Source organism: Oncorhynchus mykiss, chromosome 19 (genome assembly GCF_013265735.2).
Source record: "Oncorhynchus mykiss isolate Arlee chromosome 19, USDA_OmykA_1.1, whole genome shotgun sequence".
NCBI classification, from domain to species: Eukaryota; Metazoa; Chordata; class Actinopteri; order Salmoniformes; family Salmonidae; genus Oncorhynchus; species Oncorhynchus mykiss.
In genome coordinates, this window is record NC_048583.1 from 733,493 (window position 1) to 877,671 (window position 144,179).

At 40.5% G+C, this 144,179-nt stretch overlaps 7 protein-coding genes and 1 non-coding gene across 15 annotated transcripts; 7 read left to right on the top strand and 1 right to left on the bottom strand.

The window, feature by feature from the left end:
• Positions 1-13,354: 13,354 nt before the first annotated feature.
• On the top strand, positions 13,355-30,397 carry LOC110534579 (E3 ubiquitin-protein ligase TRIM21). Of its 6 annotated transcripts, none has more exons than XM_036953859.1 (16): positions 13,355-13,608; positions 21,613-22,145; positions 22,915-23,495; positions 23,780-23,875; positions 24,300-24,455; positions 24,802-24,879; positions 25,088-25,226; positions 26,760-26,810; positions 26,916-26,966; positions 27,078-27,122; positions 27,228-27,272; positions 27,375-27,521; positions 27,961-28,014; positions 28,194-28,220; positions 28,457-28,632; positions 28,833-30,397. In XM_036953859.1, the coding sequence occupies exons 2-16, from the start codon at positions 22,007-22,009 to the stop codon at positions 29,205-29,207; spliced, it is 2,160 nt and encodes a 719-aa protein (XP_036809754.1). In that variant the 5' UTR covers positions 13,355-13,608; positions 21,613-22,006; the 3' UTR covers positions 29,208-30,397. The 6 variants fall into 6 exon arrangements, with proteins under 6 accessions (XP_036809754.1, XP_036809753.1, XP_036809755.1 ...); XM_036953858.1 differs by having other exon boundaries at positions 13,356-13,608; positions 22,912-23,495; positions 28,833-30,395; XM_036953861.1 differs by having other exon boundaries at positions 13,357-13,608; positions 22,912-23,495; positions 27,375-27,425; positions 28,833-30,394.
• A 107-nt stretch (positions 30,398-30,504) lies between these two features.
• On the top strand, positions 30,505-49,584 carry LOC118941386 (UPF0687 protein C20orf27 homolog). Its single transcript, XM_036953888.1, has 6 exons — positions 30,505-30,856; positions 36,774-36,861; positions 37,281-37,417; positions 37,771-37,924; positions 47,471-47,596; positions 48,056-49,584. Exons 2-6 carry the CDS (start codon positions 36,843-36,845, stop codon positions 48,127-48,129), a joined length of 510 nt encoding a protein of 169 aa, XP_036809783.1. The 5' UTR covers positions 30,505-30,856; positions 36,774-36,842; the 3' UTR covers positions 48,130-49,584.
• Positions 49,585-50,078: 494 nt separating this feature from the next.
• On the top strand, positions 50,079-60,879 carry LOC110518435 (sterile alpha motif domain-containing protein 9-like). 3 transcript variants are annotated; one of them, XM_036953851.1, is made up of 7 exons: positions 50,094-50,372; positions 50,845-50,869; positions 51,692-51,978; positions 53,410-53,511; positions 54,484-54,555; positions 54,761-54,815; positions 55,031-60,879. In XM_036953851.1, the coding sequence occupies exons 3-7, from the start codon at positions 51,719-51,721 to the stop codon at positions 59,954-59,956; spliced, it is 5,415 nt and encodes a 1,804-aa protein (XP_036809746.1). In that variant the 5' UTR covers positions 50,094-50,372; positions 50,845-50,869; positions 51,692-51,718; the 3' UTR covers positions 59,957-60,879. The 3 variants fall into 3 exon arrangements, with proteins under 3 accessions (XP_036809745.1, XP_036809747.1, XP_036809746.1); XM_036953850.1 differs by lacking the exon at positions 50,845-50,869 and having other exon boundaries at positions 50,079-50,372; positions 55,031-60,878; XM_036953852.1 differs by lacking the exons at positions 50,845-50,869; positions 53,410-53,511 and having other exon boundaries at positions 50,079-50,372.
• A 2,638-nt stretch (positions 60,880-63,517) lies between these two features.
• On the top strand, positions 63,518-63,600 carry trnal-cag. Its single transcript has one exon. It is a non-coding gene; the product is annotated as a tRNA-Leu (tRNA).
• Positions 63,601-87,418: 23,818 nt separating this feature from the next.
• Positions 87,419-89,062, top strand: LOC110534574 (GTPase IMAP family member 9-like). Its single transcript, XM_021619484.2, has 2 exons — positions 87,419-87,480; positions 87,766-89,062. The coding sequence occupies exons 1-2, from the start codon at positions 87,474-87,476 to the stop codon at positions 88,656-88,658; spliced, it is 900 nt and encodes a 299-aa protein (XP_021475159.2). The 5' UTR covers positions 87,419-87,473; the 3' UTR covers positions 88,659-89,062.
• Positions 89,063-114,447: 25,385 nt separating this feature from the next.
• On the bottom strand, positions 114,448-117,220 carry LOC110518153 (GTPase IMAP family member 7-like). Its single transcript, XM_036953872.1, has 3 exons — positions 116,797-117,220; positions 116,201-116,257; positions 114,448-116,035 (listed from the first exon to the last, which is right to left on the bottom strand). The coding sequence occupies exons 1-3, from the start codon at positions 116,825-116,827 to the stop codon at positions 115,134-115,136; spliced, it is 990 nt and encodes a 329-aa protein (XP_036809767.1). The 5' UTR covers positions 116,828-117,220; the 3' UTR covers positions 114,448-115,133.
• On the top strand, positions 117,183-124,649 carry LOC110514371 (GTPase IMAP family member 9). The gene is made up of 7 exons (XM_036955455.1): positions 117,183-117,227; positions 117,712-117,809; positions 117,958-118,047; positions 120,974-121,045; positions 121,241-121,840; positions 122,097-122,684; positions 124,642-124,649. Exons 4-7 carry the CDS (start codon positions 121,024-121,026, stop codon positions 124,647-124,649), a joined length of 1,218 nt encoding a protein of 405 aa, XP_036811350.1. The 5' UTR covers positions 117,183-117,227; positions 117,712-117,809; positions 117,958-118,047; positions 120,974-121,023.
• Positions 124,650-134,512: 9,863 nt separating this feature from the next.
• Positions 134,513-136,117, top strand: LOC110515399 (GTPase IMAP family member 9-like). Its single transcript, XM_036953877.1, has 2 exons — positions 134,513-134,583; positions 134,868-136,117. Exons 1-2 carry the CDS (start codon positions 134,577-134,579, stop codon positions 135,758-135,760), a joined length of 900 nt encoding a protein of 299 aa, XP_036809772.1. The 5' UTR covers positions 134,513-134,576; the 3' UTR covers positions 135,761-136,117.
• The last annotated feature ends 8,062 nt before the right edge of the window (positions 136,118-144,179 follow it).

A 144,179-nucleotide genomic window follows, 5' to 3' on the forward strand; every position in this document is an offset into this window, starting at 1 on the left:
GGTGCTCGGTGTGTCCCACCTGTCTGCCAATCTAACTGGGAACAGAGGTGTTCAACTGCCTCCTAGCCTGGTTACCAACAACTGGTACCTGTGGCTAGTGGCTGGCGGCCCTTCAGTCCAGGTGAAACAGGAGCTCTTCAACGTCAACCAGTCTGTCATGAATCTTCTACACACCACTATTGGTCACCAATGTCCTCTTCATCAAAAGTTTGGACGGTCCCTGTTCCAGTGCTGCATCTGTGTGGAGCTCTACCTGGCCGTGATCTACCCTGTGGTCTCCCTCAAGTACAGACTCCTGAGGTACAGGGCAGCATGTGTGATCATGGCATGGTTGATGACACTCGGCCTCTTTGGATCAATGGGCGCTACCGAAGGCTGCATCGAGTTCAACGCTGGTATCTTCGCTGTGATTCTGTTCACTGATGTGTTCTGCAGTGTCTTCATACTGAGCGTGCTGATCAGGTCCGGTAAAGAATTTACTGTCACCTCATGCTCACAATTACAACCTATTCCTGACTGTTTTGCTTGGTTTCACAAGATCTAACCATAAAATATATATAACACAATTTTAACTTTGCAATGTCATCTCTTAACTTGTATTACATGCTGTATAGCCAGCCTGGTCTCATAGACTAGCCACAACATAGTAAATAGGGCACACTCATATAAGTATCATATTTTACATTTTGTATAGTAAGACATAAGACAGAAGGTTACTTGATGGGACATTTGAGAAGTGTCTAACTTCATATTCATCATTGCCAGCATCAACATACTGTATGTGAAATTACTTATTTTTTTACATTTAAACCTTATTTAACTAGGCAAGCGCTACCATTGACATCATCAGTGTGAATCACATGATTTTTTACTTTTATTTAACTAGGCGAGTCAGTTAATTAAGTACAAATTCTTACTTATAATGACAGACCACCCCTGTCAACTGGGACAAAGCTGGGCTAACTGTGTGCCGCCCAACAAGACTCCCAATCATGGCAGGATGTGATACAGCCTGGACTCGAACCAGGCACTGTAATGATGCCTCTTGCACTGAGATGCAGTGCTTTAGACCGCTGCGCCACTCAGGAGCTGAATCACTTATGATCGGCATTGCCTACTAATTGGATACTAATTGTGTACTAAATACCTGATGATGTCATTGGAAATGCTTTTCTTCCTATATATTTCTTACTACAAAACAGAAACTCACAATTTTCACAATTAGAAATTTGGAGGTACTCAACACACTTCACAGCCTCTCATAATGAACCGTCCGTCCATTATCGAGAACCACATAGCAGATGTTTTACCAGGGTCATTAGCAATTGAGTTTTACAGGTATTTCCTGCACCTATCTAGCTCAAATTCTAGACTTCGGAATAAAACGAGTCTATAGAGTCCATAATGTGACCATAACACCTTTGTTGGCCGAAATTCAGATTTCTAACACCAGTTCGGGTTGCTCGGCAACTACACAGCAGCTTGCACCATACCATCAGTCATAATAGTGTGTGTGTGTGTTATGCACAATATTTCACACATCAACTCTCTCTATAGTATTATAACGCTAGTATTATTAACACTACAGATATGTAACTATATTTTAGATCGTGATTAACATATTTAATAAAAAACATTTAACTCTTTTGAAAAAGGGTGTGTGTTTAAACATACAGTTTAAACTGTATGTGAAAATCTATACTGTATTCACTGTGTGATTAGAGATCCAGAATCCAAACAACAGACTTGTACTGTGTATGTCTGAGGCCCATATGACTTGATTATGTAAGGTGAAAGAGTCAGCCCTTGCAGGTGGCTGGGTTAGACAGGTGCTGAGTGATGATGCTTATTCAAAAATGCAAATCCCTGAGCATGTTGAAATGTAATCTTTGTGTGCGTGCGTGCGTGCGTGCGTGCGTGTATGTGTGTGTGTGTGCGTGCGTGCGTGTGTGTGTGTGTAACATATGCATTTAGGTAATCTGCCTTTTGTTCATGACTAGCTTGCTGTAAACAGATCATACAATGGTGCTCAATGTATCAATGCACACAGATGAGTTTATGTAAAGAATGCAACACGTGACCTGTTAGGAAGAACACAGGACATTGGCTGAAATCACTCATACATGTAGCTGATGTTCCATCGGGTTGAGCACAGCCTTCTGAAGGAGAGAGAACCACAAATATTGTGAATCAAGGTCTGATTTACCAAAACAATTAGGGTAGGTAAATTTACATTTTAACATATCTGAGTATGTTTTCTCAGGCTAATTGTTTTACATCTCCTCTTCATGTTTCCGTTCAAACTTCCTGAGACAATGCACAATGCTTTGACTGACATGACAAGAGACATCAAAGAATATTTTATGTATCTTTGCAACAGTATATTGCTTCAGTATTTTGCCAACAATATATTAAAACAAGTCATTCTGATCTTCAATATATCCGTGATTTACAAATAATCTACACACAGACACAAATAAACTAGATTTTACTCAACATGTTGGTGTTTTGGGGATCATTGGAACCCTAAAGCATGTGGAAGTCAGAATTTTAAATCTAATGCTTTTCTCTCTATTTACTGACAACTCCTTATACATGTAAACTGGACAGAAACCACGACTGAATGACAAGTTACTACTTACTGGCAACTCCTTATACATGTAAACTGGACAGAAACCATGACTGAATGACAAGTTACTACTTACTGGCAACTCCTTATACATGTAAACTGGACAGAAACCATGACTGAATGACAAGTTACTACTTACTGGCAACTCCTTATACATGTAAACTGGACAGAAACCATGACTGAATGACAAGTTACTATTTACTGACAACTCCTTATACATGTAAACTGGACAGAAACCATGACTGAATGACAAGTTACTATTTACTGACAACTCCTTATACATGTAAACTGGACAGAAACCATGACTGAATGACAAGTTACTATTTACTGACAACTCCTTATACATGTAAACTGGACAGAAACCATGACTGAATGACAAGTTACTATTTACTGACAACTCCTTATACATGTAAACTGGACAGAAACCATGACTGAATGACAAGTTACTATTTACTGACAACTCCTTATACATGTAAACTGGACAGAAACCATGACTGAATGACAAGTTACTACTTACTGGCAACTCCTTATACATGTAAACTGGACAGAAACCATGACTGAATGACAAGTTACTATTTACTGACAACTCCTTATACATGTAAACTGGACAGAAACCATGACTGAATGACAAGTTACTACTTACTGGCAACTCCTTATACATGTAAACTGGACAGAAACCATGACTGAATGACAAGTTACTATTTACTGACAACTCCTTATACATGTAAACTGGACAGAAACCATGACTGAATGACAAGTTACTATTTACTGACAACTCCTTATACATGTAAACTGGACAGAAACCATGACTGAATGACAAGTTACTATTTACTGACAACTCCTTATACATGTAAACTGGACAGAAACCATGACTGAATGACAAGTTACTACTTACTGGCAACTCCTTATACATGTAAACTGGACAGAAACCATGACTGAATGACAAGTTACTATTTACTGACAACTCCTTATACATGTAAACTGGACAGAAACCATGACTGAATGACAAGTTACTACTTACTAGCCTACATAATATTACTTTACTACTGAATTATTACATAGTACCATACTGTTAAAACTAACCACACATTTCACACATTAACACTCTTTATAGTATTATCACTCTAGTAGTATTAACACTACCGACATGTAGATCTTGATTAATACATTTAATTAAAAAATATTTAACTTGTTTGATTTCTGGTGTTTAAACATAGAATGTATGGTTTTAAATGAATATATCACATATGGTTTACCTGTAAGTACAAGCCTATATTGTATTCACTATGTGATTAGAGAGAGATCCAGAATCCAAACGACAGACTAGTACTGTGTGTTTCTGAGGCCCATATGATTTGATTATGTAAAGTGACAGAGTCAGCCCTTTCAAGTGTCTGGATTAACCTTTGGCTGGGACAGACAGGTGCTGAGTGATGATGCTTAGGACAAAATGCACATCTCTGAGCAGGTTGAAGTTCCTTTTGTGTGTGTGTTTTTGTGCATGTATGTGCTTGCGTGCAACATACATTTTTTTTAATCTGTGTTTTGTTCATGATACGTTGTAATCTGATTCCTTGCAAAATAATGACTTGATGTAAACTAATCACACAATTGTGATCAATTCATAAATGCCCACAGCTCTGTTTATGGGTGTGTGTGTGTGTGTTTATGTAATTAATGCAACATATGATATGTTAGGAAGAACAAAGGACTGAGAGTGTTGGCTGAAACATGTAGATGATGTTCTACCAGGTCGGACACAGCCTTCTGCAGGAGGGACAACCACGAAAATAATAAGGAAAGGCCTCTATTTTACCGAAACAAGTCGGGTAGGTTATTTTAAATTTTAACATGTTATGTTCAGCTAACCGTTTTACTTCTCCTCTTTATGTTTTCATTCAGACTTTCTGAGACAATACACAATACTTTGACTGACATAACAGTAGATCTACGTGTATCTTAAGTATTTTATGTATGTTTACATCACTATATTGCATCAGTTTTTTCAATATATTAAAACCTAAAGTGATGAATCTTGTAATCTGCCCTCTCTCATATCTCAGTGGGCCCAGATATTGTTCCACCAGGATGAATGACTCTTCAGGAAACCACACTGACCTTGACAAATGGGATGTTTGTGTTGACCAGGGCTATGTTGTGCCAAAGCTGTCCGGTGCTGTCCAGGCCCTGTGCTCCTTACTTGGGATGCCAGCTCTGGTCTGGTGCCTCTGGCTCTCTCTGAGTGGAAGTCTCACTGGAGGTCTCAAACCCACCCAGGTCTTCCCTATTAACCTGTTTGCAGTGGAGCTGGTGTTCTGTGTCGAGAGTCTCCTTGAGGTCATCAGCTACCTATTCATCCCAGAGGCTATAATGTTACGTCAGACTGTGTATTTCCTGTATTACCTCTCCTGGATCTGCAGGCCCCTGATCCAGAGCTGCATCTGTGTGGAGAGATACCTGGCGGTGGCCCAACCTGTGTCTTTCCTCAATTATAGACTCCGGAGGTACAGGGTGGTGTGTTCAACAGTGGTCTGGGTGCTGTCGCTCGCTTTAGCATGTTCTCTGATCTCTTTATTTGGTTATGAAGAAACCTCAGGTTATGTGCTCAGTGGTGTCTATTGCCTTGGGGTGGCCGTCATTTCTCTCTGCTGCTTCTTCATCCTGCGTGTGCTGAAGCAGCCTGGTCCAGGAGAGGTAGAGGGAGGCAGAGGGGGAGAGAAGAAACAGGGGACAACAGACCCACATAAGAAGAGAGCTTTTGGGATCATCTTAACCAACCTTGTGGTTATCTTGGCGAGCTCCATCCCAGTTGTCGTTGGTTACACCACCCTGTCATCCAGTCTTGACTACAACTGCAATGTCATCCCCATGTTGCAGATTGTCAACGTCTTCAGTGTCATGGTCTCACCCCTGATGCACCTCTACAGAGAGGGACGGCTGTCATGCCGTAGAGGGCCAGAGACACATTAGACTTGCAGTTCCGGGCACTAAAAGCATGTTTTATTTTGACCAACTAATGCTAGGACATGACAGAGCATTGTGTTAAATATGTTTTGAATTATAACATTTCTGTCAGTACCGCTGCTCAGTCTAACTTCTTAGTGCCTGCAACCGTTGGTGAAAAAGAAGTAGATGCGGCGAAGACGTAGAATCCATGTCTCTTATCTCTTATTTGATCAAGTTCTTCTTGTTTTAACAGCCCGTTACCATTAGAGTTGTTGTTAACTAAAGCTGCATCCCTTGTTTATCTTTTATAGTGAATGTTGGTTTGTTTTATTAATGATTAATTATACAGTTAGGACGGGGTGGTTTGATAGTGGATTAGACCTATTCATTTAACTTCATTATTAAGTAATGACTTGTGTTCTTCTTAATGTTATGTTCTACTTTGAACTGAGTGTCCTTGTCTGCCACTAAGATTACATAATGATATTTAAATGTACGGGGACTGACTGTGCATGAGACTTGGCTGATGGTGTCATTGTGACTTAACATTCTAACCCAGACAGTGTACACTCCTAGAAATACATTTGGGCTCCATCTATACTGGAGATGTGTGGACCACCCTGATGTAAACATTGTCTTTTTGAATGGCAGGTGCATTTCATTTGAATTTAAATGTCTATACATTACTCAAATACAGTATAGTCTAGTCTAGATGAGTGTCATCTTGTTATGAGAACAAGTACTGTAGATGCCAGATCATAACGCCTTGACAGAAGTATAGATGTCCATTCTTCCCAGATAAGAACACGTTGCAGGAGGTACAGTGAAAACTATTTTATTGAAATGCCACAGTAACTTCAGTCAATAATGTAATAATGACATTGGCCAGTTCTATTCATTGACCTGTTTTCATACTGAGGGTACTAAGAAGGTCCATGTGATGGAGGGAAGGAGAGAAAGGTTGAAAAAGAGGAGGGAAGGAACCTGAGGAAGAGAAGAGCCTCCTGTAGCGTCCAGATCATCCTACGGACCTTAATACCATCCTACGATCGTCAGGGAAATCATTCAATATCATATTTCTTAGAGACCATTCAGGTGTTTTCTGACTCCAATTACTTTCTCGTTCAACATGTTGGTTAGCTTTACTCAGCCCCTCCTCTACCTCCACAGGGCTGGGAAACTGACCTGCATCTGGGGTTAAAGAGAAGGATTACTGCACTGTAGGGGAATGTTTGTCTTGCATTTATCAGGTTATCATTCTGTTCTATTTCCTTTAATCACATTGTTCATGCTATCTAGAGGTTTTGACATGTGTAACAAGTGGTTAATCATTCAAATAAACAGTGTGTGTAGAGAGAGCAGGGCATAGAGGGTGATTGGTGCGTCTGTGAAATGTTGTATTTGTCGTATATAGCTGTTAATTCATCTAAGTGGAAATTCGGGAGCTACATTGTGATAATTTACTATCACCTCATGCTCACAATTCCAACCGATTCCTAAATTTTTGCTTGGTTTGACAAATTGTAACCCCAAAAATACATACTACTATTGTTTCTTCTATACTATTGAGTGGTGTTCTCTATTGAATTGTATTGCTGTTTGTTTTATAAGAAGTGTGGAATAAAGGAAGTCTGATTGATTCAACAGTTCAGGTCTGTCTGTCACACACGATTACAGCATCTCATCAAACATGTATCGCCCGTCAGTGATGAATGCACCTGTATTGGCTCATAGCAGGATTTTAACAAAACATATGCTGAACAAAAAATATAAACGCAACATGCAACAACGGCAAAGATTTTACTGAGTTACAGTTCATAATGGGCTCCCGAGTGGCGCAGCAGTTTACTAAGGCACTGCATGGCGGTCACATACAGCGCCGCACAATTGGCCCAGCGTCGTCCGGGTTATGTTTTGGCCGGGTTAGGCCGTCATTCAACCGCTGGTGGACATTCCTGCTGTCGGCATGCCAATTGCATGGATCTGGAGAAGGTCTGTATGGAGGAGTGGGCCAAAATCCCTGCTGCAGTGTGTGCAAACCTGGTCAAGAACTACAGGAAACGTATGATCTCTCTAATTGCAAACAAAGGTTTCTGTACCAAATACTAAGTTCTGCTTTTCTGATGTATCAAATACTTATGTCATGCAATAAAATGCTAATTAATTACTTAAAAATCCTACAATGTGATTTTCTGGATTTTTGTTTTAGATTCCGTCTCTCACAGTTGAAGTGTACCTATGATAAAAATTACAGACCTCTACATGCTTTGTAAGTAGGAAAACCTGCAAAATCGGCAGTGTATCAAATACTTGTTCTCCCCACTGTATATACTGTCCCAACCATTTAAAAAAAAATGTATCCCCTTTTTCTCCCCAATTTCGTGGTATCCAATTGTTAGTAGTTACTGTCTTGTCTCATCGCTACAACTCCGGTACGGACTCGGGAGAGGCGGAGGTCAAGAGCCATGCATCCTCCGAAACACAACTCAACCAAGCCGCACTGCTTCTTAACAGAGCGCGCATCCAACCCGGAAGCCAGCCGCACCAATGTGTCAGAGGAAAAGAGGAAACACCGTAAACCTAGCGAGCTGGTCAGCGTGCACTGCGCCTGGCCCGCCACAGGAGTCGCTAGTGTGCGATGAGATAAGGATGTCCCTGGTGGCCAAACCATCCCTAACCCGGACGATGCTAGGCCACGATGCTTTCCTCCTGAAAGATCATTTGCCTTCTATGGACTACCTCAGACATCAGTATGTCTGTTAGTTAGCATCAACATAACTATGATCTGTGGGTTGGTGCAGTCCCTCACCTACCTCAACAGAGCTGGGAAACTACCCGGCTGCCTAAGGAGTCAAAGAGATGCTAACTGATGTAGAACACCCCCCCCCCCCCCCCCTCTCTCTCCGTCTCCATTCCAGTTGCTAAAATCACAAATCCACATATCATCACAGAGGAATAAATAAACACCCACACACAGGTGTTCAGCCTGTTGATGGATTTGCCTAATAGACATGTGATTCCTCTCCGTCCGAAAGATGTATAGTAAATGTGACACACCTCACAGGAGAGACAGGTTCCCACAACACAGGTCTGACACATTTTGGTCTTGTTAATATCATGATATTAAGCTGTATGTTGTAATATGAGTAGTTGATTTGTTGTACATGACTTGTGATTTAGTACACCCTGTTGAAGAGAAACTCGTCTTGCGTACGTAGACTGTTTGTTGTACAATATCTACTTAAGCTGACTGTCTGATGCCACGTTTATAATGTACCACTTTTTGCTGATACATTTAATATTATTACTTTACTGTTGTTACAAACTGCTAAAGATGACCTATTCTCATGTGTGGATTGGGTCTAGTATACAAAACTGTATGTCTTTGCAACATATATACAGTTTGTTTGTAGTTGAAAAGTTGTAAGAATATTAATTGAAAGGCAATATTTTTTATATTTTGTCATAATGTTGTACATTTCAGTTGAGAAAGATCACAGATCGAGGGGTGCTGTTGGCTCTTAGAAATTTGAATCAGGGATACATGGGTCATTAGCCCGGTGAGAATGTTTCCCAGTAAATCATTTTCAGTATGAGAAGAGAGTGTTTGCATGTGATTCATGTACATTACAAGTACGTGGCAGTTGTGAAGATATCCTGCCCAGCTGAAAATAATAATAATAATCATATCATACACTTCAAAAGAGTAAACAGTCATTTTCCCTCTTTCCTCAAAACAGCTACAAACAGAATAATAAGAAAATGAACTCCACCGAGATCAGTTCTGACCAGCTCCAGCCAATCAACAGCACTGTTAGCCTGTTGAATTGTCTAGGCTCCCCCAGCTTTACAGGTAGCGCTGTTGTCATGATGATAGACTTGACCTTCGGTGTGCCAGCCAATGGCTGGTCTCTCTGGCTCATCTCTAGCGGCGGGTGGAGTCTCATCGAGTCCGAAATCTTCACTTTGAATCTGGTCTCCATGGAGATGGCCAGCACTCTCTTGTTCATGTCGTCGATACTCAACGTTTTCACACTGCGTAACCTGTCCTTGGAATTGGCTTTTAATTTCATGTATGGTGTGGTCTTTGCAGCCAGGCCTCTGTTCCAGTGCTGTATCTGTGTAGAGCGCAACCTGGCGGTGGTCCACCCTGTGGTCTTCCTGAAGTACAAACCCCTGAGATACAGGGTGGGGTGTTGTGGTGTAGTCTGGCTCTTAGTTCTGGTGTTTGGTGTAATAAACTACAAAATATTATCTGTATACAATAACTTGGGCATATTCCTCCCCGTACTGTCAATGGACTTGTTCTGCAGCCTCTCCATTCTCAGGGTTCTTAAGAAGCCCGGCCCGGGAGATGGAGGGAAGGAGAAAGAGGGGGGAAACCTGCAGAAGAAGAGAGCTTTCAGGATCGTCTCCATCATGCTGGTGATGCTACTGGTCAACTATGTACCAACGATCATCATGGCACCAATGATGCATCTATTTTCAGAGAAGGAAAACCTGTGTGAAATAGCCCCACCCCTTGTCTCCTTCTCCATTATGGGCAGTTCTGTCCAGGCCCTCCTCTTCCTCCGCAGGGCTGGGAAGGTGCCATGTCTCTGTGCAGGCAGGGGTAGCGGGGAGAACAACTAGGATTGTAATAAAGGTAGACTTAGCATATTTGGCCAAATTCCACAGAATGACCCAATCGAGAGGCTTATCTTCTTAGCACTTGTTGTCACGCAACTATCACATTGAGTGAAGCAAACGTGCATGCGTTCTGAGTGGGTACCACACAAGTGCTGCCTCTTACATCGTGTCAACTCTGTAATATCTGTGGTTCCCACCGCAGCTCATATCACTGAGTCTACTTAACGTAAACAGCAGGAAACAGATGTAACTTTAACAGTAGCATGTTTCTGTGGACAACTACCGGTGGAATAACATGATTATATGTGACGTTATGTAATTCATTATGAATGTAGAACATTATATTAATCACTTGATTATATGTAGCGACACTGGTGTTTGATAAGATGGCTATACTTTATTAACTGGCTTTGTTGTCATTGTATTATAATTTTACGTTAAATGATTTGACAGTTTAAGTCTATACAATCTAAATGAATCATTTCCTCACTACATAATGTCTTCTTCATCGTGTGTAGTCTCATTATTCATGTTTGAACTACTCATGTCATGCTGATGTTTGGTGTATGTTTGATAATGATGAAATTAAATTGTGAGCTAGAGAAAGATCTAGAATCTGTCTCTTTTGTATTTCCTTTTTGGAGCCTTTCTTCCTCAAGTTTCTTGCACGTTATTGTGGTAGTAATGTCAAGCACAGTATAATACAATGATACTGTGTTAAATATCACTGCCCTTTAGGCTACAGTATATGATGACTAACAATACTGAACGATGACACGTGTATTTCAGGGTTAATATAGCATGAATTATTAACTAATACGCCTATTTACACACTTGTTTAAGTACTTCACTTGAATCTATTGCATGAGGATACTGTATCTTTACAAACACACACAAGTTTTTTTCTAGCAGTGATTTACTTATTTGGCATCAATCTTTACTCAGTCAGAGAGATGCAAAATCTACACCTCTCACTCAGAGAGTCCTTCTGTGACACTGTTACTATATTTGTCTGGAAACAATGATACTGAATGCTGATTGGTTAAAACCGTATACATGTATGCAACATGATGGTTTTATGAATGAATGTGTGAAGACAAAGATCAGCCTTTATCTGTCTATATCAGTCTGGATGAGCCCCACAACTATTCCTGCTGTTATCCTTCTCTATTCAAAGTATTGTAGTAGTAGTACTAAGAATCACAAGTAGATGGCGCCTAATGTCACACACCAAAACAGCAAGTTGCACCTCATCACTCAAAGTAAAAACAACTGAAAACTCCTGACTGTAGGCCTATACTGCCTAATTCCATTGGGTTTGGTGATGGCAGCCCTTTAGTCACCGCACATTAGCCTAATAATATCAGCCTGACAGGTTGGCAGAAGGGGAAAAAATATATTTGCATGGGATCGATTACACAATGCTCTCTGCCGAGTAGGCCAAAATGCAGTGTGCTTTAGTCCTTTTGCCTAATGAGTAGTTCATCCCTTTGCCTAATGGGTCAGTCCACCCTTTGCCTAATGGGTCAGTCCTCCCTTTGCCTAATGGGTCAGTCCTCCCTTTGCCTAATGGGTCAGTCCTTCCTTTGCCTAATGGGTCAGTCCTCCCTTTGAACAAACACACACCATTCTCTAAATGACTTCACGTTTTGTTATTAAGTTCATGCAGATTTATGTTCTCAAAAAAATTGAAAGTTGCGTGATGTTTCCACTTACCTGTGATCTTGTCGATCAACACAAACGTTTTTTAAGTGCATATTTGGGTTATTCAGGTCTAGTTAGATTCAGCACCTTCTAGCTATTGTCATAATGTCATAGCAGCTTAAAAACAGGTGACAGCGCAAGAGAACACACCCATGGGACAAGCTGTAGGCCTACTTGCTGGGTCAACCAGGCTTCTTACGTAGACAATGTGTATGAATAAAACCACAAATGTTGTCGTATTCCACATTAAAACAAATCTAGCCTACTTTCAAATTACACACTTGAAATTGTCAGTCAATGTCAGTTGATCTGCTGCACCACATTCACACACAAGGCACGTCAGTCATGTCACTCACGTCACTAACATCACTCACAGCTGCTGAGCTAACAATCCTCTCCTTCTAATTGTGTCTGTATGGTGTCTGTGTGGCTACTAGAATTCTTCAAAGACTTACAAATCATTAACTCTTTATTTGCACACTCAAGGAGTATACAATTACATCACTTAGACTTTATGTTTAATAGCATAACCGTGAGGCGGATCCTGAAGGGGACTTGAATAGGAGAACCAGTAAGACGGGTGGTAAGGTCTGTCTACCTACATGTACGTATTACCTCAACTACCTTGACTAACCTGTGCCCCTGCACATTGACTCTGTACCAGTACCCCCTGTATATAGCCCCGCTATTGTTATTTTACTGCTGCTCTTTAATTATTTGTTATTCTTATCTCTTCCTGTTTTGGGGGTATTTTCTTAAAACTGCATTGTTGGTTAAGAGCTCGTAAGTAAGCATTTCACTGTAAGGTCAAATCAAATACCTGTTGTATTCGGCGCATGTGACAAATACAATTGGATTTGATTAGATTTTTTAAGCTCTGTGTACTTTTCCTCCAAGACAGGACACCATTGTAGTTGAATGTGCTCGGAACCACAAAAGCCTTACCTCTCGTGATAACATTTAACAGGTGTAGCCTGTGTCTGGCAAGCCTAATGATATGTTATTAGACCTACACCGCCCGCCACTCTCTCACTCAAGAGTAAACACATGTAATACGGTTGTGTGCGTCAAGGGGCCACCATCTCTGGGGAAATGCTACCTTAGTTAAGGGGGTTTAGGCGAGAGAGTAAAGAGAGGTACTGCTAGAACAGTGCCATGAGTTAATCCTTACAAATCCTTTAGAGGATGTCAGACAGGTATGGAAAAGGAGAGAGAGAGAGAGAGAGAGGCAGAGAGAGGGAGAGCAAGAGAGGCAGAGAGACAGAGAGAGAGAGAGAGAGAGAGAGAGAGAGAGAGAGAGCAAGAAAGGCAGAGAGAGAGAGCAAGAGAGGCAGAGAGAGAGAGAGAGAGAGAGAGAGAGAGACAGAGAGAGAGAGAGAGAGAGAGAGAGAGAGAGAGAGAGAGAGAGAAAGAAAGAGAATTAAATGCATACCTGAACCTGGTCGGCACACCTGTCTGGCTGGTTGGATTGGCTGAGGGAGGGAGGAAGGAACCAACTGTAAAGTCTGCAGTTACTCCATCATGATGACAACATCCTCAGTTTAACTTTTGATACCTGTTGAGAGCAGTGAGGAAAAGACAGAAAGAGAGAAAAGGGGAAAAGTGTGTAACAAGGAACAACAAGATAGAGGAGGGGGAGACTGACAGAAGACAGGACACTGGACATTATCCACTTGGAAGTCTCAAGGACTACAGAACAGGTACTAGGTCCATCTCAAAATGATAAAGTCCTAGCTAATAAGCAAGCCTTTTGCATATATTTTCATGTGGGCCAGTGCATTGTGTGTGTGTGTGTTTCTCCAATACTAGCCTATTGTACACCTGTCACATGATGGATCACAAGTAGGTTTGCCAGTAGTGCTTAGTTTGTAGAATTGCTACACTTCATCAGACTTGGTATGATAGTATTATATTGGAGCTAGCTCTTTTCCATTCTCTAAATATACACCAGGAGGAGCCATGTGAATTTGTGAAGAAAGCCTAAGCATATGTAAATGTGGGGAAAGTCTCAGGTTGAGACCCAAACTTAGTCCTGAAAAATGTAGAAGTACTGAGACTAGGAAGGCGTAGCTACTTTGCATGTGTCTCCTTCAATATCTAACTACAGTAGGCCTCAACATAGATGTCACTTAAATATCTAGTTAACAATAGCTAGCAGTAGAGTAAACTCAAAAACACAGACCATCTCCCTAGTACTATTCCACAGTAGGCCTAGCTCCTTCTAGCCAGCTAGCTACTTCTCCCGTAGGTAGCTAACTACAGTATATAGGCAGGGCTCCGAAATGAAGGGTGTCCTGTTGTCCCGGTGATGATAAAATGTCTGGAATGTCTGGGAAGATTCAACCACTCTGGGACAGTTCTGGGAGGATATATCTAAATTCATACAACTACTGTACATACAAAACACGTAATAATAATACGCTGTTAAAGCTAATGCAAGAGATTAGAGCGTTTAGCTTAAAATGTTAATGAGCTGTTACTTCTGCACATGTTAAGCGCAGCAATGCGCACTAAGCAGTAGGTTATGTGTCAATGTTCCAAAATGCAATTCATGGGAACACACTGTTCTAAAGAGCTACATTCAGGCTACACAGAATAGATGTACATACGCTAGTATTACAATGTTGACCTTTTTACAGGCCATTTTTTCATGTGAATTTCTGGCTCAGCCCCATTTATCTACTTCAGTAGCAAATTAAATGACTGTGAATGACATAGGTTCTCAAGTAGACCCATGTTGGCATATCAAAACTTTAAACAAAATATGTAGACTATTTTAATTTTGGATGGTTCATCTTCATTTTGGGGCGATTTAAATTGCACTTCGGAACGATTCTGGGATGGTGATAAAAACGGTTAGTCTATTGGATAACTATGTCAACTCCACTCTTGCTGTGAAAAAAAAAGGACTTCCGACTTCAGTGCTTTCAAATGAGTTCCGACATTGAGCGCGGCCTCCTGTGGTCTGATCAAAACAAACAATAATAAATAAAAAAAGAACATCATTTTTATTTAAAAAGGATGTGCCTCTTGGGCCCCCTTATAGGCTCGATCCCAGCCCCTAACTCACAATTGATCCGTCACAATAGTTTAGTATGCAGTTTATTTGAATGTTAATAATCAGTTACCCAATCAAGGCAGGGCCAGCCCCCTACCTCTTCTCCTCCCCCATCTGATGATTATCAGAGCGGCAGCAGGCAGCAGCAGGCTGTCTACACTCACTGAGAGCTCCTGAGTCTTCCTGTGGTTGGCGGTTGCAGTAAAAAAGTACTAATTATATACTACATACATACTGTACATATAATATATAACGCTTGAACTCAACTCTGGATCTCAAAGCCAGTTCCACTGCATTTGTTCATTGATCCCCTCTAATTTACTGATTGTGGCTGTATCCGGCACCGACAGAGATGGCCGCCTCGCTTCGCGTTCCTAGGAAACTATGCAGTACTTAGTTTTTTTATGTATTATTTCTTACACTGTTACCCCAGGAAATGTTAAGTTTTATTACATACAGTCGGGAGGAACTATTGGATATAAGAGCAACATCAACTTACCAACATTACCACCAGGAATACGACTTTCCCGAAGCGGATCCTCTGTTTGGTCCACCTCCCAGGACAATGGGCCGCAGAAGGGGCAGACGGAGCGGTCTTCTGGTCAGGCTCCGTAGACAGACACATCGCCCACCGATCCCGAGTATACTACTCGCCAATGTCCAAACTCTTGACAACAAGATAAAAGAAATCCGAGCAAGGGTTACCTTCCAGAGAGACATCAGAGATTGTAACATTCTCTGTTTCACGAAAACGTGGCTCACTAAGGATATGTTGTCAGAGTCGGTACAGCCACCTGGTTTCTTCATGCAGCGCGCCGACAGAAACAAACATCTCTCTGGTAAGAAGACGAAGGGGGTGTATGCCTTATGATTGACAAGTCGTGGTGTCATCATAACAACATACAGGAACTCAAGTCCTTTTGTTCACCTGACCTAGAATTCCTTACAATCAAAAATGCCGACCACATTATCTACCAAGAGAATTATCTTCAAGTATAATCACAGTCGTGTATATCCCCACAGACACCTTGACGGCCCTGAAAGAACTTCAATGGACTCTATGTAAACTGGAAACCACATATCCTGAGGCTGCATTTATTGTAGCTGGGGATTTTAATAAGGCTAATCTGAAAACAATGAATAAGCGACCCGGGCTGGCAAATTTCTGGATCATTGTTACTCTAACTTCCGCGACGCAAGCAAAGCCCTCCCTCGCCCTCCTTTCAGAAAATCTGACCACGACTCCATTTTTGTTGCTCCCAGCTAGGTCTGCTCAGGTCTGTTCAACGCTGGTCAGACCAATCTGATTCCACACTTCAAGATTGCTTCGATCACGTGGACTGGGATATGTTCCGGATAGCGTCGGACAATAACATTGATGTAATTGCTGATTCGGTGAGCGAGTTTATTAGCAAGTGCATCGGTGACGTTGTACCCACAGCGACTATTAAAAGCTTCCCCAACCAGAAACCGTGGATTGATTGCAGCATTCGCGCAAAACTGAAAGTGCAAACTACTGCTTTTAACCTGTCTACGATACTGGTTCCCAATTGGGACTCAACCCTCCCACGTTCAGCTGAAACGGTGGCGCATGGAACGCAAAAATATTCTTAAAAATATTTAACCTCCACACATTAACAAGTCCAATAGCTCAAATGAAAGATAAACACCTTGTTCATCTAGCCAGCAAGTCAGATTTCTAAAATGTTTTACGGCGAAAACATAGCACATATATATGTAAAACCACCACCAGACACAGCTCATTTGAATAGCCAAAACATGCAATCAACAAACGCAGGATTAAAAAATAAATCGCTCACTAACCTTTTGAAAATCTTCATCAGATGACAGTAATATGACATGTTACACAGTACATATTTTTTTTTTCAATAATATGCCATTTATATCCATAAATGTCCATTTACAGTGAGTTCACGTTCAGAAATTACTCAAAAATGCCCGCAGGAAATCTATGTAGCGCGGCAAGATAACGTAAATAGACATCATAAACTTTGACTAAATATACATGTTCTACATATAGTTAGAAAGATACACTGCTTCTTTATGCAACCGCTGTGTTAGATTTATTTTTAACATTACAGAAATCGCACACTATTCCATATGCTGAGACAGCGTTCAGTTCCAAGCTACATTTCTACGTAATGTTGGAGTCAACAGAAACACAGATTTAAGCATAAATATTCCCTTACCTTCGATGGTCTTCGTTCAGAATGTTCTGGAAGGCTTCATACTTACCCAATACATCGTTTGGTTTCAAGTCTTGCGTCTTTGTATTAGCTACTGCTAATAACATCAGCTGAAATGCACCCAAAACGTCCTCTGGTCCGGAAAAGTTGCGCATCAAAACTTCAAAATTACATATTATATGTCGACTAAACAGGTCAAACTAAGTGCAGAAGCAAGCTTTATGATGTTTTAGACACGCAAAACAAACTTCAATTCAATCGGCCATCGTCTGCCCTTCTCTTGAGTGCTGGAACAAAGGAATGGCTGGGACCAATTCGCGCCCTAACGCACAGCCTATTCTCTCGTGGCACACACTAATTTCACTCCCATAGGGTCAATTCTCGCGGGATTTGAACGATTCAAAGCTCTACTGAAAGAGGACATCTAGCGGAAGAGTCTCCCCAGAATCATAACTGGTTGGGAAGGGTGGGGGCCATGACGTCAAAGTTGCTCCAACTTTCATGGCCACAAAAACTAGTTTGGAAGAATGCCTGCCCTGTGAGTTCTGCTATACTTACAGACATAATTCCAACGGTTTTAGAATCTTTAGAGTGTTTTCTATCCAATAATAATTTTTATTTGCATATATTAGCAATTTTTGACAGATTTTTTTTCCAGTTTACTAGGGGTACCCAATCTCTCCAAAGGGGGCGTATGTCTGCCATATCCTTAACAGGTTTTAATCAGGGCAAGGTGACCGAAAACATGACCAAATACAAACAGTGTAGCTACTTCCTCCACAAGGCAATCAAACAAGCTAAGCGTCAGTATAGAGACAAAGTAGAGTCACAATTCAACGGCTCAGACACGAGAGGTATGTGGCAGGGTCTACAGTCAATCACGGACTACAAAAAGAAAACCAGCCCCGTCGCGGACCTCAATGTCTTGCTCCCAGGCAAACTAAATAACTTCTTTGCTCGCTTTGATGACAATACAGTGCCACCGACACGGCTTGCTTCCAAAACCTGTGGGCTCTCCTTCACAGCAGCCAACGTGAGTAAAACATTAGTAAAACGTAGTGGAGAAGGTGGAAAGTTTTAAGTTCCTCGGCGTACACATCACAGACAAACTGAAATGGTCAACCCACATAGACAGTGTGGTGAAGAAGGCGCAACAGCGCCTCTTCAACCGCAGGAGGCTGAAGAAATTTGACTTGGTACGGCAACTGCTCGCCCACAACCGTAAGGCTCTCCAGAGGGTAGTGAGGTCTGCACAACGCATCACCGGGGGCAAACTACCTCCAGGACACCTACACCACCTCTCACAGGATGGCCAAAAAGATCATAAAGGACAACAACCACCCGAGCCACTGCCTGTTCACCCCGCTATCATCCAGAAGGCGAGGTCAGGACAGGTGCATCAAAGCTGGGACTGAGAGACTGAAAAACAGCTTCTATCTCAAGGCCATCAGACTGTTAAACAGCCATCACTAATAATGAGTTGCTGCTGCCAACATACTGATTCAAATCTCAAACCACTTTAATAATAACAAATTGGATGTAGTAAATGTATCACTAGTCACTTTAAACAATGGCACTTTATATAATGTTTACATATCCTACATTACTCATCTCATATGTATATACTGTACTCTATATCATCTACTGCATCTTGCTTATGCCGTTCGGCCATCACTCATCCATATATTTATATGTACATATTCTTATTCATTCCTTTACACTTGTGTGTATAAAGTAGTTGTTGTGAAATTGTTAGATTTCTTGTTAGATATTACTGCATGGTTGGAACTAGAAGCACAAGGATTTCGCTACACGCATTAACATCTGCTAACCATGTGTATGTGACCAATAATATTTGATTTGATTTAGACCTGGGACACCAGGTCGGCGCAATTAATTATTTAGTTGAACAGAAAACCAGCAGGCTCCGGGCCTCGAAGGGTAAGAGCTAAGTACCCCTGATATGTAATATTAAAATAAATAATAGATACATAATATATTTCCTTTATTATTAAATATATATTTTTTAAGTAAATCATTTTTTTTGCTCTCTCTTGGGTCTGCCACAGCCTGGGCCCACCACGGGCCTGGGACCCCCAGGGGCTTCTGCCCTGGTAATCTCCTGCATTAATCTGGCCCTGGTCCCTTGTGTGTTGGCCTACATAGGAGTCTACCACATTTTGAGTTCTATCAACTTTAAGTCCTGTGTGACTGTGAGTCTTGTCCCACAAAATACGTGTCTTTGATAGCCAGCTCTGTACATTTATCTGCATCCAATAGATGATGGAAATGGAAGTATTATGTCATTGATTTCACGTTGCCTAGTCACCTGATAGTTGATGAGAAGTAGTACTCAAGGTACAGATGCATGATAAGAGAGATGGCAAGTGCCTGTGGATTTTCCTGCAAGAGAACATTAGTATGAGATAACACAGTGAAGGAAGTGAAGAAGTGCATTCTATTTAAACCAGTATGGCTTTGGGTGACCAAAGCCAATCATGTCATTCATGTCATGCATTTTATCAACAAATTCAAACACTACTAACTTATAAAACAAAAGGCTGATTTGTCCCCAATTTTGATCAAATATTCCGACCTGTCACTTGCGGTCACGTTGCGCTTATGAAAATATATATAATATCGTAAGGATGTGGTAGCCTAAACCTACTGGTGATGTTAAACATGTGTTCTTCAATCATTTTTAAGATCTGACATGCCATGCAGCCCAGTGCAGCGCAAGACATGTCATAGGCCAATGGTTAACCAATCATATTTTTCAAATCCTGAAAGGCAAAATTCCAGGTAACCTTGGAGAGGAAAGTTATGCCTTACAAGTTTGCTTCTGAGGAAGAGCTGCAAAAGTAAGTAAGTAGCTGTATTAGGTGGAAATACTGTATAGAAGGTCATTTCGTCAAACTTCATTCAAAATATAGATGTTTTTCTTGAGACTATATGTGTAGGCATAGGCAGATGTTGCAATTGGAGGATGCATTTGGGCATATTCTATAATGAGATTCAATAGACTACATCTGTCCGTACAAACGTTGAGAAATGATGACGTAATTTAAATTTGTATTGCTCTCTTCCACCTTAAACCCCATGAGCTCTCTCTCTGTGTGTGTGTGTGTGTGTGTGTGTGTGTGTGTGTGTGTGTGTGTGTGTGTGTGTGTGTGTGTGTGTGTGTGTGTGTGTGTGCGTGCATATGGATATTTTACATGTGGCCACCCTAGTATGGCTACTGACATTAACCATAAACAAATGAAAGATAATAATAAGTACTACGAACATGATATACCCTGGGTGGTCATGACATAGGCTGGGTGGTCATGACTTAGGCTGGGTGGTCATGACATAGGCTGGGTGGTCATGACATAGGCTGGGTGGTCATGACATAGGCTGGGTGGTCATGACATAGGCTGGGTGGTCATGACATAGGCTGGGTGGTCAAGGCATAGCCTGGGTGGTTTTGACATAGCATGTGTGGTAGTGACATTGTCTAGGTAGTGATTTGTGAAAGTAACATTGTGTGAGCCCCAAATAGCAGTTTAGGTTACAGAGTGCAAACGAGTAAGTGAGGATTACTAGCAGTCTTATTTTGTGTTTTAAACATATTGCCTAGTTATAGTGCATGTTTAAAGATGTTTCCTGTCAGGCAGAGGCTGTGGCCTAACAACAGCCTGAAGGCCTATTGATCCTTGTTTTCTCCAACCAGACCAGGTTGTTTTTACCATGTTGCAATAGGCGATAGTATCAGCGCTGGTTGAGGTCTCCTCTGTGCTGCCGGTCCTACTTCATTCCACCCCCTGTCTGATGTGACAGATACAGGCCTACTGTGTGAGCTAACTAGGGTAAACATCAGTCAGAGTGCACAGACCACATTCTTCCACATTATCTCACAGGCAGCCATGCTTGACTGAGACAAATGTTCCTTTGTGGAGGACACAGTGTGTGTGTGTGTGTGTGTGTGTGTGTGTGTGTGTGTGTGTGTGTGTGTGTGTGTGTGTGTGTGTGTGTGTGTGTGTGTGTGTGTGTGTGTGTGTGTGTGTGTGTGTGTGTGTGTGTGTGTGTGTGTGTGTGTATGTGTGTGTGTGTATGTGTGTGTGTGTGTTAAGTAATACAGTGCTGACAGACATTACCTAAACAAAAGGGACATTTACACACACTCTCAATCCACCTGATACCTGGGAGCTCCTGTCCCCTAGCTGCAGAGATCCAGATAAGTAGCCCTACCAGCCAGCCCTAGCGTCTCACCGGCCCCAGCCTCAGCCTCAGCCCCAGCCCCAGCCTCCAGCCCCAGCCCCAGCCCCAGCCCCAGCCCCAGCCCCAGCCCCAGCCCCAGCCCCAGCCCCAGCCCCATCCAGGCTCCCTCTGGGCTGGGCAGATTCCTCTCAACAAACTTTTTTTATGACACCTAACACTTGTGTTCTGTTGCCCCCTAGCTGCAGAGCTCCAGACCAGTAGCCCTACCAGCCAGCCCTACCGTCTCCCCTGCAGAGCTACAGACCAGTAGCCCTACCAGCCAGCCCTACCGTCTCCCCTGCAGAGCTACAGACCAGTAGCCCTACCGTCTCCCCTGCAGAGCTCCAGACCAGTAGCCCTACCATCTCCCCTGCAGAGCTCCAGACCAGTAGCCCTACCAGCCAGCCCTACCGTCTCCCCTGCAGAGCTACAGACCAGTAGCCCTACCGTCTCCCCTGCAGAGCTCCAGACCAGTAGCCCTACCAGCCAGCCCTACCGTCTCCCCAGCAGAGGTCCAGACCAGTAGCCCTACCAGCCAGGCTTACCGTCTCCCCAGCAGAGGTCCAGACCACTAGCTCTACCATTTTCCCCAGAATGGCTCTCTCCGGACCGGGTGGCTTCCTCTCTGAGGATCAGTTCATCTGTTCTATCTGCCTGGATGTGTTCACCAACCCAGTCTCCACACCCTGTGGTCACAGCTACTGTCTGGACTGCATCTCCACCTACTGGGATGGTATGTATTGTGGATTTGTATATACTGTAGACTACCTGAAATATAAATGTAAATTTGTTTGTATGTTTACATTGGCCTATATACTGTATATTACCTGAAACATAAATGTACATAGGCGTATATACTGTATATTACCTGAAACATAAATGTACATAGGCTTATATACTGTATATTACCTGAAATATAAATGTACATAGGCTTATATACTGTATATTACCTGAAACATAAATGTACATAGGCTCATATACTGTATATTACCTGAAACATAAATGTACATAGGCTTATGTACTGTATATTACCTGAAACATAAATCTACATAGGCTTATATACTGTATATTACCTAAAACATAAATGTACATAGGCTTATATACTGTATATTACCTGAAACATAAATGTACATAGGCTTATATACTGTATATTACCTGAAACATAAATGTACATAGGCCTATATACTGTATATTACCTGAACTATAAATCTACATAGGCCTATATACTGTATATTACCTGAAATATAAATCTACATAGGCCTATATACTGTACACTACCTGAAATATAAATGTACATAGGCCTATATACTGTAGACTACCTGAAATATAAATGTACATTTGTTTGTATGTACATGAGCCCAATACATGCAACAACTTACATCCATGCAATCTTATTGGTTGTTTCCTATTAGTAGGCCTATTTCATCACATCCCCATTCAGAGATCAATTGTATTCCGCCATGTGAATGAATGAAATGAACTGTAACTTGTTGTTGAAGGAGGAGGAGGGAAGACGTGTGTGTGCCCGCTGTGTAAGGAGAGCTTCAGGAAGAGGCCGGAACTTCACATCAACCGCACCCTGAAGGAGATCACCGAGCAGTTTAAGAAGATGGCAGACGGATTGGACCGGGGGGCCATGGTGTTTGAAGGAGGGATTGAGAGTCAAGGTTGGGGTGGCGGTGGAAATGAGGGGGTGTCATACGGGGTTGAGCGTCCTCCGGTCCCTCCAAGACCCCCAGGGATGGGTGTGATGCCTGGGGATTTGTTGTTGGAGATGAAGACCAGGTTCCAACGACCTTCGAACTCCAGAACCCCTCCGCCCGTCCTCCACCCCCACCCGCCCTCACCCTTCTCCTCCAACACCACCACCCTCTCGCCCCCCGCCCCTCCTGTTGTCCCACGCAGATACACCCTGAGCGGGCCGGCTGATTCCTTCACAGACGCGCCTCTCTGTCCTGAACACCAGAGGGGGCTGGAGTTCTTCTGCCGGACAGACCAGACGTGTGGGTGTGCAGTGTGCATGGAGGGAGAGCACCATGGACACCAGGTTATACCAGCCAAGAGAGAGTGGCTCATTAAGAAGGTAGGGAGAGGGACAGAGGTGGAGGAGCAGAGGTGTGTGAACTAATTCTGATGGAGATGTAGGGTACTCCAATTGCAATGCTACTACTGTAGAAATGAAAACATACTGTATTACCCAAAGCTATATAGTCAGTTTAATCAACTCTACACAAAAGAGACTGGGTGATTGAAACATATTTAAATTGTGTTAATCACATGCTTCGAGTTAGAGGTAGATATGTACGTACTAGGAATAAGGAATAAGTACATTGGATTATGTTGACTCAGGTCTGTTTCTGTATGCAGTCTCAGTTGGAAATCACAGAGGCAGAGCTGAGGGACATGATCACACAGAGAGAAAAGAAGGTGGAGGACATCAGGACATCACTGGAGAACATACAGGTGGGTGTCTGGAACACACACACACAGTACACACACACAGTACACACACACACACACACACAGACACAGACACACACACACACAGTACACACACACACACACTCTCCCTGCCCCTCATCATCCCTCTCTCTCCCTCTCTCTCCCTCCCCTCTTTGTCTTTCAATCCTCTCTCCCTGCCCCTCATCATCCCTCTCTCTCTCTCTCTCTCTCTCTCTCTCTCTCTCTCTCTCTCTCTCTCTCTCTCCCTCTCTCTCCCTCTCTCTCCCCCCCCCCCTCTTTGTCTTTCCATCCTCTCTCCCTGCCCCTCATCATCCCTCTCTCTCTCTCTCTCCCTCTCTCTCTCTCCCTCTCTCTCTCCCTCTCTCTCTCTCTCCCTCTTTACCTGTCTCTCTCTCTCTCTCTCTCTCTCTCTCTCCCTCCCCAGGTGTGTGCGGAGCATGAGACAGCAGGCAGCATGCATATGTTCTCTGCCCTGGTGAGCTCTGTGGAGAGGAGCCAGGCAGAGCTGTTGGAGGTGATAGAGATGTCACAGCGGGCTGCACAGCACCGAGGACAGACCCTCATCAGAGACCTAGAGCAGGTCTCTTTTTATTCATTCATTTTATTTGAGTGAATGTTTTATTTCAGAGAGAATTGTGTATTTCATCAAGAGGACAATCATATCAATAGCAGAGAAGGCGGAGTTGACACAATATTATTAAAACTTAAATCACACGAAATGTGATGCATTGTACTAGATTTGGCTAAACAGCTCATTTACATCTTCAGTAGGTGATCAATAAAATCAATTCATGTTGCTATCTTTTTAAGCTACTGATATTGGTGATTGTTGTCTTTGTGACTGTGTTGCTACAATGGTTGACAAACCAATTCCCTCTGGGATTATTAGTAATAAAGTATTTATTGTCTTTTCTTTCCTATCATAGGAGATCTCTGAGCTGAGGAAGAGAAGCGCTACCCTCACCCAGCTAGCCCAGTCTGACGACTACGTACTTTTCTTCAAGGTTAGAGACTCTTTCTGTTCATCACATCTTTTTCGTCTTTATTCATCCTTTTCAACAATTTCTACCTTTTTTGAAACCGTTTTTTCCTCTAGTTACCTTAGTTACAAGGTGAGGTACTTTTCCTTTCCATTCTCTTCATTTAAAATTATCTTGCCTCTTGTTTTTTCTAATTCATTTATTCCTCCATTCTCTTTATTCCTCTTCTCAGACATTCTCCACGCCGCCTCAGACCAGGGATTGGTCGGATGCTGTTGTGACCTCTGACCTCACCTCAGGGGCGGTGCTTCTGACTGTCAATCAAATGGTGGAGCGGTTTCGGGAGGAGCTCAAGAGACTGCCGGAGATCTGTGAGTTATGGCTGACCGTTGTAGAACTCCTATACATTCTATCTATGAGTACTATCAGTTTCAAAGTGGGCAAAACTGGTTGAAATTACGTCAAGATTTTACCACTTTTGCTCGCTGGGTTGTTGCAAGTGACAAACAGAGAATATCACCAATACTGTAGTGTTGAGACGGTCTAATTTTACTTTATGAGCACTACTAGGCTACAATACTGTAGTGTTGAGACGGTCTAACTTTACTTCATGGGCACTACTAGGCTACAATACTGTAGTGTTGAGACTGTCTAACTTTACTTTATGAACATGACTAGACTACAATACTGTAGTGTTGAGACTGTCTAACTTTACTTTATGAGCACTACTAGGCTACAATACTGTAGTGTTGAGACTGTCTAACTTTACTTTATGAGCACTACTAGGCTACAATACTGTAGTGTTGAGACTGTCTAACTTTACTTTATGAGCACTACTAGGCTACAATACTGTAGTGTTGAGATGGTCTAACTTTACTTTATGAGCACTACTAGGCTACAATACTGTCGTGTTGAGATGGTCTAACTTTACTTTATGAGCACTACTAGGCTACAATACTGTAGTGTTGAGATGGTCTAACTTTACTTTATGAACCCTAATAGGCTACAATACTGTAGTGTTGTGACTGTCTAATTTTACTTCATGAACACTACTAGGCTACAATACTGTCGTGTTGAGATGGTCTAACTTTACTTTATGAACCCTAATAGGCTACAATTCTGTAGCGTTGAGACGGTCTAACTTTACTTTATGAACATGACTAGACTACAATACTGTAGTGTTGAGATGGTCTAATTTTACTTTATGAGCACTAATAGGCTACAATACTGTAGTGTTGAGACGGTCTAACTTTACTTCATGAGCACTACTAGGCTACAATACTGTAGTGTTGAGACGGTCTAACTTTACTTTATGAACACGACTAGGCTACAATACAATATGTGGAGGATGATGTAGACCATCGATTCTCAACTGGTGGGTCGTGACCCAAATTTAGGTCGCAAGCGGTTTTGAATGGGTTGTTTGTGTCAGTAAAATAAACAAAAGATTTAATAAAAAAATACTCCAGTCTGAACTTAAACAATTTAAACCAGGTAGAGAGTGTGAATAAATGATAATGAAATTCCATTTGTTTTATATAATTTAATCTCTGAACAATTAGTCTTCAATCACAGTATTTTCAATATAAAGCTATTAGCAGCACTATTTTGGTTGATTTTATTGTCTCAAACCGGTGAGTTTATTAACAATCTTCATCAAGAACATGGGAAAAATGTATTTATTGACAATGAAAGAGGTGGGAATATTGTTCCCTTGTCATATAATTGCTATATTTAAAATCAATACAGAATTAAAAATAGTTTTTCAGATTATATTTTGCAGATTATTTTTCCCATTGCAAATATTGTGTTGTGACTGAGACAACCTAGTTAATTTAGGGTCCCAAGGCAAAACCAGTTGAGAACCTATAGACCCATACACTGCATTGTCTTTTGTTGGCCAGGTCTGCGTCCTCAACCTCAAACAGACCAATCCGTGGGGAGAAATATTCCAAGTAAGGTCTACACGCTCAAAGTACCATCCCATCTGTATCTTTTAATGTTAATTATGATCAATATGTGTCTGATATTGATTAATGCATTCTCTTATGTTTGGCCAGGTCTGCGTCCTCAACCTCAACCAGACCAATCTGTGGGAAGATGTAGTCCAAGTATGATTTTCATTCATGCCTGTGTCACACTCAAAGTCCCAGCTCCTCCCATTCCATGTGTCTAATAATCTATACGGTATTGATTTGATGTATTCTCTTTTGTTTGGCCAGGTTTGCTTTCTCAACCAAACTATGCTGTCGGAAGAAATAGTCCAAGTAAGTCCAAGATAACATTCATGTCTCTGTCACACTCACAGACCCAACATATGTCTAATAATTCATACAGTAATTGATTTCCTGTATTCTAATTTGTTTGGCCAGATTTACCTTCTCAACCAGACCAGTCCCTGGGAAGAAGTAGTCCAAGTAAGATTTTAATTAATTCACGGCTGCTTCTGTCACACTCATCCCTTTCCTTTTGTTTCTAATAATAACACTGTATTTGATTACATGATATTGTTTTGCCAGGTTTGCGTTCTCCACCTCCACCAGAACACTCTGTAGGAAGAGATAGTCCAGGTTTGCATTCTCCACCTCCACCAGAACACTCTGTAGGAAGAGATAGTCCAGGTTTGCGTTCTCCACCTCCTCCAGAACACTCTGTAGGAAGTCCAGGTTTGGATCTGTTCCTGTTTCTTTCACACGCACAGGCCCATTCCATATGTGTCAGTTACCAATGATACATAAAGTGTCTAATTAAGGTATAATGACCGAGATGGTGGTGTTTGGAGGATAAATTGGTACAATGTTGTTAGGCCCGAGACGAATATATCCTCCAAACACCGGCTTCGAGGGCATCGTCACTTTTGTACAACGGGTTACTAACATATTCAAATAACGATTGACATATTTTCATTAAAAGCTTGACTTGATTAATATATTCAAACTATTTCATCCTTCCACAAGATATAAGCCGACACAGATCTAGGGTTGCTACCCAAGCCGGCTGGTCGTTCATTCTATTAGTTTGGTTACCATGCGATTTTAACCAATCAGCATTTAGGATTAGACCCACCCGTTGTTTAATTACATGTATTCTCTTTTGTTTGGCCAGATTGGCTTTCTCAACCTCAACCAGACCAGTCAGTGGGAAGAAATCCAAAACCAAGTAAGGCTTTGATTCAATTATTAACTCAAAGTCCCAGTCATGTGATAATACATACAGTATTTGATCAGGGGTTAGATGGTTTAACACCTCTCTCTCTCTCTCTCCTTCTCTCTCTCTCTCTCTCTCTCTCTCTCTCTCTCTCTCTCTCTCTCTCTCTCTCTCTCTCTCTCTCTCTCCAGAGGTGAGGAGAGTGCAGGAATATGCAGGTATGTACTTCCTTCTTCCTGTATCATGTTTTCTGTGTTCATGTGTCAAGCACATTCCTGCTAGTTATAGACACAAAACTGCTGATTGAACTCTTGATTGGTGATTGATGACTTTTTCTCCCTCTTTCTCTATGCCTCTGTTCTCTCTTTCTCTCCCCCACTCATTCTCTCCCTCTGTATGTCTCTCTCTCTGCCCCCCCCCTCCCCTTCTACCTCTCCCCTCCTCTCCCTCTCAGTGGACATCACCCTGGACCCCCTCACCGCCCACCCACGCCTGCTCATCTCCGACGACGGCAAGCAGGTGCGCTGCTGGGACCGCTACCAGCCCGTGGCGGACGGCCCCGAGCGCTTTGACCGTGTAGTCTGCGTCCTCGGGCGCCAGGCCTTCTCTTCGGGACGCCATTACTGGGAGGTGAGCACAGAAGCAGGGCTAGTTTCATTCCAACAGCCATCAGGCTAAAGAACAGTGGGTCATAATGGGGCCTGATAGATGGCGGGACTGTATGCCAGAGATGATGTGAATATACATGTGCTCACCCTCCAGTGTTGTTGTATAGCATGATGTTGTATTGTAGTGTACTGATTATGATTTTGGGTGATTTGTATTCGTAGGTGGAGGTGGGTGGGAAGACGGACTGGGACCTGGGCGTGGCTAGCCACTCCATCAACAGGAAAGGGAAGATCATAGTAAGCCCCGCCCACGGCTACTGGTTCCTGAGTCTCCGGGATAAGAACGACTACGCGTTCCGAACGGAACCATCGACAGCGCTGGGCCTCAACCACAAACCCAACCGTATAGGGATCTACGTAGACTGTGATAAGGGACAGGTGTCCTTCTATAACGTGGACGCTAAGATGCTCATCTATACATTCACCGACAGCTTCTCGGATGTCATTCATCCCTTCTTCAGCCCTTGCACCAATAAGTCTGGCAGGAACGAGGCGCCGCTCATCATTTGTCCTGTCTCGATGCCTCTGGTGGACTGAGATGGGTTTTAGTTTTTTTTGTTCATTCCTAAAGGTAGTTTCCTTCAGTCTGTCCTTGTTCAATGTTCTTCACTGAGACAATAGCACGGGACTGGATAGGTCAAAGCAATATGGGGGAAGCTATAGCTGATGCGCCCAATATACCCAGATGTCTCATGTCAACATAGGGAAGGGAACAAGGCTAGAAGAGAGGGAACAATTTTCTGGAATGAAATACAGTCTCTTAGAACCATTCAAAATGACCTCCTGTGTTCTATGGAGCTGACCAATGGATAATCTGGATACTGAGTCTGGATTGGACTGATCATTTTGACCAATACAACCGACTACAGTCCATCAGTCTGAGAATTAAGGATTTCACCATCTGTCCTCATCACACGATGGATTAATCTGTCTATATAGGGTCATATGTGTCTCACATGGCTCCCTATTCACATATAGTCTGCTTCTTTGACCAGAGCCCCATGGGTCCTATGTATTGCATTACTATAGGGAATAGTGTGTTATTTGTGACATAACCACAGTCATTACAAATAAAACATATTACTTGTACATTACAATCCAGTTTTTGAAGAATGTCCACAATAAACCAAATGTAAACTATGTGGACTGGGAGCCACTGAGTAAGACCCAGAGACAAACACAAAGACAAAGAATCCTTCATGAGCCAGTCAATTTAGTCATCGTATTCTACACAGAGTGGACAAAACTTTAAGAACACCTGCTCTTTCCATGACACAGACTGACCAGGTGAATCCAGGTGAAAGCTATGAGCCCTTACTGATGTCACTTGTTAAATCCACTTAAATCAGTGTAGATGAAGGGGAGGAGACAGGATAAATATGGATTTTTAAGCCTTGTGACAATTGAGACATGGATTGCGTATGTGTGCCATTCAGAGGGTGAATGGGCAAGACTAAAGATTTAAGTGCCTTTGAAAGGGGTATGGTAGTAGGTGCCCGGCTCACCGGTTTGTCTCAAGAACTGCAACGCTGCTGGGTTTTTCACGCTCAACATATTGGATAGCCTGGGGTGAATGAGACTGAATACTTTTTGGAAAACTATATTAGTGACAGAATATATTTGAATCATGTTGTAATAGGAGTTCAATTGGAGGCTAATCTAATAAATCATTGCATGAATTTTTCTAAAATAACCCTGACCTTGAGTTGTCCATCTTCTTGAACTTTCTAGTACAGTATTGTATAGGCTATTATATTATATTATACCCTGTTAGAGCCTATTAAATTAGCATATTCAATAAGGCTACAAATAAAATATTTATCCAATTGATAGCCTGCATTTCATTCAATCTGAAAGCAGGTATAGGGCCAATACCACAACTATCTAATAGGCAGAATAATTACAGTGTAAACGTGATGTTTACATTAGGAGTGTTGAAAAACCTCCCTCCCCGCGATGCCTGCATCCGCCAATGACTGCAGCTATAGGTCACGGAGAAAGCGACGTGCCAGGTATGGCTGTTGTAGACTGCGTCTGTCCGGAGGAGGAGAGCTGGAGAGGAGACTGAGTAGAGCCTCGGTAATAAGAGATCAGACAAACACAGCAAGCAGCATGCCGTTTGGGATGGTAACGCTTCCCACTGTCCGATACTATCATCACTAAGCACTGAACAAATCTACAAAGCGGTAAGTCCTTCGATAGGTTTTTTAATTACGTTACACATTTTCATAAACGCTTTCTTGCAGCTGGGGGGAATCCAGTTCGGAGGTTCATATCGTATTGACATCTAACTGGGCGTAGGCTAGGCTATCTGCCGATCTGCCCGTCTGTCTGTCTGTCTCTCTCTCAGGTTGAATATATTCGATTTGATTTATGTCACAATGACAATATAACGAATATGTTGTTGTTGTCCAAATCTATTCGTTGCCGTTTTGCCCATCCGTTGAAACGACAGCAAATGCAACTCTGTGCCTATGTTCCAGTTTTGATGCGCACTCCATCCAATGGGCATGCAGTGTGTGTGATCGTCAACATGGAAATTGTAACATTAGAATAAAAACACTGGTGGGCTATGTGATTGAAAGGAACAGCATTGAATTGGCTCTATATTCAATAAACAACTAAAGCAGACTAAGGAACACCTATTCGCAAGTATTTTGTAATTAGGCTAAAACCGGTCAAAAATGTCCCGGGCGGCGCACGTATCGATGTCCCTCCCTGTTGATGCGGTGGTGGCGGCTCGGGGCTGGGTCGTTCCCAACAGTGCCGCATTTGCACGTAGAACAGTGACAGTGTCAAATAAGGTAGGAGCCTACCAACCGCGATGCCTTTGCACAATGCGTCCAGGTCCCATTGATAACTGCAGTGGTGTAAAGTAACAAAGTCAAATCTAGTTTGAAGTAGACTACTACTTCATTATTCTGGGGGGATATCTGTACGTTACTTGAAGCCTACAACAGTGCATTCTGAAAGTTTTCAGACCCCTTGACTCTTTCCACATTTTGTTTGGTTACAGCCTTATTTAAAAAATATATATATATTTTTACTCACCAATCTACGCATAATACTCCACAATAACAAAGAAAAAACAGGTTTGCAAAAAAATGAAACATCACATTTACATAAGTATTCAGACCCTTTACTCAGTACTTTGTTGAAGTACCTTTGGCATTGATTACAGCCTTGAGTCTTCTTAGGTATGATGCTACAAGCTTGGCACATCTGTACTTGGGGAGTTTCTCCCATTCTTCTCTGCTGATCCTCTCAAGCTCTGTCAGGTTGGATGGGGAGTGTTGCTGCACAGCTATTTTCAGGTCTCTCCAGAGATGTTCGATTGGGTTCAAATCCGGACTCTGGCTGGGCCTCTCAAGGACATTCAGAGACTGGTCCCGAAGCCACTCCTGCGTTGTCTTGGCTGTGTGCTTAGGGTTGTTGTCCTGTTGGAAGGTCTGGGGCAGGTTTTCGTCAAGGATCTCTCTGTACTTTGCACAGTTCATCTTTCCCTTGATCCTGACATCCCCACAGCATGATGCTGCCACCACAATGCTTCACCGTAGGAATGGTATTGACCAGGTGATGAGCGGTGCCGAGTTTCCTCCAGACGTGACACTTGGCATTCAGGCCAAAGAGTTCAATATTGGTTTCATCAGACCAGAGAATCTTGCTTGTCATGGTCTGAGAGTCCTTTAGATGCCCTTTGGAAAACTACAAGCGGGCTATGTGCCTTTTACTGAGGATTGGCTTCCGTCTGGCCAACCTACTATACATGCCTGAGTGGTGGAGTGCTGCAGAGATGGTTGTCCTTCTGGAAGGTTCTCCTATCTCCACAGAGGATCTCTGGAGCTTTGTCATAGTGTCCATTAGAGGTCGACCGATTATGATTTTTCAACGCCGATACCGATTATTGGAGGACCAAAAAAAAGCAGATACCGATTAATCGGACAATTAAAAAATAAATGTATTTAGAATAATGACAATTACAACAATACTGACTTATTTTAACTTGATATAATACATCAATAAAATCAATTTAGCCTCAAATAAATAATGAAACATGTTCAATTTGGTTTAAATAATGCAAAAACAATGTGTTGGGGAAGTAAAAGTGCAATATGTGCCATGTAAAAAAGCTAACGTTTGAGTTCCTTGCTCAGAACATGAGAACATATGAAAGCTGGTGGTTCCTTTTAACATGAGGCTTCAATATTCCAAGGTAAGAGGTTTTATGTTGTAGTTAATATAGTATTTATAGGACTATTTCTCTCTATACCATTTGTATTTCATATACCTTTGACTATTGGATGTTCTTATAGGCACTATAGTATTGCCAGTGTAACAGTATACCTACCTGGGCTCGAACCAGGAACACATCGACAACAGCCACACTCGAAGCAGCATTACCCATCGCTCCACTAAAGCCGCGGGGGGAATAACTACTCCAAGTCTCAGAGCGAGTGACGAAACCCCGCTAACTAGCTAGCCATTTCACATTGGTTACACCAGCCATTAGGCTGATAGGCTTGAAGTCATAAACAGCGCTGCGAAGAGCTGCTGGCAAAACGCACAAAAGTGCTGTTTGAATGAATGCTTACGAGCCTGCTGCTGCCTACTATCGCTCAGTCAGACTGCTCTATCAAATCATAGACTTAACTATAACATAACACACAGAAATACGAGCCTTTGGTCATTAATATGGTAGAATCCAGAAACTATCATTTCGAAAACAAAACGTTTATTATTTCAGTGAAATACGGAACCGTTCGGTATTTTATCTAACGGGTGGCATCCATAAGTCTAAATATTGCTGTTACATTGCACAACCTTCAATGTTATGTCATAATTACATACAATTCTGCCAAATTAGTTCGCAATGAGCAAGGCTGCCCAAACTGTTGCATATACCCTGACTCTTTGTGCAATGAACGTAAGAGAAGTGACACAATTTCACCAGGTTAATATTGCCTGCTAACCTGGATTTCTTTTAGCTAAATATGCAGGTTTAAAAATATTTACTTCTGTGTTTTGATTTTAAGAAAGGCATTGATGTTCATGGTTAGGTACACATTGGAGCAACGATACGCACCGCATCGATTATATGCAACGCAGGACACGCTAGATAAACTAGTAATATCATCAACCATGTGTAGTTATAACTAGTGATTATGATTGATTGATTGTTTTTTTATAAGATAAGTTTAATGCTAGCTTGCAACTTACCTTGGATCTACTGCATTCGCGTAACAGGCAAGCTCCTCATGGAGTGCAATGAGAGGCAGGTGGTTAGAGCGTTGAACTAGTTAACTGTAAGGTTGCAAGATCCCCCGAGCGAACAAGGTGAAAATCTGTCGTTTTGCCCCTGAACAAGGCAGATAACCCACCGTTCCTAGGCCATCATTGAAAATAAGAATGTGTTCTTAACTGACTTGCCTAGTTAAATAAAGGTATAAACATAATTTTTTTTAAATAGGCAAAAATACAGATTTCCGATTGTTATGAAAACTTGAAATCGGCCCTAATTAATCGCCCTAATTAATCGGCCATTAATCGGCCATTCCGATTAACCGATTAATCGGTCGACCTCTAGTGTCCATCGGGTTCTTGGTCACCTCCCTGACCAAGGCCCTTCTCCCTTGATTGCTCAGTTTGGCTTGGCGGCCGGCTCTAGGAAGAGTCTTGGTGGTTCCAAACGTCTTCCATTTAAGAATGATGGAAGCAACTGTTTTCTTGGGGACCTTCAATGCTGCAGAATTTTTTGGGTACCTTTCCCCTGATCTGTGCCTTAACACAATCCTGTCTTGGAGCTCTACAGACAATTCCTTCGACCTCATGGCTTGGTTTTTGCTCTGACGTGCACTGTCAACTGTGGGACCTTAAATAGACAGGTGTGTGCCTTTCTAAATCATGTCCAATCAATTGAATTTATCACAGGTGGACTCCAATCAAGTTGTAGAAACATCTTAAGGCTGATGAATGAAAACAGGATGCACCTGAGCTAAATTTCGAGTCTCATAGCAAAGTGTCTGAATACTTATGTAAATAAGGTATTTATGCTTTTTATTTTTAATACATTTGCAAACATTTCTAAAAACCTGTTTTCGCTTTGTCATTATCGGGTATTGTTTGTAGATTGATAAAAAAAAATATATATATAGAATAATGCAGGAACGTAACAAAATGTGGAAAAAGTGAAGGGGTCTGAATACTTTCAGAATGCACTGTACTTTTTATTAGGCCTTATTGTCCCTGACACCAACAGTAGGCTAGGGTACTCGGTAATCGAATGCTTAGCAGGACAGGGAAGAATGGTCCAATTCATACAGTTATCAAGAGAACATCCTTGGTCATCCATACTGCCTCTGATCTGGCGAACTCACTTAACACAGATGCTTTGTTTGTAAATGATGTCTGAGTGTTTGTAAATGGTCTGTTGGTCAGTGTTGGAGTGTGCCCCTGGCTATCCATTAAAAAAAGCTAATTGTGCCGTCTGGTTTGCTTAATATAAGGAATTTGGATGGATTTATAGCTTCTACTTTTGATACTTAAAGCTACAATATATAACTTTTTGGGTGACCCCAACCAAATGCACATAGAAATGTGAGTGATAGATATGTCATTCTCATTGAAAGCAAGTAAAAGAAGTGGTGTATCTATTCTATGTGCTCCATTTCTATGCTTCCCATTCTTAAGTGTTGTTTTTGAGTCTTTTACTTTCCGTTTTGCACACCAGCTTCAAACAGCTGAAAATAAAATATTTTGGGTTATGGAAAATATATTTCACAGCAGTTTTCATGGTCCAATGATTCTCTACCTGTTTGTTTTGCCACATGAACTGAATTTAGGCAAACTATTACAATTTTAGCAACCAGGAAAAAAATTATTTAAGTTATTTCTGCGTAGTGCATCTTTAAGTGTATTTAAAAGCAGATAGTTTTAGATTTTTACTCAAGTAGTATTCTACTGGGTGACTTTCACTTCCACTTCAGTCATTTTCTATTAGGGTCTTTACTTTAACTCAAGGATGACAATTGGGTACTTTTTCCACAACTGGATAACTGTCGATGGTACAGTAAGGCCGTTATAAATAGAATGGAATGAGCTTCTCTCTGTTCTGTGTTCTATTTCCTCCCCATTCTAGTTTAGGTTACATAACACTCAAGGCTATTCCCCCTCCAGTGTTTCCGTATTAGGGAGGATTGTGTGAATTAGGCTCGGTACCCAACTCCCAATGGTAAAACTGTAAGAAATGACTCTTTCTAATTTCTTCCTCTAATCCCACCTGGTAAGCTTTGTGGGCAGAGATAAGCTTCTTTAGTGAGCAGGTCAGGGAGTCGTTTAGCCGCGCCTTTGTCTGCAACACTGGACTGGACTCACAGCTGGGCGCTTCTAATGATATTGATAAAGCCGCAGTAGGATTAAATTTAAGGTCAAAGGTTATTGTTGACGTGCGGAACAGATGGCACCCTATTCCCCTATTGGACCTTGTTAAAAGAAATGCACTAGGGTACCATTTGGAACTCAGTCTAGGGCTCTATCCAGCGGATTGATACGCTACAGTACCAGAGTACTTTTGGGCAGAAGTTGCTACCTGGCACAGAGCTAAAGAAAATAAACCACTTTACCGTTATGACTTTGCCAGTGACACTTTAGTTTATTTGACTTTTACTTTAAGAATATCATAGAATTATTACCAAACACCATGCGACAAGTAACCTCAGATGTGACTGCTTTTCCTATTTTGATTCACAGGTCTAGGATCAGCCATCGCTTATACCCAAATCATGACCGTAATTAGAGGGGAAAGTGTTTAACTGACTTTAAATGAGTGTCTAGGCCTAGGGGCTACTTTGTCCTACTTCTAGTTCTAAGAGGTGGTTTAGTCTGAGGGAACTTTTTGGCAGAAAATGACAGAAGACAGAAGAAACTGTTGTTGAGGAGCTGTCACCTTTACAAATAAATTGTGACTTGGTCTCTCTTTCTCTCCCTCTTTCACCTCACTCTTCACCTCTTTCATTCCTCATCTGCTCCCCCCTTTTCTCTCTCCATCTCTCTTGTTCTCCCTCTCTCTCTATCTCCTTACATTGTTCCTTGTCATGTTCTCTGAAGGAGGGTAATGATGACATCACAAATTCAGACTGATACAGTGTGATCCATCATTCCTGGCCTGACATTGACATGGCAACAGGCAGGAAGGGTGAGTCCTTGACTTCTATGTGTGTGTTTCTGTCTGTCTGTCTGTCTGTCTGTCTGTCTGTCTGTCTGTCTGTCTGTCTGTCTGTCTGTCTGTCTGCAACTGATATCGCCCAAACATTAATTCATTTATCTGCCAGCGATTGTCTCTAAGTGCATGGATTTTCAATTCCCTTCCCGCTGTTTGTAAAGCCCTAATACCATGTCAGACCTAAGTTATACTGATAGACCAAAACACTAACTCTCTCCCTCTCTCTCTGCTCTCTGTCTCACTCTCTCTCTCATAAAAGCGCAATGAAAACTTGCAGTCCTATACAGCTGCTTAGCCATGCATGAACGATATGTGTGTGCGTGTGTTCAGTACGTGCCTGTGTGTGTATTTCTGTCCCTGACCGAGTCACGCCCTTACTGCCTCTTCCCCAGGGTCGACCTCAAAGGGAGGAAGCGTGCGTTTCCCTGACGACGAGGATGCCATGGGCTCCCCTGTTCACCGTGAGGACAAAGCCAAGGATTCTTCCATCCCTGCTCTCCCAGAGCCTGATGGGAACTTCCTGGTTAAGGTGGGCGGGGTTTGGAATATGAATGCTCGAATTGCTTGTGCCAAGTTCAGTAGGCAAACATTGTTGAACATTGCAGATTGAAATGTTATGAATAGAGCAGACATGATTCCTTATTCTACAGGTCATAGAGCCATGTTTGTTCTCCATAACATATTTCTACAACGTTATGCCCTGCTGAATGCACCCCTGATGGGTACCTACATAAGAACTACTTAACGCATTTCATAAGACGTGTGTGAGTATTTAATAAGTGTTTATATAATTTATACTGTGTTTCTCCTCTCTCTCTCTCTCTCTCTCTCTCTCTCTCTCTCTCTCTCTTTCTCTCTCACATACACTCTCTCTCTGTTCAGGTAGGGTTCCTGAGGAGTCTGCATCGTTATGAGATCGTCTTCACCCTCCCAGAGGTGCCTGTGCTGGGGAAAGATGTGTGCTCCCTCCCTTCCTCCTCATCACCGACTCCCAGACCCCTCCTCAAAGTCAACCGTGTCACACCCACACCAGAGGGTACGTTGGAGACCAGGGCCGTATGCATTAGGGCATGTCAAAGAAAACGTTAAACCGTTTTGCAATGGAAAATGAAAATGAGTGTTTCTTATTGGAGTCCAGGTATTCCTTTCCTGTTTCAATCAGTTTTTATACTGTTCGAAGCCTATTGAATGCGACCCAGGATAGAAACTGAGATGATTGCTTCTGTGTTCCTTGTACAGGATCCAAATCGTCCAAATGGATATGGATTGAGTAAATGGATATATTGGTAAATATGGGTGCAGTGTAGACCTGAAAGTGGCAGAAAACCACTAACAAGGCATATCTAATCTCCCATGTGCCCCTCTGCCAACAAACATATTAGCACCATAACAAGACACTGTTTCTGTCATTACTGTAACCTACTATTACAGTAACTGGTATGTTATCAAACCTGTGAAACTTGAATGTTTGTCTGGATCACTGGCGAAGGTCTCTTCCTTCTTCTACTTTTTCTCCCCCTCCATCCCCTGTCCCCAATGAATACTTGTCTGGCGCAAAGGCGACAATTTCCCTACCTCTTCCTCTTTTATCACCTATTCTGCATTCTTTAGATCCGCTCTCCATCCCCTGTTCCCCTCCCAATGCCATCCGACCCATGGAGGGTGAGGCTCTGATCGGAATTACCAGAGGAATATAACCACTACCAGACAGTTATTACCAGAGGAATATAACCACCACCAGACAGTCATTACCAGAGGAATATAACCACTACCAGACAGTCATTACAAGAGGAATATAACCCCTACCAGACAGTCATTACCAGAGGAATATAACCACTACCAGACAGTCATTACCAGAGGAATATAACCACTACCAGACAGTCATTACCAGAGGAATATAACCACCACCAGACAGTCATTACCAGAGGAATATAACCACTACCAGACAGTCATTACCAGAGGAATATAACCACCACCAGACAGTCATTACCAGAGGAATATAACCACCACCAGACAGTCATTACCAGAGGAATATAACCACTACCAGACAGTCATTATCAGAGGAATATAACCACCACCAGACAGTCATTACCAGAGGAATATAACCACCACCAGACAGTCATTACCAGAGGAATATAACCACTACCAGACAGTCATTACCAGAGGAATATAACCACTACCAGACAGTCATTACCAGAGGAATATAACCACCACCAGACAGTCATTACCAGAGGAATATAACCACTACCAGACAGTCATTATCAGAGGAATATAACCACCACCAGACAGTCATTACCAGAGGAATATAACCACTACCAGACAGTCATTACCAGAGGAATATAACCACCACCAGACAGTCATTACCAGAGGAATATAACCACGACCAGACAGTCATTACCAGAGGAATATAACCACCACTAGACAGTCATTACCAGAGGAATATAACCATCACTAGACAGTCATTACCAGAGGAATATAACCACTACCAGACAGTCATTACCAGAGGAATATAACCACCACTAGACAGTCATTACCAGAGGAATATAACCATCACTAGACAGTCATTACCAGAGGAATATAACCACTACCAGACAGTCATTACCAGAGGAATATAACCACTACCAGACAGTCATTACCAGAGGAATATAACCACCACCAGACAGTCATTACCAGAGGAATATAACCACCACCAGACAGTCATTACCAGAGGAATATAACCACTACCAGACAGTCATTACCAGAGTAATATAACCACTACCAGACAGTCATTACCAGAGGAATATAACCACCACCAGACAGTCATTACCAGAGGAATATAACCACCACCAGACAGTCATTACCAGAGGAATATAACCACTACCAGACAGTCATTACCAGAGGAATATAACCACCACTAGACAGTCATTACCAGAGGAATATAACCACTACCAGACAGTTATTACAAGAGGAATATAACAACTACCAGACAGTTATTACCAGAGGAATATAACAACTACCAGACAGTCATTACCAGACGAATATAACCACCACTAGACAGTCATTACCAGAGGAATATAACCACCACTAGACAGTTATTACCAGAGGAATATAACCACCCTCAGACAGTCATTACCAGAGGAATATAACCACCACCAGACAGTCATTTCCAGAGGAATATAACCACCACCAGACAGTCATTACCAGAGGAATATAACCACCACCAGACAGTCATTACCAGAGGAATATAACCACCACCAGACAGTCATTACCAGAGGAATAAAACCACCACCAGACAGTCATTTCCAGAGGAATATAACCACTACCAGACAGTTATTACCAGAGGAATATAACCACTACCAGACAGTCATTACCAGAGGAATATAACCACCACCAGACAGTCATTACCAGAGGAATATAACCACCACCAGACAGTCATTACCAGAGGAATAAAACCACCACCAGACAGTCATTTCCAGAAGAATATAACCACTACCAGACAGTTATTACCAGAGGAATATAACCACTACCAGACAGTCATTACCAGAGGAATATAACCACTACCAGACAGTCATTACCAGAGCAATATAACCACCACTAGACAGTTATTACCAGAGGAATATAACCACTACCAGACAGTTATTACCAGAGGAATATAACCACCCTCAGACAGTCATTACCAGAGGAATATAACCACCACTAGACAGTTATTACCAGAGGAATATAACCACTACCAGACAGTCATTACCAGAGGAATATAACCACTACCAGACAGTCATTACCAGAGGAATATAACCACCACCAGACAGTCATTACCAGAGGAATATAACCACTACCAGACAGTCATTACCAGAGGAATATAACCACTACCAGACAGTCATTACCAGAGCAATATAACCACCACTAGACAGTTATTACCAGAGGAATATAACCACTACTAGACAGTCATTACCAGAGCAATATAACCACCACTAGACAGTCATTACCAGAGGAATATAACCACCACCAGACAGTTATTACCAGAGGAATATAACCACTACCAGTTAGTCATTACCAGAGGAATAGAACCACTACCAGACAGTCATTACCAGAGGAATATAACCACTACCAGACAGTCATTACCAGAGGAATATAACCACCACCAGACAGTCATTACCAGAGGAATATAACCACTACCAGACAGTCATTACCAGAGCAATATAACCACCACTAGACAGTCATTACCAGAGGAATATAACCACCACCAGACAGTTATTACCAGAGGAATATAACCACTACCAGACAGTCATTATCAGAGGAATATAACCACCACCAGACAGTCATTACCAGAGGAATATAACCACTACCAGACAGTCATTACCAGAGGAATATAACCACTACCAGACAGTCATTACCAGAGGAATATAACCACCACCAGACAGTTATTACCAGAGGAATATAACCACTACCAGACAGTCATTACCAGAGGAATATAACCACTACCAGACAGTCATTACCAGAGGAATATAACCACCACCAGACAGTCATTACCAGAGGAATATAACCACCACCAGACAGTCATTACCAGAGGAATATAACCACTACCAGACAGTCATTACCAGAGGAATATAACCACCACTAGACAGTCATTACCAGAGGAATATAACCACTACCAGACAGTTATTACCAGAGGAATATAACCACTACCAGACAGTTATTACCAGAGGAATATAACCACTACCAGACAGTCATTACCAGACGAATATAACCACCACTAGACAGTCATTACCAGAGGAATATAACCACCACTAGACAGTTATTACCAGAGGAATATAACCACCCTCAGACAGTCATTACCAGAGGAATATAACCACCACCAGACAGTCATTACCAGAGGAATATAACCACCACCAGACAGTCATTACCAGAGGAATATAACCACTACCAGACAGTCATTACCAGAGTAATATAACCACTACCAGACAGTCATTACCAGAGGAATATAACCACCACCAGACAGTCATTACCAGAGGAATATAACCACCACCAGACAGTCATTACCAGAGGAATATAACCACCACCAGACAGTCATTACCAGAGGAATATAACCACTACCAGACAGTCATTACCAGAGGAATATAACCACCACCAGACAGTCATTACCAGAGGAATATAACCACGACCAGACAGTCATTACCAGAGGAATATAACCACCACTAGACAGTCATTACCAGAGGAATATAACCATCACTAGACAGTCATTACCAGAGGAATATAACCACTACCAGACAGTCATTACCAGAGGAATATAACCACCACTAGACAGTCATTACCAGAGGAATATAACCATCACTAGACAGTCATTACCAGAGGAATATAACCACTACCAGACAGTCATTACCAGAGGAATATAACCACTACCAGACAGTCATTACCAGAGGAATATAACCACCACCAGACAGTCATTACCAGAGGAATATAACCACCACCAGACAGTCATTACCAGAGGAATATAACCATCACTAGACAGTCATTACCAGAGGAATATAACCACTACCAGACAGTCATTACCAGAGGAATATAACCACTACCAGACAGTCATTACCAGAGGAATATAACCACTACCAGACAGTCATTACCAGAGGAATATAACCACCACCAGACAGTTATTACCAGAGGAATATAACCACTACCAGACAGTCATTACCAGAGGAATATAACCACTACCAGACAGTCATTACCAGAGGAATATAACCACCACCAGACAGTCATTACCAGAGGAATATAACCACCACCAGACAGTCATTACCAGAGGAATATAACCACTACCAGACAGTCATTACCAGAGGAATATAACCACTACCAGACAGTCATTACCAGAGGAATATAACCACCACCAGACAGTCATTACCAGAGGAATATAACCACCACCAGACAGTCATTACCAGAGGAATATAACCACTACCAGACAGTCATTACCAGAGGAATATAACCACCACTAGACAGTCATTACCAGAGGAATATAACCACTACCAGACAGTTATTACCAGAGGAATATAACCACTACCAGACAGTTATTACCAGAGGAATATAACCACTACCAGACAGTCATTACCAGACGAATATAACCACCACTAGACAGTCATTACCAGAGGAATATATCCACCACTAGACAGTTATTACCAGAGGAATATATCCACCCTCAGACAGTCATTACCAGAGGAATATAACCACCACCAGACAGTCATTTCCAGAGGAATATAACCACCACCAGACAGTCATTACCAGAGGAATATAACCACCACCAGACAGTCATTACCAGAGGAATATAACCACTACCAGACAGTCATTACCAGAGGAATATAACCACCACCAGACAGTCATTACCAGAGGAATATAACCACCACCAGACAGTCATTACCAGAGGAATAAAACCACCACCAGACAGTCATTTCCAGAAGAATATAACCACTACCAGACAGTTATTACCAGAGGAATATAACCACTACCAGACAGTCATTACCAGAGGAATATAACCACTACCAGACAGTCATTACCAGAGCAATATAACCACCACTAGACAGTTATTACCAGAGGAATATAATCACTACCAGACAGTTATTACCAGAGGAATATAACCACCCTCAGACAGTCATTACCAGAGGAATATAACCACCACTAGACAGTTATTACCAGAGGAATATAACCACTACCAGACAGTCATTACCAGAGGAATATAACCACTACCAGACAGTCATTACCAGAGGAATATAACCACCACCAGACAGTCATTACCAGAGGAATATAACCACTACCAGACAGTCATTATCAGAGGAATATAACCACCACCAGACAGTCATTACCAGAGGAATATAACCACTACCAGACAGTCATTACCAGAGGAATATAACCACTACCAGACAGTCATTACCAGAGCAATATAACCACCACTAGACAGTTATTACCAGAGGACTATAACCACTACTAGACAGTCATTACCAGAGGAATATAACCACCACCAGACAGTCATTTCCAGAGGAATATAACCACTACCAGACAGTTATTACCAGAAGAATATAACCACTACCAGACAGTCATTACCAGAGGAATATAACCACTACCAGACAGTCATTACCAGAGCAATATAACCACCACTAGACAGTCATTACCAGAGGAATATAACCACCACCAGACAGTTATTACCAGAGGAATATAACCACTACCAGACAGTCATTACCAGAGGAATATAACCACTACCAGACAGTCATTACCAGAGGAATATAACCACTACCAGACAGTCATTACCAGAGGAATATAACCACCACCAGACAGTCATTACCAGAGGAATATAACCACCACCAGACAGTCATTACCAGAGGAATATAACCACTACCAGACAGTCATTACCAGAGGAATATAACCACTACCAGACAGTCATTACCAGAGGAATATAACCACCACCAGACAGTCATTACCAGAGGAATATAACCACCACCAGACAGTCATTACCAGAGGAATATAACCACTACCAGACAGTCATTACCAGAGGAATATAACCACCACTAGACAGTCATTACCAGAGGAATATAACCACTACCAGACAGTTATTACCAGAGGAATATAACCACTACCAGCCAGTTATTACCAGAGGAATATAACCACTACCAGACAGTCATTACCAGACGAATATAACCACCACTAGACAGTCATTACCAGAGGAATATAACCACCACTAGACAGTTATTACCAGAGGAATATAACCACCCTCAGACAGTCATTACCAGAGGAATATAACCACCACCAGACAGTCATTTCCAGAGGAATATAACCACCACCAGACAGTCATTACCAGAGGAATATAACCACCACCAGACAGTCATTACCAGAGGAATATAACCACCACCAGACAGTCATTACCAGAGGAATATAACCACCACCAGACAGTAATTTCCAGAGGAATATAACCACTACCAGACAGTTATTACCAGAGGAATATAACCACTACCAGACAGTCATTACCAGAGGAATATAACCACTACCAGACAGTCATTACCAGAGCAATATAACCACCACTAGACAGTTATTACCAGAGGAATATAACCACTACCAGACAGTTATTACCAGAGGAATATAACCACCCTCAGACAGTCATTACCAGAGGAATATAACCACCACTAGACAGTTATTACCAGAGGAATATAACCACTACCAGACAGTCATTACCAGAGGAATATAACCACTACCAGACAGTCATTACCAGAGGAATATAACCACCACCAGACAGTCATTACCAGAGGAATATAACCACTACCAGACAGTCATTATCAGAGGAATATAACCACCACCAGACAGTCATTACCAGAGGAATATAACCACTACCAGACAGTCATTACCAGAGGAATATAACCACCACCAGACAGTCATTACCAGAGGAATATAACCACGACCAGACAGTCATTACCAGAGGAATATAACCACCACTAGACAGTCATTACCAGAGGAATATAACCATCACTAGACAGTCATTACCAGAGGAATATAACCACTACCAGACAGTCATTACCAGAGGAATATAACCACCACTAGACAGTCATTACCAGAGGAATATAACCATCACTAGACAGTCATTACCAGAGGAATATAACCATCACTAGACAGTCATTACCAGAGGAATATAACCACTACCAGACAGTCATTACCAGAGGAATATAACCACTACCAGACAGTCATTACCAGAGGAATATAACCACCACCAGACAGTCATTACCAGATGAATATAACCACTACCAGACAGTCATTACCAGAGGAATATAACCACCACAAGACAGTTATTACCAGAGGAATATAACCACCACTAGACAGTTATTACCAGAGGAATATAACCACTACCAGACAGTTATTACCAGAGGAATATAACCACCCTCAGACAGTCATTACCAGAGGAATATAACCACCACTAGACAGTTATTACCAGAGGAATATAACCACTACCAGACAGTCATTACCAGAGGAATATAACCACCACTAGACAGTCATTACCAGAGGAATATAACCATCACTAGACAGTCATTACCAGAGGAATATAACCATCACTAGACAGTCATTACCAGAGGAATATAACCACTACCAGACAGTCATTACCAGAGGAATATAACCACTACCAGACAGTCATTACCAGAGGAATATAACCACCACCAGACAGTCATTACCAGACGAATATAACCACTACCAGACAGTCATTACCAGAGGAATATAACCACCACAAGACAGTTATCACCAGAGGAATATAACCACCACTAGACAGTTATTACCAGAGGAATATAACCACTACCAGACAGTCATTACCAGAGGAATATAACCACTACCAGACAGTCATTACCAGAGCAATATAACCACCACTAGACAGTCATTACCAGAGGAATATAACCACCACCAGACAGTCATTACCAGAGGAATATAACCACTACCAGACAGTCATTACCAGAGCAATATAACCACCACTAGACAGTCATTACCAGAGGCAAACAAAGACCAAAGAGATCAATCCATCAGCTCCCATTTCAGCCATGAATCGATTCAGAGAGAGGAGACCAGAAGAAGAGATTATTTTGCATTGCTCCCCCCCTCTCTTTTACACCTCTGCTACTCTCTGTTGTTATCAACTATGCATAGTCACTTTAATAACTCTACCTACATGTATGTATATATGTGTATGTATGTATATATAGTCTCGCTATTGTTATTTTACTGCTGCTCTTTAGTTACTTGTACTTGTATTTATTTTTCTTATTCCATCTGCATTGTTGGTTATGGGCTCATAAGTAAGCATTTCACTGTAAGGTCTACACCTGCACATGTGACCAATACAATTTGATTTGTTTCCCTGGCTTCCTCCCAAATGTCCCCTTGTCACCCCATTCCCTATACAGTGCACTGCTTTTGACCAGTGCCCACATGGCGGGCCCATAGTCCTTTGGACAAAGGTAGAACACAATATAGGGAATAGGGCACCATTTGAATTGTAGGGGGAAAGAATCTGAGCTCCCCTCTGGGCTTTCAGAGTGGCTTCCTGTAAGAGAACCCTGGGTTGTGTCACGGAGAGCAGCCTATTCTATTAACTTGAAACATTGAATATTCCCTATAGGCCCTGATCAAATTAGTGTACTATATAGGGAATATGGTGGCATTTCAGACACAGATTTTATGGTATGTGGGGAACTATGGCGAATTACATTGAAGTAAATACTGGTTATAAATACTCAATAGACTACTGTCTCTCAGTCTTACGTTACTTCTGTCTGTTTGATGACTTTTTGTCTCTGTCTTCATGTCACTCTTTCCCCGACCATTCCTGTCCTTTTATTATTGACTGTCTCCATCTTTCTCTCCTTTTTTCTGTCTTTCTTTTTTCTCTCCCTTTCTTTTTCTACCTCTGTCTGTCTCCCTCCCTCTCTCCATCCATTCCCTGTCTCTCTCCCTCTCTCCATCCATTCCTTGTTTCTCTTGGTCCATCTGCCATCTCCTGCTATCTCCCTCCCTCCCTCCCTCCCTCCCTCCCTCCCTCCCTCCCTCCCTCCCTCCCTCCCTCCCTCCCTCCCTCCCTCCCTCCCTCCCTCCCTCCCTCTAGGTGGGGTGAAGGTGACGTGTGAGTACACCACCCATCAGGAGGGGGTGCTGCAGGAGGAGCTGACCCTGATCAGCCGGGGGAAGAAGGACCAACGTCTGCGGGTCAGACTACAGGCCCGGGTCATGGGTGAGTTACTCCTGTGTGCCTGGTCATGTGTGGACACAGTCATACACACAGAAACACACACAGTGACACACATACTGATCATCTGGGCAGTAACCCTGTGTTAATAGGGGAAATATCTGCAGTTAGTTACTTATGGTATTTACAGTAAGGCATACTGCTGAGTTAAATGCTATTATGCAACAGATGTACTATGTATGGCCTGTCAGTGTTAAAGGGTGGACAGCACCCTCTGGTGGACTAAGAGGTCTCTGCAACTTCCTCTACATCACACACTCACTATGATCCTTTACTCAGCAAAATAACAGTGACTCTTCCGCTCTCTTTCTCAATCTCCCTACCTCTCTCTTTCTCTCTCTCGCCCTATCTCTTACCCGCCAACCCAATCTACCCCACCCTCTCCCTCCTTCCCTCTCTCTTCTCCCTATCTCTCCCTCCCTCCCCCTCTCCCTCTCTCTGTAGATCGTCACCATGGTACTCCTATGCTGCTGGAGGGGGTGCGGTGTCTGGGGGCGGAGAAAGAAAAAAGGAAATGAGCCGTCTGTCCCTTTATATCTTTCCCCTCCTGTAGAGACCAGCCATCATCCATCCCTTTATATCATCCCCTACTGTAGAGACCAGCCATCATGTATCCCTTTATATCTTCCCCCTCCTGTAGAGACCAGCCATCGTCCGTCTCTTTATATCTTCCCCCTCCTGTAGAGACCAGCCATCATCCGTCCCTTTATATCTTCCCCCTCCTGTAGAGACCAGCCATCATCCGTCACTTTATATCTTCCCCCTCCTGTAGAGACCAGCCATCATCCGTCACTTTATATCTTCCCCCTCCTGTAGAGACCAGCCATCATCCGTCACTTTATATCTTCCCCCTCCTGTAGAGACCAGACATCATCCGTCCCTTTATATCTTCCCCCTCCTGTAGAGACCAGCCATCATCCGTCACTTTATATCTTACTCCTCCTGTAGAGACCAGCCATCATCCGTTCATTTATATCTTCCCCCTCCTGTAGAGACCAGCTGTCGTAGTGGAACAAAACCAGCACTTACCTGCACTTAGCCACACACATGCATGCACCCGTAGTGGCACACACACACCTGAGGAGGCTGATGGGAGGTGCTATAGGGACGGCTTAGTGTAAAGACTGGAATGGAACATGTGGAACGGTATCAAACATATAGAAACCACGTTTGACTCCGTTCCATGAATTCCATTCCAGCCATTACAATGAGCCCATCCTCCTATAGCTCCTCCCACCAGCCTCCTCTGACACACAAACACACACACACACAAACTGTTTTTTTTTGTGATTAGCCCTGTAATGAAGACCAAGGTGTCCATGATCACTTATAGTTCCCCAAATGTAAAATGACACATTGCTCAGTGAGGGAGGCAATGTGTTTCCAACATCCACTGTAGGTCCATTATATAACCAGGCACTGCAGCTCTTTGCTTCTCGTCCCTTCTGTCGTTCTGCAACAAGAGCCAAGCGTCAACCAGCCTTAAACGATCAGAAATAATATTTACATTTTAATTATGCACGTCAATATAACCTGTCATTGTATTATGATTTACACTGAGTGGACAAAACAGTAAGAACACCTTCCTAATATTGAGTTGCACCCCCCCCATTCACCCTCTGAATGTCACACATACACAATCCATGTCTCAATTCTCTCAAGGCTTAAAAATCCTTCTTTTTAGCCTGTCTCCTCCCCTTCATGTACACCGATTTGAAGTGTATTTAACAGGTGACATCAATAAGGGATCATAGATTTCACTTGGATTCACCTGTTCAGTCTGTCAAGGAAAGAGCAGGTGTTCTTAATGCTTTGTCCACTCGTTGTACAGTATGTGTTCTGTGTGAGCGCCACCTTTCACCAACTATGTAAGAGTATGCCTTTTAGTCTATGTGTCCTGCAAAACTGTCTCTGTATTGTACTAGATTCTCCTATATCTCTGTCAGTAAATAAAATATCATGTCAACTGTTAACCTGTAGATGTACACTATTGTTTTCCAGTGTTCTGCAATTCATTGTGTCCTACAGGATCCATATCATTTTCTTTGACTCATGATAAGGTATATTATATATATATACATTGTGGTTGTTGAAGACTAGCGGTGGTGTTCAAGTATAGACGACAGCCACCAAGATAATGTAATGGAGATGGTGTCGGAGAGGGCAGAAACACTGGCATCGAGCCAGCACAGAACTGGTCCACTGGCTCAATTCCCAGACTCTTTGCCTTCATAAAACAAGGAGACAGTCGAGCTGAGAGTTGAAGGCGGGTAGAAAACACAAACCACACTTCATAGAAGAAGCTCCTCAAACTTTTTTTTCTTTCTTATTTCATCTCACCGGAGTCAATAGGTTTTGCATTCTACTTCCTAACATATTTTAGTCTAAGATACAAGTTTCTGAAATATATATCCAAAGCTACCTCCCACAAACCCTGACTCTGCCCTTTGGTTTCCTTATATGGAGATCATGGGTAGGTCTAAAGTATCGGATATCAGATATCAGCCTTCACACCTCTTCAGACGCAGGCTAAGGATCTACTAGCTGTGAGCTACTAAATAGACCATGTTTCTCCTGTATTAGTAGCTTCTGGGGTTAAATTCGGCACCTCCTAGGTGCGGCCCAGAACACGTGACGAGTTTAGTGGTTCATTGTCAAGAATACAGCGGGGAAACGGTTACTGGTATTTCTGTGGCTGCACAGGATCTAAGAACACACCTTTCAAACTGTGCAGATATGAGTGAAGTTAGGACTCTGAGTGGTAAGGTTCTGTTTAAAGTCTTGGATATATTCTGTTATTGTCTACACAAATGTTTTCTAAACTAATAATACTGCTGTAATTAGTCTAATTATTACAAATGAATGCAGCCTAATTACGTTGAGCTCGTTATAATAATAATCGTACTGATTATTTCTCATGCAATAACTGAGATTCTGAATGTATAAATCAGACATAGTCCGTGGGTGACGAAGGTCCAAGTTTACTCAATAGCGTACTGAAATCAAATGGCTCCTGAGGGAAAATCTTATTTGACGTAGCAAGTCTACAGTACAGAGTTACAGTACACTCCCTGGTATATTATGTGTCTCTGGAATGCAGAAACACAAGTTTTCATTCAGTCTACTCCATGTTCGATGAGGCGATAGGCAATGAATAGATTTGTTTGCTTTTCATGGTAATGTTTGGGAAGTAAGCCGTTGTCAAATAACCATGACACTATTCAAATCACCAGTTCATATGAGAAGCTGAAGTTCCGGGTAAGTATGACTGTCAAATGAAATGTACTGCATGTGCAACCACTGCTGAGTCATCGAGGGGAGGTGTCTGATCTTGTATCCCTGGACCATAGGAGAGAATAACCAGATTTCCTTTATCCTCTTTGGCTATTGTAGAAACTGTATCTTTCTACTGCATGGGAATGCACAGTCTGCCTATTGAAGGTGACACAATATGATACGCCTTTTCTACAAACAACATAACTACCACGTTTGGGAAACAATACATTTTCTACGAGAGTATCCCAAGTGGTTTATATACAGAGGAGAGGTATTAGTCTGTTGTGGTCATATAGGAATGTGTGTTTACTAGACCTGGTTCTCTATGATTTGGACAAGAAGTCCGGTACATTGCTTCCGCTTGTTTCAATGCTGAGAGTTTCAGAAAGGGAATGAAGTTAGCAGGAGATTTTGATACACGGTTAAAGAGCATTTGACATTTGAGTCATTTATCAGATGCTCTTATCCAGAGCGACTTACAGTTAGTTAGTGCATTCATCTTATTAAGTTCCTAGGTTTTGCCCTTTCTAGGGAGTTTTTCCTAGCCACCGTGCTTCTACACCTGCATTGCTTGCTGTTCGGGGTTTTAGGCTGGGTTTCTGTACAGCACTTTGAGATATCAGCTGATGTACGAAGGGCTATATAAATACATTTGATTTGATTTGATTTGATTAAGACAGCAAGGTGAGACAACCACATATCACAGCCACAGTAAATACACTTATCCTCAATAAAGAAGTTACTGCTAAAGAGCGGTTTTTCGGATCTTTCCTCTCACCCCTCTCACTTTGTTTTCTTTGTCAGGAACCTGAATGCTGGTGTGGAGACAGGATGAGTGACACCACTGTATCGCCTGAGGGTGCAGAGAGTGGGAAGAGTGAACATATCCGCCAATGGCTGCATAGTAGTCCCACTGCCCCACAGGAGTATAATGAGGACGTTGCAGGGTCAGGTCTTCTCTGCCCTGGTAAACAGGGCTTGGTGGCCCAGGAGGAGAGAGCAGAGTCACCTAGCTGTCTGTCAATGAAGAGTGATCACTCAATGGGTCAGCCAATCAACTTCCACCGAGGACATGGCACAAGGGACAAAAGGTTTGGGCCTGTATTCACAGTCTCAGAGTAGGAGTGTTGCTATAGGATCAGCTTTGCCTTTTAGATCATAATGAATAATATTATATGGACAGAGGGGAACTGATCCTAAATCAACACTACTACGGTGAGACACTTTAGGCCTTTTCGCACAGCAATGTTCTTAGCCCTGGGCTAAGACTGACCCTGGGCTAAGACGGACCCTGGGCTAACTTATCCTGTGTTCACACTAACATGTGTTAATCCTGGGCTGAAATATCCTGGGGACAGTGGGGAGCAGACGTTAGCCTGCCTACATAGCAACCGTTTTTGTTAGCCATAGCAACTAATGTTTTCACACCGATGAAAGTATGTTTTTGTTACTGTAATTTAATTATGCCAATGTGCTTTCATCAATTGAAAGCCCTTAATCTATTTTATGAGAATTTCTAAGATTTCTTGTTTGCATAAAATAGACGCAGACCAGTCTTTCAATAATAGGTAATAGAATTTATTCTCGGAGCGCGCTCCCACTTAATCACGTGCAGCAGTTTATATACAGATAATGACGTCATTTCATTGCTTTAACAGAATCCCCTCCTCTCGACCGGGACAAAGTGAGGTGAAAAGTTCATTCTAACTTACTAACACACTCCCAGATAACTTTTGACCCCTCAACATTATCGATCACCACTGAACTGACAGTTTTAATTAACAGAAAACCTAGGAATGCACTCACTGCCTTATCTAAAAAAAAAACCCAGAGCTAAGTTTCTGTAGGGTCAACCACAGGTTAACGACCTTATCTGTTTACACAGTCCACAACCCATTCGTTTCTTCCTAGTTGGAATGGTGTTCATTAACTTTTATTACTCCTTGTCCGTGTCACACAATCCCTTCTTATGAACTCATATTGTTAATCAGATATAATAAAACAGATTATAAGTTTACTTAGTTACAATTCTATTTAAAATGGGGATATTGTTTATTCATTTATCCATAATAAATCCAACAGTTTTTTTGTCAGGTTTTTGTCCTCAGATGGAAGGATGAAATAGTATAAATGTACTTATTAAAATAGCGTGCAGAACTCATCACAAGCATATGAAAATTAAGTGGAAATGCAGCTATTGTGATTGGACAGTGAAATATTCTATGCGTTTTTCTTGACCCCCGTTTCACACGGGCTATTTTGGCACCGGGTTTCTGGGTCTAGTCCTACAAAGTTGGACCTAACCCGGCTCCGGAGCAAGGCCAGCTAGCCCTGGGCTAAGGTTGGTGCTAGAATGTGCAAGTGTGAAGACTTGCATAGCCCTAGGCTAAAATCTCAATAAACCCAGGGATAAGGAGACTCGTGCAGTGTGAACACTGCATATGGATAAATATGGGTCCCGATTTCCAACTGTATTTACAAGCTATGTTATAGGGTTAGGGTACTGACTGTATATTTCACAGGGAGGGTGCAGAGTCACCTACATCCAGCTGTGTGTCAATGAGGAGTGACCGCTCAATGGATCCACCGATAAACTACAAGAGAGAGTTTATTCCCAATCGCAGGTAATTTATGATTTTCATAATGAGGACGTTGCAATGTGTCAATACGTCCAACAATCGACAAAAGACAAAAGGTCTGGGCCCGTTTTCACAGTCTCAGAGTAGGAGTATTGATTAGTATCAGTTTCGATTAGCATCAGTTTTGGTTAGCATCAGTACTGATTAGCTTCAGTTTTGATTAGCATCAGTTATGATTAGCATCAGTTATGATTAGCATCAGTTATGATTAGCATCAGTACTGATTAGCATCAGTTTTGATTAGCATCGGTTTTGATTAGCATCAGTACTGATTAGCTTGAGTTTTGATTAGCATCAGTTATGATTAGCATCAGTACTGATTAGCTTGAGTTTTGATTAGCATCAGTTATGATTAGCATCAGTACTGATTAGCATCAGTTTTGATTAGCATCGGTTTTGATTAGCATCAGTACTGATTAGCTTGAGTTTTGATTAGCATCAGTTATGATTAGCATCAGTACTGATTAGCTTGAGTTTTGATTAGCATCAGTTATGATTAGCATCAGTACTGATTAGCATCAGTTATGATTAGCATCAGTACTGATTAGCATCAGTTATGATTAGCATCAGTACTGATTAGCATCAGTTTTGATTAGCATCAGTTTTGAATATTATTTTGCATATGGTTTGATGACGGTTGACTGACCGAAAGCTCAGCCACAATTAAATAAATAGATTTTCATCTGTCTGGAAAAGTGCAGCGACTTTTTCCTGTTTCTCCAGTTTAGCATTTTGACTCCAGCACCCTCACTAAATTGGTTTGGGTGTGTGGTAGATTCTGCCTATTATCTATTAGATCATAATGATGTAGGGGGACTTGATCCTAGATCAGCACTCCTACTCGGAGACACTTTTGAATATGTGATTTCTAATAGACATCTTGCAGATCGGTAAAAGCGACTGTACATCATGAGCATAGGATTGATTAAAAACACACCTCAATAACATTTTTTGCAGGGAGGGAGCAGACTCACCTACGCCCAGCTATCTGTCAATGAAGAGTGACCAGTCAATGGGTCCATCTTCAAGGTCATTTATGATGATTTTTTAAATAATTTAAAGTATCTAAAGTGTGTCATGTGGGAATTCATTACTATAAAAAAAATAAACTAAATTAAAATGCACAATACCTTGCATGTATGTATAAAAAAACACATTTGAGGTGATCCAAAACATAAATTTGTTTAATTTCAAATGAATGTATTTGCACCTAATGTATTTCCACCAATTGTAGGATGATGACATCAGACACAACACAACTGTCCATTGGTGGAGTGCATGCAACAATGGTATGTTTGTAAGTTTTAAGCTGAAACTCTATGTATGCATTGTACATGTATGTTCAGTGGATTGTTCTTAGTTTCAATAATAATAAGCAATAGGCATTGGTGATTTGGCAAATAAAAAATATCAACTATATGTGCAGGTACAGTAACTGTTAATTGGTTTAAAAAGAAATACAACTGCCTATGGTGATGATAGTTTTTATTTATTGGGTTCTCAGCATACTGAACATCATGGCATGAACAGAGTCAGCAACCTCAGAGAATTCCCACAGAGAATCGAAGACTGGACGAAGGAGCATGTGAAAGAGTGGCTAATTAGTAGCCTCAAACTCCCTGAGGTCGCAACAAAACTTTATGAACAGGACGTGTCAGGAGCTAGCCTGGTTTGCATTGAGAAACAGGACTTGACTGATTTCGGTGTTAAGTTTGGGCCTGCGATTCAAATCATAAAAAATGTAGAGATACTGAGAAACGACTTGGAGAGTGTAGGGAGAAGCATGAGATCCCCTGAGAGTGACCCCTTCAGAAGACAGGAGAGATTTAGATTTAGAGCCATACCAGAAGCTAGGATGGGGTCACATGAGGAAACTCAGGATTCTGACAGTGTGAAATCGGAGTCGGTGGCTCCAAGTCTAAGCTCATCATGGACATCAGTGGAAGAACTGAGACATTCCGGTTCAGATGTTGCATCCCCCATTCTACTGCCAATGGTAGAGTCGGAATACATTCCAGCTTATGGAAATATGGAGGACAATACGAGACAAAGTGAGACGTCCATCTCATCATTTGACCACTTAAGAGAAACTGCTCCAAATCTGGAGAAGAGAATATGTCCCCCACGTCCCTTTGACCAAAACGACCTATCGTTCACATACATACAAAATGATATCCTCCCCCCTGAATCCGGTCCAAGCAATCTCATTGACCCGGTACATGAGTACAAGCTCCTGCCAAGCACAGAGGAAGCCAGTGAGATAGATATTCTGGAAAAGTTCAGCAATGAAGTGTTTCGTTTTTCCGCAGCCTGCATGAACTCTCGCACCAATGGTACAATTCATTTTGGGGTGACAGGCGGGCTCGGACACATGCATGGACAGGTGATTGGGCAAAACCTGCCATCATTCAATATGTATACAGACAGGTTTGACTTGCATCTCAAGGAACACTTTGGAGAAGAAACAAATATCGCAAGATCATGCATCAGACCTCCAAAATTCTTTCAGGTTCAACGTCTAGATGGCGCGACTTCAGACAAGTGGGTGATAGAAGTTGATGTTGTCCCAAGTTATTCACAGACTCAAGAGAAGCTTTTCTATACCTCAATAATATCTGAACAAAATGGAGAAGAATACAAAACTGAATGTCTGTTTATTCGACAAGGTCCAAAGAGCATCAACATTCTTGCAGACAATAATCCCAGAAGTCTACAGGAGAAGATGAGAGGTTTGACAGAGGAAGTCAAATGTTGGTCATCAGCACGCAAGTCAAAAGAGGAGAGCAACTGTCAGCAGCCCAACCAAAACCACCAAGGTCAGAGGCTAAAACAATTGATAACTCATGGGAGAGACACACTTGAAAACTCATTGCAAGTTATAGTTGTCACAAACAAGTGCCACCCCAGTCAACATGAACATTTGGGTTTTTTGAAAGAGATGAAGTTGTTTGCAGTGCTCGAGTTTGACCCAGAATCTGACATGAACGGGACATGCAGTTTCTACAGAACAGATCGCATAGCGAATCTTCATTACCCTCGAATGTACAATACTAATGACAATGTCTCCACTGTTATCGGAAAGCTGAACTTGTTTAAGCAGACAAGCTGGGTCTTTTGTAATGGTCGAGCAAATGAGGTCAGTGAAGCAGACAGACCTTTCAGTAGCAGTGAATGGCTCAAGAAACGTGCTGGAGAAATCAGCGATATGGTTTCATTTCTCTGCAATCCAGACGTCTTGTCGAAAGACAGACTACTTGTGGTATTCATGCTTCACTCAGGAGTCACTGACATCTCAAGCCCTATACTTGAGGCCTTTTGTGCGATCTATCGCACTCTTGAGGGTGAGGATAATATGCTCTGCATATGCAAAGATTCAAATGTATTCAGTCAATGGAGAGACATGATAAACACTCGCTGCAAAGTGGATATTACTAGTAAATGTATCTACGAATTGAGCCTGACTGAAATCGACTGCACCATCAGGAAAATCAAAGAACCCCAGACACGGTCCTCTAGGAGATATCTGCCATCTTCTGGCTCCAGTTCAGTCCTCCTGACACAAAAAGATGAAGAGCTGATGACCGTACTTGATATACTGAGTGAAAATGAATGTGAGAACACTGAAATTGAAACCAAAGACTCTTTTGAGGAATTCAAGACCAACACGGAGGAGGACTTTTACAGAGGCGGACAGGTGACTTGGTGGAACTTCTACTTGTCCGAGAGGCCAGGTTGTCTGCCATTCATCAAACGTGACAAGTATGAGGATCTTCACAACCTGATCACACCTACAGAGGGGTACACATCGCCATGCATAATAATAAACCTCTTCCATCATCCAGGATGTGGTGGAACAACACTGGCCATGCACGTGTTGTGGAACTTGAGATGTAAATTCAGATGTGCCGTTCTGAAAAACACCACAGCACAGAACAGTGAGATCGCAGTCCAAGTCAGACACCTGCTGACCTGTGGCAAAGAGAAGCAGTTGAGTTATTCTCCTGTTCTACTCTTGGTGGACAACTGGGAGGACGTTGAAGACCTACAGAGATGCATACTAAGTGCAGCCAACGAGAAGAAGAAACCTGACACTCTGATGGTCATCATACTGAACTGTGAGAGATCACAGATTCCTGCAGAGAGCTCCAGAAACAGCCGACTTGACAATGTGTTCATGATCAACAAGCTCTCCACCAAAGAGCAGAGCTTCTTTGAGGTGAAACTGAAAGAGCTCAAAGGTCACCATCAAAAACCTGAAACGTTCTACGCCTTCATGATCATGACAAACAATTTCAGTGAGAAGTACATCAAGAATCTGGTGTGCAACACCCTGAAAGACCTTGACACCTCCAGAAAAGAAGGACAGCTATTTTCACTCTTAGCTTTGCTAAATACATATGTGAACGGCTCCTACATGGCCCTGTCCCTATGTGAGGATTTTGTGGGGATTAGGAATGCTCTGTGGGGAAAAGAGACACTTGAGGACAAAATGAACCCATACTCCACGCTACTGATCCGCTTCAACATTAAAGAGCACGGCACTTATCAGGCAGTTCGGTTTCTACACCAAATGATTGCAAGTAATTGCCTCAAAGTCCTCACCGGAAAGCACAAGCTTCAACTGGGGGAAATAACAACCAGTCTGTTACACTGTGACTTGCTGTACAAATCTGGCATGGGTAAGGACATCCTGGTTCAAAACATCCAAAGTATGCTGATCACGCGGCAACGAAAGGAACTTGGACATGACAAAGATACACTCTTCTCTCCTTTGATTGAAGACATACAGACGGATGAGGGAATCAGCCAAATCAAAGAAGTTCTTGTAAGAGCAACAATGAGATTTGACAAAAACGCAACTCTGCCACAAGCTTTGGCAAGGCATTTCTATCTGAAAGAGAAGGATTATATATCTGCTCTGCAATGGGCCAAGGATGCACAGCAGAAAATGTACAATTCTTACATTGCAGACACATTGGGACAGGTGTACAAAAGCCACCTGAAATATGAAATTGAACGTGCTGAGGAGCTCACTCCAGAAGGGTTAGACAAATGCCTAAAATTAGCATTTCAGGCCACCAAAGCATTCAGAGATTCACAGGAACTCGCAAAGAAGGACGAGCCAATGGATTCCCTTGATCTGCCCAACAGAAAGAGGCAACGAACCTACAACACATCTGGGTATGTCGGTGAAATGGAAGTTTCAATGATTGTTTTTGATATCATCAAAGATATTCCTTTTTTCAACAAAAGTGATGCACTCCAGCGAAACAAAATGCTGCAGTTCCTCAAAAACCACTTGCCAGTGAGTGATTTTCATGAAACAACAAACAGTACAAATGATCAATTCATTGCTGTTCTGTCAGACCACGAGAAATTCCTGGTCTCTTTGAAGCCACGGCTGAAGGAGATGTTCAGTTTTTTTGAGAACTACTTCACATACCTGAAGCCAAGGTCAATTGAGAAGGAGACAGCAGAGGACAGAAACAAACGAAAAGTATCAGAGCTCTTCAAGAAGTACATTCACATCTTCTGTTCCTCGGGAGAAGAGAGAGCCTCCGAAAGGGCCAGTAAACCAAAACTGAGTCTCCGGCAGGAGATAGAGGAGCAGCGAAACTATTTGGAGCAAAAACGAGCAGATTCATTTGCTGGTCTTCTCCAGTATCTGAATGAGAAGAATGGGAATCAAATTGAATTAATTCTGAAGAAATGGCAGTTCATTGTTCAAAATTCTACACGGAAACTCATGGCTGACCGGATCAATTTCATCCTTGCAAACATTGTTCTTCACTGCGTTAAGCAAAGCTCAACATTGCTGAAGAGGTACGAGGAGCTGGTCTCCCTTCTCAACGAGGCACTGCGAGAAGAGGGAACCAATTCAAACTGCACAGAGCTGTACTACCTCTCAATGTTGCTGATGTGGCCAAGAAAGGACAACCTGCTTGAGAGCACCACAACGTTCAAAAACATTGGCACGTATGTCACTTCATCGAAAAAATCCTTCCATCGTCGCTTCTCCCACATGTTTCCGGCGAAGAGTTGCATCGCACATTTCTACCTCGGGAAATCAAGAGGACTGAGGAGAATAATTCACAAAGGCAGACTTGATCAGTTGCTGTACAAAGAGGGACCCAAAACTTCACACAAGAAGGCCTCATCCAAAGATAGACCCCCAAACCCGCATCAACTGTGGCAAAGTGGAGCAATATGGAGGGATCCTGAGATACAAAACCTGTTACAACGGGTCAAAGGGAAAACGGAAAACAGTGACATTTATGTTTACTACGGGGGCAATCTGAAAATCTCAGTGCGTCCAGTATACCTTGGTGGAGTCCGGAGTGGATGCAGTACGGAGGAGGTCTCCTTTTACCTTGGATTCACCATGGAGGGACCCGTCGCTTATGACATAAAGTATGAAAATGACCAGTAAACAGCTTACCATCAGGCAGACAGAGGAAGGGATGCAAGCGTTTGCACTTAGGGAAAGGAAAGGCTTCCATTAAAGTTATATAGGCCTAGAGGGTTTGACTGGGGTGAATGTCTGTGAACCAGGACAGAATCACATTAAGTAAGACACCAGTGTGCTCTTGTCACTGTGTGAGGAAACCCAACCTCAACCAACTGGAAATAATCAAAGCAGAGAGAACAGGTGTCGGGTGACATACAGCAATGAATCATTCATGCTTTTAGAGGTGAAACAATGACAATCAATCTTGCATCAGAATGGATTGTAATGTCTCTAAGTCCCTGTCATTTTATCTCTAAGTCCCTGTCATTTTATCTCTCAGTCCCTCTAATTTGGTCTCTAAGTCCCTGTAATTTTATCTCCAAGTCCCTGTAATTTTATCTCTAAGTCCCTGTAATTGTGTCTCTAAGTCCCTGTAATTCTAAATCCCTCTAATTTGGTCTCTAAGTCCTTGTAATTTTGTCCCTAAGTCCCTCTAATTGTAACATACAGTACTATACAGTAGCAGACCAATGAACAAGGATTGTAGACCTATAAACCATTTGCAACTATTCAATGCTTTAAACATGTTTTATGGTTTTGCATTGTGTTTATTGAAACTACGGAATTATTATTATGTTACAAGGCATATTGACTTTCTACAAGTTATGTACCTTCTTCAGTTGTTTGTCTAAATACATTCAATTGTGTGGTTATTTGAAATTATATGCTACATTATTTACAAGAGAAAGGAAGTTAGGATAAAACCTATTGTCAATGTTTGTTAATGGAATAAAGAGAATGGCATACTATATATATATATACAGTATATACCTGTATATACAGTGCCTTGCGAAAGTATTTGGCCCCCTTGAACTTTGCGACCTTTTGCCACATTTCAGGTTTCACACATAATGATATAAAACTGTGTTTTTTTGTGAAGAATCAACAACAAGTGGGACACAATCATGAAGTGGAACGACATTTATTGGACATTTCAAACTTTTTTAACAAATCAAAAACTGAAAAATTGGGCGTGCAAAATTATTCAGCCCCTTTACTTTCAGTGCAGCAAACTCTCTCCAGAAGTACAGTGAGGATCTCTGAATGATCCAATGTTGACCTAAATGACTAATGATGATAAATACAATCCACCTGTGTGTAATCAAGTCTCCGTATAAATGCACCTGCACTGTGATAGTCTCAGAGGTCCGTTAAAAGCGCAGAGAGCATCATGAAGAACAAGGAACACACCAGGCAGGTCCGAGATACTGTTGTGAAGAAGTTTAAAGCCGGATTTGGATACAAAAAGATTTCCCAAGCTTTAAACATCCCAAGGAGCACTGTGCAAGCGATAATATTGAAATGGAAGGAGTATCAGACCACTGCAAATCTACCAAGACCTGGCCGTCCCTCTAAACTTTCAGCTCATACAAGGAGAAGACTGATCAGAGATGCAGCCAAGAGGCCCATGATCACTCTGGATGAACTGCAGAGACCTATAGCTGAGGTGGGAGACTCTGTCCATAGGACAACAATCAGTTGTATATTGCACAAATCTGGCCTTTATGGAAGAGTGGCAAGAAGAAAGCCATTTCTTAAAGATATCCATAAAAAAGTGTCGTCTAAAGTTTGCCACAAGCCACCTGGGAGACACACCAAACATGTGGAAGAAGGTGCTCTGGTCTTTTTGGCAACAACGCAAAACGTTATGTTTGGCGTAAAAGCAACACAGCTCATCACCCTGAACACACCATCCCCACTGTCAAACATGGTGGTGGCAGCATCATGGTTTGGGCCTGCTTTTCTTCAGCAGGGACAGGGAAGATGGTTAAAATTGATGGGAAGATGGATGGAGCCAAATACAGGACCATTCTGGAAGAAAACCTGATGGAGTCTGCAAAAGACCTGAGACTGGGACGGAGATTTGTCTTCCAACAAGACAATGATCCAAAACATAAAGCAAAATCTACAATGGAATGGTTCAAAAATAAACATATCCAGGTGTTAGAATGGCCAAGTCAAAGTCCAGACCTGAATCCAATCGAGAATCTGTGGAAAGAACTGAAAACTGCTGTTCACAAATGCTCTCCATCCAACCTCACTGAGCTCGAGCTGTTTTGCAAGGAGGAATGGGAAAAAATTTCAGTCTCTCGATGTGCAAAACTGATAGAGACATACCCCAAGCGACTTACAGCTGTAATTGCAGCAAAAGGTGGCGCTACAAAGTATTAACTTAAGGGGGCTGAATAATTTTGCACGCCCAATTTTTCAGTTTTTGATTTGTTAAAAACGTTTGAAATATCCAATAAATGTCGTTCCACTTCATGATTGTGTCCCACTTGTTGTTGATTCTTCACAAAAAAATACAGTTTTATATCTTTATGTTTGAAGCCTGAAATGTGGCAAAAGGTCACAAAGGGGTTCAAGGGGGCCGAATACTTTCGCAAGGCACTGTATTTGAGGATATTTTTTCCCTGAATGTTCTGTAAAACAATTATGATTCTATAAAAATGTTTTACCTGCATGTCTTGCACCCTACTGAAAATATTTTAACATGTGACACTTTTCAAATCGAATCGTATTGGTCACATACACATGTTTAGCAGATGTTATGCGGGTGTAGCGAAATGCTTGTGCTTCTAGCTCCAACAGTGCAGTAACATCTAACAACATATACCCAAAACACACAAATCTTAAGTAAGGAATGGAATTAAGAATATATGCATATACGGACGAACGATGTCAGAGCGGCATGGACATACAGTAGAGAAATATAGAATTAAGCAATAAGGCACGAGGGGGTGTGGTATATGACCAATATACCTCGGCCAATATACAATTTTGATCCTGGTAGTGTGCCAAATTAATATTCATAACCTACAGTAAAGCACTGTTTGATTATGTTGTTGTTGTGTTTAATTTACCAGCAAATGTTTCATGTGCCACTGGCTTTTCTATATCTTACCATCTGCCAATGTTCACCTGGAAAACTATACAAAATGGCCATCCCTGGAATATACTGGTCCTGATCAGTAGGAATGTTATTTTTCAAATAGAAACACAGCAGGCAGATAGTCTCTATCTATCATGATTGTATTAAGTTGCTACAAAAAAAAGGATTTTGCTCTGTTTCAGTCACTGAAATAGTTTTTCAGAATAACTGGTCTGACAGCACCCTCTACTGGACCAACACAAATCACACACTGTCAGTGTGGGGCCGATTACGTGTTAACTAGGTATTCTTGTGATTCTTTTTTTATACAATAGGGTCCCCCAAAGAAGTGTGTGAGGGGCTGATTGTGTGAATGTAGACTTTCTCTCAGTCAAGCTGTCTGCCATTTTCTCACATTACAACGTAATTAACTTCCAAAACCAATGTTCAGAAAAGCGTTAAAAGTTCCCAAAACTTTAGCCCAACAGACTTAGCTAGCTACTGCTACTCCTTTATAGCCACAAGACAGCAAGCAAGATATAGTAATAAACATTTATTCTAAAGATAAACTGTCAGGCTCATGTACTGGTAATATGAGTTCATTCCTGTATGTCAGGATGGCCGAGCGGTCTAAGGCGCTGCGTTCAGGTCGCAGTCTCCCCTGGAGGCGTGGGTTCGAATCCCACTTCTGACATTAATTTTTGTAATGTAGATGCAATATGCCTTTCTTTGTAACATATTTATATTCAACAGGAAATTAATGTCAGAAAATGTTGTTCAGTGTTATAACACTTTGACCCAAAAATTAAAGGTACAGATCAACCATTTAACTTCTTTAAGGTTTTTGTTTCCTGACATTGAAAGCAGTCTATGACTGTGAATGAGTCACTGCAATACACACTATGATTTGGTAAACTAACATCTGCACTGATTTTGCAACATGTATAAATGCAAAGAGAATAGTTAAGCATGGTGTTGTGCCAATAAATTATATATAGACTAGATGACTTATAGGGGGCGCTGTGTTGAAGCCAAAATGCCTCCATCTTGGCACTCCCCTTGTTTGTAATTAATATTTTGGAAGCTATAGAAATGCATTTATTAATGTCTACATTTGTTTTTGCCACATGTATTATATTACAGACACCTAAATGCATGCTTTACAATTATATTATGTGAGGTAAACATACATATAAAAAATCTATATATAAAAACATTTAAAAAAATATATATATTTATTATATTACTAATGTTACTATCCCCAGCACAACAAAAAAAGACTTAAAAACATGTAATTTTGTCCTGAAACATTTAAAGCTGCAAAGGGTCACTTTTTTGGGTGACCCTACAAAATTCAGACAGAAATTTTAGTTATAGATCTGTCATTATCATTGAAATCAATTCTAAGAAGCTTAGATCTATGCTATGTGCACAATTTCTATTCTTCCCATTCTTAACTTTCATTTCTGCATCTTTTACTTTTGATTTTGTTCACCAGCTTCAAACAGCTGAAAATACAATATTTTTGGTTATTGAAAACATATTTCACAGCTGTTTCGATGGTACAATGACTCTCTACACTATACTTGCTTGTTTGATCACAAACTTATATTAGGCAAACTATTAGAATTTTTGCAACCAGGAAATGGCAGAGAAATTTCTGCATAATGTACCTTTAAAATGATGGTCTCTGCTAAACTGAGCAGAGACCGTTGCTAAGCAGAGAGCATTGCTAAGCAGAGACCGTTGCTAAGCAGAGACCATTGCTAAGCAGAGACCGTTGCTAAGCAGAGAGCATTGCTAAGCAGAGACCGTTGCTAAGCAGAGAGCATTGCTAAGCAGAGACCGTTGCTAAGCAGAGACCATTGCTAAGCAGAGAGCGTTGCTAAGCAGAGACCGTTGCTAAGCAGAGACCGTTGCTAAGCAGAGAGCATTGCTAAGCAGAGACCGTTGCTAAGCAGAGACCATTGCTAAGCAGAGAGCGTTGCTAAGCAGAGACCGTGGCTAAGCAGAGACCGTTGCTAAGAAGAGACCGTTGATAAGCAGAGACCGTTGATAAGCAGAGAGCGTTGCTAAGCAGAGAGCGCACTGAACAGTGAGTGCAGTTGCACTTGGCCAAATCAATTCCAGTAATCAATTAAATAACTATATATTTACTCTTACACGTCGCGACCCATACTTTAAGAAAGGCTGATCTAAGGATCTTTGTGATGCTTTCTCTCCTCTTGTGTAACAGAGTAGAGGTATAGAGTTGTGTAATAGTTCATGTAGGTGGATGCCATGTGCAATCGGTTGTGCTAAGACAATGAGAGTTAATGACTATAGATACTGGTATGTACAGTATGTGTATATTCTGCTGTACTAAGACACTTTAAATATACCGTTTTTTGTTGCTGCCATAATACACTATGTGGAAGTTCTTCTTCCCCCTTGATATTCAATCATATTATGTTTTAATTGAATTTCCCTTTTAAATCTCTGAAACTGTGGAGATCTTAGCTCTGTCTCAATGAATCTTTCCTTCAGTCCTGGCATCCTCTCTCCTCGACCCCTTCACAAAACTCATTGGATAATATGTTCCAAGTGGAGGGACCTTGACCTTCTCTTCTAATAGGGTTGACAAGGAGGAGAGGAGATAGGATGCGAGGAATCCCAGTAAAAAAACGATTGAGACTTAGCCCTTTTCAGAGGATTGGCCTCACAGAGTGCTTTCACAGTAACTTGGCCTAGACCTCAAAGAACAAGCAAAAGCACACGTGTGAAGTTTCCCCCAGAAATACCTATTGAGAAAGATTAAGACCCACATTTCCCACACAAGACCCTGAATAACTACCACACTGATAGAAAAAAAACAACCTTTATGTCTAGCCTATTGTAGGGTTGCTACCTAGCCTTTTGTAAGGTCAATAGCTAGCTTATTGTAAGGCCTTGTGGGGCCTACTCTAGGTCAAGAAATATCACCTGTTTACAAGAAATTGTATTTGACCTCAAATAAGTCACATGGTACCACAGTGGAGTGTTAGGGGGAGTCCTTATAATCCTGACCAGTCTTCCACTTCTCCTTTCCTTTCACCATACGTTCCTCTTTTCATCTTTCACTATCCTTGTTGTTGTTGTGGAATATGCAAACTGTATGTCAAATCTAAAGAATGTGCTGCATTAGCAGACTCAAGTCAGGGCCCGTATTTGTCACGTCTCAGAGGAGAAGTGCTGATCTAGGATCTGTTTAGCCTTTTGATCATATGATGACACTGTCAATTATCTTGTAATCTTTTTGGATAACCACATTGGAACACTAATCTTTAAGGACATGAACTGGCAGTGGTTTGAGCAAAGTATACTGCTATTGTTTTCAGGAATGTAAACCTACGGCAGGGACAGGAGGGGTGGAAGGAGAAATGGGTGGGATGATGAGAGAGATAGGAGTGATGATAGGAGGGACAGGAGGGGTGATAGTAGAGACAGGAGGGGAGATAGGAGGGGTGATAGGAGGGATGGTATGGGTGATAGGAGAGACAGTAGGGGTGATAGGAGAGACGAGAGGGGTGATAGGAGACACGAGAGGGGTGATAGGAGAGACAAGAGGGGTAGGAGGGGTGATAGATGAGAGGGGTGATAGAAGAGACTATATGAGAGACAGGAGTGTTGATTGGAAAGACAGGAAGGGTGATAGGAGGGACGGGAGGGGTGATAGGAGAGACAGGAAGGGTGATAGGAATTGACGGGGAGGGGTGATAGGAGGGACAGGAACGGTGAAAGGAGAAATGGGTGGGATGATGAGAGAGATAGGAGGGGTGATAGGAGGGACAGGAGGGGTGATAGGAGACAGGTGAGACAGGAGGGGTGATTGGAGAGACGAGAGGGGGGATAGGAGAGACGAGAGGGAGATAGCAGAGACAAGAGGGGTGAAAGGAGAGACGAGAGGGGTGATAGGAGAGGCGAGAGGGAGATAGGAGAGACAGGAGGGGTGATAGGAATTGACAGGGAGGGGTGATAGGAGGGACAAGAGGGGTGATAAGAGGGGTGATAGGAGAGACAGGAAGGGTGATAGGAATGGGCGGGGAGGGGTGATAGGAGGGACAAGAGGGGTGATAGGAGAGGTGAGGGATGATAGGAAAGACGAGAGGGGTGGTAGGACAGACGAGAGGGGTGATAGGAGAGTATGGAGAGGTGATAGGAGACAGGGGAGACAGGAGGTGCGATTGGAGAGACGAGAGGGGGGATAGGAGAGACGAGAGGGAGATAGGAGAGACGAGAGGGAGATAGGAGAGACGAGAGGGGTGATAGGAGAGACAAGAGGGGTGAAAGGAGAGACGAGAGGGGTGATAGGAGAGACGGAAGGGGTGATAGGAGAAACAGGAAGGGTGATGGGAGATTGGAGGGACGTTGGCAGGGATGTGTGATGTGAAATCACATGATTTCATCATACATTTTTTTGGCAGTGAGTGTGTGTAATGTGAGGTGTCCTACGATGAACGTCAACAAGATGCATGACCAGCATTGTTAAAAAGACCTCCACAAAGATCCATCTAACTGAAGTGTCTGCACACTGACAGACAGTGATGCACTAAATAAACCACGGGTGACTATGGGTGACTACTTTACCACCTGGAACACAACAATGGTTTCAGTTCTGTCCCCTCCTCATAACCACCATTAACCACAACTAAACTGTTTTAATTGAATCTGAACATACCAGTTGATACCTAAAAGAAACAATAGCAAAGCACTCGCCGCTACTGTTTTGGTAGAGAAATGAGGTACAGGCCTGGAGAAATGTAACCACTCTCAAATTCATAGACAGAGCTATGGCTACTACAAGGACTGACCATCCATGATATAAACAAGTACAGTTTAACCATGTGTTGAGGCTATACAGTGTTAGTTTACATTTACATGTGTGATGTGCATGTCTTCATTAACCCAGGTGTATGTATCTGTCTCCAGGTGCAACTCATTACAATTAGGGGCGGGACTTGGCTGATATATACCTTGCGTACAAGTAGAAAAACACATTGACTCACCCTACTTGTAGAGAAACACCAATACCATCCTCCTCTCATTCATGCTAATGAAACGGTCTATCACTCTGTCATACAGAACAGGCTTTCATTTTTTGTTGTCCTAGGCTACCTGGATAAAATGCTTGCTCGCTATCCTAATTTCCATTCATGGGCAACGTCAGCTAGTTAACATTAGCCTTCCACATCTAGCTACATATTGAACTTCCATCCAGGCGCACAAATATGTATGAGTTAATGGTTAGATCAGAATCGCCATTATAGTCATTGGCCGGTACGGAGAATTAAGTACAACCACAAGTCCAAATCCCTATCTCCATCCATGGCTAATTGAGGATAGGGTCCATTTTAGCTAGCTTGTAGGGCCGCTAGCTTAATTTAGAGTGGCTATTGTAACTAGCCTTTGGTAGGGTTGCTAGCTAGCTTATTGTAAGGCCTTGTGGGGCCTGCTGTAGGTCAATGAAGATAATCTGTTTTACAAGAAATGGTATCGGACTTCAAATAAGTCACATGGTACCACAGTGGAGTGTCAGGAGGAGACCTTATAATCCTGACCAGTCTTCCACTTCTCCTTTTCTTTCACCACACGTTCCTTTTTTCATCTTTCACTATCCTTGTTGTTGTTGTGGAATATGCAAACTGTATGTCAAATCTAAAGAATGCGCTGCATTAGCAGACTCAACTCAGGGCTCGTATTTATCACGTCTCAGGATTGTGTAACTACGGCCGGGACAAGAGGCGTGATAGGGGAGACAGGATGGGTGATGGGATAGACAGGAGAGGTGATAGGATAGACAGGAGAGGTGATAGGAGAGAGGAGGGGTGATAGGAGAGAGGAGGGGTGATAGGAGAGACAGGGGGGTAATGGGATAGACAGGAGAGGTGATAGGAGAGAGAAGGGGTGATAGGAGAGACAAGGGGTGATGGGATAGACAGGAGAGACAGGATGGGTGATGGGATAGACAGGAGAGGTGATAGGAGAGAGGAGGGGTGATAGGAGAGACAGAGAGGTGATAGGATAGACAGGAGGGGTGATAGGAGAGAGGAGGGGTGATAGGAGAGAGGAGGGGTGATAGGAGAGACAGGGGCTAATGGGATAGACAGGAGAGGTGATATGAGAGAGGAGGGGTGATAGGAGAGACAGGGGGTGATGGGATAGACAGGAGAGGTGATAGGAGAGACAGGAGGGGTGATGGGAGAGACAGGAGGGGTGATAGGAGAGACAGGAGGGGTGATGGGAGAGACAGGAGGGGTGATGGGAGAGACAGGAGGGGTGATGGGAGAGACAAGAGGGTGATAGGAGAGACAGGAGAGGTGATATGAGAGACAGGAGGGGTGATGGGATAGACAGGAGGGGTGATAGGATAGACAGGAGGGGTGATAGGATAGACAGGAGGGGTAATGGGATAGACAGGAGGGGTGATGGGAGAGACAGGAGGGGTGATGGGAGAGACAGGAGAGGTGATAGGAGAGACAGGAGGGGTGATGGGAGAGACAGGAGGGGTGATGGGAGAGACAGGAGAGGTGATAGGAGAGACAGGAGGGGTGATGGGAGAGACAGGAGGGGTGATGGGAGAGACAGGAGGGGTGATGGGAGAGACAGGAGGGGTGATGGGAGAGACAGGAGGGGTGAGAGGAGAGACAGGAGGGTGATAGGAGAGACAGGATGGGTGATAGGAGAGACAGGAGCGGTGATAGGAGAGACAGGAGGGGTGATAGGATAGACAGGAGGGGTGATAGGATAGACAGGGGGTTGATAGGAGAGACAGGAGGGGTGATAGGATAGACAGGAGGGGTGATAGGAGAGACAGGAGGGGTGATAGGATAGACGGGAGGGGTGATAGGAGAGACAGGATGGGTGATGGGATAGACAGGAGGGGTGATAGGAGAGACAGGAGGGGTAATGGGATAGACCGGAGAGGTGATAGGAGAGAGGAGGGGTGATAGGAGAGACAGGAGGGGTGATGGGATAGACAGGAGAGGTGATAGGAGAGACAGGAGGGGTGATGGGAGAGACAGGAGGGGTGATAGGATAGACAGGATGGGTGATGGGATAGACAGGAGATGTGATAGGATAGACAGGAGGGGTGATAGGAGAGACAGGATGGGTGATGGGATAGACAGGAGAGGTGATAGGAGAGAGGGGGTGTGATAGGAGAGACAGGGGGGTGATAGGATAGACAGGAGAGGTGATGGGAGAGACAGGAGGGGTGATGGGATAGACAGGAGGGGTGATAGGAGAGACAGGAGGGGTGATGGGATAGACAGGAGGGTGATAGGAGAGAGGAGGGGTGATAGGAGAGACAGGAGGGGTGATGGGATAGACAGGAGAGGTGATAGGAGAGACAGGAGGGGTGATGGGAGAGACAGGAGAGGTGATAGTATAGACAGGAGGGGTGATGGGAGAGACAGGAGGGGTGATGGGAGAGACAGGAGGGGTGATGGGATAGACAGGAGGGGTGAGAGCAGAGACAGGAGGGGTGATAGGATAGACAGGAGGGGGAATAGGAGATACAGGAGGGGTGATGGGAGAGACAGGAGGGGTGATGGGAGAGACAGGAGGGGTGATGGGAGAGACAGGAGGGGTGATAGGAGAGGCAGGAGGGGTGATAGAAGAGGCAGGAGGGGTGATGGGAGAAATGGGAATGGTGATAGTTTGGGCGGTGGCAGGTACGGGACATTTAAAATCACATGATTTCATGAGGATATGTTTCCGCAGTGAGTGTAGGGCAGGGGGATATGGCCTAAAACTAATTTCTAGATTTTGAAAATGTTTTCTCAAAATTAAAGGTCAAATACACTGCATTAAAAACAGTCAAAAATAATCTAATTAATTCAGAGATTGGTAAATTAAACCTAGGCTGAATATAGGCCTTCCACAACCATAAGACCCACTAATTATTTAATTAATTCATCTATATAGTTGTACCTGCATTTTTCTGCATCAATCATCAATCTGGCTTTCAGGTCTGTCTATAAAAAAAGCCCCTTTTGTAACAAATTTAACCAGAACCATGAATAACGCAGATTCAATAATAATGTAGCAGGAATTATGGGAAATTAACACCAGTCTCAATACAAATCTATCAAGCACAAGCCCACATGCTGCTGAGTAGCCAGCAAATACTTACAGTGCCTTGCGAAAGTATTCGGCCCCCTTGAACTTTGCGACCTTTTGACACATTTCAGGCTTCAAACATAAAGATATAAAACTGTATTTTTTTTGTGAAGAATCAACAACAAGTGGGACACAATCATGAAGTGGAACGACATTTATTGGATATTTCAAACTTTTTTAACAAGACAAAAACTGAAAAATTGGGCGTGCAAAATTATTCAGCCCACTTAAGTTAATACTTTGTAGCGCCACCTTTTGCTGCGATTACAGCTGTAAGTCGCTTGGGGTATGTCTCTATCAGTTTTGCACATCGAGAGACTGACATTTTTTCCCATTCCTCCTTGCAAAACAGCTCGAGCTCAGTGAGGTTGGATGGAGAGCATTTGTGAACAGCAGTTTTCAGTTCTTTCCACAGATTCTCGATTGGATTCAGGTCTGGACTTTGACTTGGCCATTCTAACACCTGGATATGTTTATTTTTGAACCATTCCATTGTAGATTTTGCTTTATGTTTTGGATCATTGTCTTGTTGGAAGACAAATCTCCGTCCCAGTCTCAGGTCTTTTGCAGACTCCATCAGGTTTTCTTCCAGAATGGTCCTGTATTTGGCTCCATCCATCTTCCCATCAATTTTAACCATCTTCCCTGTCCCTGCTGAAGAAAAGCAGGCCCAAACCATGATGCTGCCACCACCATGTTTGACAGTGGGGATGGTGTGTTCAGCTGTGTTGCTTTTACACCAAACATAACGTTTTGCATTGTTGCCAAAAAGTTCAATTTTGGTTTCATCTGACCAGAGCACCTTCTTCCACATGTTTGGTGTGTCTCCCAGGTGTCTTGTGGCAAACTTTAAACGACACTTTTTAAGGATATCTTTAAGAAATGGCTTTCTTCTTGCCACTCTTCCATAAAGGCCAGATTTGTGCAATATACGACTGATTGTTGTCCTATGGACAGAGTCTCCCACCTCAGCTGTAGATCTCTGCAGTTCATCCAGAGTGATCATGGGCCTCTTGGCTGCATCTCTGATCAGTCTTCTCCTTGTATGAGCTGAAAGTTTAGAGGGACGGCCAGGTCTTGGTAGATTTGCAGTGGTCTGATACTCCTTCCATTTCAATATTATCGCTTGCACAGTGCTCCTTGTGATGTTTAAAGCTTGGGAAATCTTTTTGTATCCAAATCCGGCTTTAAACTTCTTGACAACAGTATCTCGGACCTGCCTGGTGTGTTCCTTGTTCTTCATGATGCTCTCTGCGCTTTTAACGGACCTCTGAGACTATCACAGTGCAGGTGCATTTATACGGAGACTTGATTACACACAGGTGGATTGTATTTATCATCATTAGTCATTTAGGTCAACAATGGATCATTCAGAGATACTCACTGAACTTCTGGAGAGAGTTTGCTGCACTGAAAGTAAAGGGGCTGAATAATTTTGCACGCCCAATTTTTCAGTTTTTGATTTGTTAAAAAAGTTTGAAATATCCAATAAATGTCGTTCCACTTCATGATTGTGTCCCACTTGTTGTTGATTCTTCACAAAAAAATACAGTTTTATATCTTTATGTTTGAAGCCTGAAATGTGACAAAAGGTCGCAAAGTTCAAGGGGGCCGAATACTTTCGCAAGGCACTGTAAATGACAAGGTAAAGGATTCATACATTTTATGAAACCGATAGCATATTGCCTCATAACAGAATGAACATGGACCTGCCTATTCATTCATATAGGTATCTGATGTTAGAAATCAAAATATATTTATTCCTGCATCCACATGTGATAGGCCTGTGATCAATGGCTTGCACTTCACCGTTGCAACATTGATCATGCAATGGATGCATGCACAGTCATGAGTTAAATTGAACCTTACCTACTTTATTCGATAAAAAACACAGTTAAAAAAATCATCAACTCATTTATTGGAATATAACAGCAGGCCAAAGATAAGCTACCTCTTTTGAGCTATTGATTTATAGTATTTTTCTGTTGTCAACACTTTCTACAACAGTACAGTTGTCACGGCAGATTTCCTCCTCTTCGTCCGAAGAGGGGTAGCTCAGGACTGAGGGGCAGCTCCGGACTGAAGGGCAGCTCCGGACTGAGGGGCAGCTCCGGACTGAGGGGTAGCTCAGGACTGAGGGGCAGCTCCAGACTGAAGGGCAGCTCTGGACTGAAGGGCAGCTCCGGACTGAAGGGCAGCTCCGGACTGAGGGGTAGCTCAGGACTGAGGGGTAGCTCAGGACTGAGGGGCAGCTCAGAACTGAGGGGCAGCTCCGGACTGAAGGGCAGCTTTGGACTGACTGACGGCTATAGCAGCTCCTGGCTGGCTGACGGCTCTTGCAGCTCCTGGCTGGTGGACGGCTCTTGCAGCTCCTGGCTGGCTGACGGCTCTGGCAGCTCCTGGCTGGTTGACGGCTCTGGCGGCTCTTGGCTGGCTGACGGCTCTGGCAGCTCCTGGCTGGTGGACGGCTCTTGCAGCTCCTGGCTGGCTGACGGCTCTGGCAGCTCCTGGCTGAATGGCAGCTCTGGCGGCTCAGGACAGACTGGCGGCTCTGGCGGCTCAGGACAGACTGGCGGCTCTGGTGGCTCAGGACAGATGGGAGACTCTGGCGGCTCAGGACAGACGGGAGACTCTGGCGGCTCAGGACAGACGGGAGACTCTGGCGGCTCTGGAGAGACGGGAGAATCTAGCAGCTCTGGAGAGACGGGAGACTCTGGTGGCACTGGAGAGACGGGAGACTCGGGCGGCGCAGGAGGGGAGGCAGGCTCTAGCAGCACCTGTGGGCAAAAGCCGGAGAGACAGCCTGGTGCGGGGGCTGCCACCGGAGGGCTGGTGCGTGGAGGTGGCACTGGATAGACCGGTCCGTGAAGGCGCACTGGAGATCTTGAGAGCAGGGCTGGCACCATCCGCCCTGGCTGGATCTTCACCCTAGCCCGGCAGATGTGGGGAGCTGGGATGTAGCGCACTGGGCTAAGCACACGTACTGGGGATATTGTGCGTTCCACCGCAAAACATGGTGCCTGACCAGTACAACGCCCGCCACGGTTATCACGGCTAGGAGCGCTGTAGCGCTGAGCTGGCACATGACGTGCAGGGCTAGGGAGGTGCACTGGAGGCCTGGTGCATGAGGCTGGCACAGTCTTCACCAGACGACTAGCACGCACCTCAGGACGAGTACGGAGAGCTGACCCAGGTGACATCAAATCCCCGACACGCTTCGTCGGGCAACACAGCACCTCCCTCACAACTCTCTCCTCCAATTTTCCCATGAACTCCTTCACTGTCTCTGCTTCGCTCACCTCCAACACCGCCCTGACCGGCTCTGGTTTTCTCCTTGGTTCCTTACGGTAAACAGGGGGAGTCGGCTCAGGTCTGCTATCATCTTTGCAGCAGTGCTGATGACAGTAGTGGTCATATGCAAGATGAAAACATGTCCTCCTCTGGAGGAAGCAGTAGTGCTAGCCAGTTAGACAGGAGAGACACTTTGGGAAATGGTCAAGGATAGTATAGCTGGGAAGGCATTGCTTCTCACAACAGCAACAGGAGGAACAATGTACATAATCATTAACCTAATAATGAGGAGATAGATGGTTGGAAAATAATACCATGTCCCTCATATGAGAGGGTCAAATCAAATGAATCACATCTGGTTGACTTTCTTTTTGAATATGAAGAGTATTAGGAGCATTCTCTCCTGTTTTAGAGAATGGGTGTTGGGTTTTACCAGAAAGACACACAGTAACATTTAAAAAGCAATACAAATCCAGTACTGGTGGATTTGTCAAAAAATAAAAGTAATCTTAGATCAATATAAACTTACAAAAACTGATAAAGAAGCAGTGTGATTATTGTTGGTGGCTGTTGTGTGATTTTCACCAGCACTGTTGTTGTAAATACAGCATATGAGATTATACAGGTAATATGCATGTAGTTGGTTATAGATGATTATACTGTCACTCTGTTAGAAGACTGATACAACAATACCAGGGTCAGTCAGTCAAGTATCAATGTAGGCCGTTTGGCGAGTTCTGATGGTAGAGAGAAACTCAAAGTAGTATTTCATTGTTTGTGATATACACTACATCTGAAGGATATACAAACTGAAACACACTTCTATCTCCAAACTAAGAATTGCACACTTTAGTTAACCACCCCTGGTTCCTTATACTGTATGTCTTTGTGTAACCAATGGGTTGAACGTTTCAGTGTTGCCTTGTGGATCAATCTGACAGTGGCAAATAAAACTGAGGCTATTTGATGCTTTTAAAATATTTTGGGGGGGGCGTTTCCCCCCTTTCTTTTATCAAACACTAACAAATGTCAAATTTAAAATAAAATAAAAATCACAAGTCGATCCCTCTGAAGACTGATTTTACATGGTGCATGTTTGAATGGATGGCAAACTGGTTGAACTGATGTTTATCATTCTTGTTTGAAGGTTCCGTCAACTGTAAATGTTGTAATATGCCCAAAACAATTGCATGTACTGCACCATTATTGAGTAGTTGTTAAATAAAGTCAGTACAACTGCCACAAAGAATAGACAGTTCATAATTCATTTAATGCATTCAATTAGCTTGTTATGTAATATATATATATATATATATATATATATATATATTTATTTTTTACCACAGACAAAACTTGTGAAATGATGATTGTATGTAAGGGACTACATACCAAAATAAAATGCCTTGTAACATTACATGTGATATTTAAATCATTTTCAGTCACAGAATGAGTAAGGTCAGGCTACATAAGACATGAACTACAGCATGACTGTCCATCTCCTTTACGGTAGGCATACTACCAATACAGCTCTCATTCTCTCCTCGGGAGCAGGATGAATGATGACTGGCTAAGCATAAATAGTTCATATTCATTTCATAGTTACTTCATGGCACTGTAAATTAAAATGACACTAAAAATACCACTTGACATTGTTGAATCCATCAGGTACTGTAAAATGTACAGTAAACAATGTCTGCTAAATTTCCTATATATTATATTGATGCTGTAAAAATATTGCTTTCTGATTTGTGTATTTTCTTCATAAAAATATACAGTATATATAAACATTTATTAAACACTTTATTCAACTTTTGCACTGTTATACTTTAATAATTTCCAGTCCAGTGTCTTTCTGTACAAACCAAACCCATAGTAATTGGCAGCTTTAAAATACACATTACTGCAATGTGAAGTCCAAACCATAGACTCTGAACATTTAGAGTAATGCTATGCTTCGAACACACCGACTGGGTCGTTGCGCAAAATAGGTCGCAGAATCATCAAGATATGTGTGTAACAAAAGTTCAACATTCACCTTCTGCTATCATTTCTGTCAACCCGTTTACGCATACAGTTTGACGCACACGTTCGATAAATTCAACCACACAGAACGCACTGCAACTGCCTCTGCAACGCAATGCTGCAAGGCAAACGCAGCGTTCAATTGGAAATGAGTGTACTTCTGGTGTACCAAAACGCCATAACACAGTCGGTGTGTTTGAAGCGACAGCCTACAATCCAATTAACATAATTTAAAAATCCCCATCAAAATCAGTCTGCTTATGCTAGAGAGATTTTTTTTTGCCTGGGCTGCACCATGATTTACAAGAAATCACCTGACTAGAAAGCAACAACGTTCTTACGCCCCACAGTGCTATAAAACTTCGGCTGCATCTCCAATTGTAGACATACGACTCTAGATACCCAGCTCAACAGGCAGGCAAAGGTAAGGACGTCTATAAAGTTACTCATACTAGGCATAAGCCTGAACCACATTCTTTTTGCATGTTTTGATGCAACAAATGGGTGTTCTTGCCAAATGGACATTAACAAAATGAAGAATGACTAAGTTTATTAACTGTGAAACGTTTTATTTTACAAGAATTAATTTTATACAAATCCTTCTCTAATAGGTTTATTGTAACAATAGAGTAACTAATGAATACATGTCATTTGTAAATGAATGCATTATTATGTCAGTATTATGATGTAGGCATTATGATGTAGGCCTTATGCACATTCCTAAAACGGGACTAATATGGACTTATTACACATACTGCACTTAAATTTATTTCTGACAATGAATTCTATAATTTTGCTGCCTTCACTATAAAAGCTCTCTTACCTTTTTTAAAGCTAGAATCTTTAATTGAAACAATAACAAAGCGTCCTCCTCGCCCCTGATGCTAAAACGCTAAGGGGTGGAGCTGGAGAAATGTAAACACTCTCAAATTCATAGACTGAGATATGGATCGACTGAGATTTATGGTGGATTGCACCAACATGGATTAACTCTTAAACTGAGTTAAATCAAGCTTTGTATATTAATCTTGTTGCACCAAACTTTAAACCTAGTTTTAAATTACTCCTAATTGTAATCGTTCTTCTAAACTAAGTTTAAGTTTTACTTGAAACTAAAATCACATTTTATCTTGTTACTCCATTGTTTTTAAATCAAATTTAAATGTAGTTTAGATTAAATCTAAACTGTTTGAGGTTGAAGTGAATCAAATGTCAGTGTTGTATTTTTCGTGTAACAAGGTTTTTTGCTCATGTGGCCTCATGTATTGTCAACTAGCCAGCTAACTAATTTGACAAAATAATTTATTTCATCAGCCTGATCTGAAAACTCGCTGGTTTGGTGCTGGTTTGTTTCCATAGAAATATAATTTGAACATATTGCTAATATAATTAGGCAAGTCAGTTAAGAACAAATTCTTATTTTCAATGACGGCCTAGGAACACCTTGTTCAGGAGCAGAACTACAGATGTTTACCTTGTCAGCTCGGGGATTCGATCATTCAACCTTTCAGTTCCTAGTCCACCGCTCTAACGACTAGGCTACCTGCCGCCCTAAATTTAGGCTTCCTGCTACTACTTCATAGTTTAGTTATTTAACCTTAGATTAACTCATCCATGTTTAAAATTAAGTGGTGCAACACCTCTGATTTATTTTTAACCTAGATGTACAATTTCTGGATTTAGTCTAATCTAAAATGATTATATGTCCATTGCGCTTCCGGTTCACCAGTATGAACGAAATCGCGAACAGCTTTTTTTTGTTCCAGCCCTCAAGAACTGTTGTCAGCTAAAGATGATTATCCGTTTCCATCTGCCCATTTATTGTCTGTATCCAGACGACTTGTCCCCAGAGCTTCGTAAACAGTTAATCTATTTCCCTAAGGTGTTGAGGCCTGCAAATAAGAAGAATGAGAGGCTCAATTAAATATGTTACAGAACTGCTGTATTTGAAGCACAACTCCCTTCTGCCCAGTTTCCCTGCCTGACGTTGCAAATGCAATAGCTATATTTAACATCCACGTAAGTGTTGCTTCTGCAGAGAGATCATTTTCTAAGCTACATCTCAAAAAATAACTACCTAAGACACACAATGTCTCAGGAAATATTGTCTGGGTTGGCAATATTCAGTATAGAAAGCAGTCAGGTCTGCAACCTGGACCTACAGGCAAAACATTTGTACCCAAAATACGGAAACACAACAAACGAGGACTTCAGGACACCAGGGGAGTCTCTCAAATCAGAATTTAATTGGATTGAAATTACCATGAATATTCCAGCCCGTTTGTGTAGGCTGTTAGCCATATAAAACCTGCTGAGTTCAACAATACATAGGGGCTGAATTTATCCTCAAGCCGACTACTTTATACCTCAGTGTTAGGCTGTTTGATGTGTCATTGTTATAAAATGTTTATAAATAGCAGCTAAATATGGAATAGAGTTATAGATGTTGCACTGCATAATGAAACAATTCCTAGTAAGCTAGTGTTTTGAGGGTGTATTCTTTGTCTCTAATAGACTGGTTTTACTCACAACTTTCTATACAAACTGGAAGAGAGTGTGATGTCATGAAGGTTCAGGTGGCCTATGCAGAGAGTTGTATACTCAACAAAATAAACAATAGATTAGCTGATTAGTATGCTGTTGCATTGAACATTTATTTAATAATCTGCGATGTTTGAATTCCCAACTTTAATTACTGAATAAGTAATTACATTATTGCCAGCAGTCTAACAATGGCAGCATTGTTATACCGTGTTTAGCTTTGTGAAATGTTAGGCTTAACATGAGAAAATGACAACCAAATAGGCCTAAAAATATACATTAATCTATTAGCTAAAGCAAAGCTAAACCCTGGCACCAACGAAAGCCTTCGTCGATTTGATAGGCATGTTGAAATGTAAGAACCATGGACGGTGGTCAGTAGTCTATAATTCATTGAAGGTGAGGTTGGGCTGGTGTCGCCTACTGGTTAAATTCGTGTCTTTTCGCACGAATTAAGTAGCACATAAATTCGTGTATTTTCGAACGATTTGAACCACACAAAAATGCACAAAAACGCACGAAATCTTCTGAAATACATTTTGTACATTTATGCGCGAATTGAATGTGAGGTTGGCCTGATAATTCAATGACGAGATCCAGGAAGATAGCGGCGATTGCAGACGAGAAACTTGCTCTGAGTAACCTTCATTTTTATCCCTCTCAAATTTACTTCAATGCAACAAATATTGTCTTATAGTAAACACAATAAAGAACAACGCTTAGTTGACCGCTAATTTGATCTGAAACTTGGACATTTTGAAGAAAAAATGTGCGAAAAAGCAAAGGGAGGAGAAGGCAGTTTCTAGCTGACCACTCAAACATCGGAGAAAAACCGCCACCTGACTCCTCAGGAGAAGACATGGAGGAATCTGGACACTCGGCTGATTCTGAAAATCCAGTCAATAGTCCCGCACCCAAAAAGACACAGAAATAATTGTCTTTGCGCGAACTCCAGGTCAACATCATCGATGCTGTCTCTGCAAAGATAAACGAAAGAGACGATGGTCTGGAGAAAATGATACGCGAAAACACATCAAAAATCAGCAAACTGAGCGTTCTAGTTTTGAATTGTGGTGTTATGGTTTACAAGTTAAGACTTCTGTTAATACATATACATGAAGCAACTTTTTATAGAGAGAGTAGAGTTTAGTTTGCATAGTATTTTTCCTTCTGTTCTATATGGACTTGAAGTTTATGTCAATCAATGCCAGGGGGATACGAAACCTGTTGAAGAGACAATTTATTTTTTTGTTTTGTAAGGACTACAACGCAGATCTTGTATTCGTTCAAGAAACACATTAATGCAAAGAGGACTATAATTATTGGATAAATCAGTGGGGCAATGTCATTCTTTGGCCAACGGGACTAATCATTCAACTGAGGTTGCAATTTATGCACACAATTTCAAAGGGAAATGTGTGTTTACTCAAATGGACACGGATGGACATGTAATGGACAGATTATTTGTGTTGTGTAATGTATATGGATACTGTTCTAGTCCTCCAAATAACTTACTTCTAAAGGAAATTGAGGAAATTCTGAAAAGTCTTCTGAGAAAATATCCATCCAGTCAGATTATAGTTGGTGGAGATTTTAATATGGTTTATTCTGATGAGATTGATAGATTGCCCCATAGGCCTAACAATGGTATGAACAAGTTGGTGAATTTCTGCCAAAGCCTGGACTTAATTGACAAATGGAGAGTTAATAACCCTGGAGAGAAACAGTACACATGGAGTAATGGAGATCGTTCACTACAATGAAGAATTGACTTGTGGGTGATAACCTCTAGTCTTGAGCCCAACACAGTAGAGGTCAAAATACTGCCTGCAGTCCTGACGGATCATAAAGTCTTATGGCTGACTGTTAGAATGTGCAGTCATGATGGTAAGAAATACTCTGGTGGTTATTGGAAATTAAATAACTCATTGTTATTGCATGATTATTTAAAAAATGGGATTAAGAATCTAATTTATGTTTACTGGATTTTAGATTAGCTTTGGATATTGTGAAGCAGTTCTCCAAAATGTCAGATTTGGTATTAAATCTTTCCAAATGTGAGGTGTTTGTTCTGAAAGGAGCTGTCAATCCAGCAGATTGTATCATCTCTGAAAAAGATACTGTAACCTACCTCGGTATAAAGATCACCAAAAACATTAAGGCTGTGAATGTTCTTAATTTGAACCCTGTAACTGAATCTGTCAACAACGCAAATATCCTCATGGTTAGGGAGGGATTTGAGTTTATTTTATTTATTTTTTATTTCACCTTTATTTAACCAGGTAGGCTAGTTGAGAACAACTTCTCATTTGTAACTGCGACCTGGCCAAGATAAAGCATAGCAGTGTGAACAGACAACAACACAGAGTTACACATGGAGTAAACAATAAACAAGTCAATAACATAGTAGAAAAAAAAGAATCTATATACATTGTGTGCAAAAGGCATGAGGAGGTAGGCGAATAATTACAATTTAGCAGATTAACACTGGAGTGATAAATGATCAGATGAACATGTGCAGGTAGAGATACTGGTGTGCAAAAGAGCAGAAAAGTAAATAAATAAAAACAGTATGGGGATGAGGTAGGTAAATTGGGTGGGCTATATACCGATGGACTATGTACAGCTGCAGCGATCAGTTAGCTGCTCAGATAGCAGATGTTTAAAGTTGGTGAGGAAGATAAAAGTCTCCAACTTCAGAGATTTTTGCAATTCGTTCCACTCGCAGGCAGCAGAGAACTGGACGGAAACGTGGCCAAATGAGGTTTTGGCTTTAGGGGGGGATCAGTGAAATACACCTGAGTCTTCAAGGAAGAGTGCTTTTATCCAAAGCCGAGTGGCTATATTGTGCATCCTATCTTTTTTCATCTATTGACATTCCCAAATCCACTTGTTGTACCTTAGATAGGCTATTGTACAACTTCATATTGAAAAACAAGCCACATCAGATAATAAGAGATGTTATCACCAACAGGGTTTGTGATGGCGGTCTAAATGTCTTAGACTCCACTCTCTTCAATCCGATATCAAAAATCAACTGGCTTAAAAGGTACATAAAAAATCCTCAGAGTTTCTGGAATATTATACCTCATTTTGTTTTTCAGAAGCTAGGAGGGCTTCATATTTTACTACAATGTCCATATATTGTGGGTAAACTTCCTGTGAAATTGGCGGCTTTTCACCAGCAGGCTTTAATGTGCTGGGATTTGTTGTATAAACACAACTTTTCACCTCATAAATGTTCTATATGTAATAATGGGTCGATATTACATAGAAACAATATGTTATTTTACCGTAACTGGTTGTCGAAAAACATTGTCCTTGTCAGCCAATTAGTATTAGTGGGAATCTATTTACGCGAAGATCATTTATGGAAAGATACAACTTTAAGGTTTCAAGCAAGGAATATGACGCGTTTATAAAAGTGGGATTAAATCTTTACTTCAGAATAATGCATATTTTGGAATATCTCATATTGTAAGCGATATCAAGGTGAATGGCATAGGTTTACTAGATAAGAAATTCAACAATCGTTTATTAAGGGATATTTTCTACAGGAAGTCTATTCCCTCTGCGATATTTTGTTGGGCTTCATCATTTGATGTAAACTGGCGCCGTGCTTGGCTCACTGCACACACATTTATGGTGACCAATAAAGTAAAGGAGATCTCCTTTAAGATGATCCATAGATTCTATCCGTGTAATAGCTTGATTTCTAAATATATACCTGATGTTACCAGTGAATGCAATTTTTGTGAACTAGAAACTGAATCGATTGAACACTTATTCTGTCATTGTTTATATAGTGAAGTGTTCTGGACTGATGTAAAACTATTTCTTGGCAACAAAATGCATACAACCATTGAAGTTAGACATATTATTTTACTACACTGATTCCACAATTGAACGTGAGTATGTCATAAATCTCTTTATTTTATTAGGACAATTTTTCAAACACAAAACAGAATTATGAAGAAAAAGGCCCTTTTCTTATTTAAAAAAAAATCTTATTTGGATAACTATTTAGAGTTAATAAAATGTATACAAAACAAAATGTCCCCCAAAAAATTCTCTACATGTTTGTATTTGAATTGATATAATGTGGATTTGAAATTATATATATTTTTCTCTTATTTCTTCGTGGAATCCCTCTGGCTGTTCTGTTTATGTTTGGCATGTTACTGTTTAAAATGTATTATTATTTTTTAAATTTCATGATTAGATTTTTTTTTAATAATAAACTGCCTCGTGCCAGTGTCCGAGGCCTAGGGGAATAACACACCTGTTATAAATCAGATACAAACGTGTCATAATGCAGTGCAGGGCCGGCATTAGAACTAATCAGTTGGACAGGCATTTGATTTCCATAGGTTGGCACGTTTTTTTCCCACGGGACCTCCTATGTGTTTAAAATTGTTTTCATCGTATTGTGGCACGAACACAACCAGTCATGATGTTGTTTTCATCTGATCGTCAAACAAATCACTTGAAAAAGTAGATTACCTTCACACGTTCGTCCAAAATAATTCCATCCGAACAATGGACTGTAAACTGCCAACTTTTTCAATTGGCAAGCGGCTGAATCTGGCTCACCTGAGAAAACATCCAGTAAATTCAGAAAATGTTCAGTAAATTCACAATGTTTGTGCTTATATCATTAACAGTTAGCTCTAAGTATAAGCAAGTACAGCAAGGAGGACAATGATGTCTGTATCCTCTGTTGAAAATCTAATGGTCTGTGCACCCTTTTGAAAGGCGTCTTAGATGAACAGTGGTGGAAAATGTATCCAATTGTCATACTTGAGTAAAAGTAAAGATTCCTTAATAAAAAATGACTCAAGTAAAAGTGAAAGTCCCCCAGTAAAATATTACTTGAGTAAAAGTCTAAAAGTTTTTGGTTTTAATTATACTTTAGTATCAAAAGTAAAAATACAATTACAAATAATTTGAGATTCCTTATGTTAAGCAAACCCGTTGGCGCCATATTCTTGTTTTTTTTAGCCAGGGGCTATCTCAGACATAATTTACAAACGAAGCATGTGTGTTTAGTGATTCCACCAGATCAGAGGCAGTAGGGATGACCAGGGATGTTCTCTATTTAGTCAGTCCTCCAGATCAGAGGCAGTAGTGATGACCAGGGATGTTCTCTTGATAAGTGTGTGCATTAGACCCTTTTCCTGTCCTGCTAAGCATTCAAATTGTAACGAGTACTTTTGGGTGTCAGGGAAAATGCATGGAGTAAAAAGTAAATTATTTTCTTTAGAAATTTAGTGAATTAAAAGTACAAGTTATCAAAAATATAAATAGTAAAGTACAGATACCCCAAAAAACTACTTAAGTAGTACTTTAAAGTATTTTTATTAAGTACTTTACACCACGCTCTTGTGTGTGCCTCTTCCTGGTCTCATTCCAGCATTGATGTCAGAGAGCCATTTGAAACCACAGACATTTTGAAAAGCTCCAGTTTGTTGTTAGGGTTTCTGAGAAAGTCAGAGAACTTCCATGGAAGTTGGTTGTCTCCCCAACTTGAGAGTCTTTAGACCAGGGGTGTCAAAGTCAAATGGACGGAGGGCCAAATAAAAAAATCAGCTACAAGACGAGGGCCGGACTGTTCGAATGTTCATTGAAAATTTTTTAAATGACGCATATAGTCTAGTGAACCTAATTGAACCTACTGAAAACCTAACAAATATATTACAATATGATCAGATAAATAAAGCAATATTTTCTTATGGCTCTGTCAGTAATCTTTAATTTTCAACAGACACAAAAGACAAATTTCCTTTATATAAATATCCCCATAACATGAACATTAAATGAAAGAAACCGGTATTCAAGGCACCATCAGTAGACTATATTTTCTATTTTAGCAAAAGTGGGCTAAATTTACTTCAAAGAAAAAACAATAATAGCAATTTTCTATCATCCACTCAACTGAAATATTTTTAAAATATAATTGGATTGAAATACAAAAAAATAAAGTGCAAAAATCTATTAATCAAAAACAACACTTTGTTTAAGGAGAAGTAACATGCAGTGAAAACAAATATTAAATTTTAACTTTTAAACTTGAACTGAGTAAAAACTCTAAATATGTGATTGCACAGTAATGTTCACTTGTTTGAGGTTGAGGGTGATACTTGGTGGTGTCCCATCTTTTCCACAAGTTCATCAATGTTCGGGGTAAGGCTCTGAGCTGAAGAAATCCTCAGAATTGAGTGGAGGTGTTCAGCAGTAAGTCGACTTCTGTGTGATGTTTTGTTCAGGTTCATCAAAGAAAACAGTTGTTCACACAGGTATGTGCTGCCAAACATAGACAACGTTTGAGCAGCCTGGATGCGCAGCTGGGGCATTGTGCCGGGGAGGAAACGGGCGAACTCCGCAGCACCCACTGCCGCATATTTTGCCCTCAGTGCATCATTGCATTGGAGGTCAATCAACTCCATTTGGAGGTTTGGTGGTGAGCTTTCCACGTCAACAGCAAATGGGTTACCGAGCAGTTCCAACCTGCTTTTTTGTGCTTCAAAGTCAGCAAATCGGCGTCGAAAGTCAGCGGCAAGCATACCTATTTTATCAGCCAACTGTGTGCTCGGGAACGCACTGGTAGAGAGCTTCTCTTTCATGGTCTGGCAGCTGGGAAAGTGGCTCAAATTTTCTTTCCGCATCTGCGTCTCCCACAGAGTCAGTTTGGTTTTAAATGCCTTCACTGTACTGTACATATCAGAGATGACACGATCCCGACCCTGCAGCTGCAAGTTTATTGCATTCAGATGACTCGTAATGTCACACAGAAAAGCCATTTCACACAGAAACATTTCGTCTCGGAGTTGTGTTGTGTCTTTCCCTTTGCTGTCCAAGAACAGACAAATCTCCTCACGAAGCTCGAAACATCTTTGAAGCACCTTTCCCTGGCTTAGCCATCGCACCTCTGTGTGATAAGGCAAATCACCATGCTCCGTTTCTAACTCCGTCAGAAATGCCTTGAACTGGCGGTGATTCAAACCTTTGGCTCTGATAAAGTTAACTGTGCGCGTGATGATGCTCATTACATGCTCCATTTTCAAGGCTTTACCGCACAACGCTTCCTGGTGTATGATACAATGATAAGCTGTCAGCTCACCTGTCGCGTTTTCCTCTTGCATCTTTTCCCGTATCTTCGCCACCAGTCCGCTCCTGTGTCCACACATCGCAGGTGCTCCGTCGGTTGTCAAACCCACGAGTTTTTCCCAAGGCAGCTCCATCTCATTTACACATCTTGACACCTCTTCATACAAATCATGCCCCGTAGTTGTGCCATGCATAGGACGTAAAGCCAAAAACTCCTCTGTCACGCTTAGGTTGGAGTCCACTCCGCGGATGAAAATTGACAACTGGGCAATGTCAGAAATGTCGGTGCTCTCATCCACAGCCAAGGAATATGCAATAAAATCTTTTCCCTTTTTCACAAGCTGCTCTTTTAGATTGATGGACAACTGGTCTACTCTCTCGGCAATGGTGTTTCTGCTCAGACTCACATTTAAAAAGAGTTGCCTTTTTTCTGGGCAAACTTCATCACAAACTTTAATCATGCAGTTTTTGATGAAATCCCCCTCCGTAAATGGCCGGGCTGATTTAGCGATCTCTTCTGCCAAAATAAAACTGGCCTTGACAGCAGCCTGGCCTTGTGATTTGGCTTTTTTGAACAGAGCCTGTCGAGATTTGAGGCCTCGTTTTAATTCCTCTGCCTTTTGTAGCCTTTGTTCCATGTCCATATTCTTGTTTTTGTCCGCGTGTTTCGTTTCATAATGTCGTCTCAGATTATACTCTTTCAGTACCGCCACACTTTCTCCACACAGAAGACACACAGGTTTTCCAGCTACCTTCGTGAACATATACTCCGACTCCCACCTTGTTTGAAACCCCCGGTTCTCAGTATCCACCTTCCGTTTTGCCATTTTTGATGGGTATCTGAAAGTTAATTTTACTGTGATGCTGACGACTGCTGTGCCAATAAATATTGAAATGAAGCAGCCTACTGCTCGGTGCGTCACCTTTGCATTGTGGGAAATGTAGTATTGGTGCGTGTAAAAGATCTGCGGGCTGCCGGCTTGCTGCGGGCCGGTTCTAATAATAAATCAAGATCATCCCAGGGGCCGTAAAAAACCTTCTTGCGGGCCGGATGTGGCCCGCGGGCCTTGACTCTGACATATGTGCTTTAGACCATCTTCTTTGTATGTGTCCCACACAATATTGGTGCTATTGCAGTTTTTCAACTGATGCTCAACCCAAGGCAGAAAGACTGCTGCCATATTCGGCCAAATGTAGAAACTATGTATGTAGGCAAGGAACGGACAATGACAGTTCCGTCAATGGTGTTTCCTTGATTTTGGCAGTTACCTGTCGATGACATCATTGTTTATTTGCTTAGAGTTTGTATTTTATAGACAAAAAAATATTAGTCTAAGAAGCTATGAGAGACTTCACACTTCTCTCTACAGAAACAACATTTCCTTTTTCATCCAACAGAGACCCTTGATTTCTCTGGTTGGAAAGACTGTTCCTTGGAAAAGATTGGCAGCACTCCAAAACCCAAACATGACTGGTGAGTACTTAGTCTACAATAATCGGTTTATTTGTTTAATGTGTTTTCACAAAATAATGTTTTATTACATTATTAATACATTTGATTACAAATGAATGTAGGCTTGAAACTTAATTTATAGATAATGTCCTTGTTAATTTGCTAACAGTTCATATTCTATAAACCACCAATGTTTAATAAGTAATGTGAGACTGATCATATTCAGTAGCTGTTCTGTAAGATGACCAAACAGAAAGAACATCAGACTTCTTTCTACAGTAACAACATGTCTTTCTTATCCAACAGAACAAAATAAAGAGGTCCGGATTGTTCTGGTTGGGAAGATTGGTTCTGGGAAGAGCGCAACAGGAAACGCCATCCTGGGGAGAAAAGCGTTTGAATCCAAAATGTCCTCTATTTCTGTGACATCCTCAAGTAAAAAGAAAAGAGGAAATGTGGGAGGGCAACATGTAGCTGTCATCGACACACCAGGCTTGTTTGACACCAAGTTAACACAGGAGGAAGCACTGAAAGAGATCTCACAGTGCCTGCTATTCTCCGCTCCTGGTCCCCATGTGTTCCTGGTTGTTCTCAAGCTGGGAGGATTCACTGAAGAGCAGCAGGAAATTGTGAAGATGATCCAGACATTATTTGGTGATGAAGCATCGAAATACACCATGGTTGTCTTCACACATGGAGACCTTCTTGATGATGTAACAATTGAAGACTTCCTGCATGGAAATCCCAAACTGGAAAGTTTCATTACCAAATGTAACGGGGGATATCATGTCTTCAAAAACAAAGATCAGAATCCCTCCCAGGTCACTGAGCTCCTTGAGAAGATAAACAAGATGGTGAAGATGAATGGAGGAAGCCACTACACCACTGAGATGTTCCAGGAGGCTGAGAGAGTGATTGAAGAAGAGAAGAACAGGATCTTGAGAGAGAATGAAGAGAAGATACACAAAGAGAGGGAAGAACTGAAGGCAAAGTTTGAAGGAGTGTGTCTAAGAGAAGAAGTAGAGAAGCTGGGGATAAAACAGGAAAGAAAAGCTAGAAAGAATGCTGAGAAATTTAGCAAAATGGGAACAGGTGCTACAATCGGAGCGGCTTTGGGAACATTTGGAGGCCCAGTTGGTATGTCAGTTGGTGCAGCAATGGGAGTTGCAGTGGGAGCTGGAGCATGCAGTACTCAATGAGAGTCCGTAGATAACAGTGCTGTACCTTCTACAAGTTGTTTGACTTCATTACTTGATATTGAAAGCTTCCTCTATATACACAGAGCAAACACAACATATGTTATTGTAGCCTACATTAAAAATGATACTCAGGGGGTTGATGAACACATATTTAGCTGTTTTTGTTATAATGTTTTACTGATCACAAGAAAAGGTTGTTGTATTGAGGTAGATTTTATTAGGAGTAACAGACACCTGCAAAAGATGGGGGGCACTCACTAATAAAGTATTACTTATATGTATTATTAACACTCACTAATAAAGTATTACTTAGATGTATTGTTAACACTCACTAATGAAGTATTACTTATATGTATTATTAACACTCACTAATGAAGTATTACTTAGATGTATTATTAACACTCACTAATGAAGTATTACTTAGATGTATTATTAACACTCACTAATGAAGTATTACTTATATGTATTATTAACACTCACTAATAAAGTATTACTTAGATGTATTGTTAACACTCACTAATGAAGTATTACTTATATGTATTATTAACACTCACTAATGAAGTATTACCTAGATGTATTATTAACACTCACTAATGAAGTATTACTTAGATGTATTATTAACACTCTAATGAAGTATTACTTAGATGTATTATTAACACTCACAATGGACACATTTCAGCCATCAAGCATTTCCCTTTTGGACATAATGTCATTAATTACATCATCCATGTGATAATTCTGTATTGTGTTATTCTTATGACCTCACAGAACTATGGTTCTCATAATTGAAAGAACGCCTCATTATCCACTATGCACCACAGTCAATTTATCCCCTCATGTTGCATGAACTTAAACTTGATGCATTACTGACACTTTGAAGTCAACACATAAGTGTCTAAAGGGCAGGGAGTTCTAATGCAAAGACCCATTTTCTATCAAATCATGTGACTTAGGCTTCTAAATCACACTCAAAGAGATGGCAGCATAACAGGAAGGATAGACCTAAAGGGGAAGTAACATTTCTGAGGAAGAGGTGGGAATATTGTGTATTAATGGTCTTCTTCAAATCTCTGTGCTTTGAGTAGAAGTTTTTTTCACCACCCGTAAAGGTAGGAATGGTGCCGGTTAACGGGCAGGAAGTTGAAATGTAAAATCATGTGGATTAAGCTGCACTTATGGTGGTATGTCATACTATCAGAATATATTGTTTCTGTTCACACACATTTTGGATAAAATTGTTTAATCAACCAAAAAAACAATAAACCACGGATTGCTGTAAACAGGCAACAAGATCCTGACCAACTTAATCAACATGAACGTAATAGCCTCAGGTGATCCCCTGGTCAAACACACACAACCAGACATTGATTGGTTGATTGGAGACAGCGTGTTCCAATTGCAGAACATTTCCTACCTGCAGCAACACTGGTGGATATTGCTGGAAATACCAGTAAAAACACTGTACCTCCATTGCGTCTCCAAACAGCAGGGACCTTCCCATTTGGCTCTGTTCAAAAGTAGTGCAAAATATAGGGAATAGAGTGTCATTTCAGACACAACCAGTCAGTCAGCCTCAACAGGAACAATCAGCCTTATAAAACCAAGAGTGCAGCATACAGAAATGGTGTGTTACAAAACAGTATATGTTGTTGGGTTAGCTGTCACTCAAACTTTAACTGATTAACATTCTGACATGTCTTAAATAGTATGTTGTTCAGCCAGTGTCCACCGAGTGTCTTCTCACTGTCACTAGAGTCCTCCTGTCCTGCTTATATTCACATTACTGAATGTTAAGAGTAGTACTGTAGTTACACATATATACACTGTGTAATATACTGCATTGTGTGGGGAGATATAGGTAACAAGTTACAGTATTGGGTTGTGGGTATAATCATCCAAGGAACTCTGAACAAATTGCTCAGATAATTGTTATACTAACATGTTTTCAATATAAATTATTAGTAGACATATTGGTTATTAGTCAACTTGCTTTTGTCTTGATTAGTTTGCTACTGATTAATAACAGGATCTAACAAATGCGGTTTGAAATGACCAAAGTATTTAAACAGAATACAACAATACCCTAGTGGTTAGAGCGTTGGACTAGTAACCGGAAGGTAGCGAGTTCAAACCCCCGAGCTGACAAGGTACAAATCTGTCGTTCTGCCCCTGAACAGGCAGTTAACCCACTGTTCCCAGGCCGTCATTGAAAATAAGAATTTGTTCTTAACTGACTTGCCTGGTTAAATAAAGGTTAAATAAAAAATGTACTATGAGTATTGTGCAAGTTGGCATATGTTCTTATTCAATTCAAAATAAACATAGATCTTTTTCTACTCCAAAGTATTGTTGCGTTGTGTTATTCTGAATTGTGTCCATACTTTTTTTTATTAGTCATCTCAGGGATCATACTCAGTCATGTACAGTACCAGTCAAAAGGTTGCACACACCTACTCATTCAAGGGTTCTTCTTTATTTCTACTATTTATACAATGTGGAATAATAGTGAAGACATTAAAACAATGAAATAACACATACAGTTGAAGTCGGAAGTTTACATACACTTAGGTTGGAGTCATTAAAACTTGTTTTTCAACCACTACGCAAATTTCTTGTTAACAAACTATAGTTTTGGCAAGATAGTAGAAGGACATCTACTGTGTGCATGACACTAGTCATTTTTCCAACAATTGTTTACAGACAGATTATTTCACTGTATCACAATTCCAGTGGGTCAGAAGTTTACATACACTAAGTTGACTGTGCCAAACAACAGCTTGGAAAATTCCAGAAAATTATGTATTGGCTTTAGAAGCTTCTGATAGGCTAATACACATAATTTGAGTCAATTGGAGGTGTACCTGTGGATGTATTTCAAGGCCTACCTTCAAACTCAGTGCGTCTGGAATACAAGTTTTAATGACTCCAACCTAAGTGTATGTAAACTTCCGACTCAAAATGTACATCTAAAGCACATACACACTGAAAACAAACTTCCATCTCCAAACAGGACTGAATTATGAATGTACTCTGTAGCTAACCACTCCTGGTATGTCTTCATATAACTAATAGTTTGAAGGTTTCATTGTTGCCTTTCTGGAACAATCTGACACTGGTGAATAACATGTTGGCTACGTGATGCCTTTAAAACATTGCTTTTCCATTTTCACATTTTTTTTTGATCAAACATGAATGTCTTTTTTATTCACATTTTTTACACTTGATTTTAGTTTTTACACTTTTTACGCCATACTTTTGATCATTTCCAGTGCAAAATGCCTTTTTGTGCAAACCCAATACACAGTAAGTCAAGTATTTAACTCACAATCAATTAAAAAATAACAGGAAGGCATCTTGTAAAAAAACATTCTAGTCTATACAAAATGAAGTACTTTCATGGTACTGATTGTTAGTTTTTTTAACTGAGAACACATTCTCATTTACAGCAACAACCTGGGGAATAGCTACATGCTTATAAGCATTACAATTTTAAACAATTGATATGAAAGAAGTAAAGCAACATTTATACACATTTACAATGGTTTATTCATCAAAGTTTAGTCAACATAAATATTTAAGCAAACAAGTTGTTTTCTGTAGGCTTTGTAAGACAGCCGTTTGCAATATGCAAACATCTTTTAAAAAAAACATGATTTTTTTCCAGCAATAGTGGGTGTAGTAGTAAGAGCCACTGTGATATGACTATCAAGGTTGTTCAAGTAGTAAGCAGAATAGAATAATTGAGAAATTTAACAAGGTCGTTCCCTCTGAAGACTGATTTTACATGGTGCATGTTGTTTGAAAGGTTCAGTCATCTGTAAATGTTCTTATGTGTACAATAACAATTTCGTGGACTGTGCCATTACTGAGGGACTGGCATAGTATAGGCAGTTCATAATCCATTTAATGCATTCTAATGATGTTGTCATGGTTCCACCTGTCACCAGAGGGCGGCAGAGACCGTCCTGGTGACAACGACACTCTAGTGTGTCCTATTTACTCATTATGATTTCCCTGTTAAGATAGCTGTGTTTTCTGTTGGTGTTTGCAGAAGCTGGAAGAGTTTTTTTCCCAGTGTTACTGTGATCCTTTGTTTACTGTTTCTCAGTAAAGTATTATGTTGATCCTTAACCACTGATTCCTCGTTTGGTCACTTCTCTGCTCCTGGGTCCAAGCTCACCATGTCACAGAAGTAAAATAGAGTCTTAGGTCTTTGTTATTTTACCACAGAAAAAAATGACTGTGACAAAGGGAAATTGCAACATTTTTCAATGTCATATTCCTTTCCAGCACCAACCCAACATCAACATATGTGAAAATGGTTCTGTTTTGTAGTAAAAATAGAGGAAGAAATTGTTTCCAATGACATTGAAGAAAATCACAGGATGCACACTGATGATGTCACTCTCTCTAAACAGTCCATAGGCTTATATCTGCAATAGCCAACTCTCTCTTAAATAACAACTGTACTTACAATGAGAGACAGAACCGTACAGCTGATAGTCAACTAATGTTTTATATGGTCTGTAACAGCTGACTATGACTGCCGCTCTCCACTGACTTCTACATATATTTTAAGTTTTCTATATTGTAGACTGTAGAATGCAAGTGTCATTAAAACTGACCATGGACATTTACCGTGGCAAATTAACAGGATGAATCATATTATTCCAGCCACTAGACCTTGAAATTAAACCATGAAAAAACTTGAAAGGTATTCTTGAAGCACAGACAGAGGGTGAAAGTTGGCCTTGATGGAAAAAGACCTTGAGAGACATACTACCTGGTAACACTGGAGGGCAGTCAAAGAGCAGTAGACATTAACTCTTATCTCCTCTCACCATTTACACGACAGGATGTTCAGAAATGTCCTTTAGCATTACTACTAACAGCATGAACATAGGTTTTGCTTGTGACTCTCAGTGACGACCATAAAGGTCGACCTGGGTATGGCTCACTTTGGGGTCCAGAATGAACCTCTTATCGGGAGCATTATGAATGATGAAACACAAATAGTTCATATTAATTTCATAATTACACGTAACAAAAATACAAATGCAACATGTAAAGTGCTGATCCCATGTTTAATGAGCTGAAATAAAAGATCCCAAAAATGTACATTCAATTCTCTGGCAACAGCTCTGGGGGACATTCCTGCAGTCAGCATGCCAATTGCACCCTCCTCAAAACTTGAGACATCTGTGGCATTGTGTTGTTTGACAAAATTCCATATTTTAGTGGCCTTTATTGTCCCCAGCACAAGGTGCATCTGTGACCTGTTCAGTGGATGGATTATATTGGCAAAACAGAAATGCTCACTAACAGGGATGTAAACAAATGTGTGCACTACATTTGAGAAAAATACGATTTTTGTGCTTATGAAAAATGTCTGGGATGTTTTATTTCAGCTCATGGGACCAACACTGGACATGTTGCATTCATCATTTTGTTCAGTATATACACATCTACTGTATAAGAATTTATAATAGTGTATTTCTGAACATTTGTTTTCTGTAGTAAAATATGTTCATCATACAGTATTCAAAGGACTGTATATACTTATTCAAACCAGTTGTTTTCATATTTGTAATCAAGTATTATGCATTTAGTCTTTCATGTCTTTGAACTATTAAAGGTTAATGTGCAACAGTAACGTGCTCAAATGTTGTCTGTTGTTGGTGTCACCTGTCACATCTACTCCCGCTGACCCGTTCCGGCGCTCAACATCGCTGGTCTACTAACCACTGGTCCTGGCAACCCATCTTTACGCACACCTGGCAACCGGCATTACGCACACCTGTGTCTCATCATCAGTCACACCTGGACCAGTGATGACAACTTAGCAATTTTGTTGCTAGATTTAGCAACTTTTCAGACTACCCTGGCAACTTCTTTTCAAACAGCACCTAGCAACAAATTTAGCTACTTTTAAAAATGTATTTTGAACTTTTAGCAACTTTTGAAAAGTGACTCAAATGCTAAAATGCATGCACTTTGCCTCTAAATGACACAAAACGATTTTCTCGGTCACACACTCAGTCACAACACACGTGCCTAGATGCAAAAGTGCACTGGCAGCAGCCGGCCAACAGCAATTTCAGCAAATTACAAGTCATTGTTGGCTGACAACAGCAGCAGTAGTACGGGTTCGACGAGCCAAACCCAATGATTATAGTTGGTCATGAATGTTTGATCTTGAACAGAATTTACAACATCAATCAACATGTCTCAATCAAAATTGTACAGCCAGAAGTACAGAAAAGAGTGGGAGTCCATACCTGAACAAATGTCAAATCATATTTTTTTCAGAGATGGCCAGTCAATGTGAGTAACTTTATTGTGTATTCCACATAATGACGCAGTTTTACGTTATCACGCAATGACATCACAATGTCATTAAGCAACTTTTAGCAACAAATCAACCTGCCTCTAGCAACTTACCCTGAAAAGTAGTTGGCAACACTGACCTGGACTTCATTACTCCATTGATGACTTACCGTTTATACTCTTTTGTCATAAGGGAGTATTGTTTGTGCTTCCATGTCAGACGCTTCTCTTGATTTGTAATGTTCCATGTTTTGCATTTGGCACCCAGCTCTTTGTCTCAAGAGTCCAGTCTGCCTTTCACAGCCCTTATTGTAAAGACAACATTGTAAGTCCTTTATCCAAAATTGATTTAGGTACATTTTTGTGAAGGGGTATGAGGGTTGTGATATGGGTCATTTAATAGTACAATCGTTTAAGGGATCAATACATTTCTATATTGCTTCCCCAGTATCTGCATGAACCATCAGGCCAAGTGTTTTTGGTTGACCCTGCTGGACAGAAAGAGAAGGAGGAATCGGAACACGCTGCATTCAAATTCAGGTCTTAGTTATTCCATTGTACTGGATCTAATACATATTAACATTTTAAATTCATACATTCATAAGTGTAATATTTTTTTATGACATACTGTGAAAATTCTCTTGGCTGCTGGCTCTGTGACATTCAGACATGTGCAGAGCAGACTGAAAGGGGAAGGGTAGCTCTTGACTTGAACCACAGCGGCTTTCTGTAAAGAGAGAGTCATCCAAAAGGCAAAGACACACCCCTTGACTTTCAGTTGGCATTGTTGACCTGTATGTATTCTCTCCTGATTGGCTCTGTGGTGCACAGTCTGGCAGTCTGACTAAAGTGCCAGAGGTATGAGGAGAGACATCCTCCTTTCTATTTATGGGAATTTATTTATCCTAACACTTTGAATCCTATTCTTGGACAGTTAGAAGACACAATGCATCAATGCAACAACAACCAAACATATCACTAATTACTGTCCATGAGTAACCTCAACCTTGTGGGTCTGTGGGTGTTTGGGCCAATACAGTGCCAAATCAATTCTACCACTGACTAGTCTCTCATGCCCCTCTGAACGGGGACACAGGGCAATAGTGTTTAATCTAAACCAGACCTTTCTTTTACTGGAGTACACTAACCCTTAATTGGGGCTCTTTTCTTGACACACAGTAGCAGTTTACCAGATAAGAAGTGAAGGAGATCAAAAAGTAGATTGTTGTAAGAGTGTATTACATCCTGTGCTGCCACATTGTCATATCCATTCTGGATTCTGAGTGGTAAAAATTATAGCTGAAAAATGCCTCTTTGTATGTGTTTACTGTATGTGGGAATGTCTTATGTCCGTCCTACATGTAGTGTTGGTACATGGAATATTCATCAACTGCATACATCATAAATTGCTATTGCAAATAGAAGTATTAAGTTCAACAGCTGACATTTTCAGATATTATTTTGACAAACACACTTTAACACACTTTGGTGATTACAATTCATTGTGTCTTGTCATAAATGTGGTTGGCACTGTCATCTGTGATATGACTTTATTTAAGCACCTACTGATGAAACTGTCACTTAATAGTTATTTCTTAAAGTCTACAAACGCTCTACATTTATTCACTCTGTGATAGGGTTGGGTCCTATATGCTACTTTTATTCATGTCCTGTAAATGGTTCAGTGCCTATAATTTAGGCTGTGTGTAGCATGGGGCATAAAGTAAATGACCTCTAATAGATTATAGTGAGAAGGAAAACAGCATGCAAATTTGGCCTGTGTATTCATTTGCCCGTAACTAATCAGAATTCCATGTTCACATAAAAAAGAGAATACTTCAAAATGAGAAGATCCTGCCATGGAAAAGACGACTGGGTGGACAAAGTGGAAAGCAGGAGAAATAACTCCCACCATGCAGCAGGACACCTTCAGCTGTGGGGTCTTTCTAATGGAGGTTTGATGGTTATATTTTCAATAATGAATGGTTAGCTGTTTATGTGACAATTAGGTCAGAAACTATATTTTATTGCACAGAACTTCCCCAACATCCCCTCCCAAATTGATATAGAACCTTCACAAAAACACATGGAGCAACTGCGAAAAGAAATGGCTGAGGATATACTAAAAACATATGGTATGTAATGACATTTAATTCAAAGTAAATGTAAATTATTTTTATGTAGTTGTGTGGGACAGCCATATGTTCAGTTCATGCCTATGATTTCAGAGTTCAACAAAGTGTCTGTTGACATGTTGGAAAAGATTAAAGGTTTACAATTTCTGTTAAATTGTCAATGTTAAATTTGTATTCATTGATTTACTGGCCACCACTACTTTGGTTACATGTTCAATATATGTATTGACCAGCAAACCCACTGCAGCCTACTTCACTAGCTCACTCTCCATCCCTGCTTTGGACAATTAATAACATGACTTTCATACGTTGCCATTTTCCTTTATGGTTGATATTAACGACGAAAGGAGATATTATCTGTCTCTCTCCTATTGTGTACCGCTGTTAAATACTGTGGCAAAATAAAAAAACAGGGAAATAAGTACTTAGAACTACCAATTATTATAGATAAATATTAAAGAAAAGGGTAAACACTGGACTGAACCCCCAAACTAATATTAATGTACAACAATATAGAAGCTACATGACTAGAGGTTATGCAATATGGGTGTATATTATCCACTGCACGCTTCTTAGGTGTGTAATTGACATGACCAAGGAGCTGTTGAAATTTAAATCTATGAAAAATGTATGTTACACCGCGTGATTTTACAGTACACAAACTAGAGTGTGCAATATAGAAGGGTAGTCAGTGGACATTCTGAACCTTGTTTGAAGTCAGTAGGTCACATCACCAAGGAGCTATTGACATTTGGAAAAATTCATGTAAAAATGTGTGAGATGAAAATGGACAAACTACAGGGTGTGCAATATAGAAAGGTAGTCAGTGGACATTCTGAACCCAGTTTGAAGTCAGTAGGTCACATGACCTATTGACGTTTTACATTTGGAAAAATTCATGGAAAAATGTGTGAGATGAAAATGGACAAACTACAGGGTGTGCAATATAGAAAGGTAGTCAGTGGACAATCTGAACCCAGTTTGAAGTCATTAGGTGACATGACCAAGGAGCTATTGAAATTTTAAATTTGGAAATTTTATGGAAAAACGTGTGAGATGAAAATGGACAAACTAAAGGGTGTGCAATGTGTAGGCCCACTAAGTGGACATTCTGAACCTTGTTTGAAGTCAGTAGGTCACATGACCAAGGAGCTATTGACATTTTAAATATGGAAAAATGTATGTAAAATCTTGTGAGATGAAATTTGAAAAACTAAAGGGTGTGCGTGCGTTGTAGAAGGCTAGTCAGCTAGTCTGAACCTTGTTTGAAGTCATTAGGTCACATGACCAAGGAGCTACTGAAATATGACATTTTGAAAAATTAGTGTCAAATCATGTGAGATGAAAATGGACAAACGAAAGGGTGTGCAATATATAAGGGTAGTCATTGGACATTCTGAACCTTGTTTGAAGTCATTAGGTCACATGACCAAGGAGCTATTGAAATGTTTTATTTGGAAACATTTATGGAAAAACGTGTGAGATGAAAATGGACAAACTAAAGGGTGTGCAATAGAGAAGCGTAGTCAGTGGACATTCTGAACCTTGTTTTAAGTTAGTAGGTCACATGACCAATGAGCTATTGAAATTCAAAAGTGCAAATTAATCATTTAAAATAGTGCAAGATGTAAATCGACAAAAAAAAAATGTGTGTCTGTGCCATCGGGTTAGCTATAACCAGTTTTTCACGTTTTTGGAGTAATGGTTAAAGAGATAATGACATTTTTAAAATGTGATTTGTCACTATGTTGACGGTCCCTAACTGCTGTTGGTGGATGTAAGGAAAACTACAGGTGAATCTCCGTTGAATATCCAACCTGACATTGTTTTTACCTCGGTCATTAGACTTGCAGAAGTGCATTTAATATTTATGTCCATATCTGTCCGGTTTTAGGAACGTGCATAATGACTACATCATAATGTCTTGAACAACTTTACTTTAGACAAATGGAAAAACTGTCATTAGCTAGTTAAAATCCGGTGGCTTCCCTGCAATCTGAGCTAGCTAAATAGCTAGCTTTATACTGCAGCTAAAAGTCAATCTGGTGACATCAAAATATCAAAGACTTTCCTAATTATTTGCCTCCTTTCGAATGTAATTTCATTTCCAAGCCACTATAAAGATTATATCGTCATCAGTGCTCATTGACGAAGCATTAAGTAGAATGCTCAGTTGGGCATCAGTCCAAAACCAACGTTCAAAACAATATTGTGACTAAACATACAACCCATCAATATTTACAAATGACATGTATTCATTATCTCGTTACAATAAACTTATTAAATGAAGATTTGTATAATATAAATTGCAAATGCAGTCTTTCCTGAAGTTTGACACTTTAATCTTCGTCATCCTCTCTGAATGTCAATTTGCAGAAAACACCCATTTTTTATATAAAAACATGCAACAAGAATTGTTCAGGCTTGTGTCTTGTAATAGTAACTTTATAGACGTCCTTACCTTTGCCTGACTGTTGGGTATCTGAAGTCATGTCTACAAGTGGAGATGCAAGTGGAGATGCAGCTGACGTTTTATAGCAGTATGGGGCATATGCCTAGTTGTAGGGTACTATGTGTAACCAGGGTTGGTAACAGATTACATGTAAGGGATTACAGAAACCGGTAACTGTAATCCATTCTGTTACCAGCAGAAATATTGTAAACAGATTACAGATACTTTTGAGAAACTATGATCACTTCGAGGATTACTTTTAAATTCAGAAAGGAGGTTTGCTGGAAAAAATCTTTGACACTTCTCTGTTTAATCAATGACATTCAAATCAGCATTGAAAAAAAGGTTAAAGTTTAAATTTGTTCCACCTGAGCGAGTCTGACCACAAGTCAGAGACCACGATGATGACACAGCAAATGTGTTTGATGGATCGCGGGAAAAGAGCTGGAACAGTCCAAGCTATGTCTTCCAATGGTGCGACTGCTGTCGGCATCCAAAGATGATCCAACTTGAATAAACACTTGGAGGTTAGGATGACAGCAGTGGTGTAGACTATGGCGATACAGATTTCACTTATTTTTTATATCTACATAGCGCGTTGATGTGAATCACACTGCTGCTCTCTCATTTAGCTATTTGTGCTTTACAGATTGCGGTTGTTGTGGATAGCTGTTCACAAATCTAAATGTGTATTTGAACACAAAAAAGATCTGATTCAAGAAGTTTAACCCTTGTGTGGTGTTCGGGTCTGTGGGATCCATTTTTAATGTTTACTGAAAGAAAAATCACACAATGAATCATTTTTTCAACCTGAGACTCATTGGTCTTTTCCAATTTTCTGTGAAGAACATATAAAATAACACATTTTCATTGAGTGCACACTGTGCACCCCCCTACTTATAACATGTGGTGTTCAGGTCCACTGGAGCTGTGTGTAATAGAAGTGTGGAAAAGTGTGTGTATAGGTGAAAACAAAAAAAAGGTAACAAAAAGGTTTGCTGTGTGCCTTCAGTCTGTCTTTCTCCACCCTGGGCCTACTGTTTCAACATAGCACCAAGAACCTGTCTGTCTCCCTGCCTGTCTGCCTGTCTCCCGCTTTTCTCATACTCTTTAAACTTTGTAGTGTGTGAAACTACACAATGTCTTGGGGGAACCCGCACAATGTTATTACAATACATTATTTCCATACATTGTAAAAAACGAATGCATTATTTTCCCCACACTCTAACCCAGCCAGGTGCAAATTGGGGAGTGACAACAAATAGCTTGCATGTGTGGCTCCATACCACATTCGAGAAAACATAGAACAAATAATAGAACCGCATAGAAAAAAAAGTATCTCTGCTCGGGGGGCCTGAGAAATCATTTTGCAGAGAGAGAAGCTAGTGTGGAAGGAGCGTCTTCAACTTTGGAGGCTGAAGAATTTCAATTTAAAGTCTGACAGTGAGTTGGAAGAAGAGGATGAGATTGACCCCAGCTAGCTCCAGGACCAGCTCATCATCATCCTGCAGGAGGAGAAATATGGATGTTAAGAAATTGTGACATTTTTTGGTACTCTTGTCCAAGGAATGAGCCACCCTGCATGGCTGCTAATGTGAGAAGGATGCAACCAGGGCCTGACGCGGATGGCGGATACTCATGTGCAGGACATTAAGTCTTCTTTTGATCTGTTTATCCCAGACATCATCAAGAAAATCATTCTGGACTGCACTAATTTGGAGGGAAGGCGTTGATAACCGAGACACCAGACCAGCTCGGCGGCAGAGAGACATGCTAGCTGCAATCAGGTCAGTGTGGGACAAATGGGTGGGCTGCCTTCCCCTGATTTACAACCCTGGGCCCGTTACTGTTGATGAGCAGCTTATGCCATTTAGGGGCTGCTGCCCCTTCAGGCAGTACATACCGTCTAAACCCGCAAAATATTTGTCCACCCACACAAGACGCGATCAGGACAAGCAGGTTGAAATATCAATGAACCAACTATATTCATTTGGGGAAAGCTAGCTTGTTTTTGCCAGCTAATTTGTCCTGGGATTTAAACATTATGTTGTTATTTTACCTGAAATGCACAAGGTCCTCTACTCCGACAATTAAAATGATACCACTACCGATAACCGACATTTAAAATTGAGCGGCCTTTTAACTGAAGTGTCTGTGTGATGAGAGACGGTGATGCCCTAAACAAACAATGAGTGTATGACTACTGGCTCTCTCAAGGATACCTTGACTTGCATTGCATACTCTCACTGCAGAAACATTTTCTCATGAAAACATGTGACTTATAGTTAGAGAAAATTATTTGTGCAACCGTGCCCTTCTACAAGCAGGAAACCAGTTGTGGAAGAACCAGAAATGTGGCATGTCTGTTTGTTATTAAGCCTAGAAAATGACTCTGTCAATTATCTTGTCATCTTTTTGGCTAACCACATTGGAACACTCTAATCTTTAAAGACATGAACTGGCAGAACAGGTTTAAGCAAAATTATTGTGTCATTGTTTTCAGGAAGGTCTACCAATGGCAAGGACGGGAGAGGTGACAGGAGAGACAGGATGAGGGACAGGAGGGGTGATGGGAGAGACAGGAGAGGTGATGGATGAGAGACAGGAGGGGTAATGGGAGAGACAGGAGAGGTGATAGGAGAGACGGGATGGGGGACAGGAGGGGTGATAAAAGAGACAGGAGAGGTGATAAGAGAGACAGGATGGGGGACAGGAGGGGTGATGGGAGAGACAGGAGAGGTGATAAGAGAGACAGGATGGGGGACAGGAGGGGTGATGGGAGAGACAGGATGTGGGACAGGAGGGGTGATGGGAGAGACAGGAGAGGTGATAGGAGAGACAGCAGGGGTGAGAGGAGAGACAGGAGGGGTGAGAGGAGAGACAGGAGAGGTGGTAGGAGAGACAGAAGGGGTGATAGGAGAGACAGGAGGGGTGATAGGAGAGACAGGAGGGGTGATAGAAGAGACAGGAGGGGTGATAGGAGAAACAGGAGGGGTGAGAAGAGAGACAGGGGGTGAGAGGAGAGACAGGGGGGGTGAGAGGAGAGACACGGGGGGTGATAGGAGAGACAGGAGGGGTGATAGGAGAGACAGGAGGGGTGAGAAGAGAGACAGGATGGGTGAGAGGAGAGACAGGAGGGGTGAGAGGAGAGACAGAAGGGGTGATAGGAGGGACAGGAGGGGTGGTAGGAGAGACAGAAGGGGTGAGAAGAGAGACAGGGGGGTGAGAGGAGAGACAGGAGGGGTGAGAGGAGAGACAGGGGGGGTGAGAGGAGAGACAGGAGGGGTGAGAAGAGAGACAGGGGGGGTGAGAGGAGAGACAGGGGGGGTGAGAGGAGAGACACGGGGGGTGAGAGGAGAGATAGGAGGGGCGATAGGAGAGACAGGAGTGGTGATAGGTAAGACTGGACGGGTGATAGGAGAGACAGGATGGGTGAGAAGAGAGACAGGGGGGTGAGAGGAGAGACAGGAGGGGTGAGAGGAGAGACAGAAGGGGTGATAGGAGGGACAGGAGGGGTGGTAGGAGAGACAGAAGGGGTGATAGGAGAGACAGGAGGGGTGATGGGAGGGACAGGAGGGGTGGTAGGAGAGACAGAAGGGGTGATAGGAGAGACAGGAGGGGTAGTAGGAGAGACCGGAGGGGTGAGAAGAGAGACAGGGGGGTGAGAGGAGAGACAGGAGGGGTGAGAGGAGAGACAGGGGGGGTGAGAGGAGAAACAGGAGGGGTGAGAAGAGAGACAGGGGGGGTGAGAGGAGAGACAGGGGGGGTGAGAGGAGCGACACGGGGGGTGAGAGGAGAGACAGGAGGGGTGATAGGAGAGACAGGAGGGGTGATAGGTAAGACTGGAGGGGTGATAGGAGAGACAGGATGGGTGATAGGAGAGACAGGATGGGTGATAGGAGAGACAGGAGGGGTGATAGGATTGACAGGAGGGTTGATAGGGAGGGCCAGAGGGAGGGACAGCATAGATAATGGCAGGGACAGGAGATGTGAAATCACATGATTTCATGAGAAATATTTCCACAGTGAGGGTGTGTAATGCAAGTCGAGGTGTCCTTGGATGAATGTCAACAAGATGCCCACACCAACACTGTTAAAAACCCACACAAAGGTTCCATCTAACTGAAGTGTGGGGTAACATTAAATAAATGCTCCCCACTGCTGTACATCTTTATACATATAATTTAAAGGAAAAAGCACATTAGAAAAAACATCCCCTATACCTTTCTATTTCAAATCATTCAGTTCAGTTCCCATCTTTATAACCTAAAGGCTACTCACCAGACAGATAAACTTTGCTGTTCATGTTTGGAGTGAAGATCTGTCAGTCTCAAGCCCTGTGTGAGAGTACTAGTGGTAGTAGTAGTAGTAGTAGTAGTAATAATAGTAATAGTAGTAGTAGTAGTAGTCATTTCTATACTCATGTAAGGATACTAAAGAGACACAGTTTGAGAGTGGGTCTTCCCATGCTATGCTAGGCTATCGATAAATTTACACAAATGCTTGTCTTGCTTTGGCTGTAAAGCATAATTTCTAAATCTGAGATGAGAAGGTGATAAAAAAAAAAGAAGGCTAAACTGTGTTTCACTATATTTCATGAATATGAATATTTTCTAGTAAGATTTTTTGTCCGTTGGGTTATGCTAATTAGTGTAGTTGATGACTTAGAATGGAGTGGATTAAATTCCTATAAAGCATTGGTCAGGGATGATTTTAACTGTAAAACTAACAGTAAGTAAGATTTGTATCGGGTATACCGTCCATATAATCTAATGTTGAGAAAGTTTAAGACAAAAGTATCTATGTTAGTGTTGGCGGCACTGGGTCACAGATCTAAGTAAGACATTTCGAGGTAAGTAAGTTTGGGTCCGTAATGACCCAAGGTATCTATGGCCATTACCAATGTAAACTATCTAACAGTAAGACCTAAAAGTAAAACTGGTTGGTATACAGTAGCCGGAAAACGTAATATAGAAGGAGAAATAAAGTCAAGTAAGTTACGTTAGTCTAGGACTAACGGGAGTAAGTGAGATTAAGTATGATAACAGTAGAGTACACCCATAGAAAGTGAGAATACATATTAGAAAATCAATATAGTAATTGAGTATGCATAACAGTAATTGAATAAACATTGGTGGTAAATCCTCAAAAGAGGTCCCGGAATTAACCGGGGATGAGAGGTAAATCTAATGCCCAAAATGGAGAAAGAAGTACGAATTTGAGAGACGTCTAGATGCAATTAAAATGAGAAATATTAGAATGAATGATAAAGTAGATACATAAGACATGTTTAGATAGTCAAGGGAAACAGCAGGTCGAGGGTTAAATACCTGGCTGTCTGAAGCCCGGAAAAGAAGACAAGAAGGCAAGTGTAGAGAAAGAGAGAGAGAAAGTTTCAAGAAGGATATCAGCAGGGGAAAAATGATGCGCGTGTGAGATAGGTTTATTGACCAGTCAAAAGTCATAAGAAGCGATAACTCGTATACGTGTGAGACCTAATAACTTATCAAAAGTCACAATAGTAATTATTCCTACATTCTGAGACGGAGAAAGAGAGACAGAGAGCAAGATAGAGAGAGAGACAGAGAGCAAGATAGAGAGACAGAGAGCAGGATAGACAGAGAGACAGAGAGCAAGATAGAGAGAGAGACAGAGAGCAGGATAGACAGAGAGACAGAGAGCAGGATAGAGAGAGAGACAGAGAGCAAGATAGAGAGAGAGACAGAGAGCAAGATAGAGAGAGAGACAGAGAGCAAGATAGAGAGAGAGACAGAGAGCAAGATAGAGAGAGAGACAGAGAGCAGGATAGACAGAGAGACAGAGAGCAGGATAGAGAGAGAGACAGAGAGCAAGATAGAGAGAGAGACAGAGAGCAAGATAGAGAGAGAGACAGAGAGCAGGATAGAAAGAGAGACAGAGAGCAGGATAGAAAGAGAGACAGAGAGCAGGATAGAGAGAGAGACAGAGAGCAAGATAGAGAGAGAGACAGAGAGCAAGATAGAGAGAGAGACAGAGAGCAGGATAGACAGAGAGACAGAGAGCAGGATAGAGAGAGAGACAGAGAGCAGGATAGAGAGAGAGACAGAGAGCAAGAGAGAGAGAGAGACAGAGAGCAATATAGAGAGAGAGACAGAGACAACGAGAGCGAGAGCAGAGAGAAAGTTTCAAGCTAGACACAGGGATACCAGAGATGTTATGGTTAAAATGAGTGACAGATGTGGGATTTATTAAAGGAGTTCTACCTGTAACTGTTACTCCTGAATTATTTGATTGACCTAATTGAAGGCAGTATTTATTAAAACCAGAAGTAATAGCAGGGATTATGCCTATGTTTAATTAAAAAATGGATAATGATGTTATTATTGGAGGAGAAGAAGTTGTTGTTTTTTTTCTACTTGTCCATGTTTTTAGTCCGAAAGGCTCCTCCACCCTTAGTGGGAAAGAGAATGGTGCTGGATTTATAAGGATTAAATACAAGTATTATTTTAAGAGTTTCCTGCGTCCCTGATTCTAGTACTCTCCTAAATTTAGTAAATGAGTTTTTCTTACATTTTAGTTCACCCAGATAGTTAGGGGTGGTTTGGATTCCAAGTTTTATACTCCTTTAGGTAGTTAGCTTTTGTTGTATGTGGATTATATTTTTGGGAGAAATTTAACACTATAAAGCTGTGAAATTGATATAATAGTATTATAATATTTTGTTGTTGAATAAGGTTATAAAGTTAGCAAGAATAAGTTTTAATAATGGTCGACTTATGTTAAGTATTTAGGACATATTCTAAGCCAACAGGACAAGAAAATAGATGAAGATAGAGAAATAGTGATTTTATAAGCGTTAAAATGAATTATGAAAAGAAACATGTTGCAGTTCTTAGGGATGGTAAATTACTGTAGATAATGGCTCCCACACTATGCAACATATATTACATTATTGATGAGACTGATTTAAGATTAACCCATGTTATGGCTGAGGACCAGTCTGTAAATATAAAGAAGTTATTGACGTCTAGCTCTGTGTCACGTTCTGACCTTAGTTCTTTTGTTATGTCTTTGTTTTAGTATGGTCAGGGCGTGAGTTGGGTGGGTAGTCTATGTTCTTTTTTCTATGTTGTAGTTTTGTGTTTGGCCTGGTATGGGTCTCAATCACTAACAGCATGAACATAGGTTTTGCTTTTTACTCTTAGTGATGAATATTGACTTGGTTACTGCACATTTTGAGAGTCAAGAATGTTATATTTCCCTGAATGAGGACAGTTCTGTGGAAAGAACTGAAAACTGCTGTTCACAAATGCTCTCCATCCAACCTCACTGAGCTCGAGCTGTTTTGCAAGGAGGAATTGGAAAAAAATTCAGTCTCTCGATGTGCAAAACTAATAGAGACATACCCCAAGCGACTTACAGCTGTAATCGCAGCAAAAGGTGGTGCTACAAAGTATTAACTTAAGGGGGCTGAATAATTTTGCACGCCCAATTTTTCAGTTTTTGATTTGTTAAAAAGGTTTGAAATATCCAATAAATGTCGTTCCCCTTCATGATTGTGTCCCACTTGTTGTTGATTCTTCACAAAAAAAATACAGTTTTATATCTTTATGTTTGAAGCCTGAAATGTGGCAAAAGGTCGCAAAGTTCAAGGGGGCCCAATACTTTCGCAAGGCACTGTACATTAACCTTGAGACTGTGATATATAATCATGGACGGAGACACATTTAGAAAGATCCTGTCGTACTGCATTTTATTATTGTATACAAAGAAAAACAAGACACGTGTATAAATGCATGGCTTCAAAACTACTCTTAGTAGCCTCAGTAAGAAGACACTTATCCACAGTGAAATATCACAACCCCTTTTTTTAAAGAAACATAGCATTTTAAATAAATACGTTTGGATTATAACATCTTGCTGATTGCATTGGTGGGCAATGCACTTTCACACTATTTACACTAAATCTGACTAAATAATCATCACCGTCTCACAGACCCTCAGTGCTCACAGAAAATGTTGCCCTTTACATTCAAACCTCACCCCTTCATCGTCATATTCTATTTTTAAATGTGCTATTGTCAAGTAACCAAAAGTGAAAACTACACATTTTTCCCATTACCAGAATATACAGTATACTGTATACTGTATAAAGACAGGACAATGTACTAGATATAACTTGGTGTCAAACAGAAGACATGCAAGCACTCAATAAAGTGAAGAATATGAATGTGACCAACATATCCCCCTTGAAGGTTACATAAAGTAGACTATACAGGTTACATAATGTAGACTATACAGGTTACATAATGTAGACTATACAGGTTACATAAAGTAGACTATACAGGTTACATAAAGTAGACTATACAGGTTACATAAAGTAGACTATACAGGTTACATAAAGTAGACTATACAGGTTACATAAAGTAGACTATACAGGTTACATAAAGTAGACTAGACAGGTTACATAATGTAGACTATACAGGTTACATAATGTAGACTATACAGGTTACATAAAGTAGACTATACAGGTTACATAAAGTAGACTATACAGGTTACATAAAGTAGACTATACAGGTTACATAAAGTAGACTATAGAGGTTACATAAAGTAGACTATACAGGTTACATAATGTAGACTATACAGGTTACATAAAGTAGACTAGACAGGTTACATAATGTAGACTATACAGGTTACATAATGTAGACTATACAGGTCACATAAAGTAGACTATACAGGTCACATAAAGTAGACTATACAGGTTACATAAAGTAGACTATACGGGCTACATAAAGTAGACTATACGGGTTACATAGAGTAGACCATAGAGGTTACATAAAGTGGACTATACAGGTTACATAAAGTCGACTATAAAGTTTCATGAAGTAGACTATACAGGTAACATAAAGTAGACTATACAGGTTACATAAAGTAGACTATTGAGGTTACATAAAGTAGACTATACAGGTCACATAAAGTAGACTATACAGGTTACATAAAGTAGACTATAGAGGTTACATAAAGTAGACGATACAGGTTACATAAAGTAGACTATTGAGGTTACATAAAGTAGACTATACAGGTTACATGAAGTAGACTAGACAGGTTACATAAAGAAGACTATACTGGCTACATGAAGTAGACTATACAGGTTACATAAAGTAGACTATACAGGTTACATAAAGTAGACTAGACAGGTTACATAAAGTAGACTAGACAGGTTACATAAAGTAGACTATACTGGTTACATGAAGTAGACTATACAGGTTACATAAAGTAGACTATACAGGTTACATAAAGTAGACTAGACAGGTTACATAAAGTAGACAATACAGGGTACATAAAGTAGACTATACAGGTTACATAAAGTAGACTATACAGGTCACATAAAGTAGACTATACAGGAAACATAAAAAATACTATACAGGTTACATAAAGTAGACTATAGAGGTTACATAAAGAAGACCATACAGGTTACATAAAGTAGACTACACAGGTTACATAAAGTAGACTATACTGGTTACATGAAGTAGACTATACAGGTTACATAAAGTAGACTATAGAAGTTATATAAAGTATACTATACAGGTTACATAAAGTAGACTATAGAAGTTATATAAAGTATACTATACAGGTTACATAAAGTAGACTATAGAAGTTATATAAAGTAGACTGTACAGGTTACATAAAGTAGACTATACAGGTTACATAATGTAGACTATACAGGTTACATAAAGTAGACTATAGAGGTTACGTAAAGTACACGATAAAGGTTACATAAAGTAGACTATTGAGGTTACATAAAGTAGACTATACAGGTTACATAAAGTAGACTATACAAGTCACATAAAGTAGACTATACAGGTTACATAAAGTAGACTAGACAGGTTACATAAAGTAGACTATACAGGGTACATAAAGTAGACAATACAGGTCACATAAAGTAGACTATACAGGTTACATAAAAATACTATACAGGTTACATAAAGTAGACTATAGAGGTTACATAAAGAAGACCATACAGGTTACATAAAGTAGACTAGACAGGTTACATAAAGTAGACTATACAGGTCACATAAAGTAGACTATACAGGTCACATAAAGTAGACCATAGAGGTTACATGAAGTAGATTATACAGGTTACATAAAAATACTATACAGGTTACATAAAGTAGACTATAGAGGTTACATAAAGAAGACCATACAGGTTACATAAAGTAGACTAGACAGGTTACATAAAGTAGACGATACAGGTTACATAAAGTAGACTATACTTGTTACATGAAGTAGACTATACAGGTTATATAAAGTAAACTATACAGGTTACATGAAGTAGACTAGACAGGTTACATAAAGTAGACTATACAGGTGACATAAAGTAGACTATACAGGTGACATAAAGTAGACTATACAGGTGACATAAAGTAGACTATACAGGTTACATAAAGTAGACTATACAGGTTACATAAAGTAGACTATACAGGTTACATAAAGTAGACTATAGAGGTTGCATAACGTCGACTATACAGGCTACATAAAGTAGACTATACAGGTTACATAAAGTAGACTATACAGGTTACATAAAGTAGACTATACAGGTTACATAAAGTAGACTATACAGGTTACATAAAGTAGACTAGACAGGTTACATAAAGTAGACTATACAGGTTACATAAAGTAGACTATACAGGTTACATAAAGTAGACTATACAGGTTACATAAAGTAGACTATACAGGTTACATAAAGTAGACTATACAGGTTACATAAAGTAGACTATACAGGTTACATAAAGTATATACAGGTTACATAAAGTAGACTATACAGGTTACATAAAGTAGACTATACAGGTTACATAAAGTAGACTATACAGGTTACATAAAGTGGACTATACAGGTTACATAAAGTAGACTATACAGGTTACATAAAGTAGACTATACAGGTTACATAAAGTAGACTATACAGGTTACATAAAGTAGACTATAGAGGTTGCATAACGTCGACTATACAGGTTACATAAAGTAGACTATACAGGTTACATAATGTAGACTATACAGGTTACATAATGTAGACTATACAGGTTACATAAAGTAGACTATACAGGTTACATAAAGTAGACTATACAGGTTACATAAAGTAGACTATAGAGGTTGCATAACGTCGACTATACAGGCTACATAAAGTAGACTATAGAGGTTACATAAAGTAGACTATAGAGGTTACATAAAGTAGACGATACAGGTTACATAAAGTAGACTATTGAGGTTACATAAAGTAGACTATACAGGTTACATGAAGTAGACTATACAGGTTACATAAAGTAGACTATACAGGTTACATAAAGTAGACTATACAGGTTACATAAAGTAGACTATACAGGTTACATAAAGTAGACTATACAGGTTACATAAAGTAGACTATACAGGTTACATAAAGTAGACTATACAGGTTACATAAAGTACACTATACAGGTTACATGAAGTAGACTATACAGGTTACATAAAGTAGACTATACAGGTTACATAAAGTAGACTATACAGGTTACATAAAGTAGACTATACAGGTTACATAAAGTAGACTATACAGGTTACATAAAGTAGACTATACAGGTTACATAAAGTAGACTATACAGGTTACATAAAGTAGACTAGACAGGTTACATAAAGTAGACTATACAGGTTACATAAAGTAGACTATACAGGTTACATAAAGTAGACTATACAAGTCACATAAAGTAGACTATAGAGGTTGCATAACGTCGACTATACAGGCTACATAAAGTAGACTATAAAGGTCACATATAGTAGACTATACAGGTTACATAAAGTAGACTATTGAGGTTACATAATGTAGACTATACAAGTCACATAAAGTAGACTATACAGGTTACATAAAGTAGACTATACAGGTTACATAATGTAGACTATACAGGTTACATAAAGTAGACTATTGAGGTTGCATAACGTCGACTATACAGGTTACATAAAGTAGACGATACAGGTTACATGAAGTAGACTATACAGGTTACATAATGTAGACTATACAGGTTACATAAAGTAGACTATACAGGTTACATAATGTAGACTATACAGGTTACATAAAGTAGACTATACAGGTTACATAATGTAGACTATACAGGTTACATAAAGTAGACTATACAGGTTACATAATGTAGACTATACAGGTTACATAAAGTAGACTATACAGGTTACATAAAGTAGACTAGACAGGTTACATAAAGTAGACTATACAGGTTACATGAAGTAGACTATTGAGGTTACATAAAGTAGACTATAGAGGTTACATAAAGTAGACGATTCAGGTTACATAAAGTAGACTATACAGGTTAAATAAAGTAGACTATAGAGGTTACATAAAGTAGACTATAGAGGTTACATAAAGTAGACGATACAGGTTACATAAAGTAGACTATTGAGGTTACATAAAGTAGACTATACAGGTTACATGAAGTAGACTATACAGGTTACATAAAGTAGACTATACAGGTTACATAAAGTAGACTATACTGGTTACATGAAGTAGACTATACAGGTTACATAAAGTAGACTAGACAGGTTACATAAAGTAGACTATACTGGTTACATGAAGTAGACTATACAGGTTACATAAAGTAGACTATACAGGTTACATAAAGTAGACTATACAGGTTACATAAAGTAGACTATACAGGTTACATAAAGTAGACTATACAGGTCACATAAAGTAGACTATAGAGGTTACATAAAGTAGATTATACAGGTTACATAAAGTAGACTGTACAGGTTACATAAAGTAGACTAGATGGTGTCTGTCAGGAACGCCACACCAGACACAGCCTTATGAATTCTTTTTGGCAGTTAGTCACGTTGTAAAATCTGTGTCCTTGGTAACTCAAAGCAGAACGAGAAAAAAACAACACAGTTATTGGCGCCTTGAAAAAATGAATGTGTCGCTTAAGTTGTTTTCTATGTCAGCTGAATGCGCTTTTAAGGTCATTGAACCGTGGTTATGTGAGTGTGAATTTACAACCCCCCCCCCCCCCCCCCCCTAATTTGAGTCAAATAATGCACAACAACACTTAGGCTTCGACTTACATCCCCTCCCATCCAGCTTTGATTTCTATCTGCATATATTTTTTAACTGTGATGTGTCACAAAAGTTCTGAACATTTCTATTCCCATAGTTTTTACAGATTGTAAATGAAAGATACATGTTTAGATTTAGTTAAAGCCTTAGTTTCCTGGTGGTTATGAGGGGGGTGTGGTACTGAAACCATTGTTGTGTTCCAGGTGGCAAAGAGACAAAATTCCTACACCCAATGTTTGTTGAGATATGTGTCTGACTTTTAACAACATCGGTCGAGTTTCTTGTTGACATTCATCCAAGGACATCTCGACTTTCATTACAAAACATCACTATGGGAACATTATCTACAAAAAAATCATGTGACTTATAGTTAGAGACAACATTCCTTTAAACACGTCCTGCTACAAGCAGGAAACAAGTTGTGGACGAACCATAAACACTTTACGAATTGTATCACCTTCCTCACTTTCCCCTCCTCTCATCTCTCCCATCCCTGTTATTGTCCCTCCTATCACCCATCTTCTCTCTCCTGTCCCTCCTATCACCCTTCCTGTCCCTCCTATCACTCCTCCTGTCTCTCATCATCCCACCTGTCCCTGCCATGTTTACACCTTCCTGATTTGATTGATCCATTTGTCAGTAATTATTTATTATGTCACACATTGTAGAATTTAATTTGTAATAAACAGTTTACCACTCCTCTGTTTTAAGGGTATATTTCTCTGACGGAGAACAGTGAATATTTGCCCTTAGTCTGCCTCCTGTCCCACCTTTCACCATGGGAACACCTTCCTGAAAACAATGGAACTATGCTTTGCTTATGCAACCTGTTCTGCCTGTTCATGTCCTAAAAGATTGGAATGTTCCAATGTGCAAAACAGGTGAAAAAGTCACACATGCATCATCCAGGGTTGACATGACCACATTTCTGGTTGGTCCATAACTTGTTTCCTGCTTGTAACAGGGTGTTTTCTTCCTTCTTGTTTCTGGTAGATGAGCTCTAATATTGCAGGTATATTGTGGCTTCCATCATTGTAATTGTCTGCGTAATTTCAAATCCCCCATGTATTATTTTGTAAAATATATATAATATATATATTTTTTTTTCTTTGTTATTTTCCCCTGACCCTTCCACCCCTGCCCTAATTGGAGTAAACTAATGGACTAACAACACTTAGGTTTCAGCTTATACATACTATATACATACACAGTATATTGCTATTTTTAGTCCCACCCTTCAGCTCCTCTCAACCCTCCCATCTGTCTCTGAACATGAATCCATCAGGAATTGACAAATAAAGAGTATAACCTGGGTGGTTTGAGCCCTGAATGCTGATTGGCTGACAGCCGTGGTATATCAGACCATATACCAAGGGAATGACATTGACTTTTTCTGCACTAATTAGGTTGGTAACCAATTAATCTTAGCAATAAGACACCTTGGGGGTTTGTGGTGTATGGCCAACATACCACGGCCAAGAGCTGTATCTAGGCACTCCGCGTTGGATCGTGCTTAAGAACAGCCGTTAGCCTGGTGTTTTGGCCATATACCACACCCCCAAGGTGCCTCATTGCTTAAGTATACAATGGCTGCTAATTTTCATGGACATTGTATTGATACTTTAAAAATATTGCTTTCGTGGTTTGTGTCTTTTCTTGAGCAAACAGGAACAAATATTAAATGAACTTCATTTGTTTTTTTAAACCAGCACTATTTTTAACTATTACACTGCTCAGTGCCTTTCTGTGCAAACCCAACACACACTAATGAAGAGTAAAAACAAAGGACATTGACACTGTATTACAAAATGGAAGGTTAATTAAAGATACACTTTACTGCAATGTGAAGTCCAAACTTTACATTCTAAAGTCATTGTACCATGAAGATCAAAGATGACATGAACAGTCATTCTATTAAACAACTCATTTGAATAAAGCAAAATACATACTAAGTTCATATGGTTAACAAACTCCTCTAGCATTCTATGAAAATATATTCATCATAGAATATAATATACATTAGCATGAGATTAATATTGCATTATGTAAGCAAGCATTATGCAAAAAGCCATCAACACAAGCATTATTTGTATCATTGTCTTTGTCTGGCTGATAATACAGGTGTTTGAACTGGGTTAATGTGCAACATAAGTGCTCAAATTCTGGCTGCTGTTGTATTTGCAGAGTCCATGTATAATCACTTACAGTAAAATGGCTGTCTAAGGCTAACATGGCTGCCCAAGCCTAACATGGCTGCCCAAGCCTAACATGGCTGTCCAAGCCTAACATGGCTGCCCAAGCCTAACATGGCTGCCCAAGCCTAACATGGCTGTCCAAGCCTAACATGGCTGCCCAAGCCTAACATGGCTGTCCAAGCCTAACATGGCTGCCCACACCAAGCAGTGATAGTTATGAAGTCAAGCATTAACTTCATAATGACACCATGCCAACAGTCTCTGCCACTGCTCTGCTCTTTTACAACATGTTTGTGCAGAACATCAGTGTGTGGTACAGCGTTCAGCAGATTTTTTAGCGAATTTAACAACAATATTTTTCTTGTCAAAGTCTTTTTCTGCCTTTTCTCTGACTGTCTGTTTCTTCTTTTTTAGCAAGTCTTTGTCCTCTTTTATCCGTTTCACTTGTGCCTGCAGGTCATCTATCTGTTTCTGCTTTTCTTGTATATCAGAGTCTTTCAGATCCAGTGCCTTCATTGCTCGCTCTAATTCTGACTCCAGGTCTTCCTTCTCTTTCAGCTCTTTTTCATACCCCTGTTTCAGTTCTTCCTCTCTCCTCTGTATGGCTTTCTCCACTTGGTGGTACATGTCATTGGTGTAACACCTCCCTTCATTCTCCTTCACCATGGCTGTAACTTTGTCCATCAGCAGCTTTACTTGCTCACGGTCGTATGTGTTCTCATTGTTGAAGACGTGGTATCGGTTTCCACATGTCTCAATGAGCTGCTTTAGTCTTGCATCAGCCTCTTGGATGAACTCCTCAATGCTCTTCTTTTTTAATTTATCTCCACAGGTGAACAGAACCATGGTGTGTCTCACTGCTGCCTCTCCAAATATGTCCTGGATCCTCTTAACAGCATTCTGCTGTTCCTCTGTAAAACGACCAATTTGGACAACAAGCAGGAAGACATGGGGTCCAGGAGAGGAGAGGGCGATGCACTCCACCAGTTGGGTCCTCACTGAAGACTCTGGGAGTTGTGTGTCAAACAGACCTGGGGTGTCGATGACTGTGATGCCCATCTCTGTCTCACTGCTCCTATCACATTGTTTGGTAACAGACTGGGCAGCACAATCTACTTCGAACTCTGTACTTCCCAGGATGGTGTTTCCTGATGCACTCTTCCCTGCTCCTGTCTTCCCCACTATGACAATCCTCAGCTCGGAAACTAAAAACAACGCAAAATTATTACTTCAGTTCAAGACCCAAATTAAAAAAAGAAGTTAAAATTGTCACAGTGTGTCTGTCTAAAGGTGCACACTATTGTTAATGTACTCTGCTCCACAACATATTGTACAATCATTGTATGGCAGTGTGTGTGTGTTATGCTTACATTCTATAGGGGGGGCAATGCTGTTTCTTTTTGTCTTTTGTTGTCCCCCTGAACTTGCTGTAATAGAATAACAATTATGTATTAAAATATCCCTAAAGATATAATTTTAAAAAACAATCCCATTTCAGATAGGATTTATTGAGTAAATCAGTCAACCGATACAAGTCAGTCAGTGTACCCTTATTAAAACATCAAGTGCAGTAAGTAGTCTACAGAGCAGCAGTAGAGTTCATGCATTATCATAGATTTAGTTATCTTGAAACATGTATTAACATATGTTTTCCATTTGTGTGGATTCCATAATAAGATATGAAGTATGACACACACACACACACACACACACACACACACACACACACACACACACACACACACACACACACACACACACACACACACACACAGGAGTAGCACAGAGTATGGAGCCTACACTTTTCATAAACAAAATGGCATGTTGTCTGAATCAAGGTGTGGCAATGGGGGTCAAGAAAGCCAATTTTAGGTTTTTCACCCATTCTGGTATAAGTAATCCACAACACTCAGAATAGACAACACAATACGCCGAATGTAATCAATAATCACATTTGAGTACTTACGTTCATGCTTTCCCAATTGTGAAGTCGCCATCGTAGTCACTGTTGTCCGGTGGATTTCATGAAAAAGCAACAAATTAATGTTTGGTTTGGACTTTGATCCTTAGCCTTGTGAAAAAGTAGAGTTTCCATCAACCTCACTCGCCTGCGCACAATGTAATATCATAGAACACCGCGGTTCTCTGGCAGAGTAGTGGGTGAAACCATTCACTTCACTAAAGGGTGTGATACGTTTCCTTTCATTATGTGTCGTAGAATTCATAAAAACATATGTACTGCCATTGTAGGAAGGTTGGCAATACGAGAGGTCTTCAGACTGACCTTTTTTGCATTATTTTCCTCGAAAGAACAACTATTGGGTTTTTAGTGCTTCTCCCCTATTTGGAAAGTTGGTCCGCCTGCTCTTCAGTCTGAGAGAGATATTCTGAGAGCAGGTTCGTGTCTATTTCCTCTGTAGATAAAAACTGTTTAAAACTATAACACAATAGTATTTTGAAAACAGGTTCATATATCCCAAAGTCATTATCGAATGTGACTATGTATATATTTTTTGTTGCCGTTAATGCATTTAAAGTATATTTCGACAAGTTAATCAAGTGTTTGCTAACTTGCCATGATGATTACACTCTAACTAGCACTGTCAGTCCGTGCGCTTTAATGTCACACTAGCTGTTGCTAGCAAGTTATTTATTGGTAATTCAATGCTTTTTCTTAATAACGTTACCTTAAAATGTTTATGTGAAAAGGGTTGTACCTGTGCTCTGTATTTATGGATGGATGTAACTTCACATTGAGGGCATGTATCGTTACTGTAGCTCCTTCCTAAAAGATATATCAATGTCCTACCTAACCTGTGAACGTGTGTCTGTGACCGTCTCGTCAATGCCTGTCATCACTGTTGGATATATTTTACTGCAGCTAAAGAACAATTCAACCTGAAGTCTGGGTGTCCGTGTGGCTTTTTTCTGGGTGGCTATATGAAGTTGCTTGCAGTTGCAAATTGCCTTGTGTAGTTGGTAAGCAAACAGCTAATATGTAACAAGGGCTCAGTCCACTGAGTTTAGTATTCTCATTGTACCAAAAGTTTAAGGTAATTGTATCTCCCTGGTGTTTCTTGTACCTAGTACATTTACATGTTTTAATTCTAAATTCTTGTCATTTCAGACAATTGTACATGACGCATTTTCATTGTAACCTATAAGTATGGACATTTTCAAGAGGACAAAGTCACCCAACATTACCAACAACTTCAAGGTAAGCCCAATAGGCACTTGGGCTAGCCACAGGCTACATTTCAATGATTTGTTCAGCTTAAAGGGGCAATCTGTAGTTGCTACATCCATTTCTGGAGTTATAAATAATTTGAAATGTACCCACTGATTCTTGAAGAATATAACTTATAAATGCCTCCTGAGCTTAGTTCAACTGTCAGACACCATCAGAACCCAAAGTAGAAGCTTGTTTTACTCCAGTATTTGAGAAAAAAAGGAGATTTAAACAAATAGCCTCAAATAGCCAAAACAATATAATTTGTTATCATGACTGGATGGTCAATCCTTGCATCCTTTGCTCTGTCTATGAATTTGGTCACATTTTTCCAGCCCCATCCCTCAGTTTTTTACAGAAATGGGCTGGGGGGACACTTTAATGTTTCAACTGCTGGTTGTCACTTTAAGGACAAGGTGTTTCAATTACAAGAAATGTTACACTTCAAAATAGAAGATGTTTTGCTTATTTATTGTCAAAACATACACTACCGTTCAAAAGTTTGAGGTCATTTAGAAATGTCCTTGTTTTTGAAAGTAAAACTTTTTTTTTTTGCCCATTTAAAATAACATCAAATTGATTAGAAATACAGTGTAGACATTGTTAATGTTGTAAATTACTATTGTGCTGGAAACTGCAGATTTTGGGGGGAATATCTACGTAGGTGTACCGAGGCCCATTATCAGCAACCATCACTCCTGTGTTCCAATGGCACGCTGTGTTAGCTAATCCAAGTTTATCATTTTAAAAGGCTAATTAATCATTAGAAAACCCTTTTGAAATTATGTTAGCACAGCTGAAAACGGTTGTCCTGATTAAAGAAGCAGTACAACTGGCCTTCTTTAGACTAATTGAGTATCTGGACCATCAGCATTTGTGGGTTCGATTACAGGCTCAAAAGGGCCAGAAACAAAGACTTTCTTCTGAAACTCGCCAGTCTGTTCTTGTTCTGAGAAATGAAGGCTATTCCATGCGAGAAATTGCCAAGAAACTGAAGATATCATACAACGTTGTGTACTACTCCCTTCACAGAACAGCGCAAACTGTCTCTAACCAGAATATCAAGAGTAGTGGGAGGCCCCGGTGCACAACTGAGCAAGAGGACAAGTAACGGGGCACAACTGAGCAAGATAACAAGTACTTTAGAGTATCTAGTTTGAGAAACAGATGCCTCACAAGTCCTCAACTGGCAGCTTCATTAAATAGTATCCGCAAACAACTGTCTCAACGTCAACAGTGAAGAGGCAACTCCGGGATGCTGGCCTTATAGGTAGAGTTGCCAAGAATAAGCCATTTTTCAGACTGGCCCAAAAAAAGAAATTATTAAGATGGGCAAAAGAACACAAACACTGGACTGAGGAACTCTGCCTAGATGGCTAGCAGAGTTGCCTCTCCCTGAGTTGCCTCTTCACTGTTGACGTTAAGACTGGTGTTTTGAGGGTACTATTTAATTGTTAGGTTATTTTCAGAGTAAATAACTCAATGGACACTAGAGAAGCTTAACCAAGTTTAATTCTTCCCAAACGGTCGATATAGCTGCATTCACACACACATTTCACACAAGCACTGATATTTAACCCTCTCTCCTAGGCTGAGTCTCCACCACCACATCTGAACAGCCAATGCATCTCTGTTGCTAGACAGAACCTTAGTGAGATCTGTTCTTCCTCACTTCATCTGACCTGACCTCTACCCCAAAGTGCTCACTCCTCCCCAACTCAAGGCTGTCATGGTGATTGATACCAGACTGTGTCTCTTCTCCTCCCAGAGGACCCACCCATAGGATCCCTGATGGCTAACAATAGCATATCCTGACATAATGTAAACATTATACATAACCCTCTCTCCCTCAGTGACATTGTTAGGTTCTAAGGTCTCCACCCGTCTCCCCTACACATTCCAAAGCCATCTATTAACTTCTGGCGTAGAAACCAGTCTCTTTCACTGTTAGATACTATCCTTCTGAGTGTAACAATGTTCCAGGTTTAACCCAGAATCTAACATAATGAAATTGCCAGTTGAGGAATTGTGAGGCTTCTGTTTCTCAAACTAGACACTCTAAAGTACTTGTCCATTTGCTCAGTTGTGCACCGGGGCCTCCCACTCCTCTTTCTATTCTGGTTAGGGCCAGTTTGTGCTGTTCTTTGAAGAGAGTAGTACACAGCATTGTACGAGATCTTCAGTTTCATGGCAATTTCTCGCATGGAATTGCCTTCATTTCTCAGCACAAGAATAGACTGACGAGTTTCAGTCTTTGTTTCTGGCCATTTTGATCCTGTAATCAAACCCACAAATGCTGATGCTCCAGATACCCAACTAGTCTAAAGAAGGCCAGTTTAATTGCTTCTTTAATCAGGACAACAGTTTTCAGCTGTGCTAACATAATTGCAAAAAGGATTTTCTAGTGATCAAATAGCCTTTTAAAATGATAAACTTGGATTAGCTAACACAGCGTGCCATTGGGACACAGGAGTGATGGTTGCTGATAATGGGCCTCTGCGCGCCTATGTAGATATTCCGTAAAAAATCAGCCGAATGGTTTCTGATAATGGGCCTCTGCACGCCCATGTAGATATTCCGTAAAAAATCATAGTAATATACAACATTAACAATGTCTACACTGTATTTCTGATCAGTTAGATTTTATTTTAATGGACAAGAAATGTGCTTTTCTTTAAAAAAAACAAGGACATTTCTAAGTGACTCAAGTTTTCAACGGTAGTGTATATATTTTTTTTAAACAGCAAGAACAATATTTGGTTTAGCCTACCACTGGGAGTAAATCTACTGCATTTAAAACATTATTACGTTGGTGAGGAGCCTAGGGGTCAAACATTTAAAGCACGGCTCATGCATTAATTCAAAATACAAATGTAGTTGAATCCCATTTTTGCACCTGCTTACTTTGTTGCAGTGACTATCTGTAATATGGTGCATCCCTGGTGATGTGCAGAGGGAGATGATATGGCACAGGCTCCCTTATCTGGTAAGACAACTAGTCACAATTATCAGACATTGAGAACAAGTTCAAAGTAATTTATTTGTTCTCTCTTCTTCATCTTCACCATTAGTGTTAAATAAACCATCTGTCTTTTCAAGCAAAATATATATTTCTGTCAGTTTATTTTAGTAAATTTTTGAGATGACTATGTATAAACTACATGCACTGTTTGTGTTTTAGATCCTGATTGTCTTATAGAAATTGTGCTGGTTGGGAAAGTTGGATGTGGGAAGAGTGCTTCAGGAAACACCATCCTACGTAGGGAAGAGTTCAAATCATCATGTAGTTTCTCAACTGTGACAAAAACTTGTGAGAGGAAGACAGAAGTTGTTTGTGGGAGGAAGATAGCTCTCGTGGACACTCCTGGACTAGACTGTGCTGAGGTGTCCAGTAACGAACTGTTTCTATCCTTAAAGAACAAAACATACAAAGTCGTCAATATCTTCCTCCTGGTGATCCAGCTGGGCAGGTTCACAAAGGAACAGAATGCAGCTGTACAAAAGATGGAGGATATATTTGGTGAGGAGGTGAGAAAGTTCACCATGATACTCTTCACACATGGAGACATGTTGAAACGTACATCGATAGAAGACTATATCCAAAAAGCAGGTGAACCACTGGGGCAAGTTATTCAGAGATATGGTCAGAGATACCATGTGTTCAACAATGAGTCTGGTCCTCCAAACCAGGTGACAGAACTGTTTGAGAAGATCAACAGAATGCGGACTGTGGTACATAACAGATCGTACTACTTTGTTTCATCCGGAGCAACGAAGAGTGGTAAGTTAGTGCTCTTTCTGATTTAGATTTAACTTGCTGGTCAATAACAACTTAGAATGGTGATCCAGTTATTCAAATTGTCTGACTTGCCTGCACGGTTAAATAAAAATATGAAATAAATACCTTTATGATGTAAAAAAAAAAGAAGGAAAATACAATCTAGTCTTACTGACAAATGATCAGTGTTCCATCAAAAACAGCTGGATGAAGTGTCAATAACACTACAATTAAATCATGTCTCTTTGCTTTAAAACAGAGTTGTTATTGTACATCTCAATGAAGACGGGGCTGAGCTTTTCGATTGTCGAGAAAGAATTGGACCGGGGAATACTTATCTTAACCGACGGTTTTACATATCTATCAGTAATGGAGGACATTATGGAATATGATGTAAAACGAGTGGAGGAAATGAAAATACTTGAGGAGGAGAGAAAAAGACTTGAGGAGGAGAGACAAGAATTTATGGGGATGGAAATAATGTTTAAGATGACGAGGATCTATTGGCCTCTGTGGAGCAGACGTGTGGAGGAGCAAGAAAGACTTGAGGAGGAGCGAGAAAGACTTGAGGAGGAGAGAAAAAGACTTGAGATGGAGATATTTGAGGAGCTGTGGAGCTGGAGATATGTGGTAAGAAACAGAAGTGAGGAGGAGATAAAAAGACTTGAGCAGAGAGAGAGATGTGAGGAGGAGAGAGAAAGACGTAAGGAGGAGAGCGAAAGACGTGAGAAGGAGAGCGAAAGACGGGAGGAAGAGAGAAAAAGACTTGTGAAGAGAGAAAGACAGGAGGAGGAAGGAGAAAGACGTGAGGAAGAGAGAAAACAACGTGGGGAAGAGAGAAAACGACGTGGGGAAGAGAGAAAACGACGTGAGGAGGAGAGAGAAAGATGTGAGGAGAGAGAAAGACATGAGGAGGAGAGAGAAAGATGTGAGGAGGAGAGAGAAAGACGTGAGGAGGAGAGAGAAAGACGTGAGGAGGAGAGAGAAAGACGTGAGGAGGAGAGAGAAAGACGTGAGGAGGAGAGAGAAAGACGTGAGGAGGAGAGAGAAAGACGTGAGGAGAGAGAAAGACGTGAGGAGAGAGGACAATGTGAGGAGGAGAGAAAAAGACGTGAGGAGGAGAGAAAAAGACATGAGGAGAGAGAAAGACGTGAGGAGATAGAAGGACGTGAGGAGAGAGAAAGACGTGAGGAGGAGAGAAAAAGACGTGAAGAGGAGAGAAAAAGACATGAGAAAGAGAGAGAAAGACGTGAGGAGAGAGAAGGACGTGAGGAGAGAAAAAGACGTGAAGAGGAGAGAAAAAGACATGAGGAGGAGAGAGAAAGACTTGAGGAGAGAGAAGGACGTGAGGAGAGAGAAAGACGTGAGGAGGAGAGAAAAAGACATGAGAAAGAGAGAGAAAGACGTGAGGAGAGAGAAGGACGTGAGGAGAGAAAAAGACGTGAAGAGGAGAGAAAAAGACATGAGAAGGAGAGAGAAAGACGTGAGGGGGAGAGAAAAAGACGTGAGGAGGAAAGAGAAAGACGTGAGGAGGAGAGAGAAAGACGTGAGGAGGAGAGAGAAAGACGTGAGGAGGAGAGAGAAAGACGTGAGGAGGAGAGAGAAAGCTGTGAGGAGGAGAGAGAAAGCTGTGCAGAGAGGATAAAAACATTTGAGCTGTGGCGCTGTAGATGTGAGGAGAAGAGAAAAATACGTGAGGAGAAGAGAAAAATACGTGGGGAGGAGAGAAAAAGATGTGAGGAGGAGAGAGAAAGATGTGAAGAGGAGAGAGAAAGACATGAGGAGAGAGAAAGATGTGAGGAGGAGAGAGAAAGATGTGAAGAGGAGAGAGAAAGACATGAGGAGGAGAGAGAAAGATGTGAGGAGGAGAGAGAAAGATGTGAAGAGGAGAGAGAAAGACGTGAGAAGAGAAAAAGACGTGAGGAGAGAAAAATACATGAGAGAGAAAGACGTGAGGAGAGAAAAAGACGTGAGGAGAGAAAAATACATGAGAGAAAAAGACGTGAGGAGAGAAAAAGACGTGAGGAGGAAAAAAAATATTTCTTTTGGAGTTAATTTCTGTATTATCAAATGAGGAGAGACAAACTTATCACACAAGTCAGTTTTACTTAAACCAAATCTTTATTAGTGAGAGCTTTGGAATAGCAATGGCTTGTCAACGAATCACCACCGTTTCTGATGATCCGTTGAGAGCCACAACACAAAGGCTACTGATATCTTTTATACAAAAGATCCACCCCCCAGTCTACATAACAAACCACAAATGTTCGGAACCGGTCACAAGGTGAGACTTTTTAAATGAGAAAGAAGTATCCCGTAGCCAGATAGCATTCGCTATAAATCATTGTTCAGTTCGGCCCCTAAGACGAGGTTCAGATCTCGTTCCTGGTACTTCATAGCACAAAAACACCAACTCATCCAATGGCATAAATCAAATTGTCAACTCCAGATACTCCCATCTCAATAAAACCTCTTCTTGACCACACTCCTGGACAAGCTCACTGAGGGGAGTGAGCCTCTAGGTCATACACTATCCCAGGATAATTACAACATCAGAGATAACATACAATGGTTCCAGAGACTACCACAAACATCCCCCAAAGTCAAAGGAGGGAGTGACTTGCACAGACAAGTAATTGGTTCCCCATGAATCACACCATCCCTTCACATGGTTTAAGAATAGGTAAAGACACATCCACATATGAGGACAATGTTCCCTCCTGTCCTCTTCCCTTTCTGATATTCTGCATAGCACCAGGGACATGTGAAAGACAAGCCTGACCTCTCCCCTCTCTGGATCCCAGGTGACTGAGCCCCAACTGAGGGAGGAAGTGCAACTGCCAACACCAGAGTCTGAAGGGATACATTCTAATAAGAATATCATGCAAGCATATTATGCTGTTGAGACATCTTAATTATCTATGTTAACCAACTAATTCTAATTCTTCTGCCACAGTCTGCACATTCATGTATGATTATTGGGAGCAGGAGCAACAAGCTCCATTTTTAGGACTTGTAATGACAGTAGAAAGTGGAGCAGCAGCTGCAACTAGAATAGGAACTGCAAAAAGCAAAGAACACAAATTGCAGTGGACAGAGTAAAAGGTATCAGCATTGTTGATTCTGCAGTTTCCTAAGGAAAATTCAGATGGTATTGACATTTTAATGGATGTTAAAATTATTGAAGCATCAATCACCCTTTGTGGAAGGGACATAATCACAATATTTGATGTATTGCTGGTTTGTTATGATAAAACTTGTTTCATATGTTGTATGTCTGTCCAGATGTGTACAAGTTGTCAGCATACATTATGCAATGTTTGTCAGAAAAAAATATTTTTCAGTATTGTTCACGGAGAAAAAAGGAAACTGTAAGGCAGATTGATTCAGCCCAAACACATAGTGTTAAAAGTAATAAATTGTGTAGAGCGTTGCTAAATATGAAGCACAAAAGATGACCAAATGAAGTTTTTTTTGCTATGCGTTTTGTAACATGCCATGTTGTTTGAAGACTTTCAACGCCTGTTCTTGGATTTCTTCACATTTTATGTTACAAAGTGGAGTTAAATGGATTTCATTTACATTTTTTGGTCAACAATTTACACAAAATACTCTGTCCAAGTGTAAAAAATAAAAATAGATTCATGAAAAATCTAATACTGACATACCTTGATTAGATAAGTATCACCCCCCTGAGTCAATACACGTTCAACACCTTTTTCAGTGATAACAGCTGAGTCTTTTTGGTAAAGTCTCATAAGCGCTTTGGACACCTGTATTGTGCAATATTTGCCCATTATTATTTTCACATTTCCTGAAAAACTCCAGTATTTGCAGATGTCAAGCATACCATTCCATGATGGAGCCACCACCATGCTTGAAAATAAGGAGGCAGGATATGTTGTGTTGGATTTGCACCACATGGAAACATTTAGGTCAAAAAGTATTACCTTGCCGTGTTTTTTGCTTTTTTGCATATTACTTTGGTACCTTGTTGAATACAAGATGTTAGTTTCTATATATTTGTATTGTTCTTTTCAGTCTTTCATTTATGTCATTATTGTGAGTCACTTCAAAGACGTTCTTGGACGTTCTGCCGTCCTAGGCGAGACAAAAAATATGCATATTCCACCCTTGTAGTAAGTTTGGCCTTGGGCCATTTTTTTTCTCCACTAATGGTCGAACAACATAATAGCAGCCCAAGTCATATGCCATATTTCTCCCATGTCAAACCAGTGTATGTTTTGCAATGCTGATTGTAAATAATGAAATCTTAGACATCCTTAAGAATCTAAGCATGGCACTTTCAAACGTGACATTTCCACCTAGAGTGACGCTCTACTGAGGCAGAAAAATGTAAGCTTCAACTGCTGGCTTCTCGTCCATTTCATAACCCAAAAACAGAAGTGCTTCCCTAAAAGCCGCCTTGGTTTAAAAAGAAAGCGGAAGGCTCAATTAATAGGGACAGAATAGCAAAGTCTATTTGTTTGTCTCCTTGAATATTATAGGCTGCAGCTCAGTGTCAGAATTCCATAGAGAGGAATCAAAATATCCCCGTAAGCATCGGAGTCACGTCTTTCTCTGGCATTTAAAACTAGCATTTTTATAGAACGCTTTATATAATCTGGATATTATTTTTGAAAATCTGAAGCAAACAATAGATGTCCTTTTTGCCCTGTTCTTTAACAAAGGGTGTGTGATACCCTCACTCAATACGAGTCCTGGTTTTAACCAAACACATCAAGCCCTTCCCAGACACGAAGGTATTTAAGAAATACATGCAACAGTATTGGAGTATTTGGCTATACCGATATCTATGGATAGCATAATTGTGTTTATCAAACAGGTAGGCTTACCACTTATTTTTGGGAATAGGCAGAAATAGGCTCCAATTATACATGTAATTCCATAATTACGCCAATAGAAAATGTTGATGCGCGCGTGCACATATAGGAGGTTCCTTAACGGGCAAAAATGAATTTTACTTCATCCCCTGCATCGGAGAGTTACACTGTTGCAATCACTATGCAGCCAACTGCCTACAGTAGGAAACATAGTTTCTTACTAATAATATGCCACCTGTTATCACACATGGAACGACGCCACAATTGTTACAATTACACTAAAAATAACTATTTAACATATATTTTAATATTCCTGTAGAACAGTAAAAAAGAGTGATGTCTTTTGAGCTTTGGGAACAAGTGCTTTCGTAAATGCATGGCGGGCCTTGTTTCGCTGGAGCAGTGTAAAATAAGCTTTATATCAATGACCCAGCCTTAACGAATGTCGTTTATTTACATATTGAATTTGATTGTCCAAAATCAGTTTCAGCATCTATTTATTTTGTGGCCTGCCGAGAGTGGCCTCTTTCCTCTGCTGTGGTGATGCAATGCAGTGAGCGCTGTTTTCTCTCGGTAGCTGTCCATGGTTCTGAAATCAAATAATCTGAGAGAGAGGGGAGAGAGAGATGTAATCTATTTAAATCTGAAAAAAAAATACAAAGTAAACCGGTGATAAATAATTGAGTTCTCTTACAAATTACTCGGTGATAGAATTCATGCGAGTGTGTGATCAACAACAGTTACCTTTTATTCAAAGACAAGGTGACTCGCTTTGCATTGGGAAACAACTAGGCCATTTGATGTCTGGATATATACTCCAGTGCGTCCAGTGGTTTTGCCTCACTGTCCAGTCTCCTGCTCGAGAATTTGAGCTCATTACACAACTATTTTGAGTCAATGTCCCTGGAATCCCTATACGCAAGGGCCTTCTCCAGCGCAGTCCCTGATAAGTGATGCAGTGTTCATGTCCTTGATGGTGCAGATGTTGTATGGGATGCTGAAAACACTGCTGTGCTCTTCGAGCTGGGTAAAGCGCTCGTTGACAGACTAGATAGCATAATCAATAATCTGATGAAAGAAATGTGCTTAGAATTTCTGCTGAGGTTCGGTCACAGGCTCATCCTCAGTCACGGGATGGACCGTGCACTGGAAAACAGGGCTCAATACCCATCTCCTCTGCCAACTATTTTGCGCTTGCTAATGTGCCAGCGAAAGCCGCACCAGAGCGGTGGTCTTGGAGGAATACCCTGGTTGAGTTCAATTGAGCCGCTGCTTGTGAAAGGTTAAAACTCACCGCCTGTAGAAATTGTGCCCCTTTTCTCATTAGTTTAAAAAAAATGTCGCTTCCTGATAGTTTTTGTCTCTTAGACATGGTTCACAATTGTATAATCCCATATAAACATACGCATCACCTTAGCTATCAAGGTGGGAGTGGGAGTGAACTTCGGGAGAAGCGGGAATGGGGTGGAGGCGGGAACTGCAGCAAGGCTTTGAGCTGGTGTCTGGTGCGCGGGCGGGTTAGTAGCCGATCTGGGGCGCAGATTCAAGTTCAAGTGTCGCTGTATGCGGTCGCCTACTCTTGCCTAATGAGAGGGCCGGCCCTGGATGTTGAGCCATCCTCAGTTTTCACCCATCACAGCCATTGATCCCTTTAGCCGTTTTTAAAATCACCAATGGTCCCATGCTGACATCTTTAAGGAGTTTTCTTCCTGTCCTGCAGCTCAGTTCAGAAGGACCACTACATCTTTGATGTGTCTCTGGATTTGGTTTAAAACGTCATCCACAGCACGTGTCAAACACATTTCTCACGACATAATGATTTGAGTTGTCAATTCATTTTGCCCTGCTCCCATACAGCCTGCAGTGCACTACAAGTCACAGCAAGCATTGCCAACGTGCTTCACTTCAAACAGCAATGCATTGCCACACACACCCTTTGTCCCAGACCCACCCACCCACTAGTGCACCAGTCAGTGTATTGTATCATATCGTCACTGACCGAATGGTATGTGGTAACATTTATTTAATAATCTGCAATGTTTGAATTCCCAACTTTAATTATTGAATAAGTAATTACATTATTGTCAGCAGTCTAACTTTGGCGCCATTGTTATATCGTGTTTAGCTTTGTGAAATGTTAGGATTAACAAGGGAAAATTAAAACCAAATAGGCCTAACAATAAACATGTATCTATTAGCTAAAGCAAAACTAAGCCCTGGCACCAACGAAAGCCTTCGTCGATTTGATAGGCATGTTGAAATGTAAGAACCATGGACGGTGGTCAGTAGTCTATAATTCATTGAAGGTGAGGTTGGGCTGGTGTCGCCTACTGGTTAAAATCGTGTCCCACGAATTAAATAGCACATAAATTAGTGTATTTTCGAACGATTTGAACCACACAAAATGCACAAAACGAACGAAATCTGCTGAAATACATTTTGTACATATATGCGCGAATCGAATGTGAGGTTGGGCTGATAATTCAACAACGAGTTACAGGAAGATGGCGGCGAGTGCAGACGAGAAACTTGCTCTGAGTAACCTTCATTTTTATCCCTCTAAAACTGACTTCAATATAACAAAAATTGGCTTATAGTAATTACAACAAAGAACAACGCTTAGTTGACCGCTAATTTGATCTGAAACTTGGAAAAATTTAAGAAAGAAATGTAAGAAATAGTAAAGGGAGGAGAAGGCCGTTGCTAGCTGACCACTCAAACATCGGAGAAAAACCGCCACCTGACTCCTCAGGAGAAGACATGGAGGAATCTGGACACTCGGCTGATTCTGAAAATCCAGTCAATAGTCCCGCACCCAAAAAGACACAGAAATAATTGTCTTTGCGCGAACTCCAGGTCAACATAATCGATGCTGTCTCTGCAAAGATAAACGAAAGAGACGATGGTCTGGTGAAAATGATACGCGAAAACACATAAAAAAATCAGCAAACTTAGTGTTCTAGTTTTGAATTGTGGTGTTATGGTTTACAAGTTAAGACTTCTGTTAATACATATACATGAATCAACTTTTTATAGAGAGGGTAGAGTTGAGATTGCATAGTATTTTTCCTTCTGTTCTATATGGACTTGACGTTTATGTCAATCAATGCCAGGGGGATACGAAACCTGTTGAAGAGAAAAGTTATTTTTTTGTTTTGTAAGGACTACAACGCAGATCTTGTATTCGTTCAAGAAACACATTAATGCAAAGAGGACTATAATTATTGGAGAAATCAGTGGGGCCGTGTCATTCTTTGGCCCACGGGACTAATCATTCAACTGAGGTTGCAATTTATGCACACAATTTCAAAGGGAAATGTGTGTTTACTCAAATGGACACGGATGGACATGTAAATGGACAGATTATTTGTGTTGTGTAATGTATATGGATACTGTTCTAGTCCTCCAAATAACTTACTTCTAGAGGAAATTGAGGAAATTCTGAAAAGTCTTCTGAGAAAATATCCATCCAGTCAGGTTATAGTTGGTGGAGATTTTAATATGGTTTATTCTGATGAGACTGATAGATTGCCCCATAGGCCTAACATTGGTATGAACAAGTTGGTGAATTTCTGCCAAAGCCTGGACTTAATTGACAAATGGAGAGTTAATAACCCTGGAGAGAAACAGTACACATGGAGTAATAGAGATCGTTCACTACAATGAAGAATTGACTTGTGGGTGATAACCTCTAGTCTTGAGCCCAACACAGTAGAGGTCAAAATACTGCCTGCAGTCCTGACGGATCATAAAGTCATATGGCTGACTGTTAGAATGTGCAGTAATGATGGTAAGAAATACTCTGGTGGTTAAATTAAATAACTCATTGTTATTGCATGATTATTAAAAAAATGGGATTAAGAATCTAATTTATGTTTACTGGATTTTAGATTAGCTTTGGATATTGTGAAGCAGTTCTCCAAAATGTCAGATTTGGTATTGAATCTTTCCAAATGTGAGGTGTTTGTTCTGAAAGGAGCTGTCAATCCAGCAGATTGTATCATCTATGAAAAATATACTGTAACCTACCTCGGTATAAAGATCACCAAAAACCTTAAGGCTGTGAATGTTCTTAATTTGAACCCTGTAACTGAATCTGTCAACAACACAAATATCCTCATGGTTAGGGAGGGATTTGAGTTTATTTTATTTATTTTTTATTTCACCTTTATTTAACCAGGTAGGCTAGTTGAGAACAACTTCTCATTTGCAACTGCGACCTGGCCAAGATAAAGCATAGCAGTGTGAACAGACAACAACACAGAGTTACACATGGAGTAAACAATAAACAATAAACAAGTCAATAACATAGTAGAAAAAAAAGAATCTACTGTATATACATTGTGTGCAAAAGGCATGAGGAGGTAGGCAATAAATAGGCCATAAGGGTGAATAATTACAATGTAGCAGATTAACACTGGAGTGATAAATGATCAGATGAACATGTGCAGATAGAGATGCTGGTGTGCAAAAGAGCAGAAAAGTAAATAAAAAACAGTATGGGGATGAGGTAGGTAAATTGGGTGGGCTATATACCGATGGACTATGTACAGCTGCAGCGATCAGTTAGCTGCTCAGATAGCAGATGTTTAAAGTTGGTGAGGGAGATAAAAGTCTCCAACTTCAGAGATTTTTGCAATTCGTTCCACTCGCAGGCAGCAGAGAACTGGAAGGAAACGCGGCCTAATGAGGTTTTGGCTTTAGGGGGGATCAGTGAAATACACTTGAGTCTTCAAGGAAGGGTGCTTTTATCCAAAGCCGAGTGGCTATCTTGTGCATCCTATCTTTTTTCATCTATTGACATTCCCAAATCCACTTGCTGTACCTTAGATAGGCTATTGTACAACTTCATATTGAAAAACAAGCCACATCAGATAATAAGAGATGTTATCACCAACAGGGTTTGTGATGGCGGTCTAAATGTCTTAGACTCCACTCTCTTCAATCCGATATCAAAAATCAACTGGCTTAAAAGGTACATAAAAAATCCTCAGAGTTTCTGGAATATTATACCTCATTTTGTTTTTCAGAAGCTAGGAGGGCTTCATATTTTACTACCATGTCCATATATTGTGGGTAAACTTCCTGTGAAATTGGCGGCTTTTCACCAGCAGGCTTTAATGTGCTGTGATTTGTAGTATAAACACAACTTTTCACCTCATAAATGTTTTATATCTAATAATGGGTCGATATTACATAGAAACAAGATGTTATTTTACCGTAACTGGTTGTTGAAAAACATTGTCCTTGTCAGCCAATTAGTATTAGTGGGAATCTATTTACGCGAAGATAATTTATGGAAAGATACAACTTTAAGGTTTCAAGCAAGGAATATGACACGTTTATAAAAGCTATACCTAGTGGGATAAAATCTTTCCTTCAGAATAATGCATATTTTGGAATATCTCATATTGTAAGCGATATCAAGGTGAATAGCATAGGTTTACTAGATAAGAAATTCAACAATCGTTTATTAAGGGATATTTTCTACAGGAAGTCTATTCCCTCTGCGATATTTTGTTGGGCTTCATCATTTGATGTAAACTGGCGCCGTGCTTGGCTCACTGCACACACATTTATGGTGACCAATAAAGTAAAGGAGATCTCCTTTAAGATGATTCTTAGATTCCATCCGTGTAATAGCTTGATTTCTAAATATATACCTGATGTTACCAGTGAATGCAATTTTTGTGAACTAGAAACTGAATCGATTGAACACTTATTCTGTCATTGTTTATATAGTGAAGTGTTCTGGACTGATGTAAAACTATTTCTTGGCAACAAAATGCATACAACCATTGAAGTTAGACATATTATTTTACTACACTGATTCCACAATTGAACGTGAGTATGTCATAAATCTCTTTATTTTATTGGGACAATTTTTCAAACACAAAACAGAATTATGAAGAAAAAGGCCCTTTTCTTATAAAAAAAAATAATCTTATTTGGATAACTATTTAGAGTCAATAAAATGTATACAAAACAAAATGTCCCCCCAAAAAATTCTCTACATGTTTGTATTTGAATTGATATAATGTGGATTTGAAATTATATATATTTATCTTATTTCTTCGTGGAATCCCTCTGGCTGTTCTGTTTATGTTTGGCATGTTACTGTTTAAAATTAATTATTATTTTTTAAATTTCATGATTAGATTTTTTTTTTATAGGGCGGGGGCAAATAAACTGCCTCGTGCCAGTGTCCGAGGCCTAGGGGAATAACACACCTGTTATAAATCAGATACAAACGTGTCATAATGCAGTGCAGGGCCGGCATTAGAACTAATCAGTTGGACAGGCATTTGATTTCCATAGGTTGGAACGTATTTTTTCCCACGGGACCTCCTATGTGTTTAAAATTGTTTTCATCGTATTGTGGCATGAACACAACCAGTCATGATGTTGTTTTCATCTGATCGTCAAACAAATCACTTGAAAAAGTAGGTTACCTTCAAACGTTCGTCCAAAATAATTCCATCCGAACAATGGACTGTAAACTGCCAACTTTTTCAATTGGCAAGCGGCTGAATCTGGCTCACCTGAGAAAACATCCAGTAAATTCAGAAAATGTTCAGTAAATTCACAATGTTTGTGCATATATCATTAACAGTTATTAACTAAGTATAAGCAAGTGCAGGCAAACAGCAAGGAGGACAATGATGTCTGTATCCTCTGTTGAAAATATAATGATCTGTGCACCTTTTGAAAGGCGTCTTAGATGAACAGTGGTGGAAAATGTATCCAATTGTCATACTTGAGTAAAAGTAAAGATTCCTTAATAAAAAATCACTCAAGTAAAAGTGAAAGTCCCCCAGTAAAATATTACTTGAGTAAAAGTCTAAAAGTTTTTGGTTTTAATTATACTTTAGTATCAAAAGTAAAAATACAATTACAAATAATTTGAGATTCCTTATGTTAAGCAAACCGTTGGCGCCATATTCTTGTTTTATTTATTTATTTACGGAAAGCCAGGGGCTATCTCCAACACTCAGACATAATTTACAAACAAAGCATGTGTGTTTAGTGAGTCCACCAGATCAGAGGCAGTAGGGATGACCAGGGATGTTCTCTATTTAGTCAGTCCTCCAGATCAGAGGCAGTAGTGATGACCAGGGATGTTCTCTTGATAAGTGTGTGCATTAGACCCTTTTCATGTCCTGCTAATCATTCAAATTGTAACGAGTACTTTTGGGTGTCAGGGAAAATGCATGGAGTAAAAAGTAAATTATTTTCTTTAGAAATTTAGTGAATTAAAAGTACAAGTTATCAAAAATATAAATAGTAAAGTACAGATACCCCAAAAAACTACTTAAGTAGTAATTTAAAGTATTTTTTACTTAAGTACTTTACACCACGCTCTTGTGTGTGCCTCTTCCTGGTCTCATTCCAGCATTGATGTCAGAGAGCCATTTGAAACCACAGACATTTTGAAAAGCTCCAGTTTGTTGTTAGGGTTTCTGAGAAAGTCAGAGAACTTCCATGGAAGTTGGTTGTCTCCCCAACTTGAGAGTCTTTAGACTATCTTATTTGTATGTGTCCCACACAATATTGATGCTATTGCAGTTTTTCAACTGATGCTCAACCCAAGGCAGAAAGACTACTGCCATAGTCACCCAAATGTAGAAACTATGTATGTAGGCAAGGAACGGACAATGACAGTACTGTCAATGGTGTTTCCTTGATTTTGGCAGTTACCTGTAGATAACATCATTGTTTATTTGCTTAGAGTTTGTATTTTATAGACAAAAAAATATTAGTCTAAGAAGCTATGAGAGACTTCACACTTCTCTCTACAGAAACAACATTTCCTTTTTCATCCAACAGAGACCCTGATTTCTCTGGTTGGAAAGACTGTTCCTTGGAAAAGATTGGCAGCACTCCAAAACCCAAACATGACTGGTGAGTACTTAGTCTACAATAATCGGTTTATTTGTTTAATGTGTTTTCACAAAATAATGTTTTATTACATTATTAATACATTTGATTAAAAATGAATGTAGGCTTGAAACTTAATTTATAGATAATGTCCTTGTTAATTTGCCAACAGTTCATATTCTATAAACCATCAATGTTTAATAAGTAATGTGAGACTGATCATATCAGTAGCTATTCTGTATGATGACCAAACAGAAAGAACATCAGACTTCTTTCTACAGTAACAACATCTCTTTCTTATCCAACAGAACAAAATAAAGAGGTCCGGATTGTTCTGGTTGGGAAGATTGGTTCTGGGAAGAGCGCAACAGGAAACGCCATCCTGGGGAGAAAAGCGTTTGAATCCAAAATGTCCTCTATTTCTGTGACATCCTCAAGTAAAAAGAAAAGAGGAAATGTGGGAGGGCAACATGTAGCTGTCATCGACACACCAGGCTTGTTTGACACCAAGTTAACACAGGAGGAAGCACTGAAAGAGATCTCACAGTGCCTGCTATTCTCCGCTCCTGGTCCCCATGTGTTCCTGGTTGTTCTCAAGCTGGGAGGATTCACTGAAGAGCAGCAGGAAATTGTGAAGATGATCCAGACATTATTTGGTGATGAAGCATCGAAATACACCATGGTTGTCTTCACACATGGAGACCTTCTTGATGATGTAACAATTGAAGACTTCCTGCATGGAAATCCCAAACTGGAAAGTTTCATTACCAAATGTAATGGGGGATATCATGTCTTCAAAAACAAAGATCAGAATCCCTCCCAGGTCACTGAGCTCCTTGAGAAGATAAACAAGATGGTGACGATGAATGGAGGAAACCACTACACCACTGAGATGTTCCAGGAGGCTGAGAGAGTGATTGAAGAAGAGAAGAACAGGATCTTGAGAGAGAATGAAGAGAAGATACACAAAGAGAGGGAAGAACTGAAGGCAAAGTTTGAAGGAGTGTGTCTACGAGAAGAAGTAGAGAAGCTGGGGATAAAACAGGAAAGAAAAGCTAGAAAGAATGCTGAGAAATTTAGCAAAATGGGAACAGGTGCTGCAATCGGAGCGGCTTTGGGAACATTTGGAGGCCCAGTTGGTATGTCAGTTGGTGCAGCAATGGGAGCTGCAGTGGGAGCTGGAGCATGCAGTACTCAATGAGAGTCCGTAGATAACAGTGCTGTACCTTCTACAAGTTGTTTGACTTCATTACTTGATATTGAAAGCTTCCTCTATATACACAGAGTCAACACAACATATGTTATTGTAGCCCACATTAAAAATGATACTCAGGGGGTTGATGAACACATATTTAGCTGTTTTTGTTATAATGTTTTACTGATCACAAGAAAAGGTTGTTGTATTGAGGTAGATTTTATTAGGAGTAACAGACACCTGCAAAAGATGGGAGGCACTCACTAATAAAGTATTACTTAAATGTATTATTAACACTCACTAATAAAGTATTACTTAGATGTATTGTTAACACTCACTAATGAAGTATTACTTATATGTATTATTAACACTCACTAATGAAGTATTACTTATATGTATTATTAACACTCACTAATGAAGTATTACTTATATGTATTATTAACACTCACTAATGAAGTATTACTTAGATGTATTATTAACACTCTAATGAAGAATTACTTAGATGTATTATTAACACTCTAATGAAGTATTACTTAGATGTATTGTTAACACTCACTAATGAAGTATTACTTAGATGTATTATTAACACTCACTAATGAAGTATTACTTAGATGTATTATTAACACTCACAATGGACACATTTCAGCCATCAAGCATTTCCCTTTTGGACATAATGTCATTAATTACATCATCCATGTGATAATTCTGTATTGTGTTGTTCTTATGACCTCACAGAACCATGGTTCTCATAATTGAAAGAACGCCTCATTATCCACTATGCACCACAGTCAATTTATCCCCTCATGTTGCATGAACTTAAACTTGATGCATTACTGACACTTTGAAGTCAACACATAAGTGTCTAAAGGGCAGGGAGTTCTAATGCAAAGACCCATTTTCTATCAAATCATGTGACTTAGGCTTCTAAATCACACTCAAAGAGATGGCAGCATAACAGGAAGGATAGACCTAAAGGGGAAGTAACATTTCTGAAGAAGAGGTGGGAATATTGTGTATTAATGGTCTTCTTCAAATCTCTGTGCTTTGAGTAGAAGTTTTTTTCACCACCCGTAAAGGTAGGAATGGTGCCGGTTAACGGGCAGGAAGTTGAAATGTAAAATCATGTGAATTAAGCTGCACTTACGTATGTCATATTATCAGAATATATTGTTTCTGTTCACACACATTTTGGATAAAATTGTTTAATCAACCAAAAAAACAATAAACCACGGATTGCTGTAAACAGGCAACAAGATCCTGACCAACTTAATCAACATTAACGTAATAGCCTCAGGTGATCCCCTGGTCAAACACACACAACCAGACATTGATTGGTTGATTAGAGACAGCGTGTTCCAATTGCAGAACATTTCCTACCTGCAGCAACACTGGCGGATATTGCTGGAAATACCAGTAAAAACACTGTACCTCCATTGCGTCTCCAAACAGCAGGGACCTTCCCATTTGGCTCTGTTCAAAAGCAGTGCAAAATATAGGGAATAGAGTGTCATTTCAGACACAACCAGTCAGTCAGCCTCAACAGGAACAATCAGCCTTATAAAACCAAGAGTGCAGCATACAGAAATGGTGTGTTACAAAACAGTATATGTTGTTGGGTTAGCTGTCACTCAAACTTTAACTGATTAACATTCTGACATGTCTTAAAGAGTATGTTGTTCAGCCAGTGTCCACCTAGTGTCTTCTCACTGTCACTAGAGTCCTCCTGTCCTGCTTATATTCACATTACTGAATGTTAAGAGTAGTACTGAAGTTACACATATATACACTGTGTAATATACTGCATTGTGTGGGGAGATATAGGTAACAAGTTACAGTATTGGGTTGTGGGTATAATCATCCAAGGAACTCTGAACAAATTGCTCAGATAATTGTTATACTAACATGTTTTCAATATCAATTATTAGTAGACATATTGGTTATTAGTCAACTTGCTTTTGTCTTGACTAGTTGCTACTGATTAATAACAGGATCTAACAAATGCGGTTTGAAATGACCAAAGGATTTAAACAGAATACAATGTACTATGAGTATTGTGCAAGTTGGCATATGTTCTTATTCAATTCAAAATAAACATAGATCTTTTTCTACTCCAAAGTATTGTTGCGTTGTGTTATTCTGAATTGTGTCCATACTTTTTTTTATTAGTCATCTCAGGGATCATACTCATTCATGTACAGTACCAGTCAAAAGGTTGCACACACCTACTCATTCAAGGGTTCTTCTTTATTTGTACTATTTATACAATGTGGAATAATAGTGAAGACATTAAAACAATGAAATAACACATACAGTTGAAGTCGGAAGTTTACATACACTTAGGTTGGAGTCATTAAAACTTGTTTTTCAACCACTACGCAAATTTCTTGTTAACAAACTATAGTTTTGGCAAGATAGTAGAAGGACATCTACTGTGTGCATGACACTAGTCATTTTTCCAACAATTGTTTACAGACAGATTATTTCACTGTATCACAATTCCAGTGGGTCAGAAGTTTACATACACTAAGTTGACTGTGCCAAACAACAGCTTGGAAAATTACAGAAAATGATGTATTGGCTTTAGAAGCTTCTGATAGGCTAATACACATAATTTGAGTCAATTGGAGGTGTACCTGTGGATGTATTTCAAGGCCTACCTTCAAACTCAGTGCGTCTGGAATACAAGTTTTAATGACTCCAACCTAAGTGTATGTAAACTTCCGACTCAAAATGTACATCTAAAGCACATACACACTGAAAACAAACTTCCATCTCCAAACAGGACTGAATTATGAATGTACTCTGTAGCTAACCACTCCTGGTATGTCTTCATATAACTAATAGTTTGAAGGTTTCATTGTTGCCTTTCTGGAACAATCTGACACTGGTGAATAACATGTTGGCTACGTGATGCCTTTAAAACATTGCTTTTCCATTTTCACATTTTTTTTTGATCAAACATGAATGTCTTTTTTATTCACATTTTTTACACTTGATTTTAGTTTTTACACTTTTTACGCCATACTTTTGATCATTTCCAGTGCAAAATGCCTTTTTGTGCAAACCCAATACACAGTAAGTCAAGTATTTAACTCACAATCAATTAAAAAATAACAGGAAGGCATCTTGTAAAAAAACATTCTAGTCTATACAAAATGAAGTACTTTCATGGTACTGATTGTTAGTTTTTTTAACTGAGAACACATTCTCATTTACAGCAACAACCTGGGGAATAGCTACATGCTTATAAGCATTACAATTTTAAACAATTGATATGAAAGAAGTAAAGCAACATTTATACACATTTACAATGGTTTATTCATCAAAGTTTAGTCAACATAAATATTTAAGCAAACAAGTTGTTTTCTGTAGGCTTTGTAAGACAGCCGTTTGCAATATGCAAACATCTTTTAAAAAAAACATGATTTTTTTCCAGCAATAGTGGGTGTAGTAGTAAGAGCCACTGTGATATGACTATCAAGGTTGTTCAAGTAGTAAGCAGAATAGAATAATTGAGAAATTTAACAAGGTCGTTCCCTCTGAAGACTGATTTTACATGGTGCATGTTGTTTGAAAGGTTCAGTCATCTGTAAATGTTCTTATGTGTACAATAACAATTTCGTGGACTGTGCCATTACTGAGGGACTGGCATAGTATAGGCAGTTCATAATCCATTTAATGCATTCTAATGATGTTGTCATGGTTCCACCTGTCACCAGAGGGCGGCAGAGACCGTCCTGGTGACAACGACACTCTAGTGTGTCCTATTTACTCATTATGATTTCCCTGTTAAGATAGCTGTGTTTTCTGTTGGTGTTTGCAGAAGCTGGAAGAGTTTTTTTCCCAGTGTTACTGTGATCCTTTGTTTACTGTTTCTCAGTAAAGTATTATGTTGATCCTTAACCACTGATTCCTCGTTTGGTCACTTCTCTGCTCCTGGGTCCAAGCTCACCATGTCACAGAAGTAAAATAGAGTCTTAGGTCTTTGTTATTTTACCACAGAAAAAAATGACTGTGACAAAGGGAAATTGCAACATTTTTCAATGTCATATTCCTTTCCAGCACCAACCCAACATCAACATATGTGAAAATGGTTCTGTTTTGTAGTAAAAATAGAGGAAGAAATTGTTTCCAATGACATTGAAGAAAATCACAGGATGCACACTGATGATGTCACTCTCTCTAAACAGTCCATAGGCTTATATCTGCAATAGCCAACTCTCTCTTAAATAACAACTGTACTTACAATGAGAGACAGAACCGTACAGCTGATAGTCAACTAATGTTTTATATGGTCTGTAACAGCTGACTATGACTGCCGCTCTCCACTGACTTCTACATATATTTTAAGTTTTCTATATTGTAGACTGTAGAATGCAAGTGTCATTAAAACTGACCATGGACATTTACCGTGGCAAATTAACAGGATGAATCATATTATTCCAGCCACTAGACCTTGAAATTAAACCATGAAAAAACTTGAAAGGTATTCTTGAAGCACAGACAGAGGGTGAAAGTTGGCCTTGATGGAAAAAGACCTTGAGAGACATACTACCTGGTAACACTGGAGGGCAGTCAAAGAGCAGTAGACATTAACTCTTATCTCCTCTCACCATTTACACGACAGGATGTTCAGAAATGTCCTTTAGCATTACTACTAACAGCATGAACATAGGTTTTGCTTGTGACTCTCAGTGACGACCATAAAGGTCGACCTGGGTATGGCTCACTTTGGGGTCCAGAATGAACCTCTTATCGGGAGCATTATGAATGATGAAACACAAATAGTTCATATTAATTTCATAATTACACGTAACAAAAATACAAATGCAACATGTAAAGTGCTGATCCCATGTTTAATGAGCTGAAATAAAAGATCCCAAAAATGTACATTCAATTCTCTGGCAACAGCTCTGGGGGACATTCCTGCAGTCAGCATGCCAATTGCACCCTCCTCAAAACTTGAGACATCTGTGGCATTGTGTTGTTTGACAAAATTCCATATTTTAGTGGCCTTTATTGTCCCCAGCACAAGGTGCATCTGTGACCTGTTCAGTGGATGGATTATATTGGCAAAACAGAAATGCTCACTAACAGGGATGTAAACAAATGTGTGCACTACATTTGAGAAAAATACGATTTTTGTGCTTATGAAAAATGTCTGGGATGTTTTATTTCAGCTCATGGGACCAACACTGGACATGTTGCATTCATCATTTTGTTCAGTATATACACATCTACTGTATAAGAATTTATAATAGTGTATTTCTGAACATTTGTTTTCTGTAGTAAAATATGTTCATCATACAGTATTCAAAGGACTGTATATACTTATTCAAACCAGTTGTTTTCATATTTGTAATCAAGTATTATGCATTTAGTCTTTCATGTCTTTGAACTATTAAAGGTTAATGTGCAACAGTAACGTGCTCAAATGTTGTCTGTTGTTGGTGTCACCTGTCACATCTACTCCCGCTGACCCGTTCCGGCGCTCAACATCGCTGGTCTACTAACCACTGGTCCTGGCAACCCATCTTTACGCACACCTGGCAACCGGCATTACGCACACCTGTGTCTCATCATCAGTCACACCTGGACCAGTGATGACAACTTAGCAATTTTGTTGCTAGATTTAGCAACTTTTCAGACTACCCTGGCAACTTCTTTTCAAACAGCACCTAGCAACAAATTTAGCTACTTTTAAAAATGTATTTTGAACTTTTAGCAACTTTTGAAAAGTGACTCAAATGCTAAAATGCATGCACTTTGCCTCTAAATGACACAAAACGATTTTCTCGGTCACACACTCAGTCACAACACACGTGCCTAGATGCAAAAGTGCACTGGCAGCAGCCGGCCAACAGCAATTTCAGCAAATTACAAGTCATTGTTGGCTGACAACAGCAGCAGTAGTACGGGTTCGACGAGCCAAACCCAATGATTATAGTTGGTCATGAATGTTTGATCTTGAACAGAATTTACAACATCAATCAACATGTCTCAATCAAAATTGTACAGCCAGAAGTACAGAAAAGAGTGGGAGTCCATACCTGAACAAATGTCAAATCATATTTTTTTCAGAGATGGCCAGTCAATGTGAGTAACTTTATTGTGTATTCCACATAATGACGCAGTTTTACGTTATCACGCAATGACATCACAATGTCATTAAGCAACTTTTAGCAACAAATCAACCTGCCTCTAGCAACTTACCCTGAAAAGTAGTTGGCAACACTGACCTGGACTTCATTACTCCATTGATGACTTACCGTTTATACTCTTTTGTCATAAGGGAGTATTGTTTGTGCTTCCATGTCAGACGCTTCTCTTGATTTGTAATGTTCCATGTTTTGCATTTGGCACCCAGCTCTTTGTCTCAAGAGTCCAGTCTGCCTTTCACAGCCCTTATTGTAAAGACAACATTGTAAGTCCTTTATCCAAAATTGATTTAGGTACATTTTTGTGAAGGGGTATGAGGGTTGTGATATGGGTCATTTAATAGTACAATCGTTTAAGGGATCAATACATTTCTATATTGCTTCCCCAGTATCTGCATGAACCATCAGGCCAAGTGTTTTTGGTTGACCCTGCTGGACAGAAAGAGAAGGAGGAATCGGAACACGCTGCATTCAAATTCAGGTCTTAGTTATTCCATTGTACTGGATCTAATACATATTAACATTTTAAATTCATACATTCATAAGTGTAATATTTTTTTATGACATACTGTGAAACATTCTCTTGGCTGCTGGCTCTGTCACATTCAGACATGTGCAGAGCAGACTGAAAGGGGAAGAGTAGCTCTTGACTTGAACCACAGCGGCTTTCTGTAAAGAGAGAGTCATCCAAAAGGCAAAGACACACCCCTTGACTTTCAGTTGGAATTGTTGACCTGTATGTATTCTCTCCTGATTGGCTCTGTGGTGCACAGTCTGGCAGTCTGACTAAAGTGCCAGAGGTATGAGGAGAGACATCCTCCTTTGTATTTATGGGAATTTATTTATCCTAACACTTTGAATCCTATTCTTGGACAGTTAGAAGACACAATGCATCAATGCAACAACAACCAAACATATCACTAATTACTGTCCATGAGTAACCTCAACCTTGTGGGTCTGTGGGTGTTTGGGCCAATACAGTGCCAACTCAATTCTACCACTGACTAGTCTCTCATGCCTCTATGAACGGGGACACAGGACAATAGTTTTTTATCTAAACCAGACCTTTTTTACTGGAGTACACTAACCCTTAATTGGGGCTCTTTTCTTGACACACAGTAGCAGTTTACCAGATAAGAAGTGAAGGAGATCAAAAAGTAGATTGTTGTAAGAGTGTATTACATCCTGTGCTGCCACATTGTCATATCCATTCTGGATTCTGAGTGGTAAAAATTATAGCTGAAAAATGCCTCTTTGTATGTGTTTACTGTATGTGGGAATGTCTTATGTCCGTCCTACATGTAGTGTTGGTACATGTAATATTCCACAACTGCATATATCATAAATTGCTATTGCAAATAGAAGTATTACGTTCAACAACTGCCATTTTCAGATATTATTTTGACAAACACACTTTAACACACTTTGGTGATTACAATTCATTGTGTCTTGTCATAAATGTGGTTGGCACTGTCATCTGTGATATGACTTTATTTAAGCACCTACTGATGAAACTGTCACTTAATAGTTATTTCTTAAAGTCTACAAACGCTCTACATTTATTCACTCTGTGATAGGGTTGGGTCCTATATGCTACTTTTATTCATGTCCTGTAAATGGTTCAGTGCCTATAATTTAGGCTGTGTGTAGCATGGGGCATAAAGTAAATGACCTCTAATAGATTATAGTGAGAAGGAAAACAGCATGCAAATTTGGCCTGTGTATTCATTTGCCCGTAACTAATCAGAATTCCATGTTCACATAAAAAAAGAGAATACTTCAAAATGAGAAGATCCTGCCATGGAAAAGACGACTGGGTGAACAAAGTGGAAAGCAGGAGAAATAACTCCCACCATGCAGCAGGACACCTTCAGCTGTGGGGTCTTTCTAATGGAGGTTTGATGGTTATATTTTCAATAATGAATGGTTAGCTATTTATGTGACAATTAGGTCAAAAACTATATTTTATTGCACAGAACTTCCCCAACATCCCCTCCCAAATCGATATAGAACCTTCACAAAAACACATGGAGCAACTGCGAAAAGAAATGGCTGAGGATATACTAAAAACATATGGTATGTAATGACATTTAATTCAAAGTAAATGTAAATTATTTTTATGTAGTTGTGTGGGACAGCCATATGTTCAGTTCATGCCTATGATTTCAGAGTTCAACAAAGTGTCTGTTGACATGTTGGAAAAGATTAAAGGTTTACAATTTCTGTTAAATTGTCAATGTTAAATTTGTATTCATTGATTTACTGGC

Coding starts and splice junctions, on each gene's coding strand:
- LOC110534579 (XM_036953858.1), top strand. CDS start 22,007: ATGGCTCTCTCCGGACCGGGTGGCTTCCTCTCTGAGGATCAGTTCATC. Junction 23,496..23,779: donor GAGAGTGGCTCATTAAGAAG/GTAGGGAGAGGG, acceptor TTCTGTATGCAG/TCTCAGTTGGAAATCACAGA. Junction 25,227..26,759: donor CAAGAGACTGCCGGAGATCT/GTGAGTTATGGC, acceptor TTTGTTGGCCAG/GTCTGCGTCCTCAACCTCAA.
- LOC118941386 (XM_036953888.1), top strand. Junction 37,925..47,470: donor TGTCACACCCACACCAGAGG/GTACGTTGGAGA, acceptor CCCTCCCTCTAG/GTGGGGTGAAGGTGACGTGT. Junction 47,597..48,055: donor ACTACAGGCCCGGGTCATGG/GTGAGTTACTCC, acceptor CTCTCTCTGTAG/ATCGTCACCATGGTACTCCT.
- LOC110518435 (XM_036953850.1), top strand. CDS start 51,719: ATGAGTGACACCACTGTATCGCCTGAGGGTGCAGAGAGTGGGAAGAGT. Junction 54,556..54,760: donor TCAATGGGTCCATCTTCAAG/GTCATTTATGAT, acceptor CACCAATTGTAG/GATGATGACATCAGACACAA. Junction 54,816..55,030: donor GTGGAGTGCATGCAACAATG/GTATGTTTGTAA, acceptor TTGGGTTCTCAG/CATACTGAACATCATGGCAT.
- LOC110518153 (XM_036953872.1), bottom strand. CDS start 116,827: ATGGCGACTTCACAATTGGGAAAGCATGAAC. Junction 116,258..116,796: donor ACAATTGGGAAAGCATGAAC/GTAAGTACTCAA, acceptor ATTCTATTACAG/CAAGTTCAGGGGGACAACAA. Junction 116,036..116,200: donor CATTGCCCCCCCTATAGAAT/GTAAGCATAACA, acceptor CGTTGTTTTTAG/TTTCCGAGCTGAGGATTGTC.
- LOC110514371 (XM_036955455.1), top strand. CDS start 121,024: ATGGCACAGGCTCCCTTATCTG. Junction 121,046..121,240: donor GGCACAGGCTCCCTTATCTG/GTAAGACAACTA, acceptor TTTGTGTTTTAG/ATCCTGATTGTCTTATAGAA. Junction 121,841..122,096: donor ATCCGGAGCAACGAAGAGTG/GTAAGTTAGTGC, acceptor GCTTTAAAACAG/AGTTGTTATTGTACATCTCA.